Raw genomic sequence first — 144,179 nt, 5'->3', positions numbered from 1 at the left:
CCTCACAAATGTTCACAGCCTTATAAACTCATAATTTATCCTAAAATTATATTTCCATATAAAATGTGTTAAAATAATTTCCTTATTCGACAACAGTATTTCTAAACATAATTCTACATCGTATATATTTTCCTGAAAATAAATGTTGTATAATAATAAATAATTTCATGAAAAATACTGACTTAATGAGAAGCCCAAAAAATATTCCAAACTTACACCCGTGTCTTCCCCAGCTCAACACCCTGAAATTATATTTTCCCCAACAGAACTTCAGTATTATACTATCTAAAGCATTTTCCTTAGTCCTGAAACACCAAATACTTTATAAAACTCAAAATACCCAACTTATCCAGATTTTGGGATGGTGCCCAAGTTGGCCTAACCAACGAACTACTCTAGCAGATTTGAAGATTATCTTCCTAGGAGTAGCGTGGTGACTTCCGATCATGGAACTGGCGAAGGATGAAGCCAAAAACTTAAAGAGAAGGAAGGGGAGACGTTTTAGAGCGAGGGAGGGAGAGAGACAAACTTGCATGCAATTCCTTCGCTGAAACTCGAACTTAGGAATTTATAAAACACAAATTCGTCGACGAAACACGTCACCTCATCGACGAGTACATGAAGGGAGTTCGTCAATAAATACTTACTCCTCGTTGACGAGTTTCGGGTCTTGAAAATAGCCCTCTGGGTAAGTTCTTGTCAACGAGACATGCGTTCACGTTGACGAGACAGGCGTCCACGTCGACGAGCCCAAGAAGCCTGTTCATCGACGAGCACTCTACACTCGTTGACGAGACCTTGTTAAATCCTCTTTTAAAATTCCTTTTTTTTTTCCTTCCTTTTATTATTTAATTACTATAATTCTTCGGATCTCTACATTCTCCCCTCCTTATAAAATTTCGTCCTCAAAATTTACTATCTGTATTAAACACCATCCTTTGAGGAAAATGGGCTACTTATTTTATTACTTACCCTCACTTGTGGCGGAAGAATACTGTGGTTATATTCAGGGTTCTGGGAGATTGCAAATACAAAAAAGAAAAATTCTCCCAAAACCAAAATACTACCTATCCTATAACCTACAATATCACTTATACATACATTATCTTACTTAACATAAAATAAATCAAATCTTATCTACTTAGCATAAAAATTCTCCCCCTATCTACTACTGGTCCCCACTGAACAAATGTGGGTACTTCTAACGTATTTCTTCCTCAAGTTCCCATGAAACTTCTTCCACCACATAATTCCTCCACGGGACCTTTACTAATGAAATTCTCTTATTACGAAATTCTTTTTCCTTCTTGTATAAGATCTGTACTAGTATCTCCTTATAAGCCAGTGAATCTCTGAGTTTTATCCCTGCATAACTGACCACGTAGGAGGGATTTGGGACATATTTCTTCAGCATAGAAACATGAAACACGTCATGTATTCTGGATAAAACTGGTGGTAAAGCTAGCCGATAGGCAACTTGTCACGCCCTGAATCTGCAGATGGGTCCCAGGTGTGATTTTAGTAACCTAAACCATCTCTGTCTCTATATCAATTAAACATACAAGATACAATACTGAATGAGGGTCCGACCCTGCGAGGTACACGTAAACCCTATACACATTCACATATACATCCATATACATCAAATACACAGCGGAAATGCTCTTTCTATACATACATCATACCGTACAACTTACCATACCAGAGTCTATATGTTCCAAAATATCATACATACCTCAGGTGTCTACAAAACCCAATAATGACAACCTAGTTACAAAATTTGTACTTACATAAATACTCTGCGTAGCTAACCGACACCAATGCTTCCGCTGCACTAGGATGCTAGTTACGGCTACTCAAAGGACCAAAAAAACATTTGTATATTGGAGGTGAGACACCTCTCAGTAAGAAAGAAAACAGGTTATATTAGTGTGTGGTATACAAGTGCTATTTCAACATAAAATACAACACAATACAATTCCAGTATTTTCACAATCCAGTTCCAGTATATATGATACCCAAACATACGATTAGTGTTGTCAAACTAAGCACCCAATTACCATGCGATAACCGAAGCCTCACATCAATAATGTTGCCAATACGAGCACCCGATATCCTGCGATAACCTAAGCCTCACAGCGATCATTGCCACTGCGGTGTCAACTCACACCCATCGGTGACAGGCCGGAAAAATCAAGTGATATTTCACGCCCTCAGATATAGAGCTGGGCACTCTCGCCCACGGTAATTAGTCGAGAGATGGCGTCAGCATACGGTAATTAGCCGCCCCTAACTAATTTTACAAAACCTAGTACAATTTTGAAACTCATATTCCTATACTCATCAGCGTAGGGTAATTAGCCGCCCCTAGTTATATTACAAAACCTGAAACATTTTACATACAATAGTTCATTCTACACTTATTTGAGTATACAACAATCATATCATTTTCAATTCGAGAAATACAGTTTAATACAAATATAGGTACGGTCATCTCATTACTACCATTTTATACAACATACGATTTTCCAACAAAAATAGAGATGATACCCAAAACCCCCAATTTTTCCCAAAAACTGTAACCCGAAAATCCCGTATTTTCACCTGATAGATTTTCCCAAATAAGTAGCCAAAACATACATACAATCGTAAACTACATGTTTACTGATTCCGATTTAAAAAATAACTGATATAAACAAAATCCCCTTACCTCTTCCCAAATACCAAAATACGAACTCTACGGCTCTAAAACTACGAACCGAGTTCCCAACACCTATACATCCAATAACTATACTTCACTATAATTCTTACTACTACATATATACCAAAACAAAACTGAAATCGAACCCTTACCTCGATTTTGGGTCAAAACCCAAAAATCCTCGAAACGAATTTCCAATCCTCTAAAAACGTAGAGATTCTCCTCCTAATCCACGTGGTAACGTCGGATCGTTGATTACGGCAACTAATGGCCCGAAACCCTAGAGAGAGAGAGAGAGAGAGAGAATTTGAGTTCTAGAGAGAGAGTGTTTTGGTTTTCTTCTCCATTAAGCAAGCTAAAAGGTATTTATAACTTGGTTGACCAAGCCAGCCTCATCAACGATACAGTGTCTTCGTCGACGAGATGCAGAAGGGAGTTCGTCGACGCTAAGGTGGCCTCGTCAATGAGCTTGAGATTTCAGGATTTCATAAAATCTCTCGGCATCTCCTCATCGACGGGCTACTGAAACTCGTCACTGAGCTACACAAGGGGCTTCGTCGACGAGCAAGGAAGTTTCGTCGACGAGCCCTGTAGATTTTTACCTTTTAAATTTTTCTTCTTTTTTCCTCATTTATTTAATACACTTATCTCAAGTCAGGTTCTTACAACCTCCCCTCCTTACAAAATTTCGTTTGTAATCTCTCATTTACTAATTCAACTACCTACCCAACGCATATCCGAATCTAGAAAAAGCCTGCGGCCACCCATATAGCAGGCATGTCCCAAATACATACATACCCTCACTTATGGCAAAGGAATACCGTGGTTACATACGTACACTGTCTTGGGAGCTCACAATAGCATACACTCCCCCAGAGACTAACCACACAACGTTGCTACAATAGCAGAATATTACATACATACATACATACCCATACCAATCCTGCTACCAAAACTACTACTCAAAATAACTGTGGATATTTCTGGCATATTTCCGTCTCTAACTCATAAGAAGCTTCCTCAACCGTGTGATTCCCCCATAGTACTTTTACTAACGGTATCTCCTTGGTACGCAACTTCTGAACTTTACGATCTAGAATTTAACAGGTATCTCTTCATACGCCAAAGCATCCCTAATCTCTAAGGATTCGTAACTAATCACATGTGAAGGATTCGGCACATACCTCCTCAACATGGATATGTGAAATACATCATGGATCCTCGAGAGCGCTGGGGGTAGTGCAATCCTATAGGCCACCAGACCCACTCGTTCCAATACCTCAAATGGTCTAATATACCTCGAGCTTAGCTTGCCATTCCTCTCGAATCTTATCACCCCTTTCATCGGAGCGATTCTAAAAAATATATTACCCCTACCTCAAATTCCAACTCACGACGGCGAACATCCGCGTAACTCTTCTGCCGACTCTGAGCTGATTTAATCCTATCTTTGATCAAACCAACCTTCTTAGAAGCCTGTTGTACGAGTTCGGGCCCCAATACCTGTCGTTCACCGACCTCATCCCAATACAGAGGAGACTGACACCTACGACCATACAATGCCTCGAACGGTGTCATCCCGATACTAGCTTGGAAGCTATTGTTATAGGCAAACTCCACCAATGATAGAAACTGAATCAAACTACCACCGAAATCCAATACACAAGCCCGTAACATATCTTCCAAGATCTGTATTGTCCTCTCTGACTGTTCGTCGGTCTGGGGGTGAAACATTGTACTAAAGGTAAGCTTCGTCCCAGTGCTTCTTGCATGCTCTTCCATAATCGAGAAGCGAACCTCGGATCTTGATCTAAAACAATAGATACCAGTACCCCGTGCACTTTGACTATCTCTTGCACATATAGATCTGCTAGCCTACTCAAAGAGCAACTAACCTTCATCGGTACAAAGTGAGTAGATTTAGTCAACCTATCCATGATTACCCAGATAGCATTCAGCCCATGAACTGCTGGTGGTAACCCGGTGACAAAGTTCATGGAGATGTGCTCCCATTTCCACTTCGGAATACTCAATGGCTGCAATGGCCTTGTCGGCCTCTGATGTTCAGCCTTTACCTGCTGACACGTTAGACATTGCTCCGCAAATCGAGCAATCTCCCATTTCATGGCACTCCACCAGAAGGACTCGCGCAAATCCCGATACATCTTCATACTACTGGATGTACCGTATACAAAGAACGATGCGCCTCCTCTAGAATTGTCCTCTTTATTCCCTCGTCATCTAAAACACACAGCCTGGTCCCAAACCTCATCACGCCTCCCTCAGAGATGTTAAAATCTGCAGCCAACCCTTGCTGCACTTTCTCAACAATCTCAACCAACTCCACATCACTAGCCTACGCGGCTTTGATCCTCTCAAATAAGACCGGCTGGATCATCAAGCAAGTAATGAAAGCCTGATGATTACCAACCACCAATTCCATGCCATAACTTTCCAGATCCTGTCTGATATGATGCTGACCTACTATTGCAGATATTGTCGCGTACTCTGACTTCCAACTCAACGCATCAGCTACCACATTAGCTTTTCCCGGGTGATAGCTAATGGTGCAATCGTAGTACTTGATCAGTTCAAGTCACCTTCTCTGTCTCATGTTCAACTCCTTCTGCGTGAAAAAGTATTTGAGGCTTTTGTGGTCCGTGAAGATCTCATATTATTCTCCGTACAAATAGTGTCTCTAGATCTTCAATGCATATACTACTGCCGCCAACTCCAGATCATGCGTAGGGTAATTCTTCTTGTACTCCTTGAGTTACCGAGAAGCATAAGCAATTACCTTACATTGTTGCATCAATACACATCTCAAACCCTTCAGCGATGCGTCACTGTATATCACAAAACCACCGTCCCCATATGGGATGGTTAACACTGGAGCAGTGACCAGTCGGTGTTTCAACTCCTGGAAACTCTGCTCGTACTTATCGGTCCAATCAAATCACCCTTCCTCGTCAACCATGTCAAAGGGCCAGACAACCTAGAGAATCCCTCCACGAACCGTCGGTAATACCTAGCCAGTCCTAGGAAACTCCAAACATCTTGTACGCTCTTCGATGTCACCCAATCAACCACTGCTTCTATCTTACCAAGATCAATTGAGATACCACCCTTTGACACGACATGGCCTAGAAACGCGACCTAATTCAGCCAAAACTTGCATTTCTTCAGCTTAGCATACAACTTCTTTTTCCACAATACTTGAAGTACTAACCTTAGATTGTTTTCGTGCTTTTCCGAGCTCTTAGAATATACCAGAATATCATCGACGAAAACCACTACAAATTAATCCAGGTATTCATGGAAAACCTTGTTCGTCAGGTCCATAAACATTGTCGGAGCGTTAGTCAACCCGAAAGGCCTAACTAAGAACTCGAAGTGACCATATCTGGTTCGGAAAGCAGTCATCGCAATATCCTCAGTCCTAACCCTCACCTGATGATACCCTGACCGTAGATCAATATTCAAAAAGACTTGTGTTCCCTATAGCCATTCAAATAGATCATCTATATGATGCAACGGGTATTGGTTCTTCACTGTTACCTTATTGATCTCATGATAGTCTATGCACATTCGCATCGACCTGTCTTTCTTTCTCAAGAACAACACTGAAGCTCTCCAGGACGAAACACTAGGTCTGATAAAGCCCTTGTCCAGTAGTTCTTGCAACTGCTCCTTCAACTCTCTAAGTTTAACTGGAGCCATTTGATATGGGGCTTTAGAAATCGATGCTTTTCCTGGCAGCAGATCAATAGCGAACTCCATTTCACGATCAGGAGGTAAACCAGGTAAGTCTTTTGAGAATACATCCGTAAATTCATTAACCACTCGGATATATTCAAGTTTCAACTTATCTTGAGGTGGTTCCTTCACACAAGCTAGGTACCCCTGACAACCCTCCAAGAGTAACCTTCTCACTTGTATAGCCGATAGAATCATTGGCATCAAACGCACACATGATCCCAAGAACTCATACTCTTACTCTCTAGGAGATCTGAACACTACTACCTTCCTACGACAATCAATCACTACATAACTAGAGAATATCCAATCCATCCCGAGTATGACGTCAAATCCATACATGTCGTATACTACTAGGTTCCCTAATAGCAGCCTTCCCTGGATAACCATTCCCAACATCTTACTACAGATCGTTACTCTCCCAGTCGGTGTAGTTACCAACAACCACTCATCCATCACTTGGGTTTTAACCCCGCACAGTTTCACAAAACTAGAAGATATAAACGAATTGGTTACTCCCGAATCAAATAAAACAACAACTTTATTCGAAAGCAATAACATGGTAACTGTCACCACGTTCCCAGCGTGTTTCGCATCAGCTGGAGTAAGAGAGTACACCCTCGTCGGAGCCGTGTTTGCCTGACAGTTTCCCTAAGGCATTTGATTACTCCCACGGTTTTAGCTCGGTACTGGCGCACTACTCATCTACGCAGGACAGTTTCAAGACATGTCGCCTGATTTACCACAACTGTAGCAGTTACCCCAGAACGGCTGGCATTCATCATCAGACCATTTATGACACTTGGTGCATGGTGCGAAGGATGGATCCCCCTAAGAATTCTGCCGTTCGGTATTTTGACGATAACCTGAACCATAGTTCTTCTTCTTCTTCCACTGTCCCTGTCGAGGACTAGTCTGAGAACCAAAAAGTACTGGCCTCTTCCTCTATTCCTGTACCACCTCATCCCCCTGGAGGTCAGCCTCAACTATGGTGGCCTTATCTACCAGAACAGAGAACTCTCGAATCTGCAGCATACCCACAAGCCTGCGAATATCCTTCCTCAGACCCTTCTCGAACCTCCGAGTCTTCTCATACTCATTCGAGACCACACATGGCACGAAGCGAGATAGCTCAATATATCTGGTAGCATATCTTGCACCGTCAGGGCTCCTTGAGTCAAGCTTGAGAACTCATCAGCCTTCGCATCACAAGTGGATGTCAAGAAGTATCTCTCGAAAAATACCTCCTTGAAGTGGCTCCAAGTCATCCTAGATGGACTAGCTCTATGCTTCTCAAGCAGACTCACAGTAGTCCACCATCTGTCAGCTTCTCTCGCCAGCTGGAAAGTTGAATAGAGAGCCTTCTGCTAGGCGGGGCAGTGTAGAACTTCCAATACCTTCTCGATCTCCTACACCTAGTTCTCTGGTACTATCGGATCGGGTCCTCCCATAAACGTCGAAGGGTGCATGTAGGTGAACCTCTTAATGTACAACCTGTAGCAGTAGGAGAGTGCTCACGTATCCTAACACTTCGCCGGATCTCCTGCATAATCTGCGTCGTCAAATCCCGAGGCACAGAAGGAGACTCGTCACCAGCAGTTCCCTCAAAACCACTATCCAAGTTGTTATCCTTGGGCTCCATTCTGAAAATAGGGTAGGAATCGGTTAGAATTCCTATATCATACACAGTTAACACAATCATTGAAAACTAATCATGTTATCCACAACTCTCACGGGTCCAGGTCTGTCCTACCATACCAACACAAAACCATCAATAGTTTGTTGTGATTTTACTGAAGTCGTCATTTTAGGAAAAACACCGAACACCGCCAATGAGTCTCCGTCTAACACCAAGACAACCCCCGACCTACTCTATCCATTTCCTACATCATATACTCCAGTATGTACACATAACTATGCCTAACCAAGTCTACAAGACCTAACAACCTAGTTAGCTCTAATACCACGCTCTCATACCCCGAACTCGCAAATGGGTCTTAGGTGTGATTTTAGTAACTTAACCTATCTCTATATCAATTAAACATACATGATACAATACTGAACGAGGGTTCGACCCCGTGGGGTACACGTAAACCCTATACACATTCACATATACATCCATACACATCAAATATAAAAGAAAATTCCCCCAAAACCAAAATACTACCTATCCTATACTCTACATTACAATTCCGCTATTTGAAAAAAATAAAATTACTATTACCTTATTTATACATCACTGTTGTATTCACTAAACAGGTGGGGGTATTTCTGTCTGATTTCATCTTCAAGCTCCCACGAGACTTCTTCTACCACGTGATTCCTCCACAAGACTTTTACTAGTGGTATTTTTTTATTGCGCAATTCCTGTTCTTTTCTATCTAGGATCTGTATTGGAGCTTCCTCATATGCTAGATCACCACTAAGTTCCAATTCTGCATAGCTAATGATATGGCAAGGATCTGGGATGTATTTCCTTAACATAGAAACATGAAGCACGTCGTGAATCCTGAATAGAGATGGCGGTAAAGCCAGCCAATAAGCAACTGACCCAATCTTCTCAAGTATCTCAAATGGGCCAATAAACCTAGGGCTCAACTTACTCTTCTTCCTAAACCTTATGATTCCCTTCAATGGTGCGATTTTCAAAAATACATAATCACCCACTTCAAATTCTAGTTCCTGACGGTGAGTATCCGCGTAACTTTTCTGCCAACTCTGTCCTACACTAATTCTATCTCGAATGAGTCGAACTTTATCGTACGCCTGCTGCACTATCTCTGGTCCCAAAACTCGCTTCTCACCAACTTCATCCCAGAAAGAGGAGATTGGCATCTCCTACCATAGAGTGCTTCATAAGGAGCCATATCCATGCTAGCCTGGTAACTGTTGTTGTAGGCAAATTCCTCCAATGGCATATACTGAGTCCAGCTACCCCCAAAATCCAATACACATGCTCGCAACATATCCTCAAGTGCCTGAATCGTCCTCTCTGTTTGACCATCCATTTGAGGTTGGAAAGAGGTGCTAAATGCTAGTTGAGTCCCTAATGCCTCCTGCAAACTCCTTTAGAACCGTGATGTAAAACGTGGATCACAATCTGAGACTATGGATATCGGCACTCCATGGGGTCGAACAATCTCCTATATGTAAATCTCTGCTAACCTGTTCATAGGGTAGCTAACCTTAATGGGAAGAAAGTGCGCTGTCTTCACCAACCTATTAACAATTACCCGGATGGCATTCTGACCATGCGGTGCCGGCGATAATATAGTGACAAAATTCATGGACACATGGTCCCACTTCCATTCGGGAATAAAAAGTGGCTGCAACTGACCAGCCGACCTTTGGTGCTCAGCCTTAACCAGTTGGCACGTCAAACACTACCGTACAAATTATGCTATTTCCCTCTTCATGCCACTTCACCAGAAATACTCCCGCAGATCCCTATACATTTTCGTACTGCCAGGATGGACTGTGTATAGAGATCTATGTGATTCTTCTAGTATCGTCCTCCTGAAACTGTCATCTGTAGGTAGGCACACACAATCTGGTGCAAAATCTCAAAGTCCCATCATCAGAAATATTGAATTCTTCCCCCTAACCATCCTATATTTTGGCTATCACTCCTGCCAATTATGGATCATTCCCTTGAGCGGTTTTAATCCTTTCATATAGTGTAGGTTGTACAACCAAACTGGTAATAAATGCCTGAGGATCATTTGCTACTAATTCCACGCCAAGCCTTTCCAGGTCCATCTGAATTGGGTGCTGAACTATTGCGGCTAGCTGTACTGTATTTCCTGATTTACGGCTCAAAGCATCAGCCACGACATTTGCTTTACCTGGGTAGTAACTAATGGTACAGTCGTAATTTTTGATGAGTTCTAACCATCTCCTCTAGCGCATATTCAACTCTTTCTGTGTAAAGAAATACTTTAGGCTCTTATGGTCAGAGAATATTTCATCTCTCACCATATAAGTAATGTCTCCAGATCTTTAGTGCGTGCACCACTGCAGCCAATTCCAGATCATGAGTAGGGTAGTTCTTTTCATATTCTTTCAACTGCCTGGACACATACGCCACTACCCTTCTATGTTGTATCAGTACACAACTGAGTCCTCTTAAAGACGCGTCACTGTAAATCACATAACCATCATCTCTTGATGGAATTGTCAGTACTGGTGCAGTGACTATCATGACCTGCTTATTTTCCTCATAATTTTTTTTTATAATAATAATATCAACGTCATACATCCCAGCTCAACAGGTCACCATCCACCTGGACCCGTGGGTACCATTGATTTAACAGAATATATAGCAGAAACCTAAGCAGTAGAAAGCATATAATCATATACATCTCATCATAACATGCATTACAACATACTAGAGTCACTATACCACTGTATTTCTTTATATATACATCCCAAAAATCATATCTACGGACATTTCCCACAAAATCTAACCGTCCCTACAAAAACTTACCTTTCGCAGAGGGCAGATAAACAACACTATCTCAGCGGGGCTTTTCCCGCTCTCCTATCTGGGGCTCTTGAAAAGTTTATAAGATTTAGAGGTGAGACACCTCTCAATAAAAGAAATAAACTAATACTAGTGTGTGGCAACATGAGTATTCCGTGTTCTACATATATCATATATAACATTTTTAGTACTGTTTATCAAATATGGGAAAACATATGTATATCAAAACATAGCAGAACATACTGCATTTCATAAGCATATCTCATCTCATATCATAACAAAAATAACATAAAAACATTCCTGGTAGGTTAGCTGGCTGTTGTCATGTATTACCCCGACATGACTGGGTTGTGTGGCCCGAAGGCGGGACCTGATAATGGTTGGCTGACCACTGCCAAGTCAAACAATAGTCTGTAGGTCCGATGGGTCTGCCATACCTGGTCCGTACACCAGGGGCGATCACAGCACACTTCTTTAATAACCACATCGACCATCCAATCTCACACCACTCCGTACAGCGGCGTTAACACAAATATCATGATCATGAAGACCATGGACACATAGCAACGGTACCGTGCAAGTGCTAGCCTAGACCAAGCCAACCAGGTTCTGATATCATATACATATACTAAAATCGTGATACATGGATATCTCATATCATTAATTTTCACATTAATCATATCATTTTGCATATATACGTATATCATGAAAATCATCGGCCCGTACGCCGGCAAATCATAGCATAGCCCGTACGCTGGCAAATCACGGTCACATAGCACGGCCCGTACGCCTCAAATCATAGCACAACCCGTACGAAGGAAAATCATACACAAAGCTCAGCCCGTGCGCCAGTTTTCCATCATAAAAATCCATATCATCCACATTCCCTGAAAACAGTATTTCACAACATTTTTACTTATGCCACACAAATGGATTTTCACATATTCAACATACAATCATTTTCACAGTATTTTGCAAATATAAATCATATATATAAATATATTTACTTTTCTTGAAACGAGATGCTATATATACATATACATGCATTTTCTCAAAACGAAACTAGCTTAATTTATCCCCTTACCTAATTCCTGGAAAGCCCCTAATAAAACTGCCCCGCATACATAGGGTTCCTAACTTAACACCCTGAAAATGAAAACTCCCAATATTAAAGTTCAGTATTTTCATACGTACAACATTTTCTATAACTACCACTAAGTCAAATTCGGCTTAAAAGCCTTACCTCAACTTAGGGATGATCTCCTACGTTCCCAATTCAACACCCCTGGAAATGAAAATTCCCAGTATTAAACTTCGATATTTCTATGTGTATAACACTTTTCTCAACTTTCAAAAGTCCAAATATTGAGTAGAAAGCCTTACCCTGAATTTGGAATGGTTTCCACCTTGCTTTCACCGACGATCCGCTCCGGCAGATTTGGAGAGAACTTCCCTAGGAGCGTCGTGGTGACTTCGAATTGTCGATCTGGCGAAGATCTGGCCCAAAATCGACGAAAGAAAGGGAGAGAACCAAAGGGGGAGAGAGAGAGAGAGAGTTAGCTTCTTAGAGAAGCTTAAAAATCTGAATTTTTGTTTTTATAGAACATGATTTGTCGACAAGCCACGTCCTTCCTCGACGAATTCTTTCTTAATTTCATCGACGAAATTCAGTCGGCTCATACCACCTCTCGGTATTTCTTCATCGAAGAGTCTCTTGTATTCGTCAACAAATTCTCTTAAGCTTCGTCGACGAATCCCCTGTATTCGTCGATAAAGCCCTGCTGAACCCTTTCCGTTACTTCCACAGTTCAATGTCGTCGACGAAGTCGACTTCTTCCTTCTGTTTCCGGTTTCCATTTCCCTTTCTTTATTATTTAAATACCATTTTTGTTGGGGTCGTTACAGTGATGAGTCGTTGCTTTAATTCCTGGAAACTCTGCTCGCATTCTTCATCCCACACAAACCTAGCATTTTTCCTGGTCAACCGCGTGAGAAGTCTTGACAAAGCTGAAAATCCCTCCACAAATCGACGTTAATAACCTGTCAATCCCAAGAAACTTCTGACTTCCTATACAATCTTTGCCCTGACCCAATTCACTACCGCATCAATCTTACTGGGATCCACTGAAATACCATCTTCTAAGATCACGTGGCCTAAAAATGCAACTTTCTCAAGTTAGAACTCACACTTGCTAAACTTAGCGTAGAGTTTTTCTTCCCTGGGTATCTGCAGAACTTGCCTCAAATGCACCTCATGATCCTCAAAACTCCTCGAGTACACCAGTATATCATCAATAAAAACTACTACAAACTGATCTAGATAGTGGTGGAAAAATCTATTCATCAAGCCTATGAACACAGCTGGGGCATTCGTTAAACCAAAAGGCATAACAAGAAATTCATAGTGCCCGTACCTGGTCCTGAAGGCTGTCTTCACGACGTCCTCTGCTTTTACTCTTACTTAATGATACCATGATCTGAGGTTGATCTTGAAATACACCCGTGTACCTTGGAGCTGATCAAACAGATCGTCAATACGGGCTAGAGGATATTTGTTCTTAATAGTACCCTTGTTTATCTCCCTGTAATCAATACACATCCTCATGGTCCCGTCCTTCTTCTTTACAAATAATGCTGGGGCTCCTCATGGCGGTACACTGGGTCATCTAAACCCCTTATTCAACAATTCCTGTAACTAGTCCTTTAATTCTTCCAATTCAGCTGGAGTCATACGGTAGGGAACCATAGAGGTCGGCGCAGTCCTTGCAGGTAAATCTATAGAAAAATCCACCTCACATTCGGGAGGCAACCCTGGTAGCTCCTATAGAAAAACATCTAGAAATTCTCGTACTACCGGGATGCTGTCAATCTTCAATTCATTTTCAGATACTTCTTTCACAAATGCTATAAACCCCTGACCTCAGTCAAAGAGTAATCTACTCGCCTGCACGGCTGACACCAGCTGCGATGGAGCACGTACCCGTGAACCAACGAATCTGAATTCCCATTCTCTAGGGGATTTGAAAATTACTTCTTTTTAATGACAATCGATACTGGCGTGATTTGTGACGACCTGCTTAATTTTCATATTTTTTTTATTTAATAGTAAAATCAATATCTCATATTCCAGCTCAGCAGATCATAATCCACTTGGGCCCGTGGGTACTAAGGATACATCATAACACAAAACGGAAGCCTAAGCAGCAGGAAACATACAATCACAATATTATAAATACGGAAACATCCATCACATTACTACAAATACCAGAGTCACTATATCCACTGTATTTCCATATATACATCCCAAAAATAAGATCTAGGGACAATCCCCACAAAATCTAACTCTCCCTACAAAAACTCACCCTTTAGAAAGGGCAATAACTCTAGATCAGCAGGGCTTTTCCCGCTCTCCTATCAGGGGCTCCTGAAAAGTTTATGAAATTTGGGGATAAGACACCTCTCAGTAAGGGAAATAAACTAATACCAGTGTGTGGCAACATGAGTATTCCGTGTTATACATATACCATACAGAACATATTCAGTAACTGTTATGTATCTGGGAAAACATATATATATATATATATATATCATCAAATCTTGGTAGAACATACTGCATTTTCATAAACATATTTCATCTCATATAATAATAATAACACAAAAACATTCCTGATAGGTTAGCTGGTTGTTATCATGTATTACCCCCACATGATTAGGTTATGTGGCACGAAGGCGGGACTTGACAATGGTTGGCTGACCACTGCCAAGTCAAAAGTACAGTCTGTAAGTTCGATGGGTCTGCCTGACCTAGTTCGTACACCAGTGGCGATCACACACTTCTTAAAAACCACATCGACCATACAATGTCACACCACTCCGTACAGCGGCGTTAACATAGATATCATGATCACGAAGACCATGGACACATAGCAACGGTACCGTGCAAGTGTTAGCCTAGAGCAAGCCAACCAGGTTTTGGTACCATATAACATATACTGAAACTGTGATATATGGATATTTCATATCATTAATTGTCAAATCAATCATATCATTTTTTTTCATATACACATATATCATGAAAATCATTGGCCCGTACGCCGGAATTTCACATTTTACCATAGCTCGGCCCGTACGCCGGCAAATCATAGCACAGCCCGTACGCTAGCAATTACATCCATAGCTCGGCTCGTACGCCGGCAAATCACATCATAGCACAGCCCGTACGTCAGAAAATCACATACATAGCACGGCCCGTACGCCGACAAATCATTTCATAGCACAACCCATACGCTGGCAAATCACACATATAGCACGGCCTGTATGCGGGCAAAATACATAAAAATCTCATCCCGTACGCCGATTTTCCATTATAAAAATCCATATCATTCACATTCCCAAAAAACAGTATTTCATAACAATTTATACTCATGCCACACTAACAGGTTTTCACATATTCATCATACCATCATTTTGAATAGCATTTTCCCAAATATATAAATCATATATAAATATATTATTTGTTGAAATCGAATGCTATATATACATATACATTTCCTTAAAAAGAACTAGCTTAGTTTATCCCCTTACTTGATTCCTAAAAAGCCCCTAAGAAAATCTGCTCCGCACCCGCAGGGTTCTCAACTCAACACCTTGAAAACAATATTTCCCAGAACTAAAGTTTAGTATTTCTAAGCGTATAACACTTTCCTCAACTGTCAAAAATCCAAATATTGAGTAGAAATCCTTACCCTGGATTTGGGATGATTTCCACCTTACTTTCACCAACGATCCGCTCCGGCATGTTTGGAGAGAACTTTCCCAGGAGCGTCGTGGTGACTTCGGATTGTCGATCCGGCGAAGATCTGGCCCGAAATCAATGAAAGAGAGAGAGAGAACCGAAGGGGGGGAGAGAGAGAAGATAGATTTCTTAATTGTGAAGTAAATTCTGGATTTTTGTATATATATATATAACTGGATTCGTCGACGAGCCACGTCATTCGTCGATGAATCTTTCATTAATTTTGTCGACGAAATTCAGTCCTCGTTGACGAAATTGAGTCGGCTTAAACCTCTCTCGGTATTTCTTCGTCGACGAAATTCAGTCTTCGTTTACGAATTCTCTTAAGCCTTCGTCGACGAATCCCCTGTATTCGTCGACGAAGCCCTAATGATTTCCCCTTGGTTATTTCTTCCAAAGTTCAATGTCGTCGACGAACGCGGACTGCCTCCTTCTATTTTCGGTTTCCATTTACCTTCCTTTTTATCATTTAAATTCCATTTTTTTCGGGTCTTTACATGATTGGCAGCCAACCAGTCCATTTCCAGTATTACATCAAACCCAAACATATCAAATACAATCATATCTGCTGGTAGCACTTTCCCTTGAATTTTTATAGGATAACCTATAAGTAGTCTCTGACATCTCATTACTGACCTAGATGGTGTAGCTATTAACAGTTCTCTATCTAATAACTTAGTCTCACTTCCAGATAATTTAACATACGATGCAGATACAAATGAATGAGTATCACCTGAATCAAATAAAACAATAACAAAATGTGATAAAACAGTAAATGTACCAGTCACCACATCCGTAGCAGTCTCAGCATCACTCGGCATCAATGCGTAAACCCTCGCCGGGGCTACATTCCTCTACTGCTCTCCATAAGGTGCCTAATATCCTCCTCGATAGGGCTTGGGAGCTGGGACCTGGTCGAATAGACCTGGGCATGCACGTGCCATGTGGTCGGGTCTCCCACAGCGATAGCATACATCTCTCCCTACCCGGCACTCCCCCGGATGACGTCTCCCGCACATCTGACATACTGGAACCATCAGCATACCCTGATTCCAACGAGGTCCTACCATTTGCCTCTGATCTCCCCTATCGCGACCTCTTCTCCATGGACCCCTACTGCAGCCAGCCTGAAAAACCTGAGGCGCAGGCCTCTTCTTCTGATTCTGAGTTGTTACACCCCTCTGTATACCACTCTCAATGACTGCATCTCTATCTACAACCTCCATAAATATCTGAGCTCTGAAGTTAATCACCTACTTAAACAAGTTCTACCTCAATCCTTCTTCAAACTTCCTTGTCTTTTTCTTTTCATCAGGTGTTAGATGTGGAAAAAAACGCGACAACTTGATAAATCGAGCTGCGTACTGGGATATGGCCATCTGCCCCTGTACCATGTGCATAACTCTGCTGCCTTAGCGCTCCGAACGATAGTAGAGAAATACCGCTCAAAGAATAGCTCCTTGAATCGGTCCCACGTCACTGGTACTAGAATCGGCCTCTACTCTGATACCAAATTGTAACGACCACTAGATCAAACCTATCCATCAACCTAAGCTGCAAGAAGCGGAATTCATATAAACATAATCAGGAAAATATACAATACCAGAGTGCTAAACTGTTCCCAAAATGTACATATATGAATGTTTCCCAAAATACCACCACAGGGCTAGGGCTATACACAATACTCCCAAAAATACTCACTTTACTGACAGGGCAGTACTGAAGCCCCTCTATTTGTGAGTCTGATCTGCTCGCCTACCTGGATCACTTGAAAAATGTTAAAGTAATGGGATGAGCCATCGCTCAGTAAGACGAAATATGCTATTGCTAGTGTGTGGCAAATGAGTTACAATACTATGAAAATATATTACTATATAATCATGTATCACTGAATATAAACTATCACATTTTTCCTGTTGCTTAACATATCTGTACTTTAGGTTTCTACTCAAAAATACTTCTAATATATATAAGTATATTTTTTGTCTCTGTAAATCTGTATATACGTAATAATAACTTAAAACTTCCTTGTGGATAACTGTGTGTCATGATTTAACCTCTCATGACAGGGTTGTGTGGCCCGTAGGCGGGATCTATCCTGGCTGGCCAACTAAGATAAATCACTATATTCCATCGGTTTGATTAGCCCTCCTCAACCCATATCTAATGGGGAGCTTGTCCACTTGTGGTCTCTAACAATCGACCTTTATACCACGTATTTTATGAATAGGTGGTTGCACTTTATACTGTATATAGCTACGGTATTGTGCTCTATAAACTGTATTTGTAATGTCCATTAGGGTCTGATACTATGTAATACATCTCTATATACAACTATCTATTTTACTATGATTCTGTAATAACTGTATAAACCATGACGTTGTGATAAACTATATCTGTATCAACTGTATTTTTGAAATAAACTATAAAACTGTATGTCATGGTACTGTAAACTGTATTTGTATCAACTGTATAATCATGATATTCTGTAATTACTATAAAATATATTTACTGTCTGTATAATCTATAAAACATAGCTCTGAAAAATACTGTAAAGCATGTCTCTGTACTATATTTATATTCTCAAGCCACACAGTAATTTAAAACATATTATACATAATGGATAAACTGTATTAATTCCTGCTGTGAACAATAATCTAGTATAAATATATATTCTATTATGAAAATCATACTAATTTTGCCTAGCATAGCATATTTCCCTTACCTGGTTTCTGCTAAAATCCCCCTACTGTAGCGGGTCCTACACCCACAGGGTTCTCTACTCAACACCCTGAAAACAATATTAGCCAGAACAAAATATCAATATTTCTTTACCTACATCATTTCCTACAAATTCCAGAAGGTCAAAAATTGACTAAAAGTCCTTAAACTGATTTTGGGAAGAAATTTGACTCGATCCCACCGACGATCCGCCCTAGCAGACTTGAAAAGAACTCCATCAGGAGCGTCGTGGTGGCCTCAGATCGTCAATTTGGCGAACGACGGGGCCAAAATCGAAAAGAGATGGAGTTGGAGTCGTGGGAGAGAGAGAGAGAGAGAGAGAGAGTGAGTGAATTCAATGGATTTTTCTGCGAGAAAACTGAGTTAAACACTATTTATACTACAGGATTCGTCGACGAGCCACGTCACCTCGTCGACGAGTCCTGTAGAAAGTTCATCGACGAACCTGCACCCTTGTCAATGAATTTCAAACTTCCAAAAATCCTCTCTCGGCATCTTCTTATTGACGAAACTTGTCTTCTTCGACGAGACCCTATGTTATCCTCGTCGACGAATGCCCTGTGTTCGTCAACGAGGCCGTCAGAAAATTCCAGGATTATTATACCCCAAAATGCAACATCGTTGACGAAGTCTGCTGCCTCATTCTGTTATTGGTTCCATTTTCCTTCCTCTCTATTATTTAAATACCATTATTGTTTAGGTCGTTACACTACTACTCTGCCCTGCTGCGTCAGTACACATCCGAGTCCCCTCAAAGACGTGTCACAGTAGATCACATAACCATCAACTCCCATTGGAATAATCAATACTGGTGCTGTGACGAGCTTTGATTCAATTCCTGGAAGTTCTACTCAAACTATCGTCTCATTCAAACCTGACATTTTTTCTAATCAGTCGTGTTAGAGGCCCTGATAATGCTGAAAATCCCTCTACAAACCGTTAGTAATAACCTGCTAGTCCTAAGAAACTCCTGACTTCCTGTACGTTCCTCGGCCTAGCCCAATTCACCACTGCCTCTATTTTGCTGGGATCTACAAAAATTTCATCCCCTGATATAACATGCCCCAAAAAAGTAACTTTCTCTAACCAAAATTCACATTTACTAAACTTGGCATACAATTTCTTTTCTCTAAGCATCTGAAGAACTAGCCTTAAATGGGTTTTATGCTTCTTAAAACTCCTCGAGTGGACCAGTATGTCAACAATGAAAACCACAACGAATTGGTCTAAATACTGGTGAAAGATTCTATTTATCAAATCTATGAACATAGCAGGAGCATTCGTTAGACCAAATGACGTAACTTGAAATTCATAATACCCATACCTGGTCTTGAAAGCTGTCTTTGAAATATCTTCGGTTTTAACTTTTACCTAGTGATAACCTGACCTGAGGTCAATCTTGGAATAGACCTGTAACGACCTAATATAATTTAAAATTTTATTATTTTTTTCCCACATATACTATTATTCACATATAAGATGAAATTACATTGCTCTGATACTTTCTATTTCAGGTCTAATTATCCAACTAAGCAACGAGAAGTTGTAGTCATATATCCACAACCATACAGAAAATCTTACAATACCTAAGAGCTAGATTATCCTCAAGCTACACGTATATAATTGAATAGGGCTATACAAAAATATTTTCTATCCCAAAAGATACTCACCCTACTGACAGGGCAGCACTGAAGCCCTCTACCTGCAAGTCTAATCAGCTCGCTTAACTGGATCACCTGAAAAATGTCAATTTAATGGGATGAGACGGTGCTCAGTAAGACGAAATATGCTATTGCTAGTGTGTGGCAAATGAGTTACAATTCTATAACTGTCTGATTCTATATAATCAAGTATAATTGAATCTGTAAATACGGTACAAATAATATAAATCACCACCTATATCCATGTTGCTTAACATATCCGTATGTTAGGTTTCTACTCATAATATGTAGTGACCCGAAGAATAATAGTATTTTAACATTAAAGCGGGAGGAAAATGGAAACAAGAACAGAAGGAGGTAGTAGACTTCGTCGACGACATCGCACGTTGGAGATAATGATAATTTTGAGGAATTTCCAGGCCTCGTCGACTAGTACAGGGGTTCGTCGACGAGGGTTCTTCAGGACCTCATTGACGAGAAAATATCGAGAGAAGAATTTGGGCTACTCTGAATTTCGTCCAGGAAGGGTAAGGTTCGTCGATGAAATTACTTAAGGACTCGTCGACGAGATGACGTGGCTCGTCGATGAATTCCGCAGTATAAATAGCCCTAAAGTGATTTTTATTGCAGAAATTTGCCACAAATCCTCTTCTCTCTCTCTCTCCTACAACCTCTGCCTCTTCTCTCTTCGATTCTTGCCACATCAGTCAACGGATCGACGATTTGAGGCCACCACGACGTTCCTGGCAGAGTTCTCTTCAAGTCTTCTGGAGCGGATCATTGGTGAAACGAAATTGAAATTCATCCCAAATCCAGGGTAAAGTCTTTTATTCAGTTTTTGGCCTTCTGACAGTTGTAGGAAATGATGTAGGTCAAAAAATATTGATATTATGTTTTGGCCAATGTGGTTTTCAGGGTGTTGAGTGGAGAACCCTGGGGGTGTAGGACCCGTTATAGTAGGGGGATTTTAGCGGAAATCAGGTAAGGGAAATATGCTATGCTAGGTAGTTCTAAAATGATTTCTAATATAAAATGTATATTTTTACCAGTTTATTATTCACAAGAGGATATTATACAAATTATTAATTATGTGTATTATGTATTAAATCATTGTGTGGCTTGAGAGTATAAATACAGTACACAAGCATGTTTTACAATATTTTCAGGGTATGTTATAATATACAGCTAGTGGATATGTTTTAAAGTAATTACAGAATACCGTGATTATGTAGTTTTCAGTACCATGATTATACAGTTTCCAGTACCATGACTTACAGATAACAGTTCAGTTCAAAAATACAGCTGACACAGTTACGGTTTATTTCATTGTCATGGTTATTACAGTTATTTCAGAATCATGGTAAATCAGATAGTTGTATATAGAAATGTATTATATAGTATCAGACCTTGTTGGATCATACAATTACAGAGCACGGTACCATAGCTACATACAGTTTACAGAGTGCAACCACCTATTAAGATAATACGTGGTAGTAGGTCGATCGAATAGTGCACTGGACATGGACAGACTCCCCATCAGATATGGGTTGAGGAGGGCAGATCAGATCGAGGGAGTATAGTGGTTTACCCTGGTTGGCCAGTCAGGGTAGATCCCGCCTACGGGCCGCACAACCCTGTCATGAGTGGTTAAATCATGACACACAGTTATCAACAGGGAAGTTTTCAATTATTATTATGTATATACAGATTTACAGAGACAGAGAATACACTTATGTACATTAGAAGTATTTTAAATAGTAACCCTAAATGCTGATATGTTAAGCAACACAGAAATTTGGTGGTTTCTATTACTTGTACTGTATTTACAGATTCAACTATACATGATTTTATAGAAATAGACTTTCATATTATTGTAACTCATCTGCCACACACTAACAATAGCATATTTCGTCTTACTGAGCGTTGACTCATCCCAATTAATTTAACATTTTTCAGGTGACCCAGGTAGGCGAGCAGACCAGGCTCGCAGATAGAGGGACTGCTGTACTGCCCTGTCAGTAGATAGTGAGCATGTTTTTGGAGTATTTTGTATAGCCCCAGCCCAGTTGAGGGTATCTTGGGGAATAGTTGTACATGTATATTATGGGGAACAATTTAACACTCTGGTATTGTATATAATTATATGTGGTTATGTTTATTTGATTTCTGCTTCTCGCCGCTTAGGTCGATGGTTGGGTTTAATCCAGTATGGTATTAGAGCATGTTAAATGTCATAGTATTAAGAAAAAACTCATTTAAATAGCAGGTTGTTATATAATACTTCTAATGTACATAAGTATATTCTCTGTTTCTGTAAAACTGTATATACATAATAATAACTGAAAAACTTCCCTAGATGGATAGTTGTATGTCATGATTTAACCCCTCATGACAGAGTTGTGCGGCCCGTAGGCGGGATCTATCACTGACTAGCCTACCAGGATAAACCACTATACTCCGTCAGTTAGATCGGCCCTCCTCAACCCATATCTGATGGGGAGCCTGTCCACAACATAGTCACGATCGACTTATCTACTACATATTATCTGAATATGTGATTGCACTTTGAACTGTATATAGCTACGGTACCGTACTCTGTAAACTATATCTGTAATAGTCCATCAAGGTCTAATACCATATAGTACGTTTCTATATATAACTCTCTGTTTTACCATGATTTTGTAATAGCTATATTAACCATGACGCTGAAATAAACTTTTTCTATAACAACTGTATTTCTGAAATTAACTGTAATTTTGTATGTAATGGTATTGTAAACTGTATAATTATGGTATTCTGAAATTGCTGTAAAACATATTTCCTGTCTGTATATTCTGTAAACATAATCCTGAAAATTACTGTAAAACATGTTTCTAGACTCTATCTATATTCTCAAGCCACACAGTAATTTAAAACATATTTAACATAGTTGATAAATTAAATGAATTTTTGTTGTGAATGATAATATGGTAAAAAACGTATAATGTACACTAAAAACATACTAGAGTTGCATAGCATAACATATTTCGTTTACCTGATTCCTGCTAAAATCCCCTACTGTAAGAGGCCTTACACCCGCAGGACTTCCCACTCAGTACCCTGAAAATAATATTTGCCAAAATAGAATATTACGATTTCTTCACTTACTACATTTCCTATAACTATTGGAAAGCCAAATTTTGACAAAAAAACCTTACCCTAAATCTGGGATGAAATTCAACTTCGTCCCACCGACGATCCGCTCTGGCAGACTTAGGGAGAACTTTTCCAAGAGCGTCGTGGTGGCCTCAGATCATCGATTTAGCGAACAGCGGTGCCGAAATCGAAGAGAGAAGGAAGAGGAATCGTAGAGAGAGAAGAGAGAGAGAGTTTTACTGAATTTCACATAAAATCTGAGTTTAGCACTATTTATACTGTGGGATTAGTCGACGAGCCACGTCACCACATCGATGAGGCCAATAGAAAATTCGTTGATGAACTCTCCCCTTCGTCGACAAAATTCAGAGTCGCCCAGAACATCCTCTCGGTATCTTCTCGTCGACGAGGCACACCCTCGCCGATGAGCCCAGTATGCAACGTCGTTGATGAACGCAAACCGTTGCCTCATTCTGTTATTGTTTCCTATTTACCCTTTTCTTTATTATTTAAATACTATTATTCCTCAGGTCATTACAAGACCCGTGTACCCTAAAGCTAATCAAATAAGTCGTCTATACGGGGTAAAGGATACTTGTTCTTAATTTTTACTTTGTTTATTTCCCTATAACCTATGCACATCCTCATAGACCCGTCATTCTTCTTCACAAATAAAACTGGAGCTCCCCAAGGTGATACACTAGGTCTAATAAGCCCTTTATTCAATAAATCCTACAACTGATCCTTTAATTCTCCTAATTCTGTTGGAGCCATTCAATAAGGAGCTTTAGAGATTGACGTCGTCCCTGGAAGTAAGTTGATAGCAAAATCTATTTCGCGGTTGGGAGGCAATCCAAGTAGTTTTTCTATAAAAACGTCTGAAAACTCCTTAACCACTGGTGTACTAACAAGCTTCAATTCATTTTCTGTCACCTCCTTTACATAAGCTATAAACCCTTGACATCCGTCCAGAAGTAGTCTTCTCGCTTGCATGACTGACACTAACTGAGGTGGGTAATGCACCCACATTCCCACAAATTGAATTTTGGCTTTTCTGGTGGTCTGAAAATCACCTCTTTCAGATGACAGTCGATACTTGCATGGTTAGTAGCGAGTCAGTCCATACCCAGTATTACATCGAATCCATGCCAATCTAGAATAATTAGGTCAACTGGTAATACTCTCCCCTGAATTTCTACTAGGTAACCCCTGAGCACCCTATGATGCCTCACCACTGACCCTGTCAGTGTTGCTACTAATAATTCAACATCTAATAACTGTGCCTCTACACCTGACAATTTAACATATCCAGCAGACACAAAGGAATGGGTGGTTACTATATCAAATAAAACAATAACTTGATATGATAAAGCAGTAAGGGTACCTGTCACAACATCGTCCGCTACCTCTGTGTCTCCAAGCGTCAAAGCAAAAACCCTCGCCGAGGCTACATTCCTTTACTAGCCTCCACGAGGCACCTGATAACCTCCTCAGTGCGGTCTGGGACCAGGTGCGGTACCAGGTGGTGTAGGACAATCTCGTACCAAATGTCCCTGTACATCGTAGCGATAGTAGACACCTCTCCCTGCTCGACACTCTCCCAGGTGTCTCTTTCCATATGTCTGACAAATAGGGTAGGTCTGCACTCCCTGAGTCTCACGACCTATCATATCCTACCTTTGTCCCTTTCCACAGTTACCTCTCCTCCACTGGCTCCTACTAGATCCCTATTGATAGCTCGAAGGCATGAACCTCTTCTTCTGCCCCTGCTCCTCTGCACCCATCCGCTCACTAGCCTTAGCCACAGCTGCTCTATCCACTAACTCGGCAAAGTCCTGCATTTTTAATACCGCTACCTATTTGTATATTTCTCGCCTTAGACCTCTTTCAAACTGCCTTGCCTTCTTTGCCTCATCAGGTATGATGTACGGGGCAAAGCGGGACAACTCTATCAACCTCGCTGTATTCTGTTGGACTGACTGTTGTCCCTACTTTAGATTCTGGAACTATTCCACTTTGGCCTCCCTCATAGTGATCAAAAAATATCTGTCGGAGAACAAATCTTTAAACCAGCACCAAGTCATAGCTATCGGCACTGCCCTCTGTTCCTCCAATAATTTTATCGCAGTCCACCATCTTTCAGCCTCTCTTGTCAGTTTATATTGCATATTTCATCATTTTTCGAAAAATACTCTTCAATATATTTATATATCCTTGTTTCAACGTTTCTCAATAAAACAATTCTCATATTAGTATATTTTAATTCATCTCAATAAAAATATTCTTATAATTTTCTGTGCACATTCCATCATCTTATAATAGTATATACCATGTTTCACGTATTTCAACATTTCTCAGAAAATACTCATTGGTATTTATCACTTTTCATCACCTCTTGTATTTCAAATACCAAAACACCACAATTCAATATAAGTCATATGCCACATAATTTTATCTGATATTCATATCATAATAATTTCAGGCAAAGTAATATATTCTCATTTTCATGTACTAACTAAATCAGTAATTTTAAAAAATAACTATAATAGTTTATTCCCCTTACCTGGCTTACTTAAATATCGCTAAAAATACCCAATTCCTACGCCCCTCATCGTTCGTAGCACAAAAACTTGAAATTCACATTTATCCCAAATTATTCAACTCAACTCCCATAGTAACTTCCGTTTATCGTTTCCTAGATTTCGTATACTCCAAATTAACATTAAAATTCTAAAATACTGCACTTACCTTGGTTATCCTGAACTACGCCTGCAGGGATCCTGAAATTATACCCGTGGCGCTCACCCGAATCTTGAATTCAATAACCCAAGTTCAATCTCTGAATACCTAATATTCTAACATTCCAAATCTACATTAATTAAATAATAATTAATCCCTTATCTTATCTTAATTTTGGGGTTATGCCTATGACGGCCCCATAAGAAATCCGCTCCACTAGACTTGTAGAGAATCATCCCTAGATTCTCGTGGTGGTGTTCGATCGTCAATTCGACTTAAGATTTAAGAAAAATTAAGGTAAGAGTGAGAATTTACCTTACCCTAGGGGATACGCTTACGTTACTCCTACGACAAATTCACTTTGATAGAAATGTAGGTGGCGGAGAATGGAGTCCAGCAGTATTTTCTGATTTTCGATCAGGCGAATATCAGCCGAGAAATTGAGGAGAGTGGAAGAGAGGACGAAGGAACGCACAGGGGGGCGTTGCCTCTGCTCTCTGCAATTCGCCATCAAAGAAGCTTCAGGTGAGATATACATATAAAAATAAAATAACAATAATAATATAATAATATTTAATTAAGAATAATAATATATTTAATTAATAAAAATAAAAAAAATTAAATTTAATTATTTTTTTAAAATTTAATTTAATTTAATTAATTAATAAATTTTTTATTATTATTTTTAAATCATTCCACTAATCTTGTATAACCATTTTTGGGGTTATTATACTAAAACGTCATTAATTTTTAATTAAACTTTTCCAAAATACCAAACGTGTCCCCAACGGTCATAATTTTTAGAAAATCTATAAATACCTCCTCATTACTCTAGATTAGCAACTTTGATTAGTCTAACTTTTCTCTTAAATCTTTTTCCTAATTAAAGTTCTGTCACATACTCTTTTACTTGAAAAATCTTTTGGGGTCAAATTTTCCATACTCTCCAAACTCTTTTTCATTTATTTTTGCAAATCATTTTTAAGAGAGTATTTTGTTTAGGTATTTGTTTTTGTATTCATAGCACAAATATCTTTGAGCTTAACTCCTAAATTCTCCAAATATTTTTCATTTGCATAAATTTTTGTTGGAGAACATAATACTCATTTTCTATATATTTTATTTGTGCAAAAACTATTTGAAAACCAAACCCTAGGTTCTCCTGCTTCGTACTGAAAATATTTTTTGGACAAATATTTTATTAGGGTTTAAATCTTTGATGCGTTTTATCATATATGTCTTTCATCAAGGATTGAAATATTTGTTTTACACACTTTCTCTACTGAGCATTATTGCATATCATATGAGAGTGCATTTGAGCTTAAATGAGTACATTTTTTCTTGTATTTTTCATAAGCATTTTCATGTACAAAAATATTTTTATTGTATCGGTTGGGTTCAGCCCAAAATTGAACTAGGGAGTCTCAGCCCCGTAAGTGAGAACGGTTCAGTTCAGCCCGAAAATTGAACAAGGGAGTCTCAGTCCCATAAGTGAGACCGGTTCAGTTTAACCAAAAAATTGAATTGAGGTTTTCCTCGCCCCGTAAGGAGGGATGTAAACGACTTTTGTTTCGCACGTTTAAGTGAGTAGGGATTAGGGGCGTACACGGTTCGGTTCGGTTCGGTTCGGTTTTGGGATTTCCGAATTAAAACCGAAATCGAACCGAACTTATACTTTAATTGAAAACCAAAAATTTGGCGGTTCGGTTGCGGTTTTTCGGTTTTAAACCGATTTTTTTGACAGAAAAAAAAAATCTTTATTTTTCATAAAGTTGTTGAAAATTTATTGAGCATTTTAATTTTTTATAGGGACTCATAATTTTAACAAAATAAAATATGTTGGACACTTTTAACAAAAATAACCTTTATTTTATATATATATATATATATATCGGTTTAAAAAAAAACCTTATTTTTCATAAAGTTGTTGAAAATTTATTGAGCATTTTAATTTTTTATAGGAACTCATAATTTTAACAAAATAAAATATGTTGGACACTTTAAACAAAATAACATTTATTATATATATATATATATATATTGAAATCAGTTTTTCAACTTTTTTCGGTTCGGTTTCAACATAAAACCAAAACCGAACTTTTTTATTTTTGAAAATCGCAACCGAAATCGAAAATCGAAAACCGAATCGTTATGGTTTCGGTTCGATTTTCAATTTTTTGATAATTTTTGTACACCCCTAGCAGGGATAATGTAATCCTTGGGGGGTATGCTCAAGACGGGGACGTAGGCTAGTTTGGCCGAACCTCGATAACAAATATTTTGTGTCGCTCTCTCCCTATCTCATTTAAATTATTGCACTTGAAATTCAGTATGTGTATGCCTACTTATTTACTGTTTTATTATTTGCATACACACCTTTATTTTAAATGAGATATGTTACACACGTGTATGCCTGCACTCACAGTTCAATTATTTTACATGCACGTTTGCATTATGAATGAGATATGATTTGTGGTGAATCGACGAAATGCTTAATTAGCCGAAAAGGTTTTAAAACTCAATTCACTCCCCCTCTTGGGATCACACCATTTCCAATAGTGCACCATTCCTAGAATGGATTCCAATAGGGCCGCTAAAAGGCTAATCATCATTGAGGTAGTTAACCGATCACCTTCCCTATGCATAAATGTACTACCAAACTCAAAAATCTAATTTTCACAAGCCCCTTTTTATGGTTTTTCTTTATTTTTTATAGATTAAAAAAAGAAGGTGCCACTCCATATCATATGACTCATCCTTTTTCATTAAAAATTACTAAAAAAAATGATTGAAAATGACTTCCTCGAAAATTATAATATTTGAGCTGTTTCTATCACAATCATGTAAATAAATTAATTGAGTGTAGTGGTATTTTAAAGTGCCAAACGTTTTACTTTTTTAAATTCATTTCGCACTTCAAAGTAGAATTATAACTTTAGGAATATTAAATCATAGTTACGAAAATTGCATGTTAAAATTACATGAGCTACAATAAGAATTTAAAATTCATGTAACCACTATTTATACTATGAATAATTATTGGTTATTTTTAATGGTAGATGCGTTTAAATACATGCATTTCTCTTTTAAAAATGGAGAGAGAGAGAGAGAGAGAGAGAGAGAGAGAGAGAGAGAGAGAGAGAGGCTGAAGGCCGAGAGCGAGAGGGGTTGAGAAAGGGGAAGTGTCTAGGAAAGTGGGACTTAAGCGGTCCATTGTGACCCCCCACTTTTGTGAGAATTTACTTCGTGTAATTTAGCACAATCATCATTGGGCTCCACTGCCACGTCATCATTGGGCCCCACTTGCCACGTCAGTGTCACTTGCCACATCAACACCACGTCATCACCGACTCCCACCTGTCATGTCAACAGTTTGTTAACACCGTTAATTACTGTTGTCAGTAACGGCGTCAGAATATTCTGTTAAGTGGGAGTATATTCTGTTAAGTTTAATGGAAAGTGGACCGATTTTGACCATAAGGTTTGACTAGATTTTCTTTGAACGACTTTAACCATTTCTATGGTTTTCAGTCGTTCTGAATCCAACCGTGCTATCCATTTGAGTTGATTCCATATCTAGATTGATGAATCGAGATGTCGAATGAAAATAACTCAAAGATCGAGATGTTTAATGGCACAAACTACGGTTTCTAGAAGATGCGGATCGAAAACTACTTGTTTGGTAAGGAGTTGCACTTACCATTGAAGGGAAAGTCAGATTCCATAAAGGAGGATGAGTGGGAGTTGCTTGATCGAAAAGCTCTCAGAGCTATCAGGATGATGTTGGCAAAGTATGTTGCCTTTAATATCAAGCACATGACAACCACCAAGTCTCTTATAGATGCACTCTCCAACATGTATGAGCAGCCATTAGCCGCCAATAAGGTACACTTAATGAAGAAGTTATTTACCATGAACACGTCCTAAGGTGAAAATTTTAGTAGACATCTAAATAATTTCAACGAGCTGTTAGATCAACTCGCCTCAGTTGAAATCAAGTTTGATAGTGAGATTTGTGCCTAACTGATTATTAGTCAGTTACTTGAGAGTTGGAAAGGTATTGTTACTACGATCAGTAGTTCCGTAGGAAAATCAAAGCTGAATTTTGATGAAGTCGTCAACATGATTTTGATGGAAGAGATTGGGATGTCAAACACTTCTTCCACTTCAAGTTCATCATTGAATGTGAAAGCTGAGGGAGAGATTCATGGAAAGGAAGCAGGCATAGCCAATCAAACAATCGCGGCAAATCTAGGTCCAGGCGATCTAAATCCAGAAATCCCAAAGGTTTCTAGGGCACAAAGAACATTGAGTGCTGGAAATGTGGAAATGTGGAAAGTTCGATCATTTCAAAACCAGTGCTAAGGTCCAAAAAAGGAATATGAGGTGAAGACAGAAATAAAGGTTGCTTCAAAATAAGGTGATATGTTGATATGCTCTTTGAAGAGGAAGAAGGAGTCTTGGGTCTTAGACTCTGGAGCCTCATTTCATGCCACTTGTAGTAAAGCTGCCTAGAGGAGTATATACTAGGTGACTTCGGTAAAGTATACCTTGGCAATGATCAACCTTGGAACATAACTGGCATGGGAATTGTGAAAATCAAGATGAACAAGTCATCAGCATGGAAGCTGAAGGATGTCAGATATATTCCAGACCTGAGAAAGAACTTGATCTCAGTTGGTCAACTGGAAGATGAGGGATACATCACAACATTCATTGGCGATGAATGGAAGATTTCAAAGGGTGCATTGACGATTACATGAGGTAAGAAAAGTCAAACGCTTTATGTGACCTCTAATGCATGTATGTCTATTTAAGTTGCTACAGGAAATGTCGATAGCAGCATTTGGCATCAACGACTTGGTCACATCAATGAAAAGGAAATCAAGGTGATGCACTCAAAGGGAAAATTGAGTGATCTATGGTCAGTAGATATTGATATGTGCGAGGATTGTATACTCGGGAAACAGAAAAGGGTTAGTTTCCAGACATTCACTAGTACCCTAAAGAAGAAGAGACTTGAACTAGTCCATTTAGATGTATGGGGACCGACGACCGTCTCATCCCCAAGTGGAAGGAATTACTTCGTGATGTTTATTGACGATCATTCTCGGAAGGTATGAGTTTACTTCTTGAAATAAAAATCTGATGTCATTGTTGCTTTTAAAATTTGGAAAACAATGGTTGAAATGAAACTAGTTTGAAAATCAAGAAGTTGAGAACCAATAACAGTGGTGAGTATGATGACACCGGGTTTAAGAAATTTTGCTATGAGCATGTGTTAGAAAAGGTGTATTCCCAAGAAGAAGGGTGAATTGGAATTTTAAATTTCTTTTATAGGTAAAACTAGATGTCAGCTGAATATAACAACCTAGGGTCTTTCTATGCAATTCCAAATGCGTAGATAAAAATGATGTGGAAATTAAATCAAACGCATCATTCACACCATAACATACATGTGCGGTAAATATAAAGTACCGAAATATAAGCAAGGCACATGATATGTTATCGGGGTTCGGCCAACTGTGCCTACGTCCTTATCTCTAGCTCGCAAGGCCGAGGATTCCACTAATAGCTCATTTAAGGGTGGAGCGGCACCGTTTACAACCAGGTCAAATTAACACAGGGCTGACCTCAACCTTAACTAGGTCAATTAGCGGGGCTGACCTCAACCTACACGCCTTAATAGGACGACGCACCTAACTTTCCTAACTAGGTCAAAGCCAATCCGGGACTATTCTAGGGCAAGTCTCCCTCTTTAGGCCTGTGCCTGGAAATACAACAGATGTGTATTACAATCAAATGGTACAGTGATTATGCTTTCGCGTAAAGCAGATATGTACCCAGGTATGCGCAATAACATACACCACAATATGATTCAATATGTAAGCTCAATGTGGTCTAAATGGTTCAACTCTCAGAGGTATTTTCTATCTATGTAATGCGTACGTGAGAGTGACAAACAAGCAATCTTTGTATCACAAGATATCAACAAATAAGTTCACAAAGATGTCGAGTCTCAATATTTCAATCAGCAAGATATCTCAAGCATGTAAGTATTAAATGATGTATATGCTTGGTTTGCAAAAGATGTGTAATCTTTGTATTCAGTAAATAATATATGAGTGAATGAATATTGCAACAAAGATCACTATCACAAACACAAATATCTTTTCACAAATATATCAATATAAATCACACAAGATATTTAAGTATGCTTTGAAAATGATTTTGCAACCCAAAAACAAATACAAGCTTCCTAAGATATTGCAACACAAATACAATACTCAGAAGCTTAAGCAAGTCTTCTTAGGATAGGCTTATTAGCAAAAGCCCCCTAAGAACACTTAGGTTTAGCTCTCGTAAAAATCGAATCAATCAATCAAGTGTTTGAGAGCAAACCTATTTAAACTAGCACTCAATCAACTTACAAAGGGTTTAATCAGTATGAGAATGTAAGTATGAGTGTAGGAGGCTCAAATATGAGTATTAAAAGATTTGGAAATTTCAGAGAATTTCTCCCAATCAAAGTGGTTCATCCATACTTCATTTTCACAAATGATCTCATATATATAGGCATGAGAGAAAATATGACCGTTGGGGACCTATTGGGTATTATTAAGAAAGTTTAATGATGTTTAAAACATTTTAATCCTATTTAAAAAATATTTAACTACGGTAAAAAATCAGGGTAACCCGAGAGGTCCGGTCGACCAAAAATGTTTCAGTCGACTAGGTCTCATATGGTTCGGTCGACTAGGGGAATTTTGAACTAAAGGCTCGGTCAACCAGGAGAGGGCGAATTCTTAATTTTCTAAGGTTCGGTTGACCAGGCCATTTTGAATTGGCTGGTCGGTTGACCAGACCGCTGGGATTTTTCCTGAGGACCCTCGGTCGACTAGGTAGTTAGAGTACAAAACTGGCTCGGTCGACCAGATGGTCAAAATGTTAACCTAGGGAGGTTTCGATCGACCGGGACTTTTTGAACTACCTTGTTCGGTCGACTAGGTGGTCAAAATGTTGACCATAGAGGGTTTCGGTCGACTGGGGCTTTTTGAACTATTCTGGTTCGGTCGACCAGGGCCTTGGTCAATCAGTTGACCCAGGGAGGTTTCGGTCGACTAGGCCAAAATGAATTAACTTGGCTAGTGGACTGAAAGTGCACCATGTGTGCATTTCGGTCTCGTTTCGAAACATACAAGCCCTATTCAAGTGTCTAACAAACATATGTGTAAATGTGTGTGTTCTAGAGTCACTTGGCGTCCAATTTGAAGACACCGAAAAAGTTCGGTGTCGATTGACCGAAGGGTAAGCCCTGAGGTCTTTCTATGGTCATTTTTGGTTTGTATCTGGTTTGAGCTTACAAACTAAATCATACATGTGACGTGTGTGCTTATTACAAACCAAATGTCCTAATTACTATTACAGACCAAATAGATATGAAATGCATTACAAAAAGAGATTTGGTCTTCAACTTCACTTTCTCTTTGTGCCGTCAATGTATCTGCTAATGTAGACCTGCACAAGAACTAGATATTCATTAAATATAAAAGTATTTGTCATTATCAAAACCGGGCGTGACCTATAAGGTCAATATTCTCCCCCTTTTTGATGATGACAAATACAATTGGCAAAATATAGGGTTAAGCCCAAGAAGGCTCCCCCTCACAATATGCATCGAATGTATTTTCAAATAAAACCATAAATCCATTATTTTTGCCTCTTTCCATCTCCCCCTTTTGGCAACAGCAAAAAGGGCAATATGAATTAAAATCCTAGGCAATGAGTGATTATTACATTTATGCATGACGAATTTTGGAAAGATTTTTGAAAAATTTCGGCGGAGTACTGTTTGTAAATCAAACTTTCCAAAAGACATCCTATATAAACATAACCTGTTTGAGTTTAAATTTCCTAACAGTTTATCCACAACTACTCAAACAGTTCAGTATGGTCCTATCAAGCAAATAAAATATCAATATGAACATGAATTGGACAAGTTGTGCAATCACAGATGATAATTAATATAAGCATGCAATAGAGGTATATCTTGCAGTCATTCAAAAATATAGTAGTCATACTTATGCACAAAAAAAATGATAGAGATAACCTCAGCAATTAAGCACACAAATAATATAATTGGTCATTTAAATGAATTCAATGACATATTAACAATGTTAGACCATAAGTATACACAAACCATTTACGATTAAAACAAATCATAAGACCCGTGGGAGATTTGAATTAAAAACACAAGACATATGATACCAAAAAGGAGATTTGAGCATAAATACAGTTTAACAGGTTTGCATGCATTTTTGTATGAGATTACTGGACCAATTATGTAATCTATAAAAATATAGTATATAACGATAATAAGGCAAGAGATAAAAATTTGAGTTTTGAGAAGGATTCTTGCCATAAGTACTAAAATAAATACATATGTATATAAATATAAACATATATCCCCCTTTGATATTTGCAAAAGGTATTGGAGGTGCTTGCCAAAAACAAACTTAAAGATCATGCAAGCAAGCAACAAATTTTCTGGTATGTCTGTTAAGCACATACTAAAGTATAACCAGAAAACCAAAGCCATAATGATCTTAAAAGTTCAACAATCACATGCAAGATCATATGGCAAATACAAACAGTTGTGGCAATATAAACATGCTCCAGATTATGATTTTTAATAAAATATTTTCATTCAAGTACATGCCACAATGAATTCATTTAAGATCTAAGCTAAACATATAGTTAAGCAAAATAGGGTAGTAATTTAATTTTAAATGCTCCCCCTATCAATTTAAGTACGTGCTTAGATTCTTTAGCTACTTATACTAACCAAAGATTAGTTTCATTATGCTCAATAGTATAAGCCATCAATCCACATCTTTAAAATCAACTTTACTGAGTATTTTTCAATTGCATTTTTCACTTGATTAGTATAGTTGTCCTTATAGACCATAGATGCATCAAAGAATATATATTAAGGCATGCAATATAGTTCAAGACCCGCAAACATTCCATATCAAAATATAAGCCTTTAAGCACAGGATATAATGTTCAGGGATTTTAGAAGAGCCTTAATATTTCAATAGACGAAAGTGACGCATATAAGTCATTTATGTGCTTCCTATAGGGATGGGTTGAGCTCCCTTAAGTATGTGATGATTATGCAAGGATGAAAGTGTGATATTTCTATTTAAGTTTTCACTCATCCTTTCAAAAACATTTTAACATTTTTATTATCATAATCATCCTTCACACAAGGTTTTTGGTTTGGGAAAATCCTGTCGAAATTTTGGTAGCGTGCCATCTGTAAATTGGACATTTCCCAAATTTTCAAGTACCAAAACCTGATAGATTCAAGCAATCAATTCAAAATATTTCAGTTTAAGCATTCGAGAACCTATGTATGCTACCAGCATGCAATACACAACATACTGTATCAGCCATGCAGTTGGCATTCCATACAAGCATGCAAGTAAATAAGTTTCTGCAACAGCCTTGCAGATGACATTCCATGCAATCTAGTATTATCAAACAACATATTCAATAACAGTTCACAATACTAGATAATCACAAATCACTATCCGTCAATATATAGTAAAACAATACACAACAATGGATAGTTATGAGTTTAGTATAGTATGGTTATTCATTAAGGCACAAAGACATAAATGATATGAGAATATGAGAGCATTTTCATTTATATAGATATGAAGGATAAATGCTCCCCCTGAGTTATGCACTTATTCAATTTATGTCTTTTTCACTTTCTAGTTCTTTAGCCAAGTGTTTTAAGATTTTTGATGATATATGCTTGACTTTGGATGAATAGGCTTAGCAGACCAAAAAATCACAATAGATATTTCTTTAAGTAAGCTAAGCCAATATTGCCTCTATTGATATGAATTTCAATACGTGTGAGAGGCACAAGTTAGAATGACTATCAATTTAAAAGTACACATGCATAGGTCTACTTAAATTTTATGCATTCATCTAGATTGAGACCTAGGCAATCATATTAGCCATTCAACTCATCTCTAAGTGAATAAAGCTCTAAAAGATATGCTTAATAATTTGAGAGCTTGTGAAGTGAAAATGAGTAAATACTCTTGACAATCAAGCTATCATTTAGTTTAGAAGAGTATTTAGAATGAGTGGACATTTTCAAAAATGTTTTTGTGCTTAGTGATCATGTCCATGCTTGGGCAAAGAGCAAATAGGATATGTGAATGTTGTGAACAATTGCTCTTCGGAGAATGGAAAGTATTCTATAAATATAATTACAATCTAAAGTAAGGATACAAGTAGATAGGTGAAACCTTGCCGAATACGATCATAAGGTTTGGTAAGGATTTCCTATAGATCGATTAAACCAAAATTAAAGTTTTTGCAATTTAAACTCAAAGGGACCAAATTCCTAGTGGATACCTTTAATTTGGTTATAGCTATGAGAAGCACTTAATATATATATTAGCCATTTAAGATCAGTAGTGCTTTAAGCCCAAAGTGATGACTTGATTTTGATTTAGGCTTTTCACATTCAAATGTGAGTTTAGGGAACAGTGATATATGATAGAAGATAGAACCCTAACACTCAATTTTGTGTAATGGACAATAGTTGCTTAACTTGGTGATTTTCATGTTAGCATGGGTTAAGCAATTAGAACTGAATACCGGGCGTACATGCCATGTCCATTTGGAAGCGGATAAATGTTCTTAGTATAACAAGATAGCTTAGTGAGTGTGTATACTAAGAATTTCCTTTTAATCAACAATCACTTCCTAATCCTACAGTCATCACAACCCCTAAACCTAGGAACAGAGGAAGGATAATAAGAATGCATTTTCTGTTTGAATTTGTTTTTCCCTAAGTCCTACGGGGTTTGCTTTCATGATAACCCACATCACTTCTTTGTCTAAGCCTCTAGTACATCTAAGTAGAAAATTAAACCAAACGTGCCCTTTTCTTATACAATATAAGCAAACTTTATATATGCGTGAAAGATTATGCTTATAAATTCTAGTTTTACTCAATGACGCATTACTGTGGGTATGATAAACAGAACATGAACCCTTTATGAAAATATTTTTCTTTTCAACTTCCAAAGGTTTATCATTGTTATCCTTTTCACAAGTGGGTTTGAAAAATCATTTCAAGATAGTCTTTGGTTTTTCTTTCTAAGTAGATAATTTTCAAAACCTTCTCAATTTTTCTTCTTTCTAGAGTGGCCTGATATTTTTTCAAATCATTTAAGTGCTTTGCCACCTTTTCATTATCATTTTTCAAAAAGTTTTCTTCTTTGATATCTCAACTAGGACTCTATGCATTTTAAATGAGGTCTTTTCTAGTTCCATATGTGAGAGCATGCTTTCATTGTAGAGTTCAATACATGATTCATCATAAAGTTTATCACTATAACATTCATATGAATCAATGCACACAGTATTATTATCAGGGCCAATAGATGACTCATCATACAATATATCACAGGATTTGGCACAAGAGTCATCACAACATGTATCACATGGATTATTGCAAGAGCTAATAGCATAGTTATCACTAGGGCAATCAGATGATTCATTGCATGATATATTCCAGTATTCAACATGAGAATCATCAAGGGCATTAATAACAAAACTATCACAATATTTAACAGATGATTCAGCATTAGGTACATCATAGCATTCAACAATAGAATCATCTACGGAGGCAAAGATAGGAACATATACCTTACCGGATGTTACTGCAATTGCCCTATTATTTACCACTTCCTGAGTGGTGGTCTCATTCTCCTGGGACTCTCCATATTTTATTTTGAGTTCATCCCAGATATCTTGTGCACTACTACATGCCACAATCTTAACAAAAATATTAGTCTCTAAAGCACAGTACAGTATATCCATGGCATTAGAATTAATCATATTAAAGTCATTTTCCTTTATTTGTGCGCATCTTCCTTTAACAGTCACAAGCCAGACCCTCCAGTCCATAAATTTCAAAAATATGGTCATTCTATCTTTCCACATGGTGTAGTCGACACCACAAAATACTGGAGGACTGGAAAGTGACTATCCCTCATCAAATGGGGATACACCAAAGTGAGCCATTGCGATCTTTTTGCAAAAACGTTTAAGTCAAGTGCAACCTGTCTCTGATACCAATTGTTAGAAAAGGTGTATTCCCAAGAGGGGGGGTGAATTGGAATTTTAAATTTCTTTCCTAGGTAAAACTAGATGTCAGCTGAATATAACAACCTAGGGTCTTTCTATGCAATTCCAAATGCGTAGATAAAAATGATGTGGAAATTAAATCAAACGCATCATTCACACCATAACATACATGTGCGGTAAATATAAAGTACCGAAATGTAAGCAAGGCACACGATATGTTATCGGGGTTCGGCCAACTGTGCCTACGTCCCCGCCTCTAGCTCGCAAGGCCGAGGATTCCACTAATAACTCACTTAAGGGTGGAGCGGCACTGTTTACAACTAGGTCAAATTAACACAGGGCTGACCTCAACCTTAACTAGTTCAAAATAAAAACAACCTATGTAGACTTGGATAATGTCCTAGAAGGTGTCAGAACACAATAGCAAAACACCAAAAATCCTCAGGCAGAGGAGACACAACAGCAAAATACCAAGATTCCTCAGGTAGAGGAACCTATGGAGCAGATTGTCGCACCACCGTCTCCTACTCCAGCTCCGGAGCTTAGGAGATCTTCTCGACAGCATGTACCAAATAAGAGGTATATGAATTATTTACTTATTACAGATGGAGGAGAACCCGAATGCTATGATGAAGCATGTTAGACGGGAGATTTGAGCAAGTGGGAGCTTGCAGTGAAGGATAAGATGAAGTCCCTAAACTCCAATAAAACATGGGAACTAACTAAGTTGCCCAAAGTTAAGAAGACTCTTCAAAACAAGTGGGTATACCGGATCAAAGAGGAGCATGACGGATCCAAGAGGTACAAAGACCGATTGGTAGTCAAAGGCTTCGAGTAGAAGGAAGGAATTGACTATACTGACATTTTTGCACCGGTTGTGAAGTTAACAACCATCAAATCAGTCTTGAACATTGTTGCCTTAAAGGGTCTACATCTCGAACAGTTGGATGTGAAGACAACATTTCTTCATGGTGATCTTGATGAGGAAATTTACATGCACCAACCAGAAGGATTCTTAGCAAAAGGTAAAGAAGATCTTGTGTGCAGATTGAAGAAGAGCTTGTATGGTCTCAAATAAGCTTCCAGGCAATGGTACAGAAAATTTGACAGCTTTATGTGCAGAAAAGATTTTCAGAAGTGTAATGCCGACCACTGTTGCTACTTCAAGAGGTATCATTCTAGTTATATCATATTATTGCTATATGTCGATGACATGTTAGTTACAGGACTAGATATAAGAGAAATTAGGAAATTAAAGGAGCAAATGTCAAAGGAGTTTGACATGAAGGACTTGGGTTCAGCCAAGCAGATACTTGGGATGTGGATCTCCAGAGATAAGCAATAGGGTGCATTGCGATTATCTCAGTCGGAGTATATTAGCCGTGTTTTACAGAGATTCAACATAAGCAGCGCCAAGGCAGTAAATATGCCATTGGCTGGTCACTTTCGTATCTCCAAGGATCAAGCTCCCCAGACAGATGAAGAGAAAGAATTCATGGCTAAGGTACCTTACGCCTCAACCATTGGAAGTCTCATGTACGTCATGGTTGGTACCAGACGAGGCATTAGTCAAGCAGTGGGAGCTGTCAGCAGGTTTATGTCAAATCCAGGGAAGACTCACAAAGAAGCAGTGAAGTGGATTTTGAGATATCTTCGTGGCACTATTGATAAGTAGACATGTTTCAGCAAAGTAGATTTGAAAATTCAAGGATATGTTGATGCCGATTTTGCAGGTGAAATTGATCATCGCAGAAACACCACTAGATATGTGTTCACTGTTGGCACAACAACTGTTATTTGGATATCACGGATACAGAAGATTGTTGTTTTATCCACTACAGAAGCTGAGTATGTAGCAGTGACGGAAGCCAGTAAAGAGATGATTTGGCTTCAAGGTTTGTTAACAGAGCTCGGAATAAAGCAGGAAAGAAATGTTTTGCACAACAACAGTCAGAGTGCGATACATTTGACAAAGAACTCTGCATTTCATTCCAAAACCAAATGCATAGGATTACGTTATCATTTTGTCAGATCTCTATTAGACGATGGAGTGTTGACACTGGAAAAAATCTAAGGTAGCAAGAATCCGACAAATATGTTGACAAAGGTGGTGACTATAGAGAAGTTGAAGTTGTGCTCAACTTCAGTTGGTCTTCATACTTAAAGACATATTTGAGCACATCATTATCCATATACTAGTTGAGATAGTATCTCCATCTCCAAGTGGAAGATTGTTAAACTAAAACGGAAATGCCTTGAAGAGGATGAGCTACAGCAGAGGAGAATGAGCGTGCTAAATTCATTCCATCAAAAAACACAATTATCACGTGCTCAAATAATCCATTAAAAACTATGTGCTCATTATCCATTAGAATGCAATAATTCCTTTCCTTCTATATCTATCCTATGTATCTATAAATAAGAACATTTGTATTGTGTGAAGAGTGCAAAGTAGTGAGTGAGTGAGGAGTGTGAGAGTACTGAAGGTGAGAGAGGGAAAAGTGTGAGAAGAGTTGAGTTGAGAGTGTTTCTCCTCCTCTTGTTTTTCTCCCAGATTATAGTATATTCAGTATGCTCCGTGGACGTAGGTCAGATCATACTGAAGCACGTAAATCTGGTGTTCTTATTTTCTGTGATTATTTTGCTTGCGTGTGTGACTATTGTTCCTAAATTCTATCAGAGATAGACTCTCATGAAGGAGGTAAATGGGTCACTTCTGTAGTTTGGGAAATAATTTTTTTTAGTAAGTTTGGGAAGGAGGAGGAGGAGACAAAGCTAAAAACAGTAGGAATTTCAGTATTAAGGGAAGTTATGCATTTTTAATCATTTTTTTTCAAGATATTTGAAAAGTTAATAAATTTTTTTAGTAACTCATATATTAAAAAAATAGACATAAATTATAATGCATAATAAACTAATATATAATTAATTTTAATTAATAATAAAGTTAACTATTATTTTTGACTAAAATTTAAATATTTTTATCAAGTAAAAATAATATAATATTAATTTTTGATTAACGATAATCTTGTTTTAAGTTTATATTTATAACATATGATTATTATATTAATTTATGTTAATATAATATTATTAATTAAATTAATATATTTAATTTTAATATTCGTTCAAATTATAGATGTTTTTTATTTTTTATTTTTAATTTTAATTATGTTTCATTAATAACTAATATATATTATAATAAATAATAAAATAATATATGATTATCTTTTAATTATTTTTTAAATTATAAAATATCTACTAATTTTTTTATATTTATAAAATTGACCCTGCCTATGAACAGTATCACTTTTAAGTGACCAAAAAGTCATCTTAAATTGCTTCTCAAAATTCACTTAAATGGTTCTAAAAAAAGTGGTTTTAGAAAAATATTTATTCCAATAAGTGTTTGTTATAGTGTAAATCAAACGTCACTTTTTTCTGCAAAAGTGTTTATTTTAAGTGATAAAAGCTATAAGCATTGTTTTCAAGTGCTCCCAAACGCTAAATCCAATATTTGAAATTCATGGTTTCAAGTATATTCTTCTGTGTGTTTGAAAGTGTTGCGGGGTAAAAATTGGTGATGACCAATAAGACTACTCCCAGATCTCCGATGACCTGAAAGGATAGAAAGCAGAAAGACTTAGAGGACCCGGGATGTACTTCGGGGGATCACTTTGATGCCTAAGTAAGAGGGATGCTCCAGAGAAGCTGAATGCAACAGTACAATAGGTTGAATGACTTACCTTGGCTTCTTCCCCACATCCCTTCTTATAGGGGCTTGAGTTGACCCTTGGTTGATTCATTTATTGCGCGGGGGCGTGAATTGCTCCCGAGTCATAAAGTGTTTGCGCACATCACTCGACTATTTAAACCGTTGGCGTGGATCTCTCCTCCATTTTATTGGGTTGGAGTTGATTGCTCTCGTCAGAATGTTTGACTTGGGGGGGGGGTGCGGGCTAGGTGTTGACTTGCTCTTATTGGCTGGTTTATTTTGGACATATCAGTTGTCCCCCCCTCAGTTTCAAATTTCTAGACGGAATTTTGAAAAGTTGCTGTGTCCGCGTTTTCCCCCTTGTCTCTAGAATATATATATATAATGCTCCTCCTCTTTTTTTTTTTTTTTTTGTTGGGCTGATGTTCCGAGCTGCTTCGTGGAGCACTTTTGCCGAATAGGTCTTGTCAAGCTGCTGCATAGAGCAAACTTACCGAGATGCCTCATTAAGCCTCTTTTGCAGAGCATATCTTGTCGAGCTGCTACCTTAGGCTTTTTAATCTGAGCAGGCCTTGCCGATCAGCCTCCTTGGGCACTTTCGCTAAGCAGACCGTGCCGAGCTGTCCCAAGGAGCAACTTTGCCGAGCAGGTCTTGCTGAGCTGTCTTACCGAGCAGATCTTGTCGAGCTGTCTCAAGGGGAAAATTTACCGAGCAGCTTTTGCCGAGTTACCTCAAGGAGAAAATTTTTCGGGTAGGTCTTAGCAAGATGTCTTGCCGAGCTGTCTCAAGGGGCAAATTTGCTAGCAGGTCTTTCCGAGCTTCCACAAGGAGGAAATTTGCCAAGCATGTCTTGTCGAGATGCTGCAGGGAGCAAACTTGCCGAGCTGCTCATTAGGCTCCTTTTGTCGAGCAGATCTTGTCGAGCCGCCACATTGAGCTTTTTAGCCGAGCGGGCCTTGCTGATGAGCCTTATTGAGCACTTTCGCTGAGCAGATCTTGCCGAGCTGTAACAAGGAGCAAATTTGACTAGCAGGTCTTGCCAAGCTGATTCATTAAGCAATTTTGGCCAAGCAAATCTTACCGAGCAGCCCCAAGGAACAAATTTGTGAGCTGATCTTGCTATTGTTGGCCTCACGAGCCGTGCTCGTCGATTGGGCATGTTCTTCCTAGAGAGTCGTGTTCATCTTCTGGGCTATTGTTGGCCTCACGAGCTATGCTCGTTAGTTGGGCCTATTCTGCCTAATGAGTCGTGCTCATTTTTTTTGGGCTGTTGTCGGCCTGCTCGTTAGTTGGGCTTGTTCTGCCTAATGAGTCGTGCTCATTTTTTTTGGGTGGTTGTTGGCCTCATGTGCCGTGCTCGTCAATTGGGTCTGTTCTGCCTAATGAGTCGTGCTCATTTTTTTGGGTAGTTGTTGGCCTTCCAAGCCATGCTCTTCAGTGGTGCTTTCCTTTTGATGAGATGTTCTCATTTAAGAGGGGTGTCAGACGCTTTTTCTGAGGCGACGTTGCAATCTTTTTGAGGTGTCGTTTTTCCTACAAAAGTGTAATAAATGCATGTTTAAATCAGCTGTACCTTGGGACATCACGAATTCTTGGTACTGGCGTCATGTCCACACGCGTACAGGGATTTTCGTACGTACGGGGAAATCTTGTGTCCTTTCTCTCGAGATGCAACCCCCTTTCTACAGCTAAGCTCTCTCGAGATTCTCACTCTCTCGGGGATTTGGGCAGCATTTTCTCTATAAAGCCAGTGGCCTCCTTCCTTCGCTTTCTCGTCTCATTCTAAGGGGTTCCTACTTTTGACTAGGTACGCTCTCCTTCGGCCCCTCTCCTTGTTTTTCCCCTTCTTTGTGTTGAATTGTATGTTTGTTTGTTGTTTGTTCTTCATGTTCTTCACTGTTTTTGCTAGAACATTGCTTGTTTAATCTTCTTTTGTATGGTTGCTTTGCTATTTTCATGCAAAATTTATCCGCTTGATCTGTTTTGGCATCTTGTCTTCCTTGTTTTTGTTGGAGGCTTGCCTGTTTGATCCATTTTTGGCGTTTTCTCTTCTAAGTTTTTGTGGGAGGCTTGCCTGCTTAATCCATTTTAGAGTTTTGTCTTTCCTTGTTTTTGTGATGGAGTCTTCCTTGTAGCCATTGCAGGCTCCAACTTGAGTGAGGAGTGCTCGTTGTGGCCTGACCCCCTCCGATGTACAAAATGTTCAGTACTCTTTTTCCATCCCCCAAAATATTACTATTGGGTTGCCAGCTGGCTCGGAGTCAGCCCTTGATCCGAGCTCCGAGGAGCGCTGCCTGTACACCGATTACTTGGACCTAGGTCTTAGACTCCATTTTCCCCCATCTATCTCTAACGTGTTACATTTTTACCAAATAGCCCCCTAACAATTGGTTCTAAACTCCTACCTTTCCCTTACCTATTTTGCCGTCCTCCTGCTTCATCTGGGTCATCAGCCTACAGTGCCTTTCTTTGGGAGTTGCTTCCAAATGCGGCCGGACTCAGTAGAGAAGGAGCTATATTATTTTAACTCTTTGTCAGGATATAAGCTTTTTACGTCAGACAGCTCTTCCATACATAATTGGGAGTCCCGATACTTCTTTGCTTCGAGAAAGTTGAACTATACGGGCTCTCGTGTTTGGTCTGCTCCTCTGGATGGTAACGTTATTTATCCCTACCTTTTTTTTTTTATGCAGGGCTGCGTGTAAGTTATCCGTTGACTTACTTGTTTCCCTCTCTCCTCTTCTTTTTTTGTTGTTCGGGTGCACCATATTCTTCCAAGGTTCTCTTCTAATGAGCAGGCCGTCTTGAAAGAATTGCAAACCCTTGATCAGTAGGGGATTGTCCCTCACGAGGAGCTGCTCCAGGAGCAAATCCTCGTGTAGTGGGGGATCAGCCCCGTTTTTCCAAGTCTTATCTTGCCATTGATTTCTATATATGTACTCGGATACTCCCACTGTTGTTGGTGTTTTAATCCTCTCTCTATATCTTTGCAGATATGAATTTTAACAAATACGAATCTCTCATGGGGGAAGCCAAGAAGTAGAGGGTGAGTAGGAGCAGGAAGAAGAGAAAAGAGCTTGAGGGAGAATCATCTTAGAGGGACGCGCCCGCTGTAGGTGATAATGAAGCCCCTGCTGGTGAGAACATTGCGGCGGCTCCTCCCTGGGTCCCTGCGGCTTATACTGAGGCAATTTTTCATAAGCCGACCCGTTTTTCTTCCGCTCTACGCCAGGCAGTCCATGTGGAGGACTATGTGTAGGCTCAGTGTTCTCTTCCTGATGTTCTTTAGGCGAAGATCCGACACACCTCTTATCAAGTATCGGTTTAGTTTGTGCTTCTATTAGGTTATTCTTCTTCTTAGGTGGAGTTTTACTAATCCGTTCTCCCTTGTTTCACTCGTCAGCTGGCGAGAGAGGCCTTGGCGCAGGAAGAAAAGGTGGCTGAGATGTACTGCCAGACCTTGGATGAGCGGGAAAAATATGTAGTTTCTCAAAACGAACTTCATGATGTCGAGAAACGAGAATAAGCGTTCTAGTTGGAAATCAAGCGGATCCATAGAGAGGAAATTCCTGCTGCTGATGCGACACGAGCCGCAGTAAAGCAGTACAAGGACTCCTCGTGGTTCGTGATGGACACCGCCAAGACTTATCAAGTGGGGTTCAAGAGGTGCCGGGAACAGGTGAAGACTAAGCACCTTGACCTTCCTTTGGATGGTGTGAGTTCGCACGGTTATGAATGTGAGAGTCCAGACTCTGTAGAAGAGATGGGCGAGGAGGAAGAGGTGGAAGATGAGGAGGCTGGAGAGGGGAGCAAAGCAAACTCTGCCTGCCAAAATTTCATTTGTCATTTTGTTCAATTTTATTGAGAAATGGTACAACTGCTCTAATTGGAAATTTATTGCTATGTTGTACGAAACACTTATGAATAGTATTTTTTTAGCATTTCAGAGTTCCATGTATTATTAATTTTCTGTCCTCCTATGTCCTCCAACTTGTATGTCCCTAGTTTTATATCTGTTGTAACTCGGTATGGGCCCTCCCAGTTCAGCTTCAGCTTGTGCGAGCCTGAGTCTTGTGTACCAGTTCACATCTTCCTAAGGACCAAGTCTCCAGGCTGGAAGTTCCATACTCTTACTCGATTGTTGTAGTATTTCGCTACCCTTTGTTGGTAAGCCGCGATTTTTATGTTGGCCTGATTTTGCCTCTCCTCTAGCAAGTCTATTTCTACCCTAAGCTCTTCATTGTTGTCTTGTTCATTGAAGTATTGCCTTCGCCAAGAGAGGATCCCAACTTTTGTGGGTATGAATGCTTCTACATCGAAAGCGAGCATGAATGGGGCTTCCCCTATCGCCGCTTGTTGGGTAGTGTGGTATGCCCAAATGATGGAGGGGAGTTCCTTTGTCTACCTGCCTTGCATAGAGTTGAGCCGTGTCCTCAAGCCGTGCAATATTGTACGGTTCATGTTTTTCATCTGTCTATTGCTCTTAGGGTGCGCCACTGATGCGAAAAGGAGTTTAATGGATAGGTCCGAATAGAATTTTTTGAAGCGCTCATTGTTGAACTGCCTTTCGTGGTCCGTGATTATGGCCCACGGAATTCCGAACCAGCAGACCACCGACGTCCAGACAAATCGTGTGATGTTTCGCTTAGTTATGTGGGCTAGGTATTCGACCTCTACCCACTTGGTGAAGTAATCAATTGCTACCAACAAGAATTTTCTTTGACCATTTGCCGAGGATAGAGGTCCTAAGATATCTATTCCCCATTGGGTAAAGGCATAGGGACTAGTCAGAGGGGAGAGGGTATTGGATAGTATGTATGGTATTCCCACGCAACGTTGGCACCTATCATATCACCGCATCTTTCCTTATGGTAGGCCAATAAAATCCTTGTCGTAGGGCTTTTTGAGCTAGAGCCCTATTGGCTAGATGATTTCCACACACCCCTTCATGGATATCCCTTAGTATGTACTTTCCTACTTCTTTACTCAAGCAACGAAGGTATGGTAACGATAAAGATCGCCTGTACAGCTCCTAGTTTATCAGTGTGTATCTCGCTACCTTCCTTCTCACCTTAAGAGACTCCTTGTTATCCCCTGATAAGGACCCATTGCGGAGGTATTGCAATAGAGGCGCCCTCTAGTCCCCCTCATTGATTTCGGATTCCAATAGGTTAACACTGCACTCCTCGTATGAGGGTTTTCCGAGCCACTCTACGTAAATAGCATCCCTCCATTCCGAGCTGGTTGTTGACGCCAATTTTGCGAGGGCATCGGCCTTGGCATTCTCGGCCCTTGGTATATGCTCTATATCGAAATGAATGAAGGCCTTTGCGTATTCTTGGGCCTTGGCTAGATACTTCTTCATTTTATGATCCCTAACTTCAAATTCTGTTTTCACCTGCTCTACCACCAACTAGGAATCACTCGACACTTTGATCTGTGCTACCCCTAGTGCTTCTGCCAAGCGCAGACATGCTAACAAAGCTTCGTACTCAGCGTCATTGTTCGTTGTTGAAAACTCCAGCTTTAGGGCATAAAGAGTCTCGGTACCATCCAGAGCTGTGAGGATAAATTCTGCCCCTTCTCCGGCTGCGTTTGATGACCCATCAACGTGTAGTTTCCATACATCTGATTTTCCTGTTACTTCGGGGAGTCTTTCGACTGCGAAATTGGCGAGTACCTGAGCCTTGACAGCAGGCCTTGGCAAGTATTGTATATCAAACTCACTTAATTCAATGGACCACTTCGTCATCCTCGCCGAACTCTCTAACCATTGAATAATTTGCCTCAATGGTAGGTTGGTTAGCACAATTATCTTGTGGGCTTGAAAATAGGGCCTTAATTTCCGTGCAGCACAAATAATGGAGAAGGCTACTTTTTCAGCTGTACTGTAATTCTTTTCGGCTCCGCTCAACACCTTGCTGGTGTAGTATATGGGTTGATGCTGTCTGCCTTCTTCCTGGATTAGAACTGAGATGACCGCATTTTTCGTCGACGCTGTATATAAGTATAGGTCTTCTCCATTCTTTGCTTTTGTTAGCAGAGGTGGAGAGCAGAGGTACTGTTTGAGTTGTTCGAAGGCTTTGCTATACTCTTCCCCCCATTTGAATCCTTCTTGCTTCCTTGGCGCTTTGACGAAAGGTAGGCCTTTGTCTTCTAAGCAGGAAACAAACCTGCTGAAGGAGGCTATCCTTCCGGTTAAGACTTGGATCTCCTTTCTCGTCCGTGGAGCCTCCATTTCAAGCAGTGCTCTTATTTTGTCCGGATTGGCTTCTATACCTCTATGTGTCACCATAAACCCAATAAATTTTCCTTCTGAAACACCAAACACGCATTTTGATGGGTTTAGTTTCATTCGGTACCTGCGTAAGAGCTCGAACGTCTCCTTCAAAGCTCTGCAGTGCTCTCCTGCCTTTAAGCTTTTTACCAGCATGTCATCTACGTATGCCTCCATAGTTTTTCTGAGCCGATCTTTAAATATCTTATTCACCAACCTCTGGTACGTGGCCCCTGCGTTTTTCAATTCGAAGGGCATTACTCGATAATAGTATAGCCCCCTCTCCGTGATAAAAGATGTTTTTTCTTCATCAGCTCAGTGCATTGGGATTTGATTATATCCTGAGTAGGCATCCATAAAGCTAAGGAGTTCGTGCCTGGAGGTCGAATCCACGAGCTGATCTATTCGGGGGATAGGGAAGCTATTTTTAAGACACACCTTGATTAGGTTTGTGAAGTCTATGCAGGTGCGCCATTTTTCGTTCGACTTCTTCACTAGAACCACGTTGCTTAGCCATTCTGGGTAGTTCACCTCCCTGACGAAGTTGGCTTGCACCAGCTTCGTCACCTCCTCCTCAATTACCCTGATTTGCTCCATGGCGAAACTTCTTTTCTTTTGTTTCACAGGTCAGTGGTTGGGGTCCACTTGCAACCTGTGCTCCATGATGCGGTATCAATGCCCGACATGTCAGGTAGGCGACTCCCGATCTACACGTATCTCCCATGGAGGCCATTTAGAGGTACGCGCACGATGTCTTTGCCTACTGTGCTGATTAGGGAGTATTCTCCCCTTACTTCTAAGTCTTCCACGATTAAGGTTTCTCTTGCCTCCATCTTCCTTTTTAAGGCCATAACATAGCAGTTCTGAGCTGCTGCTTGATCTCCCTTAACCACCCCTATCCCGTGGGGCATAGGGAATTTCATTTTAAGGTGGTGTGTGGATGTAACAACCCGAACTGCATTAAGAAAATGGCAGCCCAATATGATATTGTATATCAAAGGCCGGTCGACCACCAAAAACTCTGTTAGCGAAGTAACTTGCTGCGGGGTCATCCCCATTGTCACTGGTAGTGTGATCGTCCCAATGAGATGAACTACATCTCCACCAAACCCAACTAGGGGGGTTGAGATTGGTTTGAGTCATTCTTTACAAATCTTCATTCCTTTGAGTACTGTCCAAAACATAACGTTTTCCGAGCTCCCGTTATCTATCAATACCCATCTCAATTTGCAGTTCGTCACCAACAGAGAGAGCACCAGTGCGTTGTCGTGTGGTTGCTGTACTTCTTCTTTGTTTCCACTGTCAAAGATGATATCGTCATCCTGTTTATTTCTCTTGCTACTTGGTTCCCCTCTCTCTACTGAGAGCACCTATTTAGCCTACCTTTTGCGAGCTCCTCCACTATCAACTCCACTAGCAGATCCTTCGAAGATCACCGCGATTTCCCCTATGACCTGCTCTTCCTTCTCGTTTGCATTGGGTCTCCTTTGCTCGCGGGGTTCCTTCATGGATCTTATTTCTTTGTAAACCTTGACAGATATCCCCTTTTTATCAAGGCTTCAATCTCATTTTTCAGTTGAATGCATTCTTCTGTGTCGTGCCCGTGATCCCTGTGGAACTGGCAAAATTTGGACATGTTTCGTTAATGTAAAGGGGTCCGCATAGGTTTGGGCCACCATACGTACTCCTTCTTTCTTATTTGAATCAGTACTTCAGAGCGCGGTACATTTAAGGGCGTATAGGTGGAGAACTTACTGGATTGCCTTCTCACTTTAGGGCTGGTGAGCAGCGTGCTAGTCTCCTACCTCTTCGTGGATCTAAAGGATTCTCCCATATCTCGACTAATACTTTTCCTTTTCAGCTCCATGCGATTTCCCCTGATGTCCATCATTTCCTCCAGGTTGATGTATTTCTGCGCTCAGGCCATTAGTTATCCCATGTCAATCGAAGGCTTTTTCCCTAGAGAGTACAGGAAGCTCCCGGGTTGAAGGGCCATGGTCAGAGCTGCCAAGGTAACCCCCATGTCTAGGTTTCGGATCTCCAGGGTCACGGCGTTGAAGTGATGCATGAATTTCTTCAACGTCTCCCTCTCTCCCTGGACCATACTCATTAGGTGGGATGTCATCTCTACGATCCTCCGACTGCTGAGGAAGTGGCCAATGAAAAGTTGTTCCATCTCCGAGAAGGAGCCAATTGATCCAGGTCGTAGGGTCCGATACCAATCTCTTGCACTACCCTTAAGGGTTGCTGCAAAAGCTCGGCACATAATGACGTCAAGAGCGCCTTGCAGCTGCATAAACACCCTAAAGGTATCCAGGTGGTCGATTGGATCGGAGAGACCCTCGTACCTTTCAAATGTGGGCATTTTGAATCTACTCGGCAGTGGGACTTCCATCACTTCTCTTGTGAAGGGTGACTCTGAAGACCTTAGAGACGCTTCTCCATAGAGGAGGTTGGTCTTGCCTTCTTTCCTCATTTTTTCTATTTGCTCTATTTTCTTGATCCTTTCCTCCAGCTCCGAGGATCTTTTCTGTTGGTTGATATCTACGTTGTTCGCGTCTTCTACCTTTTTGGTAGGGAAAGTTTTTTCTTCACTCTCTTTTGGTTGATATGTTTTTCGGAGTGGATCGGGACTCACCTGTTGTTGAAGTGGGGCATACCTTTCGTGACTCTTTTAGTGTAAAAGTAGGTTGAGCATGTCCTCCATTTTCTTCTAGAAGGCAAGGAACTCCTGAAGGATCTGCGGGTGTAGAGTGGATTGACTGGGCTGACTCTTTTTCGGCAGGGCCAGAGCTAGTGCTGTGTGAGGTTGACATTTTTTTTTTTAACGTCGGAGGTGGAACAGAATGAGTGCCTCTCTAGAGCCTTCCCACAGACGGCGACAACTGTTGCGGGATAAAAATCGGTGATGACCAATAAGACTGCTCCCAGATCTCTGATGACCTGAAAATGATAGAAAGAAGAAAGACTTGGAGGACCCGTGGTGTACTCCGGGGGATTATTCCGATGCCTAAGTAAGAGGGATGCTCTAGAGAAGCTAAATGCAACAGTAGAATGGGTTGAATGATTTACCTTGACTTCTTCCCCACATCCCTTCTTATAGGGGCTCGAGTTGACCCTTGGTTGATTCATCTTTACTGAGCGGGGCGTGAATCGCTCTCAAATCATAAAGTGTTTGCGCGAATCACTCGACTATTTAAGCCGCTAGCATGGATCTCTCCTCCTCTTTATTAGATTGGAGTTGATTGCCCTCGTCAGAATGTTTGACTTGGGGGGGTGCGGGGTAGGTGTTGACTTACTCTTATTGGCTGGTTTATTTTGGGCATATTAAAAAGTTTAGAGCTTGTGTCTTAAATTTAGAATTGTGTGATCGAAAACAAAATGTCTTATAAAATTATATCAAATTTTATCCAAATTCATACAAATAAAAATATAAGGTGTGAAATTCATGCTCCTAAACAGTTATTTGAAATTCAAGATTTGAATTTGAATGAATTGGACAAAATATAATACAAAATTTTATTTTATTAAGTTTTTTCAATGTCACATAAATTTAAATTTAATTTATGAAATTCATGCTTTATGAAACTATATGCTTTGGATTTGTATGACAAAGAGCATGAATTTTAGTTTTTCGAATTTAAAATTATGTGGAATTGAACAAAATTGAATACAATTTTATATGCCTATATTTAAATACATATATGGTTAGCACTAGCCTTTTAATTATGAAAATATTTTTCATTTGTATGTTCAAATTTTCAAAAAATTACAAATGTGTTCGTTAATTTTTAACTTTATAATATCAAATAAAAAATAAAAATAATAAAAAATTTGCCACTATTCACGTGTGAAAAATAATTTTATTTTTTATTACTTATTTTTATATAATTATTATTAAAGGTCACTTTCTTATTTAATTTTTAAAATTTTTTAGGCGAATAAAAAATACATGTTTATTATTTGTTTACATTTTTTATTTCTTATATAATCTTAAACAAAAATTTAAAAGTTGTTTTTTTAAAAAAAAATTGAACTCTAGAAATCAATGAAATATGAAAATATTTTGCAAAACTAATCAGCCTACAGATTTTAGAAAAATAAAATAAAAATTTTATATCTTTTTAGAAAATATAAATAAATTTTGTTACAACTAAAAATATTTAAGATCATTTAGTTGTAAAAAATATTTTTTTATTTTAAAACTTTTTCAAATAATTTTAAAAAAATTAGTTATTTTTTTAAAATTTTTTTAACATTTGTCTTAAAAAGGTAAAGTTGAATGCATTTAAAAATAATAATATATAACTCACTTAAATTAAACTACAAAATGCAGATTCAATGTTCATATACGAAAAAATAATATTCAGGAATTTATAAAATAATAAAATAATTTTAATATTTTTATAGATTTAAAAAGTTTGAAAAATTATGCAATATTTTTATAATTGTTTTTAATTTATAAATAAAAATATGATATTCATAGAAATAAATAGTTATAAAATTAATTAATTATTATTTATTTCATATAAAATTATAAAATCAAAAAATTAATTTTTTGAAAACTTTTTTAAAAAATAAAATAAAAAATTACGTATTATTTCACTCAACAAAGCGAGTGCGTAATAATTTTAACTTTTTTTTTTAAAAAAATAACTAACAAATATTATGCTTTATTATAATAGTAATACATACTACAATTAAAAATAAGTAGCAAGCTGGTAGATAGGAATAGTACCAAGTGTCTTCGCAGTGCTGTTTAGGGGTTGCCTGTCGCAACCCTAAAGGCTTTGAGGGCTGCGTGTCCGTTGCAGAGCAATGGCACCGCCGTGGTAAGACGGAGGAGCTGCCACGCCGCACCCCAAAACAAAAGCGAGCCACCGACGTTGCCGACATGTTGACCCATAAAAGAGCGTACCCACCTGCAGCAGCTAGCAAACCCCTGCTATGGGTGACGCTCGTTGATTAGAATCGGAAGAGGGCTATTGATACATATATATAGATCGAGTTAAGCTGCGGTGGGATTGGTGAGTGAGAGTCATGCAGTCGACGTTGGTTGGAACGACCGAAGGAGCGGTCCAGCCACAGACGGCGGAGAAAAGGAGGCGGATGAGGGTGGTGGTGGCAGTGGATGAGAGCGAGGTGAGCTCCTACGCGCTGAGCTGGGCGATGGACCATCTGCTACGGCCATCAGTGCCGGCGGAGCTGAACCAGGAGCCGGTGTTGGTCACGCTAGTTCACGTTGTGCGTCCCTTCCACCAGTATATCAATCCTGCCGGGCCAGGTCTGTGTTCTTTGTACTTATTTATTTCCATTATTATTATTTGACAATATTAATTTATTTTAATAAGTTTATTCATAGTTCAATGTGATCGTAGAATCAGATCATAACTTTTTTTTTGTGTTAGAATTATAATTTTGGGAAAAAAAAAATTGAAAAATGGTATAAAATTGCGCTAGAAGAAGGGCTTGAACCTTCGACCTTATGGTTAACAGCCATACGCTCTAACCAACTGAGCTACTCCAGCTGTGATTTTAGTGCATGAAAAATATATATATAATAAAATAAATTGGAAACGAGGCATTAAATTCTCAGCCTCTCTGGGTTACTTTCGGTATTGAATTTACTTATTTTAATTTCTCATTAAATTAAAATTATATTATATATATTCTGTGTAATATGAAAACAATTTAGAAGTAAAAGCTGGTTGCTTTGCTGAATAATTCATAAACTAAAAAATAATTTGTGCATTTTAGTCAAAACGAAAAAAATTGATACTTTTTGGTATTTTAATTTAATTTAAACTAAAAATACTGTGGAGAAGCATGTGCACATCTTTAGCTTTGCATGATAAAGAATTTTTTATTTATTTTCTAACCATATATTATATGTGAGAAAAATAATTTATTGGAAAAGTGTGTTATTTTCAAGATAAACGAGTAAAATAAGGTTAACCCATTGTTAAAATAAACACAGAAAGAATTAATTAAGCTATTATTGATGAGTTAGCTGTTCTTTAAATTTTTATTCAGCAATTCATTCATCAACTGCAGTATTGGAATCTGTGAGGAAAGCTCAAGAAGAACATGCAACTGAAGTGCTCTCTCGAGCCCTGCAAATTTGCAGAGGAAAAATGGCACAGCCCATGGTGAGATGTGTTTATTATACATTTGGTGGGTAAGGATGGTACATTTATTGATTGCTTGCTCTTTAGGAAAAAAAAAATTATTCAATATTTATTTCCACTTCGCTGGCCAAACAAGGTGCTATGGTGAATTAGCAATGATCAGTAGCTAACCTATGTGGGTGATACCAAGGAGAGAGTGAATAATTAAATTGGTGGGGGACAGGTGAAGACAGAAACTCTGATATTGGAGGGAGAGGCAAGGGACAAGATATGCCAAGTTACAGAGGAGATGCACGTGGATCTCTTGGTGGTGGGTAGCAGAGGCCTTGGCATGATCAAAAGGTGATCTCCAATTCCCCCCCCCCCCCTCTCTCTCTCTCTCTCTCTCTCTTATTGGTTCAACAGCTAAATTTTGAGCATGACACTGTCTCTTCTTTATAGGACATTTTTAGGAAGCGTAAGCCATTACTGTGCTTATCATGCTAGTTGTCCGGTTCTCATTGTGAGGCCGCCAAAGGAATCAAGCCAGTAGTATGGAGCGTGGCGAGTAAACTAGTCATCTGTGGAATCCAATAAAGGTTTGTGATGTTATGTATATATTACTTACGAAGGGAAAGAATAAGGTGAGATTGCATTTACATGCTGTCGGAAGGTTGGTGATTGGGTCTTACATACAAAATACTTGTTGGTTTTTTTGTTATGAGTTTGAATTTTGAATCTGGAGAAGTTTTTAGAGAGACAAAAGTAATCATGTTCAAACGAAAAACCAAAAAAAGGAGAGGTTGCTCCTAGTATGATTACACCAATAATGGGAATTTGGTTTTTGAGCAGTGTAGCAAACTTTGCTTTCTGAAAAAAATAAAAGGTAGTCAATGTTATTTTAGGGGAAGAGTTATTGTTAAAGTGAAGGGGAAGTATTGCGTGACCAAACATCCTTTTTAATTATGAAAGGTGTTTTCATTTAGATTTTATTGAATATAATGAGCTAGATGATGGTGCCTCTGACTTCGTTGAGGCTAGCAGTTGACTGAATATTTAGGGGTTAAGCACTGTTTCGGTGCGGGTCGTGAGAGTGGTATCAAATCGAGGCAAATTTTGAATACTGGGTATAGATTTCAAAATAACAGGGGTCGAGGTTGATCAGTGAGACGATGGGGAATAAGTTTCATCGTATCCCGATTATTAGTTAAGGTTCCTAAATGACCTTTCAGTGATAAAGGAGGTAGGGGTGCAGAGATAGTCGGGAGACGGGAGATTTGCTTAGAAGGGGTCACCTTTAAAAGACTAGATTATTGGATCTAGTCTTCCAAGATTCGTTTAAAGTTTAAATTACTTTCAAGATAAGACTCCTTCCTAAGGACTTAAGAGGAATAGGTTTATATAAAATAGGCAGGTAGTTTTAAAGAGCTCGGGAAAAAAATAATCATCTTTTGATGTTAGTGAAATCATTTTATGGATCCAAACAATCAACAAGAATGAACATCGTTCTTATTGTTTCTTAATAATGAGAAGCAATTTAAGAGTTAAAAAGAGTCAACAAATTGTGTTGATCTCAACCAGAAAAATCCTTCCCTTTGTGCTTTAGGATCCCTAGCAACAAAGAATGCTTTAAATAATTAGTAAAAGTGTGTTGGATGCCTCGTGGAACCAGCGGTGAATGGTAATACAATTACTGTAGATCCAGCTGTGGATGGTAATATGACACGTGTCCTGAGGTTGGATCGGGAAGGGCCACTTGTTGGTGTAATCCTGGGTTCGATTCTCGTCACTTAAGTTGCACATCTGTGATTTACATTCTATGCAGGTGGAGGGCACCGTCGGTGTAGGCGGGGTTTGGTGCCTTACCGGGGGGTCCAAAGGCCTCATTGGTGGCTGGTGGCTAGAGTTCCTCGTTATCCAAAAAAAAAAAAAAATGAAGGAGTTTTATATGAAGGACTTTGGTGCTATAAGGAAAATACTTGGTGAGGTTTTATGTTTTGGAGCTAGGCGGGAAAATAGTTTTCCTACAATGATAGCAAAAATTTGTGATTTGATTGAACTTGTTGTTAATTCAATGAAGTTTTGTTCTTGAATAAGTGTGTGTGTGTGTTTTTTTTTTTAAGTTAGCTGGATAAAATTCAAAGAAGGTGTAAATCTCTATCTTGCTAGTTCAAAAATTCGCCTATGTATAAGAAAAGGATATGCATATTGAGAATATTTTGTTTCTTGAAATTGACTTTGTTTAAAGACCTAGTGATTGACATTTTATACTGATTTGATAGGAACCTTGAACTTGTGCCTGAAACATTTTTTCTTCAGGAGGGGATTATTCTATTTTGTGATTTGAAATTGATTCTCGTGGTTGTATATATTGGTGATAGAATTTGGTTCTTGTGATTGAAACTGCAATATAAGAAAGTGTTGGTTCTTTGAATGTGAAAGAGTTGTCTTGTACACGTAGTAATTGAAGTTGGTCAATTGAACTACTGACTATAAATTCCTTTGAGAAAGAGATGGAACATTACACATGTGTTGATTGAACTTAACTAATGACTATAAACTCCATTGAGAAAGAGATGGAATGTTACACATATGTTGATTAAAATTATCTTTGTGTTTTCCCTAAAAAAATATGTCATCTTGTGGTAGATATTATTGAGAATCATAAAGTTAGTGTTGAGAAGAGTCAACAAATGAAGCTAGACTAGAGAAAACTATTCAATGAGAAAGAAAGGAAAGCAAAAGAGCTGAAATACTATAAACCCCAAGAGTGTTGGTGGAAAAGTTTTTAGTTGTTCTTGAAGGGAATTAACACGAAATTCACGAATCCTATGAGAAATAAAAATAGAGAAAATACACGTCAAAGAAAAACAAAGAAAAACAAATCAATCACACGCACAATTAGGATTAAAATCTCTCATTAAAAACTACGTAACATTAATTCGAGTCGGGTCATCATCCGGATCAACACAACTAGGTTTCACAAAACCCAAGAGATCCTTAATAAGTGGCACAATAATCCAATTGATCAATTCCTTGGAAAACTTTCTCTCATTTTGATCAAGGTCTCTTTTCTCCCTCAGCTTGGTAGGCATAGAAGGAGCTTTGGTATTCTTTTGTGGCTTTTGTTCTAGCTTAATTGCATTTTGGGAGCCAATTAGTGCTTCAATTTAATATGGGGAAGCCTTCTCGAATTAGGTTGACCTTTTCGAGTTAATTTCAATTCTCTTTGCATGCCTAAACACGTTGAGACGACAAGGAGGTAATTCTTTCTTACTCCCTGTTCGCTACAAATTTTGTACCCTTTGGACTTCGTAGGGTGACGAAAAATGCAAAAAGAAAATAAAAGAAAATACAAACTACAAAATTACACATTAGAATGTAAATTAAAATTTTGCAAATACGATCTTTGGTTTTTTTTTCCTCTGATTAATCCTCTTTTGAGATTTCGTTGAGAGTTGTAGTAGCTTGATCTCTAGCAAAGCGAATCTTGTCTGAGTGTTTACTTCGGTGCCAAAGATGATCTTGTTGGTGAAGCTTTGGTCGTGAAGTTGGACTCTTTTTTCTTTTTTTTTGAGTGGGATACTTTTATCCCTTCTTGTGTATATATATATTAGATTGAATAAATGGAGCATGTGGCCTTGGAGGGGGGGTCCCTCCTTTGGTCAGAATGGAGGCTACCTTACATGGAGTGTGGGAGAGAGGGGATGGAGAGAGAGAGAAATGATGGAGGGAGAAATCGAGGCAAGCTTTTAAGTGGGCACCATCTCCCTGAATTTTACAGAATCCCAAAAAATAATTATGCTGCCCAATTCAAATGCTAGTGACCAACGCACGCTCTAGCCTTCTGAAGGGGTTGGATGAAGTCAGTGAAGGTGAAAGGAGTTGCTAAAAGAGACTTCGGTGGCAAACTGGTTTGGTGCGAGGATGTTTGCTATCAACGATGAAATCAAAGGCTCTAAAGATTTATGGAGATGTCAAAGAGGCAAATCAGCTGATTTCGCCCGGGGGTAAGCTCGCAAGTTTTCTCAACTCTCTCTCTCTCTCTCTCTCTTGCTCATTCTGTTGTGATGCCTTGGTGTGAGACCTTGGCTCAGCGAGAGGCCTGAGTATTTATAGGAAAAATCTGATCTCGTCGTAGTCGCAAATTCAGCGAACTTTCAATTTTGGCGAGGACACTTTCGGTGAAAGTTGCAGATCTGATGAGCTTTTCAATTTTGGTGGTGGCATTTTCGGCTTAAGTCATAGATACGATGATCTCTTCAATTTTTGCGGTGATATTTTTCAACTTCGGTGGTGGTGTTTTTGACAAAAGTTGCAGATCTGACGAATTTTCAATTTTGGCGACAGCTTTCTCAACTTCAGCAGCGGTGCTTTTGACTAAAGTTGTATATCCGACGCGGAGTGTGATTTTCCTTGAATATTGTATCTTTGTATTTTGGTACGCCTATAGGGTGTATTTTTATACATATGTATTTTTTTTGTCACTTGTATTCCTACAAAGTGTACACACACACACACACACACACACACACACACACACACACACATATATATATATATATATATATTCTTTCTTTTCTTTCATTTTTTTTCAAAATTTTAGTGTTTACAAATGCCCCCACTTCAAGTCTTGGTGTGGTGTGTAACTTGTGACGCAATGCAAACTGAGTCTTGATGTTCTGCAGATTTGCTGACTCTCGTGCAATCTTGACTGATCGAAGGCAAAAACACGTGGTGGATTTCTCTATCCATGCAATATTTGAGTGAGGTCAGTGCTCGGGATGCAGGGGTCATGCACTATTAAGAAGAACTCAAGACCTTTGGTCCATCTCTCCATCACTTGTGCTTTAAATGTGATTATTCTCCCTCCTTGGTCACCACTTGGGTCGGTGGCCTAGCGGTAGGGAGGCTATCATACCTCTAAGAGGTCATGGGTTCGAGTTTTTGGCTCCCCATCGCTTTGACCAAGTGGTCTCATACCCTGGATTTACTTTGGGGGTAAATAAGGCACAACCGATGAGTATCCACCTACGAGGCTGTCATTTTTTTTTTTACCCCCTTTCAGATAAATTGAGACAATTCGAATCCTTCATGTCTTAGTCTGACAGATGTGTGGGGGTTCGAGTCTAAGGCTTAGGTCAATGCCAACATTGGTCGGAGTGCTTGTAGCATCACTGCTACTTGCTCTGGATCTCGTCTGACGGTGATAAGACTCTGGTGATGTCACCTCCTTCTACGGCGTGGGAAGAAGAGTTTCCTTCTCTTCTTGGTGACCAGGGGTTAGGATATTCAAAATGACTGGAGATCATCCCACCTAGTAATGAGTTGCCCCTTGGATGCTAGTATGTTTGACCTAGTGCAAAACGAACCTGTTGAAGATGGTAGTGTAGGCTAGGATCGCTAGAAAACCTCGTTGTGGTGGCTGCGATGCGAGCAGTATATATGCTAGAACCTGTCAGAGCGATGAAGGTGGTAAGCTCCACTTTCGGAGCATTGATGATGAAAGCGGCAACACGAGGAGCAGCCGTCAAGGTAGTGGTGCGGGCACTACTCAATGTGGCGACAGTGGAAGTAGTGAGATCAAGGGAGTAGTAGTAGCTACAGTGAGATAAATGGTCAGCGGGGTTCAGCTAGCGGTCCCTTCAACTGGCCCCTTTTTGCGATTTCGTCGATCTTCAAACCAGAGGCGTACATCTTTTGGTTTGACCGGACCATATCGTCGGAGCTCTGTTGTGAGCAAGTAGACTACCTCTGGGGAAGGAAGTTCCCCCTTGTAGTGAAATGTCGCCTCTAGGATCTCTAGTTGTTCCCTTTCAGGTGCCCTTCTAGGGGTTGATGAACTTGCGTTTCCCCCTGTAGTTTGCGCCGTTGGGTGATTTGGCCTCATTTTTATGGTGAAAGTCACCCTGGCTAAGGGAAGAAAGAAGGAGATGATCAGGCAAGATGGCTAGGAAGAATGAGTCCGAGTAGTTTGCTCTTTTTGCCATACCCGTCTCTTTTATAGCAAGACCAATCAAAAATCAAAGTTGGTAGGCTGCTTAACTTTGACATTGTGGACAACTAGGTGCCAACAAGGTTGAAAAGGAACAACCTTTGGTGTTGCAAAGATTGACAGAGTAGCAGTTGTCGCTGAAAATGTTGAAGCAACAACCAACTGCTTTGGATTATTCTTCCTTACCTTACCTGCCATACACATTTTTTTTTTTGGCCATTCACAATTTATACTCTTACAGGCCAAGAGTATTTTGGACATAAAGTAGAGCCTTATGTGTAGTAGCGTTTCAAGAACTTGTCATTTAGTGGACCAATGTCAATGCCTTCGTGGTTGAGTAGCATGTAAGCATTGTTTGTGTAGGCTTCTTTTACCAAGTATGGACCATCCCATTTAGAGGTAAGCTTATCTCCAGGCCGGTGTTTCGGATTGATAGGCTGTCGTACCACGAGGACTAAGTCTCCAACTTGGAATGACCACGGGCGGACTTTGCGATCAAAGGTCTTGGTGAGTCGAGCCTGGTAGCACTTTAGTTGCTATTGTGCTTGGACCCTTTTTTCATCTAGAGCCTCCAGCTCTTCCAATAGTAGGCGTGCATTTTCTTCTTCAGTGAGACCTTCTTGGATCCCCATGCACAACGATGGTATTTGTTTCTCAAGTGGGAGCACAGTTTCAACGCCGTAAACAAGGGCGTAGGGCGTTGATTGAGTAGGTGATTGATAAGTCGTGCGGTATGCCCATAATGCTTCGAGAACCCTATCATACCAATCCCATTTTGTCTTGGGGACCACTTTGCATAGTAATTTGCAAAGCATTTTGTTGAACGCTTCGTCCAACCCATTAGCAGGAGCATTGTACGTGGAAGACTTGTATTGCTTGAAGTTGAACTTCTCGCAGAGTTTGTTCATCAAGTTGTTGTAGAACCGTTTTCCATTGTCAGTAACGATGAAATGGGAATACCATAGTGTCAAATCAGGTGGGTTCTAATGAATTTCACAACGTGCTCCTTCTTCAGTTCTCTAAGCAAGGTTGCTTTGGCCCATTTAGAAAAGTAATCTGTAGCTGCCAGTATGTACAGGTGGCCAAGGGAGGACTTTGGTAGTGGTCTGACCAAGTCAAGGCCCTATGCTTCAAAGGGCTAGGATGCTACAGTGGGGTGTAGAGCCTCTGGTCGTTGATGTATATAGTTTGCATGGAATTGACATGCTTGACAGGTCTTAGCGTATTCCATGGAATCATGCACCATCGTGTCCAATAGTACCCCATCCTTTTGATTTTATGGTGAAGTTTCAATCCGAATTAATGTGTGTCACACGCGCCAGAGTGAGCTTATTCTAAAGCCCGCTTCACCTTGTTTCCACTTTGTTTTACTAAAAGAGGGCGGCGCCTCCATTTATTTATTAATATACCCTCACTTTTGGCGAAGGAATACTGTGGTTACAAGTTAAAACAAACCAACCAAAACTAAGACAAACAAAATTAAACATAACTAACAAAGGAGATAAAAACATAAAAACTACCAAAATCAAAATGAAATACACCAAGCGAAACTCTAGAGTTGAACTAACGACGAACGGAAACGAGACCCCACCTATCCATCTGAAGGATACCTTTCAAATAACGTGGTAGAAGGTGTTGTTCTTCATAGCTTATATTGTTTAATATTTCTCTTTCTTTAGCAAGAAAATCAGCCGCATTATTGCCTTCCCTATATTGATGCATCACCATGACATTCACTTCTTCTAACTCTGTTATAAGCTCCTCCCAAAATTCCCAAAGATGCCACAAAGTACATCTACCTTTCCGAAACCAATCAACTACAATTCGCGAGTCACTTTCAATAATCACATTAACATAATGCAAACGTTTACACAAATGAATTCCTTCCTTGATTGCTTGTAATTCCGCACTATTATTCGTACCATTGCCAAAATAACTTGAAAAAGCCGCTTTTACCATGCCATGACAATCCCGAATAATTCCTCCACCTTCTGAAGTACCTGGATTGCCCCTACAACTCCCATCACAATTAAGTTTTATCCACCCTACTGGAGGTTTAACCCACGAAATAATTTTTCCAGGCCTATCGCAAACTTCCCGATGCTTAATTTGAAACTCATTCAAAATCTTAATGTCCGACTTCTTCAATTTTTGAAAAGAAGTGGTGCTTTCAGCAATAAAACTAACCCATAATTGAACACTTCTCCACATCTGAACTGCACTTTGATAAACTCCTTCCATTCTCGCTTTACATCTTCGATTCCAAAGGCACCACGTAATCAAACATGGAATCAACTCGATTAAAATACCTTTTGTTAGACCAAGTTGTTAAGGGTCTTTCATTCCTACCGTGTTTTGATGACAACAACCCATTAGCAGTTATTAAGGCTACTAACGTTTCTCTCTAAGTCATGTTTCAGCTATATAGAACGACATCTGAACCAACAAACAGTTAAAGCAACTCATACCATGACCAAAAGCACAAGCCTCTTAACCCATTCATGAACGATATACAATATACAAAGTCATTTGAAAGATGAATGTGAGAATGAGAGAGAGACCATCTTGTAAATATCTTGTATATAGAGTAAAACTCAAAACTAAGAGCAAGAAATGGGCGTATCACACACGCACAACAAAATACAAGTACAGTTATTAAAAAGTGTGAAAAGAAACTCCCAAATGGACAATGACCTTCTTTGTACTTAAAAGAACAAATCATAAAGAAGGAACTCGTCGACAAACACAGGGCTTCGTCGACGAGTGCAACACAAACTTTGTCGACGAACACAGGGTTCTCGTCGACTTCATCGACGAACACAGGGTTCTCGTCGACTTCATCGACGAAGTGATACCGAGAGGCATCTGAATTCAGAACCACAACTCGTCGACGAACACAGGGCGTCGTCAACAAATGTAATGAAGAACTCGTCGATGAACACAGGGTTCTCGTCGATGAAAATATACCGAGAGGTACCTGAATTCAGAACATCAACTCGTCGACGAACACAGGGCTTCGTTGACGAATTGACTAAAGAACTCGTCGACGAAGGTCAGACTTCATCGATGAACGTTGGGCAGCAGCGAACATTAAATGCCGCAGACCGGCTAGTTTGACCCTTGTCTCATATTTATAAATGCCCAACGGCTCTCCAGCTTTGCCCTCACCCATTTGATGTTTAAATAGGAGTAAATAGCATTTATTCCTTACCAAGAAAGTTAATATTGTAAGAAAATCATTCATTGGTGTTGGTATCTTCTAGGGTTTGGTTATACACTCACTTGCCCTTTTCTTGCTGTTCTTAGTCTTGCTTCTACTCTATTAACAAGAGGACATTGAGTAAGGTTTTAATTGTTGTAATCAACTCAAAGGGAGTATTCAAGTTTACATTTATTTCTCATCTACTTCTTGTAAAGAAAGGCTCTTTGTGAGTTATTGTTGGGTGTCTCTAAGTGAGCACCTTGTTGAAAGCTCTTTGTGAGCTGCTGTGTATTGGCTTCTCCGCCCGAATGAGGATTATAGTGGATTTTGGGAAACCTTGAGTTGGTCTCAAGGCGTGGACGTAGGTGGGGTGCCGAACCACGTAAATATCTTTGTGTTCAGCTTCTCTTCTTTTATATCTTATTTATTATTATTGAGATTTCCTGCATCTTTACACATCAACTTTATACACTTGCTCTTTGTAAGATTTTTGTGGTTGTAAAAAGTTGCACTTTCGTGAAGAAAGTCTATTCACCCCCCCTTTAGACATTCAACCGGGCCAACACCTTTAATAGATAGTTTTTGAGCATAGTGGAACCAATTTGCCATTTTGTTTTTCCAGGGAAGAGATCGTTGGAAAGGAATCCCCAATGTCACATTAGCTCGTCGCCAAACCTCTAAAACCACCTAACCTAAAGAAAGAATATGATCAATGTTTTCTTAACTTCTTTGAACGCAGCAATCACAAGCCGAAGCTATCGATTTTCCTTTGGTATGAATTCTATCATCTACGGCCAAGCATATAAACTAGGCTCTCCATAAACACATTCAGATTCTTCTAGGCAATAAAGAATGCCAAAACCAGGCATTCCACAAAAAGTTATCACTTTTGTTCCTCATTGCCTCCTAAGCCGTTTTTGTAGAAAATTTACAGTCTAAGGCAAGCTTCCAGACAAAAATATCCTACCCACTTTTACCCATCGACACCTGATGCAAAATTTCCCTTGTTTTATTAGCACCAACCAATTCTCGTACTAAATCAGAGTTCCAATTATTATTTAGCCAGCAATCCTTAATACACAGTTTCTTGTTCAAAATATCCTTAGTACTCACAGATAACTGGCCTGATGACAGCCACCTGTCGAACCAAAAAGAAGAGTTCCCACCTCTCACCAAAATTTTTACATTATCCATAACTTCTGGAATGGTGGCCATAATTGATTTCCAAAACCGAGAGTCATTTAGTCTCCTCTTCTTTATTAATAAATGATCATTTCTGTAATATTTAGCTCTAAAAAAACCTGCCCACAGATTGTTAAAAGTGAGCAATCTGAAGGCAAATTTCATGAGAAGAGATTTCTGAACTTCCTTAAGATCTCTCAAGCCCAGACCCCCTTCCGAGGTAGGTTTACAAATTTTCCCCCAAGAGCGCCAATGAATCTTCATTTTATCTTTCACCTCTCCCCATAAAAAATTAGAAAGAAGAGAGTTAATGCGAGAATATGTGACTTGCAAAACCTTAATAACAGACATCAAATGAATAGGCATGCTAGACAACACATGTCTTACTAAAATCAATCTTCCACCTTGCGATAGCAACTTAGATTTTCACCCTGCAATTTTCTTTCTAATCTTCTCCAGAAGAGGCTCCAATGTTCTAGAAGACAATTTTCCAGACACCAAAGGCACACCCAAATATGTAACAGGGAATTTACCTTCCATGAAACCCGTGATTCTCAATAAACCATGCTTCTGAGCGAGAGTGATGTATTTTGAAAGGAATAATGCTGACTTAGTCTTACTGATTTTTTGACTCGACCACTTTTCATACCTTTCCAGAGGGTAAACTAAATTTCTAATAGACCTTTTCCCACCATTCGCAACAATAAGAATATCATTCGCATATAACAAATGCGAAACCAATGGGGTTCCAATCGGATGATTAAATTTACCAATCAAACCAATCTCATAGTTTTTCCTAAGCAACCTTGTCAAAACCTCCTCCATTATGATGAATAAATAAGGAGAGAGTGGATCCCCATGCCGCAAGCCTCTCGTAGATTGAAAAAAAAAACCTTTAAAGGTTCCGTTCATCAAAACAACAAACCATGGGGACTCCACACAATTTTTTATGAACTTGCAAAACCTCTCAGATAAACCAAAAGCCTTAAGAACCTCCAGAAGAAAATTCCAATTCACTCTGTTATAAGCCTTAGCTATATCGAGTTTTATCATCACATTGCCGCCAGCTATTTTTTTGTGCAAAGACTGAACCATTTCTTAAGCCAGTGTAATATTTTCAAAAATACTTCGCCCAGGAATAAAAGTATCTTGTTCATGCAAGACCAACTTATCAACAACCTCGGTTAGTTTAAAAACAATAATCTTGGAAAAATTTTTATAAGCCACAGAGCATAAACTAATAGGCTGGAATTTATCAAAGCTAGAAGGATTATCGACCTTTGGAATTAAAACAATAAATAAAGAGGAAAATACTTTGAAAGAGTAGTGCTCTGAAAAAAATCCATTGCCGCTTCCAAGAGATTTTTTTTTACAATGTCCCAGCAAGATTTATGAAATTCAGATCCAAATCCATTCGGTCTCAGACTGCTTTCTTTGGGAATAGAGAACACCGCTCTTTTAACTTCTTCTTCTGTCAGTTTGGCGCAGAGGAAATTACTATCAACATCTAAAATTTGCCTTTGAATTAACTCGGAGAGATCGCATGGTTCAACCGCTAAAGACTCTGAAAGAAAATTCTGGAAAAAAACAGTTGCCTCATTATGAATTGCTTCCTCATCCTCCAATATCCTCCCATCGTTCAGAGCCATATGGTCTATACGACTCTTATTTCGCTTTTGATTGATAACTGAACGAAAGAATTTAGAGTTTTGATCCCCTTCAGTCAACCATTTTTTTTTTTGCAATTTGTCCTAGGCGAGATGCTTCTCTCTTCTCCCACACCTAAATCCACCTTAGTAGTCAAGTAATCAGCTTCAACGTCCTCAGAAAAACCTGTTTGTAGTTGATTTTCTAGATATTCCATCCTTTCCTTAATAGCTTTTAAATTTTCTTCCACTCTCTCAAAGACATTTTTATTCCATGCACATAATGCAACTTTAGTTCTCTTAAGGCGAATAGCAAGTTTCAGAAGACCCGAGGCCGAGTTATTCCTGCTCTAGACATCTTTAACGTACGACAAAAACATATCATGCGAACTCTACATATTCAAGAACAAAAATAGGGTAGGACCATACCGGGAGAAAGACACCATAGGGCTATGATCTGATGATTTCCGACTCAGATATTTGAATTGAGTCGAACCATATAGGTTGGAAAAACCATTATTAATAAAAACACAATCAAGCTTAGCCCAACTACGAGCCACCCCTTCATAGCCATTGCACTACGACATTCGTGAGCCTGTGTTTGATAAATCAAGGAGAGCACAATGATGTAAACAATCATTAAACTCCATCATATGTAACAGTGGTCTTGGATTTCTACCAATTCTTTCAGTATCTATTCGAATCACATTAAAATTACCCATGACCAACCAAGGATTATTTGATTGGCACTCCTCCAATTGCCATCATAACTCTCTTCTTTCAACATAAGAACATTTGGCATAGACAAAACTCACCAAAATTCTTTGTCCATCCTTAAAAAACCACCCAGAAATCTTCTGTGTCGTGATAGAAATCACCTCAAAGTTATTTATATCCTTCCAAAATTGTCACAATTTACTGCCCTGATTTTCATTAGATATAAAATGGTGATAATTCAAAAAATTACCCAGCATTACCATCCGCTGCTCAGCCGCGAACGGTTTTGAACTAGCAAACAACCTAACATTAAACTTTTTAATTAGCTTCTTTAACCTGCCTCTAGACCTAGTCAACCCCCTAATATTCTAGAAAAGAATTGTATCTGTCATAAATTTAATTTATGCGGTCGGATGAGAACCCTCTAAAATTTCCTCACTGAATTTTTTACGGAATTCCATCCCTGCCCTGTATCAGACTCATACATTTTTTCTTTGTCCTTTAAAACTGATATTTCACCTTCCTCCCTCTCAGATGAATAACCCCGAGCCAATTCCTCTTGTTGTAAACCTTGGTCTCCACCTTCAGTCAGTTTAGAACTATCCACGTGATCCACTTCCTCTTGAGATAGAGGTTCATCATTTGAAACTCGAGGATCATTATCACATCTGACTTCTTCACACTCCCCTTCATTCTTCTCTATTGAATCTTCATTCCTATTATTTTTCTAATGCTTTTTGCGGTATATCAAAGTTTTGCCTTACATGATCCTTTTTTTCTTGAACTACAGGAATTTCCACTATTTCAGGGCCCCTATCATTAATCTGCTTCGTCATATGTACATTACTGGGTCCTGCTTCTTACACCACCTTCTTTGCCCTTTTATCCACGTTGGTATTGGTTTTTATTACACCGTCATTAGTCTTTGGTTCCATATCGTTTTTTCTTTATATTTTTCATCCTCCCTTCGCTTCTCTCCCACCCTGCAAACAATCGAGGTATGTCATTGCCTGCAACATTTAGAGCAAAAAAATCCATCTTTTCATATTTGGCCTCTTGCCAAAATACATTGTTTCGAAGATAAAACAAAAGGAAATCCCTTTGCTGGCTCCATTGTTAAGTCAACTTCCATGCAAATACGTGCCCCCAATGCTCTTGTACGATTGATTGTTGCATTATCAGTTCCAAGATAACGACCAAAACGAGTCGCTATTATTTGGAGAAAATCCGTTTGGTAAAGATGCATTGGTAACCCGGTAAGAAAATCCATTGAGGAGCCAATGGGGATTCTTTTTTGGTATCAAAATCCTTCGTCCATTTGAACATCTGAAAAGAATTGCCTTTCATAGTTCTACCTTCCCTTGCCCAACCAAGTAGAAAGTCACGTTCTTTTTTCATGTGAATTAACACGTGATAATCATCCATAACACTGATCGTTGGAATTTCCGTCAAACCCCACGTTTTCACAATCAAAAGCCGAATTTTATCAATAGATGGCCGATTCGTGAAAAATTTCATTACTAATGCAAAACGAAATTCTTCCTTAGCCTTAACCATCTTTGCTTTTTGAGAAAATAAATTCCAATTCCCTATTGATATTAATGGGCAATCTCATAGAAATTTTGAACGCAGGCATCTCCACTTTTTTACTCACAATTTGCGCACATGACTGCACCCCAGGACTAACCTGGACGACATTCCCCACCGACGGTGCGACCATCGGCGAGGGACGACACTATATTGCAATATATTGAGATTAAAGTCAAACTTTTCTAAATGGAAAAGAAACTGACTTGCATTGTTTGGCGACTTCCTAAGCAGCGATGGCTTGTAATTTCCGTGATCTGTCCTCGACGGCGATGGCTCATAGTTCTTGGCATAGATCGTTGTTCTGTGCTACCCCTCATGTGTCATGGGTTGCTGTCGAAGCTGGCGATGCTGGGTTCAGTTTGGTGTGGGTGTGGTAGAGGCTGGAGAGGGTTGATGGTGGTCGGGGCCTGCTGTTGCAGCAAAGAGCTCTGCTGTGGCTGTCACCGGTGGTGGAATCTGCTGGTGCCCTATTCGTGGAGGGCTCAATTGCTGCAGGATGGAGACGACGACAATGATGGTGGCAACTGTTGCTGCTACTATAGCCGGAGGTCCTCGGTTAGCTGTGCTACCGTAGATATGGTGGGATGGCCATGAGCTTCTGGTTGTGGCTGATTTGTGTATTGTGGGTGGATGGAGTGACAGCAACGGTGGTGTGGTAGCCTGGAGTTGTGGGGGGCGGGAGCCGGGAGCAAGTGGTCAGAGGTAAGGCTGTAAGGCAGTGGTTGTTAACTAGGTTGATGGTCGGTGCCGTGGAGGAGGGAGGCTAACGAGAGAGATGAGAGAGTTTTCCCAAGAGGCTGAAAGGGAGGCTATGGAGGGGGGCCGTGGGAGCTGGAAGAGAGATGAGAGCACCTTGTTTCCGCTTAAGCATCGTAAGAAGAGTCCATCGAAGGATCTTCGATACAATGTGTCCTTGTAGTATATGTATCTTGAGGCACGTCGACGCAACTCTATCCTGTGACGACGATCTTCAGGAAGCCTTCCATGCTATAGATAGTCAATAATGGGTTGCCGCCAATCCTCAATTTCGATGGCGTGCACGAATACAACAATGGATTCTTCTTCTTCATTTTCGACTGGTGGCATGACCCATTTATGGCATATAGTAACGATTGCTGTTTGGCTGTCTAATTTGGCTAGTGATGTGGCCAGATTGGCTAATGCATTTGCTTGACAATTCTCCTTCCTTGGGATATGCCCCAAGACAATGCTCTCGAATTCTTCAAGTAGACATTGGGCGTACTTGTGGTATGGCACAAGATCCTCCTTTTTGACATCGTACCATCCAAAGAGCTGGTTGATGATGAGTTGTGAGTCACCGTATACTTCAAGCATGGGAATTTTCATGTCAGTGGCCATTTGGAGGCCAATGATCAATGCTTGATATTCGGTGACGTTGTTTGAGCATAGTTCACGTAGGATGAATGCATACGACAACACTTGGCATTAAGGAGTAACAAATACTACACCAGCACCAGCACCAGCACCAGCACCAGCACCATCACATCGCGTGGCTCCATTGAAGTACATTGCCCATGGCAGCAAGATGTTTATTTGGAATACTTCCTCGTTTGGGAGGTCATTTGTGAATTCCAATAAGATGGAGCCAGATGATTTGCCAGAAAATAGGCAAGAGCTTGCCCCTTAATCGCCTTTTAAGGCACGTAGACAATGTCATAACTTTGCAGTATGACTGCCTACTTAGCAAGTCGTCCAAATAGGTCTAGTCTGAATAGTACAAATTTTACTGGATCAGCTCTTGCAATGAGGTGGATCATGTGGGATTGCATGTAATGCTTCAACTTATCGATAGTGAAGAAGGGTGCTAGACACGTATTTTCAATGGGCAAGTAACTTAGCTCTAGGCCGACCATCGCCCTACTTAAATAGTAGAGTGCTACCTCCTTTCCTTGCTCATTTTCTTGGGCAAGTAAAGCCCCTAAGGATCTTTCTTGTGCGACGATGTAAAGGATCAATGGCTTTCCTTGGATGGGTGCACCTAGGACTGGTGGATTTGAGAGGTAGTCTTTTATGATTTGGAAGGCTTTGGTGCATGTCTCGTTCCACTCAAATTCGACTCCTTTTTTCATCAATTGGCTAAAGGGTTGACATCAACCTACCAAATTGGAGATGAAGCGTCGGATGTATGCCAACCTTCCTTAAAGACTTCGTAACACTCTCAAATTCTAGGGCTCTAACATTTTTTTGGATGGCATCGATTTTGATTGGTCAACTTTGATGCCATGATGGCATACAATAAAGCTGAGAAACTTGCCGGACGTGACGCCAAATGCGCATTTGAGCGGATTCATTTTTAGTTGGTGCTTTCGAAGCCTATCGAACACTAATTTGAGGTCTTGCAGGTGCTCATTATGCTTCTTTGTCTTCACGACATGATCATCAACGTTGCATTCCACCTTCCTATGGAGTAGGTCATCAAAGATCTTTTGCACAACACGCTGGTAAGTGGCTCCAGCTTTCTTTAGCCCAAAGGGCATCACTTTGTAACAGTAAATCCCTTTCGGCATGCGGAAGGCTATGAGTTCTTCATCCTCTGGGTCCATTCTTATTTGATTGTAACCAGAAGACCCATCCATGAAAGATAATGCCTCGTGACCAGTAGTTGCATCCACCGTGATTTTTGTTATGGGCAGGGGGAAATCATCTTTTGTACATGCTTGGTTGAGATCCTTTATGTAATTATCAGTCTATAAAATGATGAAGATTTTTTTTCTTTTTTTTTTTTGCATTTACTACACATTATTCGATTTAGATATTAATTTAATGAGAAAAATTTAAATAGTACACTTTTTTGCCGAGAACTCATTAGTTGTAAGATGTTATATACTTATATTAATACTTAAATTGGTATAAGTAAGAGGTCTCGTATCATTATAATAAGTTCAGACGTGACTACTATTTTGTAACCATCCCTTAATTTTTTTTCTCAATTTATTATTTTAAATATCAAAAACTAGTTATGTAGTGATCCCAAAAAAATAATTTATTTATTTATTAATATTAATTAAATAATATAATATGATATATTAATATAATATAATATTTTATATATATATATAAGAGTAACCTGAAGGATCCTTGAGGATCCTTTAGGATTGAAATTGGATATAGAGAGACCCCCCAAAATTTCTACGCTCTCTCTTTCTCTCCTCAATTTTCTCGGTGAAATTTGCGCTAATTGAAGAACGGAAAATATTATTGAGTTTTAATTTCAGTCACCAACGTTTTAATCAGGGAGATTTTGTGGTTTGAGCATTATAGACACCACTCATGGAATAAGGCAAGGGGAATAGATTATGTAAAGTATTTTAGAAAATTTACCCCATTAAATTGAAGCACGTGAATTTAATTAGATTTGTGTTATTTAAAATATGCCCGATTTAAGTTGAGTATATGAAATTAATTATATTTAGATCCATATTTTATTTTAAAATATGTATGAGTTAAGTTAAGCTGCAGGGACTTAATTATATTAGATTTTTGGGAATATTTTGGAATTGAATTAAATAGGTGAAATTAATTCTACCTTCGTTGTTAACAAAAATATATTTTTCCTAGGCAATTATTATATTATGGATTAGCACTCACACTATGTGGCACGAGTATAATTATTTTTATTGCATAAATGAGTTTGTTAGAATATTTTATGTTTATTCAGAACAAGTATGATATGATAATGATTTTCAAAAAATGTTATAAATATTATGGAATTATGGTATGACAATTTAGTCGGCTTAATGCCGTATTCAGTATGATATGACAATTTAGCATGCTTAATGCCATGTTCAGTATATTATGATAGTTTAGCCGGTTTAATGCCGTGATCAGTATATTATGACAGTTTAGTCGGCTTAATGCCGTGATCAGTTATGAAATGATGATTTTATACAGAAATATGATATGAAAGTTTTATGCAGAATTATAAAAATGAGATTTATGTTACAACTATATTATATGAATTGTATTATATGGTAGCAAAACCCCGATAGATTAGTGTAGATTTAGAGCACGATACCGTAGCTATTATGTTATATCAGTGCCACCACACTTCTTAAACAGAGTGTTGGTGAATGGTAGTCGATTGAGCCATTGAAGAGTAGGATATCCCTTCTGGTAGTCTGTACCAGGTTGGAGTGGTCAATCGTACTTACAGACGCATTATGTTTGACTTAGCATGGTAGACCAGTCATAACTAAGTCCCGCCTACAGGTTGCATAACCCAATCATGTAGGAGTAATATATGATATTAGCTACCTATCTATCCAGGGAAAAATTTCAGTATTATACAGATATATCAAATGATTTACATATACAGATAAACTTATTATGATAAAGTATGCTTAAATTGAAAAATATGTATTTACCAAACTTACATATGTATAAGTACAAATTTACATGATTTACTAGTTAAAGTAAATTATTTACTGGATATGTTTGTGATACACAATAACTCATGTTGTCACAAACTGATGATAATCTATTCAATATTCTTAATATTTCAGGAAATACGAGAAACCAAGGTTAGAGAACTCTGGAGTGGGTTCAAGATAGTTTTGTCAAAAGCAAGTGCCTGTGAGTACTGATATGTATATAGTGATGTTTTGTACACATGAGTTGTAATTACAGTTATGAGAAGATATTTATGTGATGATTGATGGTATTAGAACTCTGATATTGTATCTGAGATTTTATGTATATGTTTTCACTGTTTGGATTATATGAATTATGGACAAGTATACCCGTCATCTCACTTCGGGTTCGGGTCAGTATAGTTTTGGTATCAGAGCATTTTTATATTTATAGCAGTATGATTTTTGAGTCGCTACAAGTTATCATTTTTTTTGTTTAAAATTTACCAAATCACCACTAGTCCTCAAACATTATCTTTATTTTATAAGTTAAATTTATCTCAACATCAATCTCAAACATTTTATTTTCAATTAACTCTCATCACTAGTCTCAATTTGAGATCTCGGACAAAATTTCAAACTATCCACCATTAGTTAGTAGTCTATACGGGAACAATGATTTGTAGCATAAAAAATACATTCCCATAAAATGTTTTTTTTTTTTTTTTGATAATCAAGGACTTAGTCACTATCGTGTCACTTTAGACCTTATTGCGCGATACCAAATCCAAGGGTAAAAGTCGTCTGTCTATTGACATACCCTTCATAATTCACCGGTATAATGCCTCAATGGAGAATCAAACCCTCGACCTTGGGTTCATCAAAATCAAAAGTCGTCCTTATCACTTGACATAAAATAATATTTTAGAAATTTCATTTATAGGAATAATGTGTTTGGGGAATACTTTTACTTGTTTGCATTTGAAAATTTTTTAGTTCAACATGAAAATCTTAACAATTATTTTATGGATATCACATTTCACAAAAATAGGAATTACGAAATAATAACCCCTATATTATGGACTAAATTATCCTCACAATTACGAAATTCGTTTGTAGAATAGGGTGAAACGTAATCAGTAATTGACGACTACTGGTTAATTGGACAGTTCTGGCCCATTTCAAAAGTTTGAGACTAATATCAAGATTTGGCGACGAATTATTACCGTCGGTAAATGCAAGTTGCCCGCTTTAGGTGCAAACAAAAAGAAGTGCCGCCAGTCCAATTTTATATAACACAGCTTGTCGCGGTTTCACGCTGGCCTCGGGGCAGTGGAATGGACGTGGGAGGAGACGCTGAGCGAAGCATCGCTCTTCCCAAACTTGACGATCCTCGCGAGGGCGAGGGCGAGGGCGTTGGCGGAGATGGCGACGACGACCCACCGATGCTGAGCTCGCAAGCCCTCGAAGCTCTCAAAGAGTTCCTTGCCGAACAGAACCAGGTCATCGCCGAGGACACACCCTGCGACGGAGGCTCCGATGAGGTAACACTATTGTCCGAGGACTGGAGGCTGAGCCAGTTCTGGTATGAACCCGACACTGCAAATACCTTGGCCCAGGAAGTCTTTACTCTCTGTCAGTCCACGAGGTCTTCCGTCGCTTGCATCGCTTGCCCTACCCTCTTCGCGTACATTAAGGTATGAGAACGTAACCTCCTGCTCGATAACTGAGAAAACTGGGGAAATAAAAAGGAAATGAAAAGAAAATGTGTCTAAGGCTTAGAGTCAGGGATTAATGTTTTGTTTCGCGTGTGTGAGCGTGTGCGTGTGTGCGTGTGTTTTTTTTTTTTTCCCCCTTTTTTGTAATTATGGTCTCATAACCCATATGCATGCATATAAAGAGGGAATTTCCCACTTATAATTCACTTTTATTCCTTAAATATTAGTTGAATAATATACGCAATTATTGAAAATATTAGGTATCTCATAACAGATCCGTGAATACTTATAAATTATAATCAACTCATAAGTGACACATAACAAGACCAAGAAGAAGAAGAAGAAGAAGAAGAAGAAGAAGAAGAAGAAGAAGCTGAAGTCCCCGTCGGCTACATGAATCTTTTGAGTCAATTCACTAGACCAAGGTCATTTTCTTCTACTAACTTAGAAGCTATTAAGTCCTTTCTCATTGTCTCATTTCAAGTTATTTTGGTTCTACCCTTTCCTCTTCTAGTTCCATTTACAATGACTAGTTCGCTCCTTCTCACCGGTATACTAGTAACCTACATTTCAAGTGTCTAAGCCATATAAGTCGTCCCTTCCTTATCTTATCTTCTACTAGTGTTATGCCTAGTTTATTGCTAAAATTTTCATTCCTTAATTCTTTAATGTTATACCGCTCAACCACCTTAGCATGTGCATTTCAATCACTTTTACTTTTTGAGTGTGTTGTTTCTTATGTTGGCTTTTTGAGTCTGATATCGTTTTGATAATAATAAACCACTTGTATCTTATGTGCGCATTTAGTATTTGAGTAGGTTCATAATTCAGCACACACATAAGGTAAAGGGAAAATGGAAGCCAAGAAGGGACTTAAAGCTTATACAGTCTGGCGTATTCCATGAAGAATCAAAGAGCAAGAAAAGAAGACATGTTTATATTTGTAATGCATTTAGTTTATATTTGTATTGTTATATGCATGATCTACATGATATGATGCTAAACTCAATGACGGTCATAGACTGACCTTAGGGGAATAACACTTTCATGAAAAACCTTTTTCATGAAAGTTAAAATCATACAAAAGGTTTAAATTGTTTTTAACATCAAAAGTGGGCTAAAAACTAAGCTTTTCAAGGTGCCCAATTGACCGGCCTCTTAGGCCTAGTCGACCGTCATGTCCTCTTGGCCAGTATTAAATGGCCCCAGTCGATCGGCCACTCAAAGCTTTATATGCCCAGTCGACCGGCCTATCATTTTGGCCTACTTTACAAAAGTCTCAGCCGACCGGTTTATATTACCCTTTAAAACCCCAATCAATCGGATCACGTTTCTGGTCAAATTCAAACGCCCAGCCGACCCTAAATGAACTGAAAAGTCCCAGTCGACCGGCCTCATGATCTGGCTGACCGGATCTTGAGCCCCAGCCGACCGTTTCTCGTGGATTTGAATTTTTGCCTTTGGCCAGTCGATTGGACCAAGTCCTAGTTGATCGACCTCTCGGGTTGAACAATTTTTAAGCTGAAAAAGGGTCAAAAATTCAAATTTAATATTTGTTTAATGCCCCAACGGTCAGAAAATGGTCATATTTTTGAAAACTCTATAAATACCTGCCCAAAGCTCTTAAATTTGTTGTTGAAAATATTAATTTATATCCTTTCATATTTTGGGCATTTATTTTAAAGATCAAAGTGTTAAAATATCAACCCCGAATATCTTTGTAAATAAAATACAAATTAGGAAAGTGAGTAATTATGGGAGATTTGATATTATTCAATAGGAAATTGTTTCCTTGTTTAGAATAGGTAATTGTATTATATATTGGATTGTATGTAAGAACAAAATAATGAAGAAATATTTTTTCCAATCGTTTCTTCTTTCATGGTATCAGAGCTAGGGTTTCTTAAACCCAGCTAAACGATGGTTGACAGCAGAGGCTCTACCTCCTCTGCAAACATCACTGGAGATTTAGAGGTTACGTCCAGTGGGGGTACGAATGATAACACAGTCTTTCCACTCTCATTGGAAAAACTAAACGGAAAAAATTTCTGTGAGTGGGCTCAGCCCATGAAACTGGTGATTGAGGGAAAAGGAAAGCTTGGTTATCTTACAGGTGAGCGAAGGAAACCAGATCCTTCCGACGTTGTAGCCTTGCAAAGATGGAGGTCCGAAAACTCCATGGTCACGGCTTGGCTCGTCAATTCGATGCAACCATCAATCGGAAAAATTTATTTGTTTTTGTCGATGGCGAAGGAGGTCTGGGAAGCCGTATGTGAGACGTACTCTGATGTCGAAAGTTACTCACAAATCTTCGACATCAAGACCCGATTGTGGTAGATGCGGCAAGGCGAGAGAGGTGTTACCGAATATTTTATGGAGATGAGTTATCTCTGGCAGGAGCTCGATCTAAGCATCGACGAGGAGTGGGAGTGCTCCGGCGATAGCACGCGATACCGAAGGCGGCTTGAAAACGAGAGGGTCTTCGAGTTTCTTGCTGGCCTGAATCGAGAACTCGACGACGTGAGGGGACGGATCCTTGGCCGGCGACCTCTCCCTTCAACTCGAGAAGTCTTCACAGAGGTTAGGAGGGAAGAGAATAGGAGGCAGGTGATGTTGTGGCCTCAAAATGGATCTGCTGGGCTGGACCCGGCTGTATCTGTATTCGCCCAAAAATTAGATGGGTTACATGCTGGGCCAGATGCCTCAGCTTTTGCATTAAAAGGCCCAGGAGGACCTAGTCAACAACCACAAAGAGGAAAAATATGGTGCGAACATTGCCGAAAAACAGGTCATTCAAAAAATACCTGCTGGGAGATTCATGAAAAATTGGCAGACTGGAAATCGAGACAATACCAAAAAAATTGTGGGTACCAGGCCAGCACTGGCGGATCAACTGAAAGATCACAAGGAGAGAACAACGATACCCCGTCCAGCAGTGCATTCAGTTCTGAACAGTTGGATCAGTTATATAAGATGATTTCATCAATGCAAACATCGGGTCAGTCTTCCTCTGGTTCCCTGGCTCATTGAGGTAATCATCTGTCATCTTTAAAAACCACATCTTGTTACAAATGTCCTTGGATAATTGACTCGGGTGCATCCGATCATATGACTGGGTTGTATCAATATTTTTCATCCTACTCACCATATGCCGAGAATTTGAGGGTAAAAATTGAAGATGGATCTCTCTCCCCAGTTGCTGGAAAAGGAAGTGTTCGCATATCTGATTCCTTAACTTTACAATCAGTCTTACATGTCCCCAAGTTATCGTGCAATCTGTTATCTATTAGTCAGTTAACAAAAGACCCGAATTGTTCCGCTAAATTTGTTTCCTCCCATTGTGTTTTTGAGGACCTATCATCGGGGAAGACGATTGGCACTGCTAAAGCACATGAGGGACTCTACTACTTTAAGGAGGCAAGTTTGAGTGAACTATGTAATACTGCAATTTGTGATTCTGCATCTACTTCTAGAAATAGTGAACTTTTGTTATGGCATTCATGGATGGGTCATCCCAATTTTCAATATTTAAAACGTTTGTTTCCTTCTCTTTGTTCAAATAAAATGGCTTCTGAGTTTCAATGTGAAGTATGTGAGCTTGCTAAACATCGTCGTACTTCTTTTCCATCATCCATATACAAACCATCTCGCCCATTTGCTATGTTTCACAGTGATGTATGGGGTCTCTCACGTTCCCTAAATCGCACCAATACAAAATGGTTTGTGACCTTTATCGATGATCATACTCGTCTTTGTTGGGTCTACCTACTGAAAGACAAAACTGAAGTTCGCTCCATTTTCATCAATTTTCATACCATGATTCATACACAGTTCCAGACTCATATTCAGATCCTATTTACTGATGATGGTACGGAATATTTCAATACCATCCTGGGAACTTATCTTCAAGATCATGGGATTGTTTATCAAAGTTCTTGTGTGGATACCCCTCAACAAAATGGGGTTGCTGAATGAAAAAATAGACATATACTTGAAGTAGCCCGGACTTTAATGTTTACTACCCACATGAAACATTATTTTTGGGGTGATGCCATCTTAATAGCCACACATCTCATTAATCGAATGCCAAGTCGAGCCCTCTCATTTGTCACCTCTCTTCAGAAATTTCAGGAACACTTTCCTACCTCTCAACTCCCTTCCAGTCTCCCACTGAAAATTTTTGGTTGTATTGCTTTTTTTCATGTCCATGCACACCATCGTGATAAATTGGATCCTCGTGCCATTAAATGTGTCTTCATTGGTTATTCACCTACCCAAAAAGGCTACAAATGCTATGATCCGATCTCAAAACGGCTGTTTGTTAGCCTTGATGTCACTTTTTTTGAAACCACTCCTTATTTCACAAAGCCCTCTCTACAGGGGGAGCAATGGAGTGAAAATCGGTTCTTTGATCCTTTTACTACTGAATCTACAGTTACTCCATATACTTCATTCCCTGACCCATCTATTGAGTCTTCCATTACATTACTTCCCGACTTGCCAAACACAACTGCACACTTACCCTCAGGGGGAGATGCAGGAGAGCAAAATAATGCAGACATATTGGTTTACTCAAGAAAGCCGAAAACAAAGGAGAGGGAGAATCTCACACCTGAGGCACCAAGAGCGTTGGAACCGGTGATGGCTCCGAACAATCATGAGCCCTTGACTTATCCTGATCTGGTAATTGAGTCTTCCTCTGATAATTCTGCACCTGATGATATCAATCTACCTATTACAATCAGAAAACAAACCAGGTCATGTACTCAATATCCTTGGTCGAAATACATGTCTTATAAAAGCTTGTCTACAGGATATCGTGCGTTTGTCTCTAATCTTGACAGGATGAAAGTACCAAAAAACATTCAGGAAGCTCTAGAAATACCAGAATGGAGAGAGGCAGTCATGGAAGAAATGCGAGCCCTAGAAAAAAATGGAACTTGGAAGTTGATAGATCTACCGAAAGGGAAGAAGCCAGTAGGTTGTAAATGGGTTTTCACAGTGAAATGTAAATCTAATGGAACAGTGGAAAGATATAAAGCCAGACTTGTTGCAAAAGGCTTTACACAGACCTATGACATTGACTATACTGAGATATTTGCACCAGTGGCAAACTTAAATACAGTTCGGGTTCTCTCGTCTCTGGCAGCCAATTTAGATTGACCACTACAACAACTTGATATTAAAAATGCTTTCTTAAATGGAGAATTAGAAGAGGAAGTTTACATGACTATACCACCAGGATTCAGTAGAACAGGTGAAGAAAACAGAGTGTGTAAACTAAAGAAATCGTTATATGACCTCAAACAATCTCCAAGAGCGTGGTTTGACAGATTCGCAAACGTACTAAAGAATCAAGGGTATTGACAAGGGCAATCAGACCATACACTATTCTTTCAATAGTCTGAAGGAGGTAAGAAAACAATTCTAATAGTGTATGTTGATGATATAATCCTTACTGGTGATGATACTGTAGAAATGGAGAGATTGAAGAAGGTTCTGGCTACTGAATTTGAAGTTAAAGACTTGGGACAGATGCGGTATTTTTTGGGCATGGAAGTGGCAAGAATGAAAAAGGGGATTAGTGTTTCTCAGTAAAAGTATGTTACCGACCTCCTAGTTGAAATTGGCATGCTAGGGTGCAAACCCAGCGAAACCCTGATAGAAACAGTAAAGAGGGTTAAAGATTGTGGAAAACCGGTAGAAAAGGAGAGGTATCAGAGATTGGTTGGCAAACTGATCTACCTATCACATACTAGACCAGATATTGCATTTGCAGTCAGTGTAGTAAGTCAACACATGCATTCACCAAAGGAAGTTCACTTCGATGCTGTATACAAGATCCTTAGATATCTTAAGGGATCCCAGGAAGAGGACTTTTCTTTAAGAAATGTGAAAGTAAGGAAGTAGAGATCTTTACAGATGCAGATTGGGCAGGATCAGTGGAAGATAGAAGGTCCACCACAGGATATTGTACATTCGTCTGGGGAAATCTCATGATTTAGAGAAGCAAAAAACAGAATGTGGTGGCTTGTAGTAGTGCTGAAGCTGAATTCAGGGTAGTCGCTCAAGGGATTTGTGAAGGATTGTGGTTACGAAAACTATTGGAGGAATTACGGGTACCGGTGAACCCTCCTATCAAACTCTACAGTGACAATAAGGTAGCTATTAGCATCTCTCTTAATCCAGTCCAACATGACAGGACTAAACATGTGGAGGTAGACAGACACTTCATCAAAGAAAAAATTGAAGAAGGAATTATATGTATGACTTATGTACCTACCAAGGAACAAACTGCAGATATCCTCACTAAAGGCTTGGGACGACAGAGCTTTGATGATCTTATTAGCAAGTTGGAGATGATTAATATTTATGATCCAACTTGAGGGGGAGTGTTAAAATATCAAACCCGAATATCTTTGTAAATAAAATACAAATTAGGAAAGTGAGTATTTATGGGAGATTTGATATTATTCAATAGGAAATTGTTTCCTTGTTTAGAATAGGTAATTGTATTATATATTGGATTGTATGTAAGAACAAAATGATGAAGAAATATTTTTTCCAATCGTTTCTTCTTTCACAAAGCTCTCTCCCACTCATTCTTTCTTGCAAAATCTTTTTGAGGACTAATTGATAGGTTCTCCTACAATCTTGTTTTTCCAAAATCATTTGTAGAGAAACCATATACTACAAGTGACTCCTTGTGCTTGAATTTTCACTCATTCCTTTAAATACACAATATCATTTTACTCTCTCCCACTCTTCCATTTTGAAATCTCTTCTTAGGAGAGAATCCTTTTTGGTTATTTGTAAAAGTCTTGAGCATATATAAACTCATATATATTGCTTGAAAGACTTTATATTACACATCAAATTTCTCCTCTCTCTCTTTTATCTTACATATCATTTTTGGAGAAATTTTGTGAGTTATTCAAAAGGGCTTGAGTACATATTTACATTCATATATGTTGTGTTTGAAAAGCCTCTTTGCATTTGTGCTTTCATAGATAAATATTATGTTGCAAAAATCATTTGAAAGCAAAACCCTAGGTTCTCCTACATTTTTATTGAAAAATATTTTTGGAAAAATATTTATTTGGGTTGAATCTTTGAAGTGTTTATCATATACATCTCATTCAAAGATTGCAAAAAATATTTTGAAAATAGTCCCAAACTCTATTGAGCTTTAAATCCTATCATTTGAGAGAGTGCATATAGTGCTTTAACTTGTACATCTCTGCTTATTTTGAGAAGCATATTGTTGTACTAAAAATTATATTTTCATGTCATTTGTATCCCTGCGGTTCGAGTAGTGAACCGTGTTCCAGGCGTGGGGTATCGCCTGAGGAGGAAGTGTTCCATCCTGTAAGGAGTGGTTGCAACGGTTTGGCTCTGCCCGGTTAAGGGAGCTAAGGGGACTCCACCCTGTAAGGAGCTGTAAGACTTTTTGCTCCGCCCGGTTAAGTGAGCAAGGTAATGGAATCTTCAAGCAGGTTGACTTGAGGAGAGGACGTAGGTGGGTACAACCGAACCTCGTAAAAAATATTGTGTCTGTGCTCTTTCTCCCTTCTTTATTTATTTTCAGCACTTGCATGTTAATATTTAATTAATTGTGATTGTTATATTTGCTTTAAATATTTGTGTGCTTAAATATTTGTGGTAATTGTGATTGCTTAGAAAGACCCTAGGGTTGTGTAATACTGGCTGTGGTTCCAAAAATAGGACCCACTTGCCTAAGAATTTTTAAATACCCAATTCACCCCCCCTCTTGGAAATATACCATTCCTCTCATCTTAGTTGCCTAACATTCTGATTCATCAAGCAATGTTGGTCGTACAATAGTCTTATAGAACTTCTCCTTTAATTTTAATGGTATTTATGATTGGACAACACACCGACACACTCATCCATTTTACCCAACCTACTTTGACTCTATGTACTATATCCTATTCAAATTCTCCTTCGCTTGCATAATAGAATCAAAGTCATAAAATCTATTAATGCTGTTGATTTCTTGATTATGAAGTTTTATCTTGTCTTCAATATTCCTCCTTACATGGCTGAAATTACATTATATATATTTTGTCCTATTTCTACTTATAAGTAACCCATAACTATCTATACTTTTTCTTTGGCAAATAAATTTTTTTTAAAGTGTTAGAATATTTTTGTATAAATTCTATATTTTAATCAAAAAAATTTCTTTGACCATATATGCTAATCATTTATTGCAGGTTAGATTAGAGACAGAGAATGACTTCAATTAATTTAATTAGAGACAGAGAATGACTTCAATTAATTTTTTCTCTAATGATTGAAAGAAATATAAGATCTTGAAAGTGAACTATAAGATGGGTTAGGCAACATTACACAACATTTTTCTAAAAAGGAATTATCCTCAAATTATCAAATGAGCTAGCCCTAACACAATTTTGCTACGTTTAGGTTTTGGAATAGAGTCAATGTAGGAACAAAATTGTGGTTGGAATGGAATCAGGATAGGAATGGAATCATTGTACTTTGTAGACACGTTGAATGACTAACAAAATGGAATGAAAAATAGTCCCATTTTGGGAGTGGTCGCTTGGGTTCTCCTCCCATGCAGAGGATGAGCCATTTATATTTGGCAAAGCCCACTTATATGTCCTGACTCATGCCTGCATGTGAGGATCTTTGATTTAGTGTAGCCCATTTAATTAGAAGCTTATGCAATTTATTGTGTTAATGGCATTTTTGCAACTCCTGGGTGGTGAGAAGGCCTCTTGGAGAAGCCAATCAAAACATCTTTTGCTGTTAGAAAAATTTCGCTTCAAAGGATGTTGTGCTGTTAATTTGTCACCTTAGAGAACAAAAGACATTGACTTATAAGTCAGTGTTATTTACTCTGGATTTGACATATCAAGAATGATATCAATTCTAAATCTATATTGTTAGACATTAGGTTATGAAATTGCTTTTGGTTGCAATGTTGTAATGGAGTTTGAATTCATTCGTGGAGCAAGGTTATTGAATTGACAGGAATAATGGGAATGGGATTACAGTTTTGGCTAACTCTTAGGAATTGAAAGGAATAGATTATAGATGAAATGAGGCTATTTAAGGAGCAAGTCACTGGTTATGTTGTAATAACTGTATATATAGTCTAGCAGCACAAAGTAGCATTTAGAAGCAGATGGTTATAGCCAAACAGTTATATGAGGAGGATATGTTGTCTGTTGAGAGTCATCACTAACTCCCCATAATTTTCTGTCTAGAAGTCTTCTCTCTCTTTCTCTCCTCGGTGTGTTCATGTAATTACCGACCTCCAGCATCTATAAAAAATGGTAACACTCTTATGGGATGCATATGGAAATTAAGTTATGTGTATGCTCGTGAGTGGGGTATGGCATAAGTGCAAGTGAGTGCCAGTGTTGTGAGTGAGTGTCTCGCGTGGGTGTAATATTATGTAATTTATGTGTTTAATTAACTTACATTAATAAAAACTCTTTAGTTAAAGAATTCTGCCACCACTTTATCTTGGGCCTACAACTTGTAGGTTCTGTGAAGATTCCTGCAGCGACTACACTGGAGGATGTTTGAGACTTTTGGCAAGGTTGCCATGTGTAAACATCCTAATAATTAGAATGGACTGTGAGGTTGGGAAGATGCACAATATGTTGGAGGACAGACATTGAAGTTTGGTTAAAGTCTGCAATCAAAATTTTAGACTGGTAGTTAACTGCTTCTGGGGTGAAGAAATACCAGCCCCCAGAGTTGGGGAAGAAGCAATCTCAAATGTCCAGGGGGTCAGGGGGATGCCCCTTCTTTCATAGGAAAACAATTTAAATTTTGTTTCCAATTTCATAAATCATATACAAGGCAAAATGAGTGAAAGATATACTCATGGGGATCTGATTGGTCCTACTTTAATTTAGAGGGTATGAAGCAGCCCAACTAAGGACATCAACCACCTGAAAAGAACCCTTTCATGCCAAAAGAAACAAGCAAGAGTCTGAATCTTTCAAGGGCTTGTTTTGTTTGAGTTTGTAAAAGTGAGACCTGGTCGTCGTCTTCTTCGAAAACTAGGTCCTAATAGAAGAGAGAGGCATTGGGATTTTGTGTAGTAGTCATGAATGGTGGAGTTGTGAAGGTGCATGGTGAAGATGACAGCATTGAAGGTAGTGGTTTGGACTTGCCTCGGTCATAGAAGGTTTTACTTTGGCTGTCAGAGGCTTATGCAGAGGTGAAGGACATGATGAGAGCCGAGGGGGATGATATGAAGCAGAATAGGAAGATGGTCCTATTGCCTTATCGCTTTGAGCCAGGTTTGTTATTGGATCAGCTGCTTTAGGGAAGGTCTAGATGTGTAAAGAGCCGAGAACCTGCATGAAGGCAGATCGGAGTCTCAAGAGATAGTAAACGAAGGTAGGGACAGAATCTTAAGGTCTCAATTCTAAACACACATTGTATTAATACTGCTGAGAAAGTTCATGATTCATATGAGGTTGGATTTTTGGAGGATCCTGACCTTGTATAGTGAGGGTTTAATTCCAATGTTACACTTTCTGTGATTTTAAATACAATTCCCAAGTCCTTTCTTGGATAATATGGTTTGTAATTGTGGTGACAAACTTTTTGGGGCTTTGTGAAATGTGCTGCAATTTTCAAAGGTATTCCTATTCCGATGCATCCTATTATTAATTTCAAATCTCTCATGACTAGTCAGGGGAATATTGGGCCTTCTAGGGGATGAGAGGGACAATTGGGATGCTCAAACCCTTCCCAATATGTTAGGCCTTAGCCTTGTGTACCCATGTGGGGAAGTTGTTAGAATTGGTAGCAGGGTTGCTAGGGAGAGGAAAAAGGCTTTGGAGTTAGAGAGCAAGTTATACTTGCTGCTTCCGTTAATTATGACAATGGAAGTAGGAGTTTGGGTAGAATTATTGTTATTAAACGATGCTTCTTTCTTGGAAAGAGTTAATTAGTAGAGCTTCTCTTGATATTATGTTCCTTCAAGGATCTAAATCAGGGGAGGTGGATTTTTTTTTTTGTCGTAGAAGTATTTGGGAGTCTAGGTTCAAAGATTGGTGTCTTCTGGAGCAATTTTTTTTGGATGGGGGGAGGATAGATCATTGAGTGGGACACTAGGTTAGCATCTGTAAGAGAGTGCGTGATTGGCTCTCTTTTGTTGTCAGTTTTCTCAGACTGTGAGGGGCTTTGAGGAGTGGTGTTTTAAGTTTGTTCACGGGCCAGCTTTGGCTTCCTTGTAGATATGACATGGAGTATATGACATAGATCAAGAAATATGTAGGTGAGTTGCAGTCGACAATCTAATGAGGATGCAGGTCCTTGGGGTGGGGGGGGGGGGGGGGGGGGGGATTGGGGTGAGGTAAGAGGTGTTTTGGTTAATTTCACTTGATTCTTTGGTTACTGATTAGGGGGGTTCTAGGGTGACAAATAGTATGAAGATGTTGGATTCCTTTATTTGGGTATGTGGGCTAGGGGATACTGCTTTAGCTATTGGGAGGTAGGTTAGCTTCCTCTCGTATTTGTAAATTTTTGTTTGCTGATGATTAGGAAGACATGTTTGATGTTTCTGAATGTTTTTCATGCGGTTTTAGTTAGTCCGACTTCATATCATTGTCTAGTTAGATGCTAATTCGTTTTAGTGGGGCTCCACCTCTTTTGGATTTGAATCACCCTACTTTTTGGGATTGTGTTCAAGACTTGGTGGAGAGAGTGTTGTTCTTTAGGGATGGGCATGTTTTGAATTTATGAAAGAATTGAAGCTTGTGAAGGAACAATTTGAAAGTACAGTAGAGCATTTTTTTGCGACATAAAAAATAATGGAGGATGTTGAGTTTGATGGGGCTAGAGGGTTTGCCTTAGTAATGATGAGATGATATTTTTTCGAGAAGACGTAAGTTTGAGGCAAAAGTGGAGGATTTAGTGGGTGAAAGGGTGATTGCAACTCTGCATTGTTTCATAGTGTAGCTTATGGGAGGAGGGGGAAAAGCCTTACTATTAAGGAGCTGGAGTTAGATTTGGGGTGCAGGGTGGAAGACCATAAGCAAATTGGGGGGGTGATTTAGGATTTCTATAGGAAGTTGTCCAAAAAGCTTTGATTTGTTTTGGGGGGCACAATCACCTTGGAGCTGCCTGCCATATAGATTTTCTAGATGCAGTTTTGGTTGCTAATGAGGTGGTTGAGGAAATGAGGGAAGGAGGGTGGGTAGTTATCCTTGGACTGAAAAAGCTTATGACATGGTGAGCTTGGGCTTTTTGGACAAGGTAATGGCGAAGAAGTGTTTTGGGTTGGTTTGGAAAAAAAATGGATTTTCCAAGGTTGTTTACCTAGAGTGGATATGTTTGTTGTAGTGAATGGTCAGCCTAAGAATTGGTTCAAAGCTTCTTGGGGAGCGAGGCAAGGAGATCCACATTCTTTTTCCTTGTTTAGTTAGTGGTTGATGTGTTGAGTAGGTTGATTAGTCATGCTCAGGACCTAGATTATGATCCTGCTCTTAGCCTCTTATGGTACGTAAGGAGGCAGTTCTCCTGTCCCACCTTCAGTTTTGCAAATGATGCCATTCTTTTTCTAGAACACAGTGTTATGAAATTCTGAAAGGTTTTAATTTGACAGAAAATTTTTGAGAGGATTTCAAAATTGTAGACCTACATGTCTAAGAGTGGGGTGGCTGGTATCAACTCATGGAGAAGGGTTTGCTGTTTCAACTGGTTTTACCATTTTAGATTGGCCTGATGTATTTGGTTCTCCCTCTTGGAAGTAATCTGAGTTCTCTAGGTTTTTGGGATCTAGTGGTGGAATACATTGGCTAGTAGGCTAATGTTCCCACTTATTTCTTTTTACAGTTCCTGCAAGTGTGGTTGCTATCCTAAGATGCTTACTGGGGATTTTTTGTGGTTGAAAACAGATGATAAGAAGATGGATTATCTTGTCAATTAAAATATGGTTGAGACTTGAGAGACCTAAATCTAAAGGGCGCTGGGGCATTGGTATTGTGTTGTCTAAAAACATCTCTTTAGTTGGGAAATGTTTATGGAGGTTTCTCTTGGAGGCTAACTCCTTATGGCACAAGGTTATTAGAAGTAAAGATGGTATGCATGAGAATGGTTGATACTAGACGAAGAGGTAATTCTTCTCATGTAAGCCCTTGGAAGTTTATTTCTCTAGTTGCTCATTTTTCCATCCTCTTACCTGGTTCATTCTCATTAAGGTTATTATAAGTATATGGTATGCATGAGAATGGTTGATGCTAGCTGAATTGGTAATGATTCTCATGCAAGCCCTTGGAAGTTTATGTCTTAGGTGCTAATTTTTCTATCCTCCTACCTAGTTCATTCTCATTCAGTTTTGGGAGGATATTTGCGTGGGTGAGGTTTTGTCTGGGTTGCTGGCTTTGCATTTTTTAGATATTCTTTTATTCATAGTGCCTTCGTTAATTCCTTTTATTTTTTATAAGGGCGGCCTGCTTTCTTGAGATTTTCATTTATTAAAAAATGTCAATGAATGAGAACTTGATGAGCTTATTATTTTGTTGAGAGCTTTGAGTTCTTTTGTTCCCCAAATAAGGGATGATCTGAGGATTTGGATTGGGATACTTTGGTTCTTTTACTATGAAATTAGTTTTTATTTTTTATTTTTTAATTTTTATCATATGTTGATATCTTCTAGTTGTTAGAGCCTTCATGCAGACTTTGGCTCTTAAGAGGATTAATACTAATGACTTGCTGTAGATAATGAGGCCTTGTAGGGCTATCAGCCTAGATATTTGCGTTATGTGTTCATAATTGGTGAATTCAATGAGCATCTTTCTCAAGTGTAAAGTGGTCATGCAACTTTGGGACAACCATTTTTTCTTTTTTCCTTTTTTTTTTATGTGGGTCATGTGGTGATGGTACTACCATCACTGTTGAAGCTTTTTTAATGGTGAGGTTTTGAGATTTTGGGAGGAGTAAGAAAGGATGGTTTTAAGGAAATGTGTTGTGTTCACTTTTTGGACCTTGTGGTTCAAGAAGAATGCTAGCATCTTTCATGACATGTCAACACCTCCCCATCTATTATGGGATAGAGCCATTTCCTTCTTTTCAGGCACTCTCTTTGGGACACTTTAGGGGATTCCTATTGTGTGATCTTGAGAGAGATCTTGGGCAGAGGGGGTGGGGTGGTTATTGTAATTGCTTATCTGGTTTCTTTTTAGGATAGATGTCTAATCCTTTGATATTTGTAGTTCACTCTTTTTTCTGATAACGATATTTTTTTCCTAAAAAAATAAATAAAGAAAATGTAGGTGGAAGTAAGTACAATGTTTTATTCTATTATTGAATGACAATTCTGTGAGGATGGGGAAGCAGAAACATAAAAAAACGAATTGCAAAAACTAAAGGCGCAATATGCTTGCGAATACAAATGTGGTGCCAATGAAGAGGCTAATGTTGGGAGATCCAATCTTTGTGATGAGCATAAGGTGCTCTTTACTAGAGAGGATATGAGTTGGTGTTAAAAAGCCAGAGCGAAATGTGTCAAGGAGGGGGGTTGCAACTCCAGCTTCTTTCGTAGGGTGGCAAATAGGAGGAGGAGGAGGAAAAGTTACAAGGAGTTGGAGTTAGGTTCAGGGCATGTGGTGAGAAGTAATCCAAATTGGGGCTGGGATCACCAAGTTCCACAAACACTTGTTTATAAAGGAGTCCTTGGTTAGATCAGTGGTGGAGGGTATCAATTGGAGCCCTATAAAGGCAAGTTCAGCTCAACGGGTTAGTGAGACCTTTTGAGGTTAAGGAAATCAAAGATATGGAGTTTGAGTTAAGTAGGGGGATAAGGCTTGTCCCTTTGATGGATTCACAATGGCTTTCTTTCAGGAGAATTGGGAGATCTTGAAAGGAAACATTTTGAGGTTTCTTTAGGAGTTTCACCATAATGGGGTGGTGGGGAATAGTGTGAATTCTACATTCATTACCCTAGGAGATATCTCTAAGAGTTAGTGACTTCTGACCCATTAGTCTTGTCACTAGCTTATATAAAATTCTCTGAGGTTTTATCGAAGAGACTTTAGGTGGTCTTGGGGGATATAGTTACCACTACTCAATGTGCATTTATTTGCGATAGCTACTTCTAGATGTTGTGCTTGTGGGTTATGAGGTTGCTAAGGATGTTAGGAAGAGGGGCAAGAGGGGGCTTTTATTTAAACTAGACTTTGAGAAAGCCTATGTAGGGTAAACTAGGGTCAATTACTTGTTAGTCATTGTTAATGATCAGCCTAGAGAATGATTCTCGGGGGCTTAGGCAAAGGGATTCATTGTTTCCTTTTTAGCTCACTTTGTTGGTAGACACCTTGAGTAGGTTGTTCTTGCATGCCCATGACTTGGGGTCGATCAAAGGCCTTCATGTGGGGAGGGTGGAAGTGGAGGTTTCCATCCTTAGTTTGCTAATGTTACCATGTTGTTCCTCAAGAAGAATATTGAGAAATTCCAAGAAGTCATTATCTTGCTTAAAATCTTTGAGAGGATTTTAGGCTTTAGATCAATTTGTCCAAGAGTGCAGTGGTTGGCTCCAATGTGGGCGTTAGGGATCTTTAGACTTTTAAAGCCCCATCAGAGTGTGTTTCTCTTGAGTGGCCACTTTCCTTGGCCTCCCGCTTGGAGGCAATCCAAACTCCATGACCTTTGGGGATCTAGTGATAAAGAAGAATGGTAGGGGATTAGAGAGTTGGAAAAGGGGCATACTTGTGACTTGGAGGTTGTGTCACTCTCATTAGCACTTTCCTATCCAACGGTCCTAGTTATTTACTTTCCCTTTTTAGAGATTTGGTTAAAATTGCCAAGATTGTAGAAAGGCTGATCCATGACTTTCTTTGGTCTAGTTTGGGGGAGGGCAAAAGAGAGAACTTAGTTAACTGGGAATTGGAATGTGGTCAATAAACTTGAATTCGAAGGAGGACTAGGGCTTTGCAATGTGGTATTGGAAAACGTCTACCTAATTTGTAAATGGTTGCAGAGGTTTCCACTAGAAATAAACTTTATGGCATAGAGAGATCACAAGAAAATATGGGCTCCATTGAAATTGGTGGGGGACAAGAGGAAGTGGTATTGCTTCTCATGCTTGCCTGTGGAAGTTTGTGCCCCAAGGGGTTAGTCATTTCTTTCCTTTCACCCTTTTCAAAGTTGGTAATTGTAATAGGGTGCGCTTTTGGGAGGATATGTGGGTGGATGAGGTCCCTTCGGAGTTGAAGTTGCCATGTTTTCTTAGGGTTTCTTCTCTCCATAATGCATCAATCAGTTATTATGTTTTTTTGTGATAGGCTGTCTTTTATGGGATTTCCATTTTTTCTGGAATCTCAATGAAAAAGAGGCAGATGCCGCAGATGAGCTTACCACCTTGCTTTTTGTGTTGGACCATTTTGTCCCTATTTGTTGGGAAGATGAGAGAGTATAGGAGGACGATTCTTTAGGGATGTTCTTCTAAATCCTTCTTCTCACACCTTTTAAAAACCCCTTTTTCCTTTGTTTTTCTTGGAGCCATATCATGTGGGAGGCCAAGGTTCCTTGGAAAATCTAGACCTTCATCTGGACTCTGTTATTGAATAGGATTAAATGATTAATAGGCATGATATGCTTTAGTTTAGAATGCCCTATATGTCTCTCAGCCTTGACTTGTGTGTTACGTGCTGTGAGACCAATGAAACAAATGTTCAGCTTTTTCTGCATTGTAAGGTGGCATCACACCTTTGGAATGCTCTTTTCTCATACACAGGTGAAGCTTGGGTGACACGTTGGAACGTGGGAGACTTCTTGATAGTGAAACCTAGGGGCTTTGGCTTTAGTAGAAAAGGAGGTGCTATATAGAGTGGAGCAGTTTTTGCTACCTTTTGGACCCTTTGGATTGAGAGGAACACAAGAATCTTTTTCGGTTTGTTTGGTTCGGCAAAATGGCTATTCGTTGGAATAAGATGAAATATAGTTTAATTTTTTAGATTCAAAGGAATAGTTATTCCTTATATATTCCTAATTATTTCATTTAACATGTAATAAGAAAGGAATAGACATCCCCATTATGAAATTTGGGAATAGTTATTCCTTGTCTATTCCTTATTATGGACTTATAAATGTTTCACATTGTTATTTGCTTTATAGTAACAATATAATTTCTTGTAAAACTAATTATAACTAACCTACTAAAATTAATCTATTCCTGGGAATAGGCATTTTGCAAACCAAACGTAACCTTAGGGCTGCAAATCTTGCCCTAATTATGGACATACTGGTGTTTTTGGCTTGGTTATGGGTACACTCTTTCAAGGTCTTTTGGGGTTTATCGCTGTCAGATATTCAAAGGGATTGGATGGCAGCTATCATGTGGCTTTTCTGGTTGTAACTTTTGGTGCCAATTAAGCTTAATCAAGTTGTGGTTTTATCAAGCTTTTTTCTTTTTACTTTCATATATCTCCATGTTGCTTCTATTTCCCCCCCTTTTTGTTTAATGATCCAGGGAACTTGAATGCCTAGAATTTCCAATTTTTTGATTTTTGAATGAGGGGGTCTCTTGCTTTTATAAGATTGGACGGTGCTTGAATGCTCCTATTTCTACCAAATGTTCTTGATACTTTTTGGTTCTTGTTTGGGTGTGATGGTAGATGATCACCTTTGGATTCTTATGAGGATTTCCTGAGTAAATCCTTTTTCTTAGGTATGTTTTAACTCATGTTCTGTATGTAGGTTCTTTCTTTTGCATTCTTTTGTTTGGAGAGCTGAGATTTTTTTCTAAAATCAAAGCTTTTACTCGGTGACGTGCTGTCCTTAGTATAAGACTAATGCAAATGAAAGCACTTTCTTGGGATGTGTGCCCTGTGCCTTCATAGTGAACAGACCAGCTCACACACGTTTTTGCATTGAACTGTTTTTTGGTGGATGTGAATGTTTATTTGGTCATTTAGCATTATTAGTATGTGTTAAGAGTTATGCTTGTAAGTGTGAGTAGGGGTACTCTGGTCATTGGTATTGTACTTAACATATATTATGAATAGAGGGAGTGACCTACCATTAAGGTCAGGTCTTCCATTTTACCCAATTATTCAACATGATATTAGTGCAAGATCCAACCTAAACCCTGCCACCATCACCAAACCAAACGCTAAACCAAATCACCAAACCAAACCCCAAACCTAGCCATCCTATGCAAATCAGTATAAGAGGCTCAACCACACTCCTACATCCTAGAGACAAGTCCATGGATCGCCGTAAAACTTAGCCATCAGCAGAAAATTCCCTGGCTGTCGCTGCCCTTCTCATAACTTTCAAAACCCTTCCATATTACCCTCTGGTCTGTAGATTTGCAAAACTCCTTCACCGGAAACCTCCTCACGAGACCCCATGCACCTGGAAGCTGCCGGCAGTGCTGACCCCATGCACCGGCGTGTGAGATAAATTCCAGCCACTGTTTCTGCATTTATTATTATTATTTTTTTTGGCAGAATGTTTTGATTACTTCCATAGACCATAATATCAAGCTATTGGGCATGTTTTTTGTTAAAAAAAACTAATTTTTTTAACCATGCACTTGTGGCAATCTGGTGTTGTTTGGCATTCAAAGTTCATTGGTGAGTCTCTTGGAGCAGCGGTAGCAATCATACATTCATTTTGTAGGCTGTGGCAGTGCTATGTCCAGTTGTTGGTGACTCGTACGTGGTTGAATTAATGGTTGACTTGTTTGTCTTTGTTTTGATTAGTCAGGAAGTTCACTTGTGGTTGTTTCAGTTGGTCTAGAAGCTCACTTTTGGAATCCCAAGAGCATTTCGCTCATTGTGTATTTCTGATTTGCTGCTGTATTGAGGTTGTTGTGTGTGTTGGGATGGCATCTCAAATCCCAAAAGTGTGTTTTCCTTGTAGGTACTTGTTCAGGTGAACAACGTACTATTATTGTCTTGGAGGAAGAGTATTCAATGTTCCTACAGTATCAAGCATCCCAGCAAGCATCTCATCACATTGCATCTTTTGCTCAAAAGGGTAGTTATCCCACAGTTTGTATGTCATTTGGTATCTCTCCATTTTGTCCTTGGATTATTGACTCTGTTGCTACTAACCATATCACAATTGTAACTAACTTCTTTTCTGCACTCTAGTATCCTAAAAATCTGCCTAAGCTACCTTTGCTGATTGGTTCACAACTATAGTTAAGGTGATGGAACAGTAAATCATACTCTCTCTATCTCTCTTTCCTCTGTACATTCCTAAGTCCCCTTCCAATCTCATGTTAGTTAGTTAGCTTGTAGTGGCACTAAATTGTTATGTAACCTTCTTTCCTGATTATGTGGTTATTCAAGATCTGAAGACGAGGAAGAAAATTGGCGCGAGACATGAGGCTTGTGGACTTTACTACTTTGAGTTGCTTTCTTCTCCCATTGCTTGCATGGCTGCTGTTACACCACTTCCAGTCCATTGTCATCTTGGTCATCCGTCGTTGGACAAATTTGAAACATTCAGTTCCTTCCTTGAGTTATGTGTCTAGTCTTGAGTGTGAGTCTTGTCAGTTGGGAAAACATAATCATGTTCCGTTTGCTTCCCTGATCAACAAATGGCCAGGTAGTCCTTTCATGCTCGTCCATTCTAATGTTTGGGGTCCTAGTCATGTCATGAAGAAATGGAGTTTCCGTACTTTGTTACATTTGTCATTGACTACTACAGGATGACTTGGTTATATTTAATGAAAGATCATTCTGAGTTGTTTAATATATTTTGTACCTTCTGTTCTTAACTAAAGACTTAGCTTGATATGCTAGTCAAGATACTTCATAGTGATAATTCTAAGGAGTACTTCAGTACCCAATTTAGTACATGTATGACTAATTTTGGTATGATCCATCAGTCATCTTGTGCCTACACTCCACAACAAAATGGAGTTGAAGAATAGAAAAACAGACATATTCTCGAAGTCAGTTGTACCCTATTGTATCAAATGAATGTCTCCAAAATTTTTTAGAGTGATGCCATGCTTGCTGCTTGCTCTCTCACTAATTAAATGCATCTTTTGTTCTTGGTGGTAAAATCATATTCAGTTATCTTCCCAAAGGCTCCTTTGTTCTCCCTTCCTCTTCATATATTCGGTTGTGTGCATTTTGTCTAGCAATTAACTCCAAGAAAGGATAAGTTGGATCCTTGTGCCATCAAATGTATTTTTTTGGGGTATTCCCATACTCAAAAAGGAATATCAATGTTTTAGCTCTACTTTACATTGATTACTTTACATCGATTCTTTGTCTATGCTGATGTCACCTTCTCTGAGTCTACACCATACTACTCTAATTCCTTTGAGTTTTGTTGACCTTAATGAGTCCCTCCCTTTGCGCCTTCCAGATCCTATACCAATATTTGTGCCGAGTCCTCATACATTGTCATCCAGTTTGAGCCCTTCTCGTTGCTTGGATTACCCTAATTAGGTATACACATGGCGACTCAAGGGAGGAGAACCTCCTCTAGCATCCACTTCTATGCCTTTAGCTCGCTCTTCAGATGATCCTATTTCCTAGGATGTTGATCCTCCCATTGCTGTTCGAAAAGGTAAACATTGTGTACCCAACATCCAATCTCTAATTTTGTTTGCTATGATTTCTTGTCACCCTCATATTATTGTTTTTGTTAGTACTTTGTCTTCTATTGCTCTTCCAATATCTATTTCTAAAGCCTTGTCCAATTTTAGGTGGAGGCATTGCACTACAGGATAGTGATACTTGGTAGTTGGCACCTCTACTCCTAATAAGTTTGTTGTTGGTTGTCATTGGGTGTATATTGTGAAGGTAAATCCAGATGGTTCTGTGGCTTGATTGAAAGCTTGCCTTGTTGCTAAGGGATATACTCAAGTGTATGATTTGGATTATTCAGACACATTCTCTTTAGTCGCTAAACTTGCTTTAGTTCGTCTAGTCATCTCCTTAGCCACTACTATTCATTGGCCTTTACATTAGTTAGATTTGAATAATGCTTTCCTACATAGTGATCTTCAAGAAGAGGTCTATATGGAGCAAACACATGGGTTTGTTACTCAGGGGGAGTCAGGCTTAGTGTGTCGGCTCAAGAAATCATTATATGGTTTAAAATAGTCTTCTAGAGCATGGTTTGGTCAATATTTAGTGTTGTTGTACTTGAGTTCGACCTCCAATGGTGTGCGGCGAATCACTCAGTATTTTATCATCATACTCCATTTGGCATGATATTGTTTATTGTGTATGTAGATGATATGTTGATTACTGTAGATGATGATCAAGGCATCCAAGATCTAAAGCCTTTCTATAGACTAAATTTCAGACCAAGGATTTGGGACTACTGAAGTACTTCTTGGGTAAAGAAGCATCGAGATCTCGTATGGGAACGGTCTTGTCACAGGGAAAGTATGTTATGATGTTTTAGATGAAACTAGGTTGTTGGGATCCAAACCTAATGATGCATCCATGGATTCTTACAGTGAGCTAGTGCCAAATGAAAGTGATTTGTTGCCTAACCCTGTACGATACTGGAGACTTGTTGGAAAATTGAATTATCTCACAGCCACTCGACCATATAAATCTTTTGCAACAAGTGTTATGAGTCACTTTCTGATTCTCTGAGAACAAGTCATTGGGATGCAACAATTTGTATTTAAAGATATCTCAAAGGTGCACCGAGGAGGGTCTCTTATATTAGGATTGGGGTCATACCATATTTAGGGATGTATTGATGTAGATTGGGCTACGTCACCTGCCGACCCAAAATCCTCAACTGGGTACTGTATCTTTGTTGGTGGTAATTTGTTTTCTTGGAAGAGTAAGAAACAAACTGTGGTGGCCAGATCAAGTACTAAGAGTATAGGGCCATGGTTTACACTACATGTGAACTTATTTGGTTGAAAAACATGTTCAAAGAATTGGGTTTTCCACATTCTTAGCCTATGGAGTTGATGTGTGATAATTGAGCTTCTATTCATATTGCCTCCAACCCGGTCTACCATGAGCGGACAAAGCCCATTAAAGTTGATTGCTACTTTGTTCGGGAGAAAGTTGTACAGAAGCTCAGTACAACCACTCATGTGAAGTTTGATTTTCAGCTTGCCGATTTATTCACTAAGCCTTGGGAGGTGCTTGTGTGAAATTCATCTGTAACAAGCTAGGAGCATGTGATGTATATGCTCGAGCTTGAGGGGGAGTGCTAAATGGTTGTTTAGTCATTTAGTATTATTAATATGTGTTAAAAGTTGTTTTTGAGTCTGAGTTAGTAAGGGTATTATGGTCATTGGGATTGTACTGACATATGTTATAGAGGGAGAGACCTATCATTGAGTTAGGTCTTCCATTTTATCCAATTATTCAACATTAAATTTGGTTGTTTTTGCGCTGTACTTTTTCTTTGCAGCCTGGAATTATATGTTTTGTATCATTAGGGAGCAGTGAGTGTATCCTTTGAAGTGTTTGTGCGCATGTAATTCAGGGGTTTTTTTGTAATGCTAAGGAGAGTTTGAAGTGTGCTTTTTTTTCTTTTTTGCTGTGATTTGATGCATATTGTTGGGGCATAATACCCAAATTTTAAAAGGGGTCTGCTTCTCAGCCTGATATTTTATGGAGTGACATGGTCATCCTAGCTCTGCCATGGTGTTTTGCAAATGGTTTCTTTAAAAGGTTTTCTCTGATTGACATGTAGAGAAGTTGGATACCTTTGCTTCATTGGTTGTTTGTGTTTTGTTTGTCTATATTTGTTTCTTTTGTTTTTTTTTTTTTGGGTGTGGGTGCGCTTTCTGTTTTTGTTTTTGCTTTTTTTTTTTTTGGGTTTCTTTGTTTTTTGGTGGATTCCTTATCTTTCTCTGTCTGTATTTTATGCTAGCAATGACAATAGAACATCTCTTTACTTTTCACATAAGAGATGTGCTATTCTCTCATGCTGCATTTGGGAGCTTGGGTTTCGGTTCTTGGATTTGAACTTGTGCCGATTTGGATGAAATTTTCAGTACAATTTTGTATTAAAATTTGTCCAAATCCATACATGTCCAAATTAAAGATTCTCCCAGACACAGGGACAGTGTATTTCTTTGTTTGCCTGAAAAAATGAAATTGTCATGGTAATGACAATAGCAGTCATTCGCACATATCTTTATTTTGCACATGCTCAGTATATTGTAATCTTTGAAGTGTTGACTGTGGAGATGGACATGAGGCAGACATGACACGACCCAGGCACAAAGGCATGGCAAATCCTTAAAAAGGTAAAATATGTTGTGACTGGTTAATGGAATGGAATAGGGTGGTAATAGTTTGCGAAGCAAAAGAGGGGCACATTTTAAGGCAAGTGTCATGCAAAAGTTGTTGGTGTCTCGAATAATATGGATTTGTAAATGAATAAACATTCCATGGTAAATTTTGGATGGTCATTCCTTGTCCAATCCTTTTCATTTGAAAACCAGATTTTGCATTATATTTGCCTTGAAATGATGCCCCTCTATTGCTATTTCATTCCTATCCTATCCCAGTCTATAAACCATACAACTTTGGTAACAAGAGCACAATGATAAATAATGCGCATATGTAAATAAATTATATAGGCAAGCATCAAGTTTTCATTCGTTAATTCTTAGTTTCTATAAAAATTATAAAAACAGTTTTGTTTAAGTGGAAGAAAATTCACAACTGACATTGGGTAGAATCTTGACAAATAAGTTGCTTGCAATGTTTGGAAAATGGCATTGATTTATTGGAACTAGTCTGTCTTCTTTCCCTCATTTTTCTGACTTCTATTATTTATTATTAATCTGCGTCAAGTATTACCACTTTGTGGCTACTTACTTCTGTTCTTCATTTGATATCAGAAATTTTACCCTACTATCAAGGCTCACCTTCTGGAGTATGACAAGCGTTTTGAGGAGTATGGACGTGATTTCACATTCTATGATTACAACCAACCAGAAGAGTTGCCATCAGCACTGAAGCATGCCTATCAAGTTGTAATTGCAGATCCACCTTACTTGGTGAGAAGTGAGAGCCTAGTTTTATTTTATTCTGTTTTAGTTTTAAATTATTCAGCCTTTCTGGTGCTACTGATTTTTTCCCCTTTTTTATCTGCTTTTATTGAGATGAATACTTTGTCAATTTTGGAAAGTAAAATGTTCTTTCAATTAATTAATTAATTATTGCTTAGTTGGCTTTCAAATACTTTCTAGTTTCTACTAGTGAACTATTCTCAAGGAACCTTCTTGGCTTCATTGTTTATGGTTAATATTTTTCTACTATTTAATAATAAATAGATGTTTCTTATATTATAGATTGAAGATATTGGGCATAAGAATTTGTGTGGGCATGTGCATTTCTGTGTTTTATACGAATAAGAAATTGTCTCACTAGATTGCTGATAAATTATTTAGAGTCAATTCTTCAGTTAAGAAAACCTTTGGTTATATACGTGTTTATGAGTATTTATCAAGTTCTCCTTTGGTTCTATTCTTAATTAGAGTTAGCTTTGGGGCTTTTAGTGTTAAACGGGTCTCATATGTTGAAGTTTTTAAAGTATGAGTGCAATAACCTTTTTCTTTTAAAATATATGCATTTTATCCCATAAAAAAGGGCGGTGGGAAGTGGGGGTAGTTCGTGGCTATCTTGAAGTCAGAGGTTCTGAGATTGATGTTTTGATCATTGATGAACATGCTAATTTTTTTGAAAGAATTGAAATAGCTTGCTATCATTCTTAGTTCTTATAACAAACTATGCCTTTTGTTTCAATTCTTTAATATAATACATATGTGACTTGAAATACTATTTTATGGTGACAGAGCCAGGAGTGCTTGGATAAGGTCAGTCGAACTATTTCTTTTCTTTCATGGCCAAGAGAAAGTTACTTGCTTCTACTAACAGGTAGACATTTGTATCCCTCTCCTGCTAACTCAAATGACTTTCAATATATGTGCATGTTACCCATTCTTATAGCCTAGTACCACTGTTACCAATGCGATAGTAAATCTTTGAGGTTGTCAAAGAGATACTTGGATTAATCTCATGGACAATAATGTCTGATTGTTGATCCCACCATTGATGTCTATTTGGTAGATATTAAAAGAGCAACAAGTACCATTTTATTTCACTAGAACAATTCTATGGTTGTTTTCCTTACAACTCCTTATGATGGCTTGTAGGGGAGGTACAGAAGGATCGGGCATCTGAGCTCCTTGGTTTGCTTCCATGTGGTTTCAGGCCCCAGCACACTAGCAAACTTGGCAATGAGTTTCGGCTTTTTACAAACTATGACCCAGGGACGAGATTAGGAGGGTGGGAGCAAGGGAAATAGGTTTGCCTGTGTGTGTTAAAAATTGGAAGCAGCTTGGAAGTAATCTTTATTTTTCATGATATATATATATATATGTGTGTGTGTGTGTGTGTGTGTGTGTATTCTCTCTCTTCTCTCTTGGCTGTCATACCATTTGCAATTTGCAAATTTTGCATAAGATATGAACGATTCATGACTTATATTTCCTAGCTCATTAAATATGTTATATGCATGTTTGTGTGCACGGCCATTGAGAAAAGGTATTGGTTTCCCAGAGTTAGATTCTTGCTGATTTTTATGGTTGTAATTGCTGCAGCAAATTGTCCTGATATTTCCTTGAGTGGCCCCTGAGTTGAGTTATTAGAAATCTCTAAACCCGAACGTGTACCTGTCAACAAGTTCATCCCGTTTGGCTGAACTTTGGCTCACAGATTCAATGCTGGGTGATTGAAGGTTCTTGCTCGATGAAGCTTATTTGTCATTGTGGTGATGATGGTGTAGGAAGATGATTTTTTTTTAAAATGAATTGGATTGGTATCAAAGCAGCATTAGTATAGAATGAATGCTCTTCTCCAACGGTATTTGGTGCAAACAATGTCTTTTGCTCTCTCTCTCTCTCTCTCTCTCTCTCTCTCTGAGATGGGTATTGTTTATTTATTAACAGAAGTTCTGCCGTGTTGCATATTTGGGATCATAGTTCTTGCTCCCCAATTTAAGGCATCTCTATTCTCTCCTCATGAAGAAATATAGAAAATAAAAAAACGTATTTCCCAACTTTCTTTTATAAATTTTAAAAATAAGAAAATAAGATGTTATTTTGTAATTATTTAAAAATTTAAAATAAAAAGTACAATTATATTCACAAAAAATAAAAAATAAAAAAACATTTTATTATTGTTCATTTTTTATATAAATGTTGCAGAATTGAAATATTACCTAATTTTTTTTTTTTTTGTAAATATTTAAGAAAACCTTTTTCAAATCTAAACAGGCTTAAACTTTTTTCAATCTGCGGTAACTATCAAATATATTTGAATGTTTTCCTCTGCTCCCATTTTTCTTATTGCTCTTGCCAAATGATCGGGTAAACAAGTGGGAAAGTCAACTTAGCTAACAAGTTTCAGGATAAGTTCACTGTATGACAAAGCTCTGTCAATGAAAATTTTAATAGCAAGGAGAGACATTACGGGTCAGTTATGAAAATAATTTTTATGTTTAAATAATTATTATATTTAAATAATTAGGAAAAGTTACTTAATCTAATATTTTTAATATGAATAAAATATAATAAAAAATTTTGGTACTATTCGTATGTGGAAATGGTTTTTTTTTTATTTTTTATTAAATATAATTTTTTAAATTATTGCAATAACGTCGCCTTGTTATTAAATTTCTAATTTTATATATGAAGGTCAGAAAACTTTTTTCTTTTTTATTTATAAATTTTTGATTTCGTACTTTGTGTTTGACTGCATAGAATTTGGATCTTGGATTTGTGTGCGAGTTAATTTAGATAAAAATATAGTATAAAATTCATATTCAAGTCTTAAAATTTATGTTCTCAAATATATCTTCGTAAAATTTTATAAAAAAAAAATTGAAAAAGTTTAATTAATTAATTTGAAACATAAAAATAAAAAAAACAAAATAGTGTTTTGCATAGCCAAAATAATTTTTTAATAGTCATCCACATTTTCTATATTTTTAATACAAGTCTTGTAAAATTAAAAATAAGTTGATAATTTTTATGATTCTTTAAAAGTTAAGGAGATTTTGGTATTATTGTCAAAAATTATGAAAAAAAAAATTAAAAACAAGAAAGTGAAATTTAAAATTCAAAATCAAAAACATGTAGGATTAATATTTTTAACACTAAAATAAAATGATTGTTTAAAAAATGTTCATTTTTTTTCTCAAATCAAATGATAATTAAAAATGTATTAAAATTATAAAATTGCAAAATAATGAATATTAAAAGAATTATGATAAAATAAAAATTATTAAAAATATTTTACTGAATTATTATATTAAAATAACCTTTCAAGAAATTGTACATGACAATTGGCAAATAATAAAAATATTTTGTAAATATTTATTATTTTAAAAAATTTAGACATACATTTATTGTAATTATATTTAAAATTCATATGATTAATTTTCATTTTAATTTAATTAAAAATACGTATAAAATGAATAATTTAATCCAAAAAATTTAGTTTTTGATATTTAAATATTCTGACAATAAATTGGAAAAATAAGTGAAAATCTTGAAATCTAATTTTAATTTTTTTAAAATAACTGAAAGCTGACAATAGAAATAGAAATTCGACAATACAAATGAACATGTTTTCATAATTTATTTTTTCATTGTATAGTGAGATAATAGATGATGCCAAACAGACATTAAAAAGTTATGATATTCTCTATCTATACGATATACTATTATAAATAAATGTTTGCTCAAATATGATCAAAATTAAGAACAATTGAATAATAATTACATGGAAAATCAATTTTTGTTCATTTATCCACTATATATTTTTATTTTTTTCATATTTGTAATAACTAAACATAAATTGGAGAATTTTTTATATCTTTTTTGAAATATTTTTTCCAAACTTTTCTAAGTTTTAGATAGACCTAACATAAATAAAAAAAAGTCCAAAAATACATTAAAATAAATTAGAAATGCAAGAAAGGCAAAAAAATTGTATTTTGTCGCCCTCCTTTTTTGAAAACTAGAACACCAAGAGCAGTTTAATTTTGAAAAACATTTTCTACTTTTTAATTTTTAATTTTTAATTTTTTAAAAATTATAAAAATTTGAGTTCATTTTTTGAAATTTCAAGATTCATATTAAAAAGGAAGAAAATAAAGAGTTTTTTTTTTTTAAATGTGTAAAATTATTTTTTTAGTTTTTATTTTTAGACTTCAAAATAATACAAAAAATATAACTTATTCTTTTAATTTTTCAAAATTTGTCATAAATTTTAGAACTTGAATATGAATTTGTGTAGATTTAAAAGAAACTCTATACATAACCACACAATTAAAGCCCAAAATCTGAATTCCATGCTCTCATATACAAGGGTTAAAAAAATTTAGAAGATTAAATGAAAAGATGTTTTTCAACTTTTCTATATAAATTTGAGAAATTGAAAAATAAAATGACATTTTTTGGTAATTTAAAAAAAAAATAGAAATGGAAAATAATAATATTTGCAGAAATAAATAGTGCCAAAACTTCTATAGTTCATTTACTTTATACAAATGTTGCAACAAAAGAAAAATAATTAACTTTTTTTAATAATTTTTTAAAATAAAAATAAAAAATAAAAACTTTTTTTCCTATAGCTAAATGGACCTTAAAAATATTGAATGTTATAAACAATTAAAATATGATTAAAATCTATTTATTTATGTAGTTGATATTTTGTTTTTGTTGACAATTTTTATTTGTTTGCAAAAAAAAAAAACTTAAAATTAAAATTTATAATTTTTAGTTGTTTTGATAATTTATTATCAAAATATTTTAGTATATAGAATTAACTTTTTTTGGACTAAATTATTAATTTTATTCATAATTTATAATTAAAACTAAAATAAAATATCATGTTAAAAATTAAAATATAATAAAAATAAACAATGCCCATAAAATTTTTAAAAAAATTTAAGAACAGTAATGTCATTTACAAATAAATTTATTATATTTTAATTTCCATACACAATAAGATTGTTCTTACAAAGTGAATTTTGAAATGTAATAATTAGCAAAAATAATTATATTTTTATTTTTATTTTGATATTTTTTATTCGTGCTACTTTGAAATTTATTATTTTAATGATATTTTGTAATTATTATTTGATTCGAAGAGAAAGATAAGTATTTATTTAATTAAAAATTTAATTTATTTTAGTTGTAAAAACATCAACTATTTCTAATTTTTAGTTTTTGTTTTTATAATTTTAATAATGATATTAAATGACCCTGAAAATAATTAATAATTATGAAAAAAATACTAATTATTTTAAAATAATGATTAAATTTCACTATTTCATATATTTTTTCAATATTATTATCTTGTTTTTGAATTTTTATTTGAAAAAATCAATTTAAAAAAAAGTAAATTTCACTCTAGCAGCCTCCCGTAAATTTTAATCACTGTTCAGCGTTCACCGAGCTCAGGAAATCACTGGAAAAATCTAAACCCGAGAGGACAAACGGTAGGATCCGACCCGGCATTATTTTCGGAAGTGGAGGAAGCGCACGCTGAAGTGATGGTATATAATGGTTGGTAATCTGAAAATATTTCTCAGAACACATCGCAGAGAACTCAGAAAATGAGACCCAACATTATTTCCGAGGTATGCTCAGATCTCTACTTCGTCTTTCTTCTACCCATTTTCATCTGTTAGGGTTTCGCCATTCTGTTCGCTGCTCAACAATAACAATGAGGACGGGTAGTAAGCCCTAATTTCTACCTTTTAAGAAACGGTTTGTAGCTGCCTATGGTTCGTATGGACATTCTCGAGTGGTTTGTGATTGCATATAGACTTGCATGTTCTGGTTTTAATGTCTGTTTTAGTGGTTTATTGTTTAGTGATTGCATGTAGCAGAGTAAGTGATCTGGGCCAATGAATTTGTAGTATTCGGAGGAAACTCCGTAGTCTTTATTTTGATGCGAATTTGTCGTTTCCAGTTTCTTGATATGGAAATTGGCGATGTTGTTAAAGGAAATGTGCGCGTGGTAGGGATGATTTTCTTTTTAAGTTTTACTTTAGAAGGGCTTAGGATGTTTGGAGTAAGTTCAGACTAGGAATCTTGGATAATTTGATAATATATGTATAGAAATTGTTTCTGGGTTTTGAGTAATTCTCATATGAGGAAAGAAACTGACAGACATGGTGTCCATATGTGTGTTTTTGGGTAATTTGGTGGTTTCAATAGTAGTGGAATGGAAACTGCAAACTGTCTGCCCCATCATCCTGTTTCTTAGGAACAATTATCAAGTGCTTTGTTGGATGCTGTTTTGGTCACTTGTTATAATGAGATGGAGTGGTTAGGTTTAGAGAGCTTACTCTTTTTTAAGAGTTATTGTACATAAGCAACTGGTTCATTTTGATTAATGTGGCATGGCTCTTCTACCTTTTCATTTCAAGTTAAGATGTCCATCACCAATCATTAACTTAAGAAATCTATTGTGTGTCATTTTGAACAAGCTGTGAGCAAGTTCTACTAACATCAGCCTTCCATTTCTCAAACATTTTATAATCTCATTTCCTTTGATTTTGCTTTGGTTTGATTCTTTTAATGACACACAGGCAGGATTGCCCACTAGGTTGGGGCAATATTGGGAAGGCATTCCGTTCCTTACATCTGCAGTAGTGATTGTTTGTGGGGCCATTTATTTGGTATGTCTACTGGTTGGATATGATTCCTTTTCCGACATATGCTTCTTGCCTTCTGCAGTTGTAGCACAGTTCCAAGGTACATTTACTCAAAAGTGATGCATCGACATCTCATATTGTTTAGAAAATGCATGTTTTGTTCTCTCGTGAGTTCCAGTGGAATAGTTTATTGGCTTGGAGTCCTACTGTTTCTGCATCTCTCTAGTTTTTATGTTTTTTATTTGGAGCAATTACATATAGCATTAATTTACATTTTTCCCGTGCATATTGATTTTTGGTTTCCCTACTTATTGAGATTGTTACCGGGAATCCTGTACTCTTGTGTACTTCGTTCTGTGGGGGTTTCATTTTTTGATTAATTCCTGAATTATGTTAAGGGAACTATTTTTAACGTGGCCTGTTCATTGTGCATGTAGTGATTGTGTAAGTAGTACATGAAACCAGTTTTTGTGATCTTTGTGGTTTCTCACTTGTTTTAGGGCAAGTTTGTAGAGTATTGCTAATGGTGTCCTATTGTGTATATCATTGGTCTCTCTATTCTTTATTTTTCCTTTTCAAGGTGCATTCTTGAACTGAATTTATAATGCTTGAATTATATAGAGTACTTTTGGATTAGCAATGTATTTCCCCTACAATTTAGTGGCATACCTTCTTTTCCCTGTGCCAACTGTTCTTGTTAACACCACCCCCCCCTCCCCCCCCCAAAAAAAAAATCAATGTTGCCAATTTTTGTTGTTGCCATTGCATCTCTTCCGAAGTTTTTTTTTTTAATTAATTCATGAAATTTGTAATTTTTTTTATTGAAAATCTAAATATTGTATTTTCTTCTTATTAATGTTGACAGTTTTTGTTGTTATAACTGTGGCTATCCCTATGTGTTAAATTTTTTTTTTTAAATTAATGCACAGAATTTGTAATTTTTTTATTGACAACCTAAAGTTTTTTGTATTTTATCCTTGTCCATTGCCAGCTCGCATGAATGTATGTAGGCATCAAACTTTTGATTCCTAAAATGCAAGTTATGCAATCTTTGCGATGCCTTGCTTAACTAAAAATATGATTGTGGAGGGTCATTACTCACGTGCAGGAAGCTTTTGTGAGATGAATGTTTTGTCATTTCAACAGTACTTAGCAAATTTATGATTGAATTTTAATTTGATGCGTGTAACTGCTAGTCATGATTTAAATGCGTCTTGCTTGTTGAAAGCATAATGAATGGAATGTGTGTTTCACATATCTTACTGATGTTGATGGTATCTAATTGATGAATTGTTGCATGTTGACATCGAATATGAGCATAATTTAGGGATCAAGGTTGTTACCAAAGGTTTTGTACTATAGAAACAAAAGGATTAGTAAGGTTCATTGAGGATGGTAAACTGCATGGCCATTACATAATCCCTAATTTGACTTCACTCCATTGTGATTGTTAATGCCGGATTATTTTATATGATCTGCTATATTGTTATAAGTTAGAAATACTAAACCAATTGAAAGGATCATCCAAGTGTTGTGAAATATCTTGGATAAGTACTTGTAGTATATTATATTCAGGTTGGAAAAGATAGAAAAATGTAGTAACAAACGCTTATTTGTTAGGCGTTTTTCTTTTTTTATTTTATAGTGAACCACTGGTTATACTTACAAGCTTGTGACTACAGATCCTTCTAGGGCATTAGCCTAATCCTAGGGCAACACACTGCTTTTTTCTGGGTACCTAGATGCATGTCTGTGTACAACTCAAAGCAGCCTTGGCTCATCCTGTTGAAAGATCAGGTTGAAGGGGTTGGCTTTGGAATTGCTTGGCTTGGTCCAGCTGGTCATTCTAGTTTTCTTTTTATAAGAATTTGTTATTAAAAAAAAGACTAGTCTATATCTAAAATACCCACCTGATCTCATTGTTGGTAGAAATGAATTGCAGATCTCTTTTAATATATGTTCTTGAACAATGTCATGTATTATTGCATGGTTTTATACTTTTATCTGTTGCTTCAATAAATTAACTCATGCCTATATTTTTTATTACACTTGTTACTTTTATGGTCACTAACAGTCTCTCATTGTTTTTTGCAGTTTACCGGATTTATACCTCCATTCTTTTCCATGGTTCCCTGCTACATGTCTTGTTCAATATGCTGGCTTTAATTCCTTTGGGTTCTGAACTGGAAAGAATTATGGGATCCGTTCGCTTGTTGCATATGATAATTTTGTTGGCTACAAGCAATGCTGTTTTCCATCTTATTATTGCGTTATTGGTGTCCCACAATCCATTTCACCCTGTTGAGTATCTCATGAATGAGTGTGCTATTGGTTTCTCGGGAATTTTATTTTCTATGATTGTTATAGAGACGACTTTGAGTGGGGTTCAGTCTAGGAGGTTGGTTCCTCTCTGCCTTTCCCTTTTATTCCTTCTTCTTTCCATTGATTGCTGCACTGTGTTGTTTTACACGACTGCAAAATGATGTTTTGTTTTGTTTCCTATGTCATATTTGAGAATCTTCTAAATTTTGTGCACATATGGGAGAAATATATGTGAAAATATGTGTACTTGTGTGCATGCACACTCTCATACTCTAGTGTGTTCCTGTGACTGAAGCTGGCCAGGTCCTATTGGGCTTGACTCCCACCATTTAATAGGCCTTGTAAATTTTTTTGAGTTAATATGTTGAATTTTTTGTTAATTGTATCTTTTTCCCTGCAGTGTGTTTGGGCTCTTTCATGTGCCTGCAAAATGGTAAGTGTGGAAACTTTTTTGGGGATGTTAAGTTATATTTGTTATATTTTCATTTATTTTATTATTAGAACTTCACAAAATGCGGCTTCTTTACTTGAAATACTTGTTTCAGGTATGCATGGATCTTACTGGTAGTGTTCCAGCTCCTCATGACAAATGTCTCACTACTTGGACACCTATGTGGCATTTTGTCTGGATTTGCATGTCTGTATCATTTCTTTTAAAAATTACACTACCTTTTCCAACCCTATTGAGTTTCACTTCTGTGATATTGCGAGGACAATGGCAGGCATACTAAAAGGCTCCATTTTTTATTTTTTACGTGCTATCAGATATCTATGGTTTATTTAACTTTCTACTACCTGGAGTATCCTTCTATTCTGCAATTGAGACCTCTTCTTGGCTTGTAAGTACCTTGAATTGACATATGATGAGATTTAGTTCTCCTTAAGTACCTTGAATTGACATATGATGAGATTTAGTTGTCCTTTCCTTAAATTCAAATTTCCTGCTATTTCTGTTTTTATGATTTGTTGAAGCTGTTATCTCCAATCTACATGCCATATTTTGCCTTACTTTTGTGTAGCACCTTGGATACATTATGACAACCGACCCACTGCCTTGGCAAAGTGGGGAGCCTTGTGGCCTGTGGATGCCCTTTTTGTAGCTTGTTGTGTTGTCCACATCAAATCCTTGTTTTTGTGAATCTTGTGAAATTTTACTGCATCTTGAAACTAGTATGGCTCTCATGAATTTGCTTTTATTATATGAACCTTATGAATAAAACCTAAATCCAGCGTGCTTTCTAGCTCACTTTTTCCTCTTTTCTTCCCATAAATAGTTATTCTTCAGTTGCTTAGAATTTGTGGATTATTCAATTCTCAGTAGAATTTGATAACTTAAAGGAGATAATGGAGTTTAAAAACAGCTACTTATGAAAATTATGGCTTTTTTTTTTTTTTGTAGAGCTGTGGGGGGGGCTTGAATTTCCACCCAGCCGCCTACGGAGTTTGTGGTGATTGAAGGTGGATTTTTTGAAAGGCTGATCATAGTAGGTGGTAAAGGCTGCAATCCTCAAAAGAAAAGCTTTCCAATAAAAATATATTGACTATTTTGTAAAGGCTAGGGTTTACCAGGGAGGGTTGTGGTATGTCATCAATGAGATCATAACCCCTGTCCAAATAAGTAGCTCTTAGACCAGTCTGAATGAGCTTCAAAAGAAAAGCTTTCCAATACAAATTTTTTGACTATTCTGAGAATCTGAAAAGGCTAGGGTTTGCCAGGGAGGGCTGTGGTATGCCATTAATGGGTACTTAAACCCTTTCCAAATAAGTAGCTCTGAAACCAGTCCTCGTAGGACAGAACCCAAAGCTCCACTTATTGCTTTACCTCCTCACATCTTGAGATTAATGTTTTGATAGAATAACTATCAGAGAAGGTTGATTTCTTTGTCAAAATGATCTTGTGTGGTACATTTGTTCTCCATATACATGCATTGAATTACTTGCACTTTACTGCTCACATGAAACAAATCTGTTGTTTCTACTTTTACATTTAAAATCTATGCAGTTCTCAGTTATGATGAGCTTTTCAACTACAAATTTCAGTCATCTTGTGTAAGGCGGCCTAAATTTATTTTGTGCACTGGTGGGAACCCTTCTGGATACATCCCTACACACTCAAGTCAAAATACAGCATCAAGGTAAAATAAAAAAGGAAAAACAAGAACAAATGGCATTGAGTTAACTCTGCTCTTCTTATTTATTATTTGCTCTAGAAGCGTCATAATTTGATGTCTCATTGTTTAGCAGTGGTTTAGCATCTGGAAACACATGGAGGAACATTCTTTCATGGATGCCACAAATGCAGAGGGAAACAACTGTACAGGTATGTATCTAATCATGGACTTGGATATCTTGTTACATTGTTTAAGATGGTTTTGAGAATGTCTTTTTATTTGTGTAATAGAACTTCACTCATTTACTTAATTCCTGAAATGTGTATACAGTTACACTTTTATTCCTAGGACATTATGTCCAATGCACAATTTCTCAAAAAACTTGGTTTTCAGTCTGAAAATTACGCAGAATGTAATATGAGAGGAATTTATAAGCTTAAAAGCTTGGGGGCCAAAGCAACTAAGGAGCTCAAATCAACTTAGTTAACTGGTATGTGTCCTACCAATAAATGAAACTAAATAATAAGTTGCACAGGAAAATGAAAAATAAAAATGGATATTAGATTTTCAAAAAATCATTGTTGCTGTTTTGATTTTTATGGGGGAGTGGTGCTGGCGTGGCGGCAAATATGCTTGGCATTTTGCATTAATCTCCTCAGGTTGATAAGAATTCAACCTTGAATTTGTCTGTGGAGGCCAGTTCATTGAATCTTTGCTTAAAGCTTTTGTCCCAGCTGAAGAAACAGGTTGTGATAGATGAGGCATGTCAATGAGCTACTGAGATTTGATGAGGTACTTGTGCGGATTGCGCGTAACAATCCTGAAATTGGACTTTGAATGGTAAAAGACATCATTTGGGCCTCCCATGGCTTTCATAAAATAGAGAAATGTACAATAATTAAAGATTTTACTGCTTCAATTTTTTATCTTGTAATTCATTTATCTTTTGTTCTCAGAGGCTTGTGGTTCTTTCTTCCATTTGCAGTTAAAACTCATTTTTATCCTCTTTGCAATAAACTTCCGTTCTCTCTCTCTCTCTCTCTCACTTGGTGCTGCCGAATTATAGAGAAGAAATTTTATTAATATAGAAGGGAGAAAAAAGTACAGAAAAAGGAGGATAAGATATCCTTCTAAATACAAACAAAAGCAATTACTTAGAGCCTCTTTCCAGTCCTAGTGAAGATCCGACAGCAGAATTCCTTGAATGAAGCCCAAAGAATGAGCCCAAAAAGAAGCCAGGAAAGTAACTCTATCCCAAAGAAGATGCAGGGATTAGTTTTTCCATTGAAAATCCTTGCATTCCTTTTGATCCACAAGTTCCCAAAAGGGCCAAAAACAGCACATCTCCATAAAACTATTTTGCTACTACTACTCCCAAAGCCTCTGTATTGCACCAGACCAAAGTCTCCTCAAAAACTGAGAAAAGGAAAGCCCAAAGCTGCCTGATCACCCGGTGTTGGAGAAACAAGTGGCCATAGGTCTTGGTTGCCTCCAAACACATGATACAAATATCTGGATTTATGGCCTTGTAACATCTCCTCATTTGCACCAAATCATTGTAAGGATTGTTTTCTTCCAAATCCTTTTCTCTTCACCTCCTCAAATCTCTCATGCCCATCTTGTTTCCTTGGAACCACATTTTTTGGATGGCTAGATTACCATTCAAGGTTCGAATCTTTATTTGGAAGTGACTCTGAATAGCATTAACACTCACGATTTACTTCAGATCAGAAGGCCCTTCATGACTCATGCCTGACATGTGTGTGATGTGCGGCATGTGCCATGAGTCCATGAATCAAATTCCCATATTTTCCTTCATTGTTGGGTGGCTACCTATCTCTAAGGTGCCTTTTTCTCTTGCTTTGGAGAAGCTTGGGTCTCACCTCAGGCTGTGGGTAAATTTTTTCCTGTGAGTTATCATGTTTTTGGTAAGAGCAGGAAGGAGAAGTGCTCTGGCATGGTGCTGTATTTGCTATTTTTTGTGGATGCGTAAGGTCATAGGAAATGCCTAATGATCACATTACTTCCCCTGCTTTGTTGTGGGATAGAAGCTGTCTTTTTACCCTCCTTGTGGGTCCACTCTTTTGGGTTTTCTAGGGGATTATCACTACCTGATATTGTTAGGGATTGGCAGGCAGTGCTTCTGTTATTTATTTCAAAAAATTTTGGCTGTATTTCATTCTTTTCTCAGCAGGGCCTCTTGTCCTTACTCCTGACTTCTTTGTACATTGTGTTTCCGTTGTTAATAGATTTCTTTTTTATTAAGTGCCGAAGTCCACATAAAATCCCTGATCTTGAGAGAGATCACTTCCGAGAATGCTCTCGGAAGTGATTACTGGCAATATAGTGGGAATTCATTTGCTCCTTGTTATTGAGGTGATATTTTTGCTAGTATAAGAACATATTCTTTGTTTGCTAGTTAGTTGTTGGATTTGATGTTCTATTCAATTTGTTTGCTCTGCAAGACAAGTTTCAAGTTGATGGAAAAAATCCAATTGTTTTATTAGTACTAGTAGAGACCATGCATTGGATGGGGATACTGCTGTTATTTGTACCAATAACTGGTTTATGGATGAGTGCTCGTGGAGTAGTTGGTCATCTCTTAGTTTAGCCATTACAATATCAATTGTTCATTTTAATTTAATTAACTAATCTTATTTAATGAATATGTTTAATTTTTAGTCTGGCTATTCTGATAGTCAATTATTCAATTAAATTTAACTAATTAATTGCATTTTATAAATTTGTTTACTTTTGAAAAAGAGCCCATAAATGTGTCTTAAATTATATGGGCCGTTATAATTGAATTTATTTATTTATTTAATTGTACAAAAAATTTTTGATTGGTGGTTGTAATGTTTTGAATCAAGATACCCAGGCTTTAGCATTGAGGGCTTGGAGGCCGAAGATGGCCCTCTATTCTGCTCATATATACACACACATGCACACACACACTTACACATATATATATATATATATATATATATATATTTATGTGTGTATAACCTTATTAATTATATTGGAGTAGTAGTAAAATTTACAAGCATGAGGTGCATGAACCTATTGTTAGATTGAATGGTTGAATGGGTTAAAGGTGATCTGTATAATATGTAAGTATGTATGTAAATATGTATATTTATATGTATAAATACAATGTAATTTACGAGGTAATCTGAAAATTAGCAATCCTAGCAGAAGTGTAAAGAGATCCCTAATATATATGTGCACCACAATTATTTGACACCTAATCTCGTGCAAGCACATGCACACTTGCAAAGATGCTTGTGCCAGTAAATGTGTTCCTGTGCGTATGTAGTTGGCAGAGTTCTGTGTCTCTCTCTCTTTTTCTTTGTATAGGTGTGTTATGTCTTTCCCCTTTAATTTTTTGGTTCATGGCCACCATAAAATATAAATGAACGGATTTCAACTATTGTTGTGTGTGATGTTTGATGTCTTGCTTCATTTCCATGTCTATTCCCTGTTTTCTGTATGAATCTTGTATGTTTTACTTTTGTTGCAGCAAATATAATTTATGTGCTCTTCACTTTGTGTAATAAGTTTTATAATAACATGCAGCCAGCTCAAGACAGTCAAAGGTTTCCTGGTAGAGGAAGGGCACTTGGTTCTGGCCGAAGTCAAACAGTTCCTGCTGTAAATTCTGATTCAGGCCTACAGGCCAGACTATTGGACGACAGCAGCCCGGACCATCCATCAGATTTGGCAGCAGCTGCAACAGCCCAACATATTTCAGATGGAAGGTGTTAGATCATTTGTGTGTGCTTGATTCCTTTTTGACAGCTACGGTTTACTTGATCATGAATTTGAAAGATAAAATAATTTATATTCGAAATGAAGACACTATATTTAAATTTTCTATTTAAAACCTTCATGTTTTTTATTAGTTTGCTGTAATTTTTAAAATTTACATAGATTGCAACAAGTTTGTTGATGTGTTTTGTTTTTAATTTTGAAAACAGACGGTTTCGAGGCTAGGGCAGCATGGTGAATATTCAAATTGCAAATTACAGCTTAGGTCCATCACATGATTCTTTACTTGTGAAAATGAGAGAAAATGAAGATTTTAAAACACTATGCTTCTTGAAGTTCAAGTAGATATGTGTAGCTGAGTAGATGACGAGCTCACTTTTTATTTTTTATTTTTTTTGTGACAAACAATTAATAAATCTATTCCTTCCATCCTCAAATATGTCAATGTTTATTTTTTTTGTGCCATGAGGCTATGGTTAGAATGTCACATGGTAACTGTAGTTTCATGCCTGTTTATACACCATCTAGTTTTCCATTTAAAGACGTTATCACTTCTTTGCTATTGTTTATTGATCAGGCAACCATCAGTTGATGGTACAGCTGCTGTTGCAGGGGGCACTGCACATCATCAGGTTTTCTCTTCAACATAGAATTTGGACCCACCCTTTTGTGTTATTGGACATTGTTTGGTTTACTTGTTGATTGGATGCAGGGGTTAGCTGCTTTGAATGAAAAGATCCAAAAGCTTGTATCAATGGGTTTTGAAAGGGTAAATGTCACTGACATACCATATCATGTATCTGTTTTCTGGCTTAAATCAAAATTGTTGGGTTTCTCTCTCTCTCTTCCTTTGGTGTTCATTCTATTTAAGGGATTTAAGGTTAAAGAGTTATGCCACCTCATTCTGTGGCAATACTTACTGACATGGCAGAAACCATGTGAGGAATTTGTGATGCATATCGTGATGCATTAAATGTAAGACCTAGTTAGTTCTCCCATGCAAATAGCATTATGTGTGAGGCCTTGCCTCTAGAAAATATATCAAACTCATTGCACAACTTCATCAAATTGACTTGTGGAAGAACTTGATGCGAATGCCTTTTGATCATTTCAGACGCAGGTAGATGTTGCCCTAGAGGCAGCTGATGGGGATCTAAATATAGCAGTGGAAATTCTTATGAGCCAACAGGTTTGTGTTGTTCTATGACTTATTTATTGTTTAAGGATCTTGGTGATTCGTCTTACCCTTTCTAATTTAGGAGTTGTCTACTAAGCAGGGGTAGATTGCAAAGCAACCTGGTCCTTAGATTTTCCATAGGTATGGCAGTCACAGGCAGAGCTTTGATGACCTGGTTTCTTCATCATGCACATGGAGATAGCATATTTTCTTATTACTCATCATTGTGCTGATTAAGCAAGGAAAGAAGATGGGGAATGTTGGATGGATGGAAAGATCTTACTTATTTTCATTGTGTGGACGCAGACTTGTTAAAAATGTGATGAGCGGAAAATATATTCTACATTTTGATGCCAAGGGTGTGGTTTGTGTAGGATCAGTAGCAAAAATAGTGTTATATATAGCAGAAAGGATTGAAACGTGGTCAGTTAACTTTGGAGTTGACACTTGCTGAAATGGGACTGCAAAAGTGGCTCCACACCATTCCTGTAACTTTTATGAAAAAGTGCATAAACTTGATTCCACTTAAAAAAGAACAGAGAAAATAAACAATGCCTTTCTAGCTTATGATGGTTAAAGGAAATTAAGGAATGTATGCTGAGAAACAAAAGAACAATCCTCATAGATTTTTGTCATTACAAATGCATTTTCAATTGTCAAATAATGGTGGATAGCAATCTTCATTATTCCCACCATAATTGGAGCCAATCTAAGCTTCATGTAGAGAAAATGAATGGGCAAGTATTTCAGGGAAATATAAATTCAAATTTTTTTTGTACATGGTGTGGGTTTTTCATTGGTCAAATAGGACCAGTGTTAAGGCTCCACTAATGAAGGCCTTACCACAAATCATAGGAAGACTTGAGGAAAATATCAAGGAACTTGCATTTTTATGTTTGATTATTGAAAAAAATATACATCAAATTTAAGAATAAAATTCATCATTAGTATTTAATTTTTTAAAATAAATTTTAATTTTTAATAATATTTAATACAAAAGAAAAATACAATAGAAAATAAATTGTCTCCTCCTTTTTCCAAAATTTTTTATCCAAAGTCTTGCCCCAATTGATTGCCCATATTTTCTTGCACATAGCCAGCATATTTTCACATTTTCTTCCTAAAATTTTCAGCAATTACCCAAAATTTAGTCAGCTGTCTACCTTGCCTGATTCTATACGGTTCCTATTCAGTTTTGGCTCCAAAATTTGATGTACTTAAATCAAAAACAACACCTTGCTTACTGCTTCAAAATCTCTGGCATTTCCCCGTCCCCTGCCAGAAAATCCCCTTCTTTTAAGCTGGGACCATCCAATTTGATTCTGTCTTCAATATAATTTGATAATCTATCGTGAATATCTGTTGAGATGGTCCCCATTCTCGCGAGTAACCCTAAGAATTTCTTTGCTTCCTCCAGATCTCCATTCCCTTTCAGGTATTCCAGACAGGCTGCCAAGGACTCCTTGCCAGGCTTCCATCCGGGTTGTTGCATTGAAATTGCTACCTTCATTGCTTCTACTGCCTTTGGGAGTCGATTATCCCTGATATAACCTGTTGCCAAGACGTACCATGTATGTCCACAAGGCTTCCCTCCTTTCACTAGTGCCCTGTCTACAAGATCTTCAGCCTTCATCATTAGACCTTTTCTGGAGTACGCATCAATTAGCAAGTCTGCAATCCGGAAATCATAGCATACTTCGCTGGCATCCCACTCCTCAAATATCTTCTCTGCACCTTCAATGTCATCTAACTTCAATAGTGAGATTATCATATTTTTATATCCCTTGTTATATATCTTGTGATTCTTCTTATACAGTTCCCAGAGTCTTAGAACTTCATCTTTTTCCCCTATTGCTGCATATTGTGTGAGCAGGGTATTAAAGGCGCTACTCCTCCTTTTGGCTCCTAATATCAGTGCCCCAGATTTCTTCAGCATTTTCAAAGCCTTGTCTAGTAGCCCAGCCCTAGTGTATGCACTTGCTGCAGCAGCATAAGCACTCCAGTCCAACAAAATTGATGTATCAGACTCCATCCTTGTTAGAATATTGTCCATTTCCTCAGTGTTAGACATGGCTGCACATGCACTCAGCCTGATTGTGAAAGTAAATTTGTCATAAGGAATGCTATTAACTTCCATTTCATGAACCAGAAATTCTAGCTTCTCATAATTACCAGTCTGATAAAAGAGATTCAGAAGAACATTGTAACATAATGTTGTCCTAGACAACCCCACTTCCCTCATCTTCTGCATAACTGCCTCTGCTTTCTCTACACATTTCTCATGGGCATAGCAGTTGAGAAGAGCACTGTAAACCTCCAAAACTTTGGATTGTTTCGGAATGTTATGGAAGTAATTTTCCGCTTGTTCTATCCCATGAACTTTTGAGATCAAGTCCAGCCGGACAGCAAAGTCACGATATGAAAGTGGAAAGTACCTTTTGTCACTCATCCAGTGAGAAATCTGAAAGAAATACAAAACAAAATTTTAGGGCTGGGAATCTGAGATAGGAAGAATGAAAAAATAAAAATAAAAAATCTGAAAATAACAGTATGAATAATTGATGTCAATCAACAATCACATTCTACGTATTTATATATATTCATTTTTTTATAAATGCTTTTTTCCCCAGTAAACTGCTAAACACGAGTATAAGTTGAATATACAAACCCACACAACATTGTCAGGGTGCACTAGATAATTAGATGTAAAGGAAGATGAAAGCCCATCAGTTAAGGTGAATTATAAGATAGTTAAGGATAATCTGAAGATTTGTGTAATTTCAAGACCATGTCAAGAAATAACTGTGGTTGATAAAATCATTTGAATCTGAAACAGTGAGGGTCAGTATTGACTTCTGAAACATTATGTGCAGAGAAGGATAATACTTAGCAGTTTAAGCGATTTGGAAGAAAGGTCTGTACTTTCTGTGGACTTTGTTCCAAAATAATTTTAAATCATTTTTTTTATTTCACTTGACATGTCGTGCAACAAAACAAAGGGTCACTTTTCAGAAGTTATTTAAACATAACACCAGAAGTTGCACAAATCATAAACCTCAGTTGCAGTGAACCAGTCAGCAAAAATATTTAGAAAGGCAAATTTTCAAGTTACTTTTGTTGCCAGCACACTATTGTGACCTTGACACACTTCAAATATGCAAATTTGGCTCACTATACAGAAGCCAATATGGTGTGCAACTGAATATCAGTATAGAAAACAGATGACCAATAATTATTTTTATACAACAACAACAACAAAAAGCCTCAAGTCCCACTAGGTGGGGTCAGCTATAAGAATCATGTTCTGCCAATTCACCCAATCAAGAGTATTTTCCTCAATTAGATTAAGGGCTGTTAAATCCTTTTACACACACTATCTCATTCTAAGTTATTTTAGGCTTATCCTATCCCTTATCATGCCAGAAACAATAACTAACTCATTCCTCCTCATAGGTGCTATACTAAGCCAACATTTCAAATGCTCAACCCACCTAAGCTACCCCTCCCTTATCTTGTCCTTAACTGGTGCTATGCCTATATTATTGCGTATATGCTCGTTTCTTACTTTATTTTTTAGTGTTATACCACTTATCTACATTAGCATTCGCATTTCAACAATTTTTACTATTTGTATATGTTGTTTCTTAGTTGGCCAGCATTTTGAATTATAAAGCATTGCCGACCTTATAGTCGTCTTATAAAACTTTCCTTTTAAGGGTATTCTATAATCATACAACACACCTGACACACTCCTCCATTTTACCCAACCTGTTTTAATTCTATGTACTACATTATCAATTTTCCCTTCTTCTTGCATAATAGTTCAAAGATATCAAAATCTATTAGCGCTACTAATTTCTTGATTATTAACTTTAATCTTCTCTCCACTGCTACTCCTTACATTATTGAAATTACATTTTATATATTTTGTCTTATTCCTACTTATCCTAAACTCTTTAGACTCTGATGTGACTCTCCAAAGTCTTAGCTTAGATTCCACTCCACTCCTTCTATCATCAATCAACACGATATTATCTGCAAACAACATACACCAATGGATCTCATTTTGGAAATTCCTAATAAGTTCTTCAATCACTAAAGTAAAAATATAAGGACTCAAAGCAGAACCTTGATGTACACCTATTATGATTTAAAAATCTCTAGATTCCTCTCCTACAGTCCTAATGCTAGTCACTACTTTATCATACATATCCTTAATGACCTCAATATATCTATTGCATAATCCTTTTCTAAGACCCACCGAAGAACTTTTCTAGGTACTTTATCATATGCTTTCTCTAGGTGAATAAAACCATAAGCGTCCCTCTTCTTTTCCCTAAATTTTTCCATTAAACTTCTTAAAAGTTAAATAGCTTTTGTTGCTGATTTCCTAGGTATAAAACCAAATCGATTTTTTGACATCCTCATTTTTAGTCTTATTTTATATTCAATTACCCTTTCCAATAATTTCATCGTATGACTCATAATCTTAATTCCACGATATTTATTTATAATTTTAAATATTGTCTTTGTTTTTGTATAAAGGAACAACTTTTGTTGTTGATTTCCTATGTATGAAACCAAATTGATTTTTTGAAATTCTCGTTTAGTCTTATTTTATATTGAATTACCCTTTCCAAAAATTTCATTGTATGACTTATAATCTTAATTCCACAACAGTTACTTACAATTTTAAATATCATTTTGTTTTTGTATATAGGAGCTAACGTACTTTACCTCCATTCTTTTGGCATTTTCTTGGTTTTTATAATAGTCTTGAATAGATTAGTAAACCAAATATTTCCTCTATTCCCTAAACATTTCCAAACTTCAATTGGTATTTTATCTGATCTTATAGATTTCCCACTTTTCATTTTTTTAAATGTCATCTTAACTTCAAGGACTCTCATTTTGCGAATAAATCTCCTATTTTTGGTCTTCTCCTCATTTGTCACTTCCAAGTTCAATCTTTCATTTTGGTTTTCATTAAATAACTTATCAAAATATCTTCACCACCTCTCTTTTATGTCTTTTTCTCTAACTACGACATTATCATTCTTGTCCTTTATACTATGTACATCACCTAAATCTTTGCACTATCTTTCTCTAGCTTTAGAAAGTTTATAAATGCCTTTTTCTACTTCTTTGTATCTAGTCTAATATATGAAGTATCATAAGCTCTACATTTAGCTTCACTAATAGTCTTTTTTGCATTTTTTCTCGCCTCTTTATATTTTTCAAGATTATCTACATTTCTACAATTTTACCATATTTTATACCAATTTATTTTTGTTTTAATGACTTTTTTGATTTCTTGATCCCACCACTAACTTTTTTTACTACCCGAATATCTTCTTTGGACTCACCTAAGACCGCTTTTGCTATCCTTACAATATAATTAGTCATTTTATTCAGACAGTATTTACATCTATCTTACCTTCTAGTGTCCAATCACACTCTTTGATTATTTTATCTTTGAATTTTTTACTATATTATCTCCTTTCAAGCTGCGCCATCTAGTCCTCTTGTGTTGATTTATGTTACTTTTTCTCTTCCATTTTTTAATATGTATATCAATACTAAAACTGTATGTTATGTAACCAAACTTCCACCTAAAATAACTTTACGATCCTTATAAGATAGATGGTCCTCGTTCTTATTTAAGAAGAAATCTATTTGACTTTTATGATACCCATTCTTGAAAGTTTAAGTGTTATTCTCTTTTTATAAAGCAAGTATTCAATATAACCAAATCATAAGACATGGAAAAATCTAAGATCGTATCACCAATCTCATTTTTATCTCCATATCCATTGTCTCCACGTATCCTTTCATAGCTTATATTATCCATTCCAATGTGCCCATTCAAATAAGCTCCTATGAATGTCTTTTCAGATGTTGGTATCCCATGTAAAACACTATCCATATCTTCCCAAAATTTTCTGTTAAGCCTATTTAGGGAGCATACACACTAATGACATTCACTATCTCCACACCTAAAACTATCCTAATTTTAATGATCCCATCCCCTATTCTTTTAACATCTACTACATTATCTTTTAGGTCTTTGTCTACAATAATTCCCACCCTGTCTTTATATTTCTCTTTACCAGTGTACCAAAGTTTAAATCTTGATTTTTCAATTTCTCTAACTTTCTCTCCTACCCATTTCATCTCTTGAAGGCAAATTAAGTTAATTTTCCTTCTAAACATTATTTCCACTTTTTTCATACTTATTCCTGTAATAATCCCTATATTCCAGGTTGCTAATATAATCTTAGTTTCTTGTGCTAACTTTATTAGCCCTCTCCTTTATATACTAATCCAGTCTATTCCCTTGACCTACGTGACTTTCGTAAGAATTCATGATAATAAGATCTGACAAAGTTTTATGTTAGCTGTCAGTTACCAAACCTAACCTTGCTTCTTTATCCAGGCTTGGGACGGCTGTTTGTACAAAAATAATTTGTGTTACACAGGCGAAGTACACTTTTGAGATTTTTTTTTTCAAATTCTTTTCACATAGACAAATTTCTAAATCACACCGTACAACTAGTATTTTTATATAATTCTAAAAGATGAATTAAGGAATGAATACATCTAGCGTTAAGATAATGGTAAAGCAGCTAACATGGTCTGGCCACTTGTAAGAAATGCCAAATAAGACTCTAGCAACAAATTTGATACAATGACTAGGAATAAGCTAGTAAATAACAAATTGACAGCAATTCAATTTTATTAAAATATTGTCCTAAATTGTACAGAGATGGAAAAGGATTCATACAATTGAACCCTATGTGGTAGGACTTAAGGCTTGGTTATTAAGTTGCAAGCCTGCAATCATCTAGAATGACACCATTGAATGGTATGGGTTGTAGTATAGAGATTTGGAACCAGTGCAAACACTTCACTCTATTGATCAATCAAACAATGACTTTCTTGTTCTTATTAATCAATTTGCCCCAATTATTATTTGTTATGTAGAAGTTAAAATCCTGCTTAATAAGTGGGTTGGGTATCAAATACCTCCTTGAGTTTAAATCAATCAAATTGCTCCCTGAACCCTCACTCATTATGAAACTGCCCTTGCTGTAAAAGTTCACTGTCAAGGGTTACAATCAAAATACCACTTGAACTTTGGATTAGGTATCACATACCCCATTGATGAGTTACCATTGCGATCCACAAACCAATCTGTTGAGTATGGTAGACCTAGTACAAAATTATAACCTCTCAAACTTTTTTACCAACCAAAACATGGCCTTGACCTTAAGAGCCACCTAATCAGCGATGACAGAAGTGAGGAAGCAGCACCCCCTTGATGAGTTTTACCATGTAACTGTTGTGGCCTACAAATCAATCTGCTGAGTATGGTGTAGAACTAGTACCAAACTGTAAACCTCCTAGACATTTTTACTAACCAAAACATGGTCTTGACCTTAAGACCCAGCAAATCAACGACGATGCAGCCGTTATTGAGACGTGACACGTGAGCCCTGTTGCCACAAAGCAGTTGAGAGTTACCTATGCTTTTAGCTGTTGCAAAGCAGATGAGTAGTTCCTGACACATTTGCATACAAGGAGTTCAAATTGCTCGACCACTGCACTTTGACAAATGGCTTTTGATTGTCATTGATTAGCCAACAATCGATGTATGCAAAGGTCTTATTCAGGTTGACAGAATTTTTGAAGAGTTTTGTTGCATTGTGTTAGTGTCATCTGGCATTCAATAGATTGATCTATGGATGAAGAGCGCAAGATTCATCAAAGTTCAGGGGCATCTTGATGACAACTTTACAAGTTAAACAATCACATATTCCTCATTCCACAGTTACAGGGCAATTTGATCAATTATAAACTCAAGGGGTATTTGATACCCACCGAAGCATTGTGTTGATAATAACATCAATAATTTTTTCATTGCGCTCAGTTAATTGATGTTACCTTAACTAATCATAGCCACACAGAATCTGAAAGGGTTGCTTAAAGCGCGTTTAGAAAGAGAAATTGAATCATTTCTTTGTCTTTTACACAACAGTTGGGGCTAATCACAGAAATTCCAACCATCAACAGAAAATATACGCTTCCTTCTCTCTCCTTCCGAGGTCGACGGAAAATAGTTCCCAAAAATTTCCTGAAAATTCATTTTCCATTGAAGCTCCTTCCGTATTGACGGGTATTTTACCCTGAGGCTTGCCTCAAGATGATGATACTTTTTTTAGTTAAATTCATGAAAAACCAAGCTTTACGCAGCTTTGCTTCCTCAGGAATAGCTTTCCTTGGGAAAACTAAGAATCAAAATAAACTAGAGTTGGATTTTTTTTTCGAAAGAAAAAATATATATAGCAAATAGAAGGAGAAAAACCTCAAGAGCGTGCTTGTATCGCCGGTAATATCTCATCTCCTTGACAATGGCCATAAGCTGTTTTCCGCTTACTTCTCTCCCTTCTTGGATCCACTGGTCGAGCACGGGTACGATGGACACACTACTGTCTCCCAATGGAGTTATCCTCCTGTATAGAGAGTCGCCTGAATTCGAATTTGAGGGAATTGTGGCCGCCATTGTTGAGTAGAAGATGTTTTCCAAAACATTCCGAGAACCAAATCCAGAACGCACATGTAATAATATTCCTGAGCTAGCGAGCTTCATCAAGTGCCGCATGGAGAGAGAGAGAGTCGCAGAAGCCGAAATTCCAGAAGGGGTTTTTTAGGTGTTACTGTGAAATAGATGATATAGAAGTGTGTGCGTGCGTGTGTGTGTAACAAGTTTATTTTGGGTAAAATTTTAAATTTGCAAAAAATAAGGAAATTATAATATAATATATATTATGTAAGTGTTGACTTTTTGAGTTCGATTCCTATTTTTATTATGACAAACTAAGTGTTAAGTGTTTGGACATGTACATTTTTCCAAGCACGAATGATAGATGAAAAATGAAAATCGAGAAGTATTTGAATGCGTACACCATTCGGCGCAATTCATGAAATTGTAAAGGAGTAGAACATGAAGTTTCTTGTTTATTTCAAGTTATATTGTATTCATTCTATTTTTCTTTGGGTTTGTAATAATCTTTAGTCTGTAATCATTAATGCATGACATGTATGGTAGGATTATAAACTCAAATAACCACAGGGAAATCAATGACCATAGAAAGGTCAATCGACACCAGGTTTTTAGGCTAAACTAAAAAGTTAGGTTGTAGACTGACCATAGGTCCCTACACACCACATGACAAATCCCCTATATCTTAAAAATTATACTCATATGATCAAGAGTAAACTTTAGTAAGAATCAGAACCTAAAATAATATTTGAAAGGGTCCCAATCGACCGATCTTAGCTAGTTATATTCAGCTCAGTCGACTGAACCATTTAGAGGTCAACAGTTTGACCAAGGCTCAGTTGATCGAACGTATCTTCCTCAGTCGATCTAACCTTGATGTGACTGATCCCCCAACGGTTTAGCCTGCTAGAATTGGTGTATTCCCAAGAGGGGGTAAATTAAAAATTTAAAACCTTTTGCCTAGGTTAAACTAGACAATAGTAGTATTTTACAACCAAGGGTCTTTCTATGCAATCCCAATCACACTGGTAATTAACTGAGCAAATATTTAAACAACTAAAGCAATCTTAATATTTCCAAGCATTTACAGAAATTGAAATATAACATATATGTGCAGGAATATAAAGTGCAGGAAATTAAAAACAGACACACAATATGTTATCGGGGTTCGGCCAATACTGCCTACGTTCTTGCTTCAGCTTGTAAGCCCGAAAATTACCACTATTGCTCACTTAACAGGTTACAACCAGGTCAAATTACACTAGGGCTGACCTCAACCTTTACAAACTCTTATTGTGGGGCGGAGAAGACTCTAACAACTGATCCTTACAGGTTAGATCAATACCCCCTCAGGCCACGCTTGGAATACAACAGTGAGTATCAAATTTTTGTGTACAATTCTAATGCTTCTAAACACAAGCAAATTTGTACGAATACACACATGTAATAATCAATGCACCTCAAGCAGATAAGAACTATAAGCTCAGTGCAATACGTATGCAATAATAGTTAATCTAATATCAATATTCAATCAAGAGCAAAATTGTATTCTCAATCAAACTTTGAAACATTTTATCAATATATATCAAACAAAAGTGGAGTTTCAAAAATTTCCAACAAATGTAATCAAAATATCTCTAAAATGATTTTCTTAAAATTGTAGCACAAGAGATATATGAAAACTAATCTTGTAAAAAATATTTTTGTATAATCACAATACAAGCTTACAAGTCTTGCAACACAAGTGCCAAGACTCACAAGCTACAAAGTTTTCTCCACACAATGATTATTAATTAAACCAGGGGGAAAACCTTAAGCTAAACTTTTAATCAAAAAGCAATCAATCAATCACAACAATGAGAGTTTTAGCAAGTTGGAACAATATAAAATCACTTAAAGACACTCTCACCAAGTTTAATTTATCAAAAGAATAGTAATGGGTGAGTGTATAGGCTTTGTATTGAAAAAATAAACTTTGAAAATTTTAGAGGATTTTTCTTTTAGTCAAATTGCTAATCGTGGCTTAATCTTTCAAATGAGGCTATATATATAGACATGCCAAAAATTTTGACCGTTTGGGACATCAGGGGAATTATTAAAATTATTTTAAATAAGTTTAACAAAAAATAACCCCGATTTATCCTAATTAACCCGTAGTAAATTTTGGCCAACCCGAAAGTTTCGGTCAACTGAACGAGGGTTCGGTCGTTCGAATGGACACATGAAGGAAAGTGTTTTTTATGTGTTCGGGTGCCCGAAAAATGGTTTGGGTGGTTGATTCTAAGGCAATTTCCAACCTGCTTGAGGTTCGGTCGCCTAGGCCTAAGTTCGGTCTGCTGAACTTCAACTTTCGGTTGCCCAAGGTCAAAATGGCCGTGAAGTTCGGGAGCCCGGGTTGTTGGAAAAGTCTTTATTTTGAGTTTGATCGACCGTGAACACTTATATCATTTTGGTTTGGTTGCCCGAAGTCAGGTCATTTATTTGACTTTCCCTACATTCAGTTGATCGAGGCATTTTCAACGCCAAGGTTCGATTGCCCGAAGCCAGGTCAAATTAAAACCTAAGTCAAAATTTTAGACCATAAGATACCCTTGATTGCATATATGATAGTGGGGATAATCCTAAGTGCTTGTGCAAGGACCTAGGGTCACTCAATGGTTTAGGATTTTCAAGTACGCCTAAAAACCTGGCATCGGTCGCCGAAGGTTGATCGAAGTCTTGTCAAAGGTCATTTAAGCTTTATAGTCCCTACCATGCATGACATGCATAAGTTATTACAGATCTTTGGAGTTATAATTACAGACCCGAAATAATGAAATATAAATTACAACAGTTTAAACACTTTGTCTTCATCATTTTCTTCGAGTCACAATACGCACCATATGATCTTGCCCATTTAAGTAAGACTGATCTTACACACAAACTCAAGGCAAATGTTAAATACCAAGGTATTTGTCATACTCAAAATGGGATATGACCAATAAGGTCAACATAGCCGACCGAATGTTCAGTTCATTTTGGACTCAGTTGACCGAACCTGATAAGTAGACGATCAAACCTAGCCTTAGTCGACCGAACCTTGAAGGGTTCGCAATCGCCTTAATTCAGTCGACTATATCTGTAGTTCAAAAGTGCCTTGGTTGACTGTACTTGTGATGACCTACTTAATTTTCACATTTTTTTTTCATAATATAATAAAATCAATATCACAAAACTCAGTAGATCATAATCCACCTGGACCTGTGGGTACTAAGGATACATTAGAACATATAACGGAAGCCTAAGCAGCAGGAAACATACAATCATATACATCTCATTATACCATACATCACAATACCAGAGTTACTACAACCACTGTATTTATATACACACAGTACACAACCCAAAAGATATCTTAGGGTCATCCCACAAAATACATCCGACCCTATCAAAACACTTACCATTCTGGAAGGGTAGATCAACTGTATTAGACCAGTGGGGCTTTACCCGCTTTCCTATCAGGGGCTCCTGAAATGTTTATAAAATTCGGGGTGAGACACCTCTCAGTAAAGGAAATAAACTAATACTAGTGTGTGACAACATGAACATTTCTGTGATATACATATAATCATAAACATAACCAGTAAAATTGTATATACATCATTTCTAGGAAAACATGTATAATCAAACATTGCAGAACATAATTGGAGAAGGACAATCACCTTACTTAGGGAGGTCATATAGAACTCATACTAATCAACATAGTTTGCTACTTAATAGTTATATGAGAAGTAGGTACGATATCTAAGGCCTATATTCAATATATACATGTATTAATTTAGGTTATATATTATTTTTATTATTTCAAATCATTTTATTATTTTACCTAATTTATTATATTTTTATTGAGATTCCAATTCCAATTCCAATTCCATTCCCACTTTTGATTCTTTGGATTAAAAAGTTCATGAATAGGGAAAATAAATCATCTCAACTTTGTAGCCTCTAATTCTAGTAGATTCTCCATTACTGCTTTCATGAGCTTTGCTCTCTAAGCCACTTGTGCGTGGGAAATAAACCTCCAAAAGTAACGTCATGTTTGGAATGACGAATTTTAATTTTTGGATTTAACACAAATTTATGTTACATATTTTTGAACCTATAAAATTTAAATTTGACACATGAAGTCCAACAATTGGAATCAAAGTCTCATTGCATTGACTTAAATGTTTTTGCAAAAGATCGCAATGACTCACATTGGTGTATTCCCAATTCAGAGAGGGATGATTACCTTCTAGTCCTCCTTTATTTTGTGGTGTTGATTACACTACTTGAAAAATTAGAATAAGCATATTTATAAAATCAATGGACTAGAGGGTTTGATAAGTGATTGTCAAAAGAATTTTTATGCCTGTAAACGAAAAAGATATTACTTTGATGCATGTAAATTCACATGCCATGGATTTACTGTATTGCACTTTAGACTCTAATATTTTGCTTGATATTGTGGCATGTACAAGTGCAAAGGAAATCTGGGATGAACTCGAAAGGATATATGGAGAATCCCGAGAGAATGAGACCACCACTTAGGAAGTGGTAAATGATAGGAAAATTGCATTAACAGAAAAAGAGGTATATGATTTTAACTCAAGTTCGATTGCTGATTCTTATGCTGAATGTTGTGCTGTGTCATATGCGGAATCATTTATTGATAATACTATTAATGATGTATGCAATGATTCTCATGAAAAATATTGCAGTAGATTGTATGATGAATCATCTGATACTCTTTGTGATAGTCCAGTTGAGCAAGCATGCAATGATTCATATAATAATTGTGATATATCTTTTAACGAATCATGTAATAAATTTGCTGTTAAGAGCATGCCTTCCTCCAAAGAACTAGAAAAGATTTTGTTTAAAATGCATAAGTTTCTAGTTCGGATGTCTAAGTAGGAAATTTTTTTTAAGAACAAAAATAAGAAGTTGACAATGCAGTTGGAAAAATTGAAAGAACATCATGCTATTCTAGAGAAGAAAAAGATTGAGAAGATATTGAATATTAACTGTTTGGAAGGAAATGAAAAGAAGAATCATGATAAACCCTTAGGAGCTAAAAGAAATAAATCTTTCAAAAAAGGTTCATTTTTAAATCTCATAGTCATAAAAATTTTCATGCCTCATCTAGTAAAAATTGGGTATGCAAGCACAATCTTTCACGTTTATTTACAACTTGCGTGCACCATAAAATGAAAAGACACATCTGGTTTAATTGTTTACTTAGAAGTGTTAGAGGTTTTGACAAAGAAATGTTGTGGGTAATCATGAAGACAAACTTCATAAGATCTAAGGAAGATTGGAATTTAATAGAATTATATAAATATTTTAATCTTCCCTAGTTCCTAGGTTTAGGGGTTGTGATGATTGTAGGCTTAAGGAGTGGTTCGGGGTTAAAATATATAAACCTAGTATCTGCATCCACTTCCAATTGGACATGACATCCTTGCCAGGTAATTAATTTCAAATGCTCAACCCATGCTTAAATATAACACCTTAAGTTAAGCCACTGTTGTCTATTACACAAGTTTGAGTTTTAGGGGTCCATCTAATATCATATATCATCATACCCTAAACTCATTTTTTTTTTAATATGAAAAGCCTAAATCAAAATCTAGTCATCACTTTAGGTTTAAGCACTAATGATCATAAATTTTTATTCTACAAGTGCTTATTTAAAAGACATCTTGTTAACCAAATTAGAGGCATCCACTAGGGGAATCAAATCTTCATCCATTTATAATAAATTTCTCCCTATCTGCTTAAACTATAAAAACTCTCTAATGATTGCTTCACCTTCTCCTCCATAGGAACTCTTTACCAACCATGATCACATTCGGTAAAGTTTCATCCTATTCCATGGTTTGTGTCCTTACTCAAAATAGTGATCATACTTAAAGGATACTTTCCAATCACCAAAGAGCTACAATCAAAATTCATATACTCTTTAGTGCTCTTTTCCGAAACAGTTAGGACAACATCTTTGGACCTCTTATCCTGAAAAATGTCCTACCTATCCTAAATACTCTTCTGAGATTTAATTTTCAAAGAGTCTTTATTCAAACTCCCTTCACAAGCTCTCAAAATTTAAGTCAAACCATTTAGAGCTTTATTTCCTTTTGAATTTGATTAAATGGCTAAAATGATTGTTATAGGTTTATGCGTAAGAGGCACAAGATCAGAATGGCTTTGGAGTCTTACTGTTCATGCATGGGTTTCTTGGCTATGCACGAACAGTAAAACTCCAAAGCCATTCTGATCTTGTGCCTTTTACGCATTGAAATTCATGAAAAGGTAGAAACAAGCTTATCACACCTAAACGAATATACATTGTGACTTTTTGGTTCGATAAGCTTATAGCATTCTTGCCAAGTCTAATCATTGAAAATCTTAGAACACTTGGCTAAAGAATTTGAAAAATAAGAAAAGGCATAAGATTGATTAGTGTATAACTCAGGGGGAGCATTTATCTTGATCTTATATCATATTATATGCTCATATGCCTTATGGGAACTGAATTGCACACTATTATCCAGAGTGCACCGATTGACAAAAATTGTTGGATAATTTTATTTTATATGAATTGTTGATTGCTATCTGATTGCATGCTTAGTTTAAAATGCCTCCTACATGGCGGATGCAATGGATGTGAATTGCATGCTGGTAGTGGAATATAGTTTGTTGCATGCTTTATGTGAATATTTTGTTGAGAACAACCATTTATTAGGTACAAGTTCTATGGGAAAATGTCCGATTTATTGACGGCATGTTGCCAAAATTTCATTAAAATTTTCCCAAGTAAAACCTTGTACAAAGATGATTATGATAGAATAAATGTTAAAATCTTTTTGAAAGGATGAGTGAAAGTTGAATGAAAATTAAACTTCATCCTAGCATAATCATCAGGTATTTAGAGGAGTTCAGCTCCATCCCTATAAAAAGTGCATAAAAGACTCACATGCATCACTTCACCTTTTGAATATTGAGGCTCTTCAAAGAATCACAAACATCATATCCAGTTCTTAAAGCTTCATATCTTGATATGAATATTTCTTGGTTATGCACATTATTGTATGCCTTAATATACACTTTCTGATGTATTTATAGCCTATAGGAAGACTATACTGAGCAGAGGATAAATATTGTTTTAATTCATATCCTGTATAGTTGCTCTTTTGGAAAAGACTTATACTACTAGGCATAATGAAATAAATGTCTAACTAGTATAAGCAGTTTACTTCATCTAAGTTAGGATTCAAATCAAAAGGGGGAGCATCTAGAATTAAAAGTACTACCCTGTTATGTAACGACCTGCTTAACTTATCAAATAAGAGGCATATTTAAATATATGATCGGCCCGTCATAAACAGCGGAAACCTAAGCTGCAGTAAATATAAAATTACATCCATCTAACCATAAAACATAATACCAGAGTCTATTTACACCAAAATAGCATACACATATTTTCAATCTCCCATAACATTCCAAATACAATTAGGATCTCACAACAAAATAATCCTGATCCTAGAACAAAATCTTACCCTCCTAGTAGGGTAACTCAACAAACTCAACGGCGGTCACAACCCGCCGGTCTCTTAGGGGCTCCTAAAAAATTAATTAAGTTCGGGGGTGAGACACTTCTCAGTAAGGGAAAATAAACTAAATACAGTTGTGTGGCAACATGAACATTTAATGCAATTATACATATATAGTACATTTCATATATCTGTAAACATTCATCATAACATACTGAATAATCATATACTTTCATATTTGCTAATAAATCATATTGTGCATAAAACGTCTGTTATAGCTAGTAATACTGAAAACATACCCAAGATGAATAGCTAGCTGGTGTCATGTATTACCCCTTATGACGGGTTGTGCAGCCCGAAGGCGGGACCCAACAATGGTCGGCCAACCACTGCCGAGTCAAAAATGTTTATAAGTACGATGGGTCTGCCACACCCTGGTCCGGACTGCCAAGTGGACGTCTACAACTCTACACTAAAAGCCATATCAACTATCCCATCCCCTCATGGGGTGGTTAGTACAAGTCTGAACATAGATATCTGATCTATACAGTTATAGTACCAAGCTCCTGAAACTGAACTAAACTAACATCCAGGTTCTAATAACATATAATACATGATATTATAGCATTTTTCATAATTTCATAAATTCAGCCTCGCGCTGAAATCATTTCATAAATATGGCCTCGTGCCAAACATTTCATAAATATACGGCCTCGTGCCGAAATCATACGTAAAGCACGGCCTTGCGCCGACTATCAATCACGGCCTTGCGCCGAATATCTCATACATATCATTCTGAATAAATAAATCAATTATCATATGTTTCAAAACCATAATGTACTGTATTTTCATAATCCTTGAAAACTTGCTTATTTCATAAAATTTGTCACATCATAATATTTTTCATGAAAAATAACATTCATGCCACACAAAGCTGAGTAATTTCATACATGTCATTCTAAAATCACATTTTCTATAAAATAGCAGAATTTTCCCTATAACATACATTTTCTCAATAATATTTAAATATAATACATATTCCCTGAAAATTTCTTTGCTGATAATAATAATAATACGTGTGGAAAAATAACTATTTTAGTTTATTTCCTTACTTGACAACTAAAAAGTCCATATGTATTCCTGGACTCACACTCGTAGGATTTCCTAATCAATACCCTGAAAATGAAAACTCCCAGTACTAAACTTCAATATTTTCATGTGAATATCATTTCCTTCAACTGTGGAAAGACCAAATTTCGAATAAAAAGTCTTACCTCAACTCAGGGATGAATTCCAACTTGCTTCCACCAACGATCCGCTCCGCCAGATTTGGAGAGAACTTCCCCAGGAGTGTCGTGGTGGCCGTAGATCATCGATGTACCGAACGACGGAGCCAAAATCGAAGAGAGAGGAGAGAGAAACCGTAGGGAGAGAGAGGGCCGGATTCGTCAACGAGACACGTCACCTCTTCAACAAGTCCTGTAGAAAGTTCATCGACAAACCTCCACCTTCGTCGACAAATTTCAGACTTCCAAAAATCCTCTCTCGGTATCTTCTCGTCGACGAAACTTGGCTTCGTCGACGAGACCCTCTTACATACTCGTCGAAGAATCCCTTGTGTTCGTTGACGAGGGCCTGACTAATTTTCTTGGTTATTTCTCCCAAAATGCAATGTCGTTCTGCTACCTTCTTCTGTTTCATTTCCATTTCCCTTCCTTTCTATTATTTAAATACCATTATTATTCGGGTTGTCACATGTTATGCTCACCAACACCTTTTAGCTTAGATCTGTTTTGCATCAAGTGTGACATATGCTTAAATATAATGTTCTTACTGAAAATCATAATTTGAAACGTGTTGGTTTGCCATAATCATTTGATTTGCCATATGATCTTACATGTGATTGCTATATTTTTAGGATCTATATGGTTGTTCTTTTTGGTTATATTTTGGTGTGTACTTAAATGATAAACCAGAATAATGTCGTTTGCTTACATGATCTTTAAAATTTTTTTTAGGCAAACATCATCCTCAGTATTTCATTGATAATATCAAAAAGGGAAATTTATTTTAATACTTTATGGCAAAAATTAATTTCAAAATTAAAACTTTTTATCTCTTGCCTTATTATTATTATAATTATTATATATATGCTTTTGAATTGCATGACTGGCTTGGTAATTTCACATGAAAATGTATACAAACCTATTAGACTAAATTTATTCGCAAATCCACTCTTTGTTATCATATGCCGCATGTTCTGAATTCCATTATGTTTGCGGGTCTTATGTATTGTTCAACTGCAATGATTTGTGAATACTTCTAGTTTGATCTGGTTTGTTATGACATTTTAAATTTAAATGACTAATTATACTGTTTTGTGTATCCAAATTGCCATATTTTTCAAAAACAGTTATATTCTTTTTGCCCAAATGTTATATTAAAAAGGGGGAGATTTTTTTAAACAAAATGAAAATCATTTTAGAAAGGGGGAGTACTATTTTAAGCTAAGACTTCTTTTATAATAATCAATTTTTTCTTAACTTAACCCTTTTGTTGATTACAAAAGGGAAAGAATTATAAGAACAAAATTAGTCCTTTCTCCCTGAACTTTTGTTTTGTTACTCAAAATGGAAAATGATAGCTGTACTTAAATGCACAACTTGAAAATTTCTAAAGTCTTCATGGTTGTTTGTGAACTTTATTGAATATCATTCTTTTAATGCATATTATTAAGAGGAGCCTTGTCAGGTGAACCCATATTTTGCTCTTGTGTTTGTTATCATAAAAAAAGGGGAGATTGTTGACTTTTTGAGTCCTATCCCTGTTTTGATTATGACAAATCACATTATCTCATCTGTGTGCTAAGTGTTTGGATTTGTTCATTTTTCTAAGTGCGGATGACAGATAAGAAATGGAAACCAAAAAGTATTTGAATGCGCACACCATTCGGCGCAATCCATGAAATTGCAAAGGAGCAGAGCATGAAGTTTCTTATTTGTTTCAAGTTGTATTGTATTTTTTTCTATTTTTCTTTGGATCTGTAATAATCCTTTAGTCTTTAATAATTAATGCATGACATGCATGGTAGGATTATAAGCTCTAATGACCATAGAGAAATCAATGACCATAGAAAGGTCGATCGACGCCAGGTTTTTAGGCTAAATTAAAAATCCTAAGCCGTAGACTGACCATAGGTTCCTACACATCACATGATAAATCCCCTATATCTTAAAAGTTAACTCATATGATCAGGGGTAAATTCTTGTAAGAATCAGGACCTAAAATAATATTTGAAAGGGTCTTAATCGACCAAACTCAGCTAGCTATATTCAGCTCAATCGACCGAACCATTCAGAGGTCAACAGTTTGACCAAGGCTCAGTCGATCAAACGTTTCTGAATGTATCTTCCTCAGTCGACCAAACCTTGATGTGACTGATCCCTTAACGATTTAGCTAACCGAATGTTTAGTTCATTGTGGACTCAGTCAACTGAACCTAATAAGTAGTTGACCGAACTTAGCCTTAGTCGATCGAACCTCAAAGGGTTTCGTAATCACCTTAATTCAGTCGACTATATTTGTATTTCAAAAGTATCTCGGTCGACCGTACTTGTCAATATAGTCGACTGAACTTAAAATACAGTCGACCGAAAAATCATGGGTTGGACATTTTAACCACAAGTTAAATAAGGTTAATTTTAATTAACCTTCATTAATCTTTTCTAAAATTTCATTTATGTCCCCAACGGTTATAATTTTGAGTATGTCTATATATACTCCTTCGTTTGGAAAGATTAAGCATGGATTAGGAAAATCATTAGCCAAAAATTTCTTTGAAATTTCTTGTGCCTTTCATTTCCATACAAGCCCATATACTCCACCCATTCTCATTCCTTTGCTAAAACATCTTTGGTGAGAATATTGTTAGATACCCTATATTGTTTATACGTGCTTATACTCTCAAATACATGAATTGATTGTTGATTTTTGTGAGAGTAAGCCAATAGGTCTTTCCCGGTCATTCAATTCATAAATTCATTTTTTGGGAAACCTTCTTAAGCTTGTGAGTCTTTGCATCTTTATTGCAAGACTCTTGAGCTTGTCTTGTGTTTTGTAGAAAATATTTTTGACAAGCTTGTTTGCTAAATATCTATTGAGCTTAAACTTTTGGAAATCCTTTTTAAAGATATTTGATTATACTCTTGAAAATCTTTGAAACCTTATTTGTGGTTGATATATTTATATATATTGTTTCAAAGAAACTTTGCTAAACTCACTTTCACACTTTGATTGCATATTGACATTATATTGAAAGTAGTTTCATATATCTTCACTGAGCTTATATTTCGTATCATATTGAAGTGCATTGATTATTGTTTCTGCGTATCTGTACAAATCTGCTTGTATTAGAAACATCTTTATTTGTATGCAAATTTTATATTCATTATTGTATTCCAGGCGTGACCTGAGGGGGTGTTGATCTCCGTAAGGATAAGTTGTTAGGGTCTTCTCCGCCCCGTAAGGAGAGTGTGTAAAGGTTGAGGTCAGTTCTAGTAATTTGACCTAATTGTAACCGGTGCCATTCCACCCGTTAAGTGAGCATTAGTGAAATCCTCAGGCTTGCGAGTTGAGGTGGGGACGTAGGTAGTATTGGCCAAACCCCGATAACATATCATGTGTGCACTTTATATTTCTGCAATCTATTTACTGCACATGTATGTTATTTTCAATAGACAGTGAATGTTGCGCATTATTTAATTTTTGCACATTATATTTATATGCGCACTTGGGGATTGCATAGACAGACCTTAGATTGTGTATTACTGATATCTAGTTTAACTTAGGAAGAAGTTTAAAATTCTAATTCACCCTCTCTTGGGAATACACCAATTCCAACAGTAAATAAGATAAAAATAGTTTTACTAGATTTTATTTTTTAGAGTATATCAAATTTTTTTCCTTTTTTAATCAATATGAATACATTTGATAGAGTGTACAATTATTTGTTTTGTAAATTATTTCTAGGACCATTCTTTTTTCTTCTTTGAGAAGAGAAAAGAAAAATATATGAGCTCAAAAAAAAAAAACTTAATAACCTATCAAGCTTGTTTGGATTGAAATATACACCTCTCACTTAAATAAATACATTAGAAAATAGAATAGTAGTATTTTTTTTGAATAATTTTTTTGGGTTCAAATATGATAGATAGAAATTGTTCAAATAAGTATGTAGATTATTGAAGTGTGTGAATACCGAAGAAGGAAAATGATCTTGGTCATTTTTGGAATTTTAAAAGACCTAAGAACCTCCTGACGAATGCTTTCAATTAAGTCATGATTAAAGAGAATATAGTCTTTGCCTTTTAGGGCGTTACTTGGAAAAAAAAAAAAAAAAAACACAACATATATTGTTGGTCCTTCTCCAATTACACAATTTGTCAACGGATGCAAGTCTCTTTAAGATTGGGAATCATCATATAAATGCATGCCTATGAATATTGTGCCTAAATCAAATTGTAAAGTGCCAACTTACTTGAGTGATTTGATTATGAAATGATTCTAGGCCGAACTATAAGAAAATACACCAGTACTAGTAAGTTTTGGTATCATAAAATCCTTCAAAATAAGGCCGAAGAGGCTCTCAATCATTTCTTTGATTTCAGCAGCGCTAGTGGATATTATTTTTAACCTCCCATTCATGTCCATTAATAATATCTAAAATTTTGGTGTCAGCATCTAATTTTGTTCGACCTAATTTTGGGCCCTCACAATAATTTTATATTCATAAGGTGGATTTTCACAAATCTATTTTTGAGTCTTCAATTGCATATTGCATATTGCAAATTCATTCCATTGCATGCACACACTCCTCAGGCATTTTCCTTATTTTTGTGTATTAGTGGAATAAAAGAACTTGGCTTGATTTAATATCTAGTCTAAAAACTCATAATTGATTATCTATTTAAGGTCAATTATTAATCCATGAGTTACATTGAATTTTCAAATGAAAAATTGTGGATTTGAAATTGAGTTTGGGTTTAGTGGAATTATTAACATTTCAAATTTGATTTCAAGGTTGGAAAAAATTACTTTGCTCCATTTTCGAATTCCCAATTTATTTTTGACTTTGAGATCATCTTTGAAAATCTAAATTTTGGATCCTAAATTTTCAAATTTGATTTGAAAGTTGAATTTGAAATTGTTTGATTTTGAAAAATTTAAAAGCTATTTTTTTTTGTGAGTCCATAATTGGTCATGTTCGAGATGTTTCAAATTATGACAGTTTTCTTTTTTCTTTATGTTCTAGTTAATGGCAGAAGTTTTTCTTTGTGTTTTTTTAGCTATTTTTATTTGTTTAATTTCTTGCAATATCTATATGTTAATCTGTGATATTTGAATTGTCAAATACCCTTGATCTATTGTAATAACCAGGGTTATAAGTTACTCCTTTGTGCAGCCTATAAATAGGCTACCTCCCGCCCTTTCCAATACATAATCAAAAAACATTTTTTCTTCTCTTTCTTACTCATTTTTTTTCCATCACCTAGTAGTAGTCTCTAGTACATATTTTATTATTTTTATATCATTTTACCTTTATTTATTTTTCCTTCCTTTACATTAGGTAACTAAATACTATAGTGCCTAAAGCTTTGAGGTTTATGAGTGCACACAAACTTAAGCTGCGTTGAGTAATCCTAGAGACCGTATATGTAGTGACTATTTGTACCAAGATATTTTTCTCTGTAGGTGCGAAATTGGCTTTAAGGACAATAATCCTACCACGCCTCAGCTTCTCAATAGTAATTTTTTTTTTCTAGTTTAATTTAGTTATTATTTGATTATACCTTAAGTTTTCTTACAATCTTAAAACTAAAATAATTGCCTTTAATCCTATATTGGAGAAATTATTAGTTGATCTCACACATCTTGAATCTTTCAATGGGACTAATTATCGGCATTGGAAAGTAAAAATTTATTTTGCCTTGAAAACACTGTTAGTCATTTATGTTCTAGAGATTCTTCGGCCTTAACCAGAAGAAAATAATAACCACATTATACTTTAGTGGGAGGAAGATAATGAGAGGTGTAAGAACTACATTCTCAATACTTTGGTGAATGAGTTATGTGATGTTTATTCTAAGTACAACTCTGCAAAGGAAATATAAGAAATTTTTAACAAGAACTAATCACAGAAGAGAAGACGCTAGAACAAAGAAATTTTCTTGTAGTAAATTCTTGTGCTATGAGACGATAGATGAAAAAAATAGTAGATCTCCAAATTTGAAAATTCAAAAATTTGTTACAAGATATGTTGGCAAAGGAAATAGAAGTGAATGATGTATTCAAGACAACTTCCTTGATTGAGAAACTACCACCATCTTGGAATGAGACTAAGGGAACTTCGATGCACAAGAAGAATGATATGAATTTAGACCGACTTATCATCTACCCGAGGATAGAAAAAGCTAATAGAAAAATGACGGTTCAAAATTATGAAGTAATGGGAAAGTTAAATTGGTGGAAGATGACCAGGCAAGATCTAGAGGGAACTTCATTTAGGGAAACAAGCTAAGGGAAGCTACAACAATAGAAGGTTTAACGCTAGAAGAAATAACCAAACCAACAATTGGCTATACATTTGAACCAACAATCGAGGAGACATTTGAAATAACAACCATTTTGACAATCGACTAAGGTACAACTCTTTCAACATAAAAAAGAGTGGAGGTAATTGTTACGTTTGTGGTAAACTTGGACATCATGCACCTCAATGTAACTTTTGTTAGAGGGGTGGCAATAATAATAATAATAATAATAATAATAATAATAATAATAATATTGTGAAACGTGCGGCAATTATGATGAATAGTATGGAAAAATAAAGAGATAGAGCAACAAAAAAAACACGAATTTAACGGGGTTTGATAGTATGCCTACATCTACGGGAGCGAGTGGTAGCTAAATTTCATTATTGTAGAAAGTAGGATTACATCATATGTATTTATACTAACCCTAACCGTACAGAGGTATTAGAAAAATTCCTCAAATACCCCTGTACCGTACCACGAGGGTGTTGCCCCCACACCCTAACCCATTAATCATCCTAACCAATAAAACAATAAATTTTAAACCCAAAAGGTTGATGTCATGCAAAACTATCGACAGTTTCATCAAACCGTGGACAGTTTTCTTTAACCCCACTTCCTAGTTGGCTTTTGAAAGAAACTGTCGATGTACCTATGAAAAACCGTGGATAGTTTTCTTCATGTCAACTTCCTAGTTTTATTCAACATGCTTTCTCTGTACACTTGTTTCACTTGATACGAGCCACATACTACAACAATCTCCACCTTTGCGAATATTCATCCCTTAGAAGAAAAAAAGAAACACAACCTAGAACTCCACCTGGGACAATAGAATGGGACACCTCCCATCTAGCATCCGGAGACGTTAATCAAGTCCAAGCAATGCTTGGACTTATATGTGGTAACATGCTTTATCAACATATTTGCTGCATTCTCAAAAGTGTGAACTTTCTCAAGTAATAGTTCACCAGAAGAAACTAATTCCCTGATCCTATGAAACCTCACATCTATGTGCTTGGTCCTCGCATGATACACCTTTGCCAAATAAATGACACTCTGACTATCACAATGCAACTAAACTCCACCTTACTGAATACCCAGCTCTTTGATCAACCATGTAAGCCAGAAAGCTTCCTTGGCAGGCTTAGCCATTGCCATATACTCCGACTCAGTAGTAGATGGTGCAACTAGAGACTAAACCATGGACCTCCAACAAATAGCGCCCCCCCCCCCAACAAGAGTGAATACATAAACTATGGTAGATCTCCTGTCATTCAAGTCCCCTGCATAGTCTGCATCCATATATCCCACAATTGAAGGATCATCCTGTTGTCTACCAAACATGATGCCATAGTCTGTAGTACCCCTCAAGAATATGAAAATATACTTGACTGTATCCCTGTGCTGTCATCCTAGATTTGATAGAGAAACTTGCTCATGACACTGACAACTTGTGCCCAATCTGGTCTTGTACAAATTATAACATACATCAAGCACCCCACTACATTGGCATATAGAACCAACTTCATCATCTGTCTTCAGGCACTGGGTGACAGACAATCTAAAATAATTCACCAAAGGTTTACTCACTAGTTTTGCATTATCCATGCAAAACCTCTCTAACACTCTTTATACATAGCTACGATGAGATAACCATAATCTCCTGGAAGCTTTGTCCTTGCGAATCTCCATCCTAAGAATCTTCTTGGTCGCATCCAAATCCTTCATGTCAAATTCTTTGCTCAACAAAGTTTTCAATTTGTCAACCTCACTCATACTCTTCACAGAAATCAACATATCATCCACATAAAGTAACAGAAAAATAAATAAATCATTATCAAGGCTCTTCACATAAACACAACAATTATACTCACATCACCTATAGCCAATCTAGATCATGTAGAAGGCAAATCACTTGTACCATTGCCTCGGAGACTGCTTCAGCTCATAAAGTAATTTCCTCAATTTACAGACCAAGTGTTCTAGTCTAGGCTGACTAAACCTTTCTAGTTATACCATGCAAATCAACTCCTCCAAATCAACATGAAGAAAAGTTGCTTTTACATCCATCTACTCCAAATGCATATCAAAATGCGCTACCAAACCCAAAACTACCTCGATGAAAGTGTGTATGACCATAGGGGAGAAGATCTCATCATAGTCAACCCCTTTCCTTTGTGAGTAAACCTTTACTACTAGATGAGCCTTGAATTTTTCTCCCTTCTTTTTTGATACTTATCTTTCTTTTTATACACCCATTTGCATCCTATCGCTCTCTTCCCCTTTGGAAGCTTCACTAACTCCCATGTCTGGTTCTTATGTAGAGACTCCATCTTCTCCACCATAGCACCCATCCATTTACTTTTCTCTTGGTTGTGTATTGTCTCTTGAAAAGTAGTAGGATCCCCGTTACTAGTAATGATTGTATAAGAAACCAAAGCTTCATAACCATACCTTATAGGTGGCATGATGGTGCGTTTGGGTCTATCTATAGCTATACTGTGGTGCTGCTGATCTCCTGAGCTAGAACTCCCTACATTCTGAATATTGTCTTCTCAAACATGGGTCTCTAGCTCCACCTGCACCACATGCTCATTGCTTTTTCAATTTTCTGGCACCTGTTTCTTCTCTTCATGAGTACACTGCAACATGACTTTCTTATCAAAAACCACATCTCTACTAATCACCACCTTGTTTGCCTTTCGATCCCAAACTTGAAGCCTTTCACCCCTTTCTGATACCCTAGAAAGCTACGATGTCTAGAATTTACATCAAGCTTTGATCTCTCCTCACTAGAACATGCACGTAGGCTGGACATCCAAACACTCTCCAACCGGTGTAGTCTACCGCGCTGCCTGTCCACACCTCCTCTGCTACTTTCCCATCTAGTGCTGTATTAGGTGACCTGTTAATCAAGAAACATGGCATATTCACTACTTCTTCCTAGAATTTCTTTTCAAGCCCTACATTCAACTTGAGACACCAAGTTATTTCAGCTATTGCTTTGTTCATCTTTTCCGCTACAACATTCTGTTGTGGTGTCTTGCGTATTGTGAAGTGTCTCTTAATCCCATGATGCTCACCCAACTCCGTGAACTTTGAATCTGTATACTCAGTACCATTGTTGAACATGAGGCATTTAATCTTCCATCGTGTTTGGTTTTCTACTTTAGCTTTCCACAACTTGAACTTCACAAATGTTTCTGACTTGTGTTGCATGAAGTACACCCAAACATTTCATGAGTAGTCATACATAAAACTCATGAAATACGTATTTCCTCCCTATGATGCTACCCTTACTGGCCCCCAAACATCTGTATGAACATAGTCAAGAATTTCCTTTGTCTTGTGTGCGACTGTCTTGAACTGCACACTAATATATTTCCCAATAGCACAATACTTGCAGAAATTAAGCTTGCATGTTTTTATCCCATTCAATATATTTATCTTATGAAACTCCATCCCACGCTCACCCATATGACCTAACCACATATGCCACAAGACTGTACTATCTGACTTAAACTTTGCAACTGCAACTCCACCTACAATTGTGGTACCTAGTAGTGTATAAATATATCCTGCTAATTTCTGTCCCTTTATCACTATTAAGACACCTTTACTCACCTTCATTATTCCACTTGTAGACTTAATTAAATCAGATTCTTCCTTAAGTATGGTATATGTCTAACATCACACAACGTTCTAGCAAAACCATCAAACATTTTAATTCTGATATTCTCTATTCCAACAACTTTGCATGATGCATCGTTACCTATCAGAACAGAACTAGAATTTACTAACCTGTAGGTGTCAAACTAATCTTTATTGGGTGTCACGTGGTAGGAGCATGCTGAATCCAGAATCCAAGAATTTGTGAGAACATCTGAACTGGATGAAACAAAAAGCATATCTCCGTCACCGCTCTCTGAGTCTTCTTCTTCCACTATATTCACAAACTTTGATAGACCCTCTTTATTCTCTGTATTCCTCTTCTTTTTTCTCTAGAAAATCTCATTTTATGTGCCCCTTTTTCTAGCACTTATAACACTATATGTCCTTCCTCTTCCTGTATTTAGACTGAGATTTATTGTTTCTTGATTTGCTATGGGACTTGTTTCTCCCACATTCCTAGTTACCCCTCACCATATGCCCTTCACCTTGTCAATTCTCATCACTGAATTTCTTCCTCTAATGAAAACTTAATATAGCACTTGTGATGTCACGCCCTGAACCCGCAGATGGGTCCCATGTGTGAATATAGTAACCTAACCTGTCTCTGTATCAATTCAAACATACATGATACAATATAATAAGAGGGTCTGACCCCGTGGGGTACATGGATGACCTATACACATACACATATACATCCATACTCATTAGTTACGCAGCGAAAAATGCTTCATCTATCTATATAACATACCATACCAGAGCCTATACAAAGTTAGGATACACAAACCTATACAATACTAAGGTATACAATCCCATAAATATCGTACATACTCCGGGTGTCTACAAAAACCATCGCGACAACCTGGTTACAAAATCTCGTACCTAATCAGGCACTAACAACAGCTAATGATACCCCTGCTTCCAATTGCTAGGATGCTAAATACGGCTACCTGATGGACCTGAAAACATTGTACGTACATTCGGGGTGAGACATCTTTTAGTAAGGAAGAAAGTAGGTTATATCAGTGTGTGGCATACCGGTGTTATTTTACGCAAAACATAACACTATACAATACGATACAGTTCGAAAACATTTCCATACAGTTCTAGTATTTTCACAAATTCATTCTAGTATATACGATACCCAAAACATACGGTCAGTGTCGTCACACTAATATGCAACTATGTTATGAAAGCCGAAACTTCACAGCGATTACATTGCCAATACGATGTAGCTTACACTAGTATGCAACTACTCCATGAACCTGAAACTTCACAGCGATTACATTGCCAATACACAACTACTCCATGAAACCCGAAACCTCACAGTGATTACATTACCAATACAGTGTAGCTCACACCCCTCGATGACCAGCCGAGATATGTAGTGATATTTCATACCCTCGGATATAGAGTCGGACACTCTCGCAAATGGTTTTCACACTGGTACATGGCGTAGCGTACGGTAATTAGCCACCACATAACTGTTTCGACATACGGTAATTAACCGCCACTAGACGATTTCACAAAACCTGGAATCATTTTGGAGCTCACATTCCTATACATATCAGCGTACAGTAATTAGCCGCCACATAGCTGTTTTACAAAATACCTGGAACAATTACATACAACCATACATACCACACTTATTTGGTTTACGGCAAATCATATCGTTTTCCAATTCAAGTATACAGTTTATACAAATATGGATAACAATTATCTCAATAATACAGTTTAAACAAACAAACGGTTTTCCAAACAAAGTAGAGATGATACCCGAAATCCCAAAATTTTTTCAAAAATTGTAACCCAAAAATTCCGTATTTTACCCGATAGATTTTCCCAAATAGTTTACCAAAACATACATACGATCATAGCCTACAAGCTTACCGATCCCGATTTCGAAAATAAATTGATATAAACTGAATCCCCTTACCTTAACCTGAATTCCAACTATGAACTCTAAGATCCCCAAAACTACGAACTAAGACTCCAAAACCTGCAAACCACAATACAATACATGCTTAAAATTCGTACTACTAC

At 37.3% G+C, this 144,179-nt stretch overlaps 5 protein-coding genes and 1 non-coding gene across 13 annotated transcripts; 3 read left to right on the top strand and 3 right to left on the bottom strand.

The window, feature by feature from the left end:
- Nucleotides 1-53,039: 53,039 nt before the first annotated feature.
- On the top strand, nt 53,040-73,416 carry LOC131152028 (uncharacterized). Of its 8 annotated transcripts, none has more exons than XR_009135832.1 (5): nt 53,108-53,469; nt 54,240-54,334; nt 54,537-54,655; nt 54,766-54,891; nt 73,148-73,416. XR_009135832.1 is itself a non-coding variant. In XM_058103631.1 (5 exons), exons 1-4 carry the CDS (start codon nt 53,226-53,228, stop codon nt 54,843-54,845), a joined length of 549 nt encoding a protein of 182 aa, XP_057959614.1. In that variant the 5' UTR covers nt 53,108-53,225; the 3' UTR covers nt 54,846-54,891; nt 73,148-73,416. The 8 variants fall into 8 exon arrangements, 6 of the variants coding, with proteins under 6 accessions (XP_057959606.1, XP_057959591.1, XP_057959614.1 ...); XM_058103631.1 differs by having other exon boundaries at nt 54,755-54,891; XR_009135830.1 differs by having other exon boundaries at nt 53,116-53,469; nt 54,219-54,334.
- TRNAN-GUU (transfer RNA asparagine (anticodon GUU)) lies at nt 53,640-53,713 on the bottom strand. The gene has a single exon. It is a non-coding gene; the product is annotated as a tRNA-Asn (tRNA).
- Nucleotides 60,824-68,754, bottom strand: LOC131148239 (uncharacterized). Its single transcript, XM_058097966.1, has 2 exons — nt 68,722-68,754; nt 60,824-61,270 (listed from the first exon to the last, which is right to left on the bottom strand). The coding sequence occupies exons 1-2, from the start codon at nt 68,752-68,754 to the stop codon at nt 60,824-60,826; spliced, it is 480 nt and encodes a 159-aa protein (XP_057953949.1).
- Nucleotides 73,417-74,238: 822 nt separating the features above from the next.
- On the top strand, nt 74,239-100,672 carry LOC131152024 (uncharacterized). Its single transcript, XM_058103598.1, has 5 exons — nt 74,239-74,691; nt 98,531-98,689; nt 99,488-99,569; nt 99,848-99,999; nt 100,295-100,672. Exons 1-4 carry the CDS (start codon nt 74,332-74,334, stop codon nt 99,997-99,999), a joined length of 753 nt encoding a protein of 250 aa, XP_057959581.1. The 5' UTR covers nt 74,239-74,331; the 3' UTR covers nt 100,295-100,672.
- Nucleotides 100,673-104,259: 3,587 nt separating this feature from the next.
- Nucleotides 104,260-115,309, top strand: LOC131152019 (rhomboid-like protein 15). Its single transcript, XM_058103585.1, has 13 exons — nt 104,260-104,343; nt 105,301-105,466; nt 107,461-107,764; nt 108,089-108,121; nt 108,234-108,325; nt 108,454-108,527; nt 109,729-109,823; nt 109,933-110,008; nt 113,376-113,557; nt 114,145-114,199; nt 114,280-114,336; nt 114,682-114,756; nt 114,845-115,309. The coding sequence occupies exons 1-13, from the start codon at nt 104,320-104,322 to the stop codon at nt 114,848-114,850; spliced, it is 1,239 nt and encodes a 412-aa protein (XP_057959568.1). The 5' UTR covers nt 104,260-104,319; the 3' UTR covers nt 114,851-115,309.
- Nucleotides 115,310-115,705: 396 nt separating this feature from the next.
- On the bottom strand, nt 115,706-123,477 carry LOC131152012 (pentatricopeptide repeat-containing protein At2g20710, mitochondrial-like). Its single transcript, XM_058103572.1, has 2 exons — nt 123,110-123,477; nt 115,706-117,205 (listed from the first exon to the last, which is right to left on the bottom strand). The coding sequence occupies exons 1-2, from the start codon at nt 123,404-123,406 to the stop codon at nt 115,985-115,987; spliced, it is 1,518 nt and encodes a 505-aa protein (XP_057959555.1). The 5' UTR covers nt 123,407-123,477; the 3' UTR covers nt 115,706-115,984.
- Between the last annotated feature and the right edge of the window lie 20,702 nt (nt 123,478-144,179).

Source organism: Malania oleifera, chromosome 1, assembly GCF_029873635.1.
Source record: "Malania oleifera isolate guangnan ecotype guangnan chromosome 1, ASM2987363v1, whole genome shotgun sequence".
NCBI lineage: Eukaryota > Viridiplantae > Streptophyta > Magnoliopsida > Santalales > Ximeniaceae > Malania > Malania oleifera.
Note: the sequence above shows the minus strand (reverse complement) of the source record. Positions and strands in the feature narration are given on the sequence as shown.

Excerpts from the sequence above, each read along its gene's own strand:
- LOC131152028 (XM_058103616.1), top strand. The coding sequence starts at position 53,226 with ATGCAGTCGACGTTGGTTGGAACGACCGAAGGAGCGGTCCAGCCACAG. Across the intron at positions 53,470-54,218 it reads TATCAATCCTGCCGGGCCAG|CAATTCATTCATCAACTGCA; the intron begins GTCTGTGTTCTT and ends ATTTTTATTCAG. Across the intron at positions 54,656-54,754 it reads GGCCTTGGCATGATCAAAAG|GACATTTTTAGGAAGCGTAA; the intron begins GTGATCTCCAAT and ends TCTTCTTTATAG.
- LOC131148239 (XM_058097966.1), bottom strand. The coding sequence starts at position 68,754 with ATGGTCGCACCGTCGGTGGGGAATGTCGTCCAG. Across the intron at positions 61,271-68,721 it reads CGGTGGGGAATGTCGTCCAG|AACCCACCTGATTTGACACT; the intron begins GTTAGTCCTGGG and ends GAAATTCATTAG.
- LOC131152024 (XM_058103598.1), top strand. The coding sequence starts at position 74,332 with ATGGACGTGGGAGGAGACGCTGAGCGAAGCATCGCTCTTCCCAAACTT. Across the intron at positions 74,692-98,530 it reads CCCTCTTCGCGTACATTAAG|AAATTTTACCCTACTATCAA; the intron begins GTATGAGAACGT and ends ATTTGATATCAG. Across the intron at positions 98,690-99,487 it reads TTGCAGATCCACCTTACTTG|AGCCAGGAGTGCTTGGATAA; the intron begins GTGAGAAGTGAG and ends TTATGGTGACAG.
- LOC131152019 (XM_058103585.1), top strand. The coding sequence starts at position 104,320 with ATGAGACCCAACATTATTTCCGAG. Across the intron at positions 107,765-108,088 it reads AGTGGGGTTCAGTCTAGGAG|TGTGTTTGGGCTCTTTCATG; the intron begins GTTGGTTCCTCT and ends TTTTCCCTGCAG. Across the intron at positions 114,337-114,681 it reads TATCAATGGGTTTTGAAAGG|ACGCAGGTAGATGTTGCCCT; the intron begins GTAAATGTCACT and ends TGATCATTTCAG.
- LOC131152012 (XM_058103572.1), bottom strand. The coding sequence starts at position 123,406 with ATGCGGCACTTGATGAAGCTCGCTAGCTCAGGAATATTATTACATGTG. Across the intron at positions 117,206-123,109 it reads GATACAAGCACGCTCTTGAG|ATTTCTCACTGGATGAGTGA; the intron begins GTTTTTCTCCTT and ends TATTTCTTTCAG.